Below are 115,449 nucleotides of genomic sequence, written 5' to 3'. Positions count from 1 at the left end.
GCTGACAGCACAGCACCCGGGAGACGGAGGCAGAAGGACGGGAATTTGAGGTCAGGCTGGGTGAGGTAGAGACGACGACAGTGGTCGTGAAATAGAGATCCAGCCTCAGAAAAACAATGGTGCTGGAGAAATGGCTCATTTCTAAAATCCTTGCTGTGCAAGGTCAAGGACACGAGACTCACCACAGCACCCTGTGAAAAGACACGAGCTTCACCCTCAGCACCCTGTGAAAAGACACGAGAGTCACACTCAGCACCCTGTGAAAAGACACGAGAGTCACCCTCAGCACCGTGTGAAGAGACACGAGAGTCACCCTTAGCACCCTGTGAAAAGACACGAGAGTCACCCCAGCACCGTGTGAAAAGACACGAGAGTCACCCTCAGCACCCTGTGAAAAGACACGAGAGTCACCCTCAGCACCCTGTGAAAAGACACAAGAGTCACCCTCAGCACCCTGTGAAAAGACACGAGAGTCACCCTCAGCACCCTAGAAAAGACATGAGAGTCACCCTCAGTACCATGTGAAAAGACACGAGAGTCACACTCAGCACCCTGTGAAAAGACATGAGAGTCACCCTCAGCACCTTGTGAAGACACGAGAGTCACCCTCAGCACCCTAGAAAAGACACGAGAGTCACCCTCAGCACCGTGTGAAAAGACACGAGAGTCACCCTCAGCTCCCTGTGAAAAGACACGAGAGTCACCCTCAGCACCCTGTGAAAAGACACGAGAGTCACCCTCAGCACCCTGTGAAAAGACACGAGAGTCACCCTCAGCACCCTGTGAAAAGACACGAGAGTCACCCTCAGCACCCTGTGAAAAGACACGAGAGTCACCATGTGAAAAGACACGAGAGTCACCATGTGAAAAGCACGTGAGCCAGGCAATGCAGCTCATGCCTTGAATCCCAGGCCTCAGGAGGCAGAAGCAGGCATATCTCTGTTCCGCATAACAAGTTCCAGGCCAGCCAGGACTACATAGTGACATGGTAGGATCTTGCTTAGAAAGAAAGGAAGGAAGAGAAAATACGAAAGAAAAAGAGGACAGACAGACAGATATGGCACCTTTAATCCCAGCACTCAGGAGGCAGAGGCAGGTGGATCCCTGAGTTAGAGGCTGCCCTGGTCTACAGCGTGAGTTCCAGGACATCCAGAGAAACACAGAGAAATCCTGTCTTTTTAAAAAAAGGAAAGAGGGGCTGGAGAGATGGCTCAGAGGTTAAGAGTACCGACTGCTCTTCCAGAGGTCCTGAGTTCAATTCCCAGCAACCACATGGTGGCTCACAACCATCTGTAATGAGATCTGGTGCCCTCTTCTGGTGTGCAGATATACATGGAAACAGAATGTTGTATACATAATAATAAATAAATAAGTAAAAGGAAAGAAATAAAAGAAAAGCTAGGAGCGGTAGGGCTCAACAGTAATCCCAGTGCAGAGCTAGGTGGATCCCTGGAGTTTGCTGGCTAATTAAGGAGCCCCAAGGTCCCAACAAGAGAATTCTTTCTTCTCAAGAAGCAAAGTAGATAGCTCCTGAGCAATGACACCCGCAGGTGCTCTCTGGCTTCTATATGCAGGTACACATGCATGCATGCTCATCTACACATATGCAACTGTATACATGTGAGCATACATGTGCACCTACATACAAAGCCACAATGCACCTATATACATAAAAGCACACAGATGGACATATGCACAAAGCCTAGAATGGCAGCTCACGCCTAAATTCCTAGCACTTGGGAAGCTGAGTCAGACAGACCCACAAATTCCAGGCTAGCCTGGCCTATAGAATGAGACTCTGTCTCAGAAAAACTAAAATAAGTAAGTAAATGAAATCTAAATGAGAAGAAATAAATGACAAGGAAACAGAAAATAGGAAGAAAGCAAACTATAGGCATACCTAGAGGCGAGCCTGGAGATGATGGAATCTAGCTAGCAGGGGTCCCAGACCAGTGTGATTGAAGTACCTAAATCTCCAGAGTGCAGGGCTCACTGTGCCCTGTACCATTCTCAAAAAGACCTAAGCCAAGGCGAGTCATGGAGCTCTTGGGAGTATCATTGATAAGTTAAAGCCGCCAAACACCTTTACAAAGGTAGAAAACCAAAAGGCCAGAAAAGCCGTGGCCTCATCAGTGGTAGTGCCTGGCCAGCCGTGGTGGCTGCAGCCTGTTAACCCCACCAGTTGGGAGGGAGAGGTGAGCCAGAAGAAAGGCAAAGAGACAGAAGGGATATTAGAAAGGATTTACTTAGAGATTTGCTTAGGAGACATTAAATCAACAAAGTAGAACTTAGCTAAGGGAGTGCTGCTGCCCCAACACCCCAAAGATAAGTGGTGTGCCAACCAGGTCTGCTGGAGAGAAGAATTTATAGTGCTAGGATGTAAATGTCTGTTCACCAGGATTGATCAGCCATTTGGACCATCCCCAGACAACATGGCTCTTAACGGGCAGCTCAACGGGCAACACAGGTTCACAACCAAAGTTAAGTACCGGCCCACCATGAAGCCTTCAGCTTGCCTTTAGAGAAAAGCATAATTCCGTAATTCTGACTGGTGGGCAAGATGGCCCCAGGTAACAACTATTTGAAAAAGAAAAACATTGGTGTACTTAAAATGATTCTAGCAATATGCAATATCATTGCTGTGTCAATCTGTGGTCAGACTTGTTTAAAGTTGTTCAAAGTCTGACCTGGGGCCGAGTTTCCGAAACAGATTTAAGGAAGACAGACTTTGTAGAGTGCGTAAGCCTATGCTATATGCAAGTCAGTAAAATCTTCTTCATGGCTGTTCCTCTTTGGACACCAGCTAGAGCCAGACAGGAACCATATTAAAGATCTCTTCTTTACCAATCTCTTCATTAAGTGTACAGAGTGATTTCTCACTGGGAAGACATATTGATTCTATAACTAAGGCAGAAAGAGCCAGGAGTTCAAGGTTATCTGCAGCTACATAAGGTATTCCAGGCTATCCTGGGATACATTAGACTCTGTCTCAAAACAAACAAGAAATTACAGCACTGGAAGCTGGAAGGGAATGGAGAAAAGCCTTCAAAAATGCTAGGGAGAAAGGATTTTTTCCATTTGGGTTTCTATACCCAGCCAAACTATCATCAAACAAAAAGGTTGGTTTCAAGATGTCTCAGACATGCAAAGACCAAACAAACCAAATCTGTTCCCTACCTTTTATTGGGAATGACTAAAGGATACTCTTCAAATGAAGAAGGAAGTCAAGAAAAAGAAAAACATAGGCTCCAAGAAACAGATCCAAGAGAGGCAAAGGGGAAAACCCGATCACTGACAGCTGCTGTTGGCCCAGAGAGCAACAGTTTGGGTCAGTAGGCTTCTGTGAGAGAGTGGTGAGAGCACGTTCTGTGGTGTGTAGGGAATATTACTAGAAGTGCTGAAACAACCAAGCCCTCTGAATGGGGAGCCAGCTAGGAGGCCAGGGCCGTCTATGGTACCTCTAACAGCAGAGCCAGTCTTTATCCCTAGAGCACAAATGGACTTTGAGAGCCCATTCCCTATGGAGGGATACTATTGCAGCCCAGATACAGCAAGGGGGGCCTAGGCCCTCCCCCAAATGATATGACAGACTTTGAAGGACCCTGGTGGAGGGCCTCACTGCCCCTGGGGAGGAGTTGGGGCATGGGTTGGGGGGGTTGGTGAGGAACATGGGAGGATGGGAGGGCAGAGGAATGGGGAGATGGATCTGTAACTATGAGTAGTAATCAAAGAATTTAAATAAAATTTTTTAAAAAGTGCTGAAACAGTGTCGAGTACTGGGGGGATTAGAGATAGGTACAAAGAGAGGTATGGTGTTAGTCAGCTATTGCTACAGAACAGCTTTCCACACATTTTATCAGCTCAGTACATCAGAGTCTGGGCACGGCTTCTCTGCGCCTTTGCTTCAGGAGCTGCTGGCACTTTGTTCTGACTGGAGGTGTAGCTGCAGAAGAACCTAACCCCTGTGCTTTCCTAAGTCAGGAGCAGAATCTAGTTGCTTGTCACCATAGGGTGGGAGCATGACAGTTTCTTGTTGACTATAGAGGTTTCCTATAACTCCTGTAAACACCCATGGCTCCTTGCAACCTGGTCTACACACTGCAACATGGCAGCTTCCTTGTAAGTTAGTAAGGGAGAGAGAGGCTCAGGCTAGACGATACTGCAGGCTTCCATCACATGATCACACATGCTCCACCATCTCTGACATGTTCTGCAGGCTGTAGTGGGTCACACAGACTTCATTCCCACATTCTAGGAGTAGGGGCCACAAAAAAGGTGTGAACAGCAGGAGGCAGAGCCCTTTGGGAGCCGTTTTGAAGCCATTCTCCACACTAAGCAATTAAAACCAGAGGCAATTATCCTAGTTATCTGTCTGTTTGTCTGTCTGTCTGTCTATCATCTATTTTGTTTGTTTGTTTGGTTGGTTGGTTTTTGGAGGCAGAGTTTCTCTGTGTAGCTTTGGAGCCTGTCCTGGAACTCTGTTTGTAGACCAGCGTAGTAGCATCTTGCCTTGCCAGTGAACTTGTAGTGGTGGCCACACCCTTTGGGCGTGGTTCAGGTGCAGACTCATTTAAGGTAGAGGAGGGGCTGACTCGTGCTCTCTTGGGTTGCAGAGAGCATGGGAAGGGCAGAGGCGGTTATTTGCTCTTATCTGAGTAAGTGCTTCCCTAATAAATATCTAATTATCATTTATCTTGGACTCATTTAAACCCTGACTCAGACCAGACTGGCCTATGAACTCACAGAGATCCGCCTGCCTCTGCCTCCCAAGTGCTGGGATTAAAGGCATGCGCCACCACCACCAGCTGGCAATTATCCTTTTTATAAAAAAGAATTATTTTAAAAACCATGTGAATATGTGTCTCTTTGTGGCTATTATGGTTGGTTTTAATGTCAGTTTGCCACAGATTAGAATCATCTGAGCAGGGGCCTGCACCTGAAGAACTGCCCTGGTTGATTTGATTGACGTGGGAAGACCCACCTGATTGTGGACAGCAAGCAGCTTCTGGTTCCAGAAGGAAGATCACCTCACCTTCTCTAGTTGGCGTTCCCGGTTGCTGAACTGCTGCTGAGTTTTTTGCTGATAGAACCAGATTTCCAAGCTTTCACCCTGAAACAGTTGCTCCCCAAGACTTTCCCAGGCTCCGGGCACCAGATTTGGACTACTGAGGTAGCTCATCTTGTGGGCTTAGTAACTACTGATTGCTGCCCCACAGCTTAAGACAGCTATTCTCTGTGTGTGTGTGTTTGTGTGTGCACGCGCGCGCGCACGTGCACACGAATGCAGGTGCCATGGAGTCCAGAAGATCCGCCTGAGTTACCAGTAAGTGTGAGACATCCAACACGGGTGCTGGGAGCCAAACTTGGGTCCTCTGCAAGGACAGGAAACACTCTTAACCACTGAGCCATCCCTCCTGCCCCTATTTTTTTTTTTTTAACAAGAAGCTAATTGGGGGCTGGAGAGATGGCTCTGTGCTTAAGAGCACTGGCTGCTCTTCCAGAGGTCCAGGGTTTAAGTCCCAGCAACCACATGGTGGCTCATGGGTAGGATTCAGATGACCTCTTCTGAATGCCACAGCAGCAGGCATTTAGGTGGTTCATAAACACACAAGCAGGCAAAGCATTCATACAGCATAAAAGTTAAAAATACTAGCCGGGCATTGGTGGTGCACATCTTTAATCCCAGCACACTCGGGAGGCAGAGGCAGGCAGATCTCTGTGAGTTCAAGGTCAGCCTGGTCTACAAGAGCTAGTTCCAGGACAGCCTCCAAAGCCACAGAGAAACCCTGTCTCGAAAAATAAAAAACAAAACCAGTAAAATATTAAAAATAAATATTTAAAGCGAAATGTGGCATGTCTGGGGACCAAGACAGAGAGCCTGGGGTGGAGAGCAACAACACTGCTTTTCATGCTAGGCCATATTGCATGCATCACATGTGTGTTTCTCATGGTATATGGAAATATATGTATATGCATTTTTAAATACATGTACATATACAGGGACTCTATTATGCTTGTCCCAGAACTAGCTAGCTATAGACCAGGCTGATCTGGAACTCACAGAGATCCACCTGCCTCTGCCTCTCAAACACTGATAATAAGGGCGTGTACCACCACACTTGGCTGTAGCCGGCTTTCTTGGACTGCCAGTCCCCAAATCATGACACAGAGATTTATTAATTATGAAAGCCCAGCCTTCACTTAGGCTTGTCCCACTGGCTCTTATGACTTATTAAGCTATTTCTATTCATCTATGTGCTGCCACGTGGCTTGGTTTTTCGAGACAGGGTTTCTCTGCGTAGCTTTGGAGCCTGTCCTGGCACTCCCTCTGGAGACCAGGCTGGCCTCGAACTCACAGAGATCCACCTGCCTCTGCCTCCAGAGAGCTGGGATTAAAGGTGTGCCCCACCAACGCCCGATTTGTTTTGCCTTTTGAGACAGGGTTTTTCTTGTGTAACAGCTCTAGCTGTCCTGAAATTTGCTTTGTAGGCCAGACTGGCTTCCGGGATCAAAGGCAAGCGCCACCACCAACTAATAATAAATCTTTTTCTTTTTTGAGACCAAAATAAATGTTTAAAATTAATAATAAAATATAAAGATCTTTATAAAAAGAAATTATACCAAAAAAAGAAAACATAAGCACAGCATATTGTTCAGTAACAAGTTTATGTAATCATAGTGGCTATAACTGGGTATGAGCTTAACCAAAAATCATTCTATATTTGATAACGAAAGGCAACTTGGAGCGTATCTATAGTGTGCAGGAAGAGATGTGAGAAAGCTAAATTCACCTTCTAGAAGATTCCTAACTTGCGTTTGAAGTAGAGAAGCAGCCCAGAGCCTGGAATGGGGCAAAGTCTGGGGAGGGATCAAGACAGACGGTGGTGGGGGTGGTGGGGGTGGTGGGGGGCATTGCTTTCATTCTAGACCTATTTGCCTTTTAAAATTCTGTGCATGCCGCATATGTGTTCTGGAAACTGTCAATTACTTGGATAAAAATACACACTAATAAATACAAAAAGAAATAGGAGGGGACATCCCCGAAGAGTGAACCTTGACAACAGATCCCCAAAGACTCTGGACCTTACCAATCCCTTCTTCCCTGGAGTGGGAGTGGGAGTGGGAGGGACTTCTGTTCCCAAAAGCAGATCTAGGAAGGATCAGATGCCCCAGGGAACTGTTTCTAGGAGAAGTGGGAACCAGCATTTCTACCTGGAAAACACACACACACACACACACACACACACACACACACACACACACACAAAAACCACGTTGCTTGGGTGTGAGCAATGTGAGGATCAGAGCTCCCCTGGGCAGTTAGGTTGGGATCCTTCCAAAGAATAGGGAAGGAACCACAGGCCCAGGATAGGATGCTTCCAGCCTGGAGAGACTATCACAGACATTTCCTAGGGAGATTTTGAAAGCCCTGACTAGATTTGGTTTTGTTTATATATCAGGGAGGTGGTGGCGCACGCCTTTAATCCCAGCACTCAGGAGACAGAGGCAGGTGGATCTCTGTGAGTATGAGATCAGCCTGGTCTACAAAGCCAGCTCCAGGACAGCCTCCAAAACTACAAAGAACCCAATCTCAAAAAAAAAAAAAAAAAAAAAAAAGAAAAGAAAAGAAAACCATAACGTATCTTATCTCGTGCTTCTGTGGGTGCCTGATGGAGTGAGTTCCAGGACAGCCAGGGTTACACAGAGAAACCCTGTCTTGAAAAAAACAAAAAAAAAAAACATTGCATTCTCTCTCTCTCTCTCTCTCTCTCTCTCTCTCTCTCTCTCTCACACACACACACACACACACACACACAACACACACACTTTGTGGGATATTATTTAACTAGGCAAAGATGTGTTACATTGTTTATGTTGCAGCAAATTCCTTTAACTGTGTAAAGGTATATTACTTCCCCCCCCCCAGATGGTTTCTCTGGCTTTGGAGGCTGTCCTGGAACTAGGTCTGTAGACCAACTCACAGAGATCGCCTGCCTCTGCCTCCCGAGTGCTGGGATTAAAGGCGTGCGCCACCAACGCCTGGCAAGTATGTTACATTTTTTTATGCTGCCTATTTTAATGATGTAAAGACATGTGACATTTGTTGCACCTTAGCTGCCTAAGGCACCCGATTGGTCTAATAAAAAGCAGACTGACCAATAGGTAGGCAGGGGAAGGATAGGCGGGGCTGGAAGGCAGAGAGAGGAAGTACAAGAATTCTAGGCTGGAGAGAACGAGGGAGAAGGAGGAGGACACACCCCGGGGCCAAAAGCCAGGCAGCCGCCAGCCAAGCATAGCAACAGCAGGAAGGCGAGATATATAGAAGGAGAGAAAGGTAAAAAAAAAAAAAGCCCGGGGCTGGTGGGAGAGATGCAGGGAGATGTGATTGCTTGTCAGCCAATATCACAGGTGTATCCTGTTTTCTAGTCCTGGATGACAGCCCAGGTCGTACCCCACTGGCATAAAAAACACGAGCTCTTACACCTGGGCTTTTCCACTGTGCTCTAAGTCTGTATATAAGGCTGCTCCCTCCTGGCCAAAAGAAAAAAAAAAAAAAAAAAAAAGACAAACGCAGATACACATTCTCCTAGCACAAACAACCGGACGTCTCTGCTTTTAACTAAATCTCCAGGCTTTCACCTGATACCTTGGATTTGCTCATGCTACACAGGGCAAAATGTCTATAAAGAGAAATAGATGAAAGTAAGAGCTAAGCTAAAGCTGAGAATTCAAAACTAATAATAAGTCTCCATGTCATGATTTGGGAGCTGGTTGGTGGCCCACAGGAAAGCCTGCAACACACAAGGCTAAGGAGGTCATTAGACCTTCAGCTGAGATCCCAGCCACTTTCTCCTCAGTCCTTTCAACTGTTAGTCATTCCACTGAGGAGGTTCAGGAAGCAGGGTACACTATGGAAGGGTGCCTGGAGGGCAGCACCCTCTGTGTAACTGTGTGGACAGCATCCTCTGTGTAACTGTGTGGAGAGCAGCACCCTCTGTGTGACTGTGTAGACAGCACCTTCTGTGTAACTGTGTGGAGAGCATCCTCTGTGTGACTGTGTGGAGAGCATCCTCTGTGTAACTGTGTGGAGAGCATCCTCTGTGTAACTGTGTGGAGAGCACCCTCTGTGTAACTGTGTGGAGAGCAGCACCCTCTGTGTGACTGTGTGGAGAGCATCCTCTGTGTGACTGTGTGGAGAGCAGCGTCCTCTGTGTAACTGTGTGGAGAGCATCCTCTGTGTGACTGTGTGGAGAGCATCCTCTGTGTAACTGTGTAGAGAGCAGCACCCTCTGTGTGACTGTGTGGAGAGCATCCTCTGTGTGACTGTGTGGAGAGCATCCTCTGTGTAACTGTGTGGAGAGCATCCTCTGTGTAACTGTGTGGAGAGCACCCTCTGTGTAACTGTGTGGAGAGCATCCTCTGTGTAACTGTGTGGAGAGCACCCTCTGTGTAACTGTGTGGAGAGCACCCTCTGTGTAACTGTGTGGAGAGCACCCTCTGTGTAACTGTGTGGAGAGCACCCTCTGTGTAACTGTGTGGAGAGCATCCTCTGTGTGACTGTGTGGAGAGCACCCTCTGTGTAACTGTGTAGAGAGCAGCACCCTCTGTGTGACTGTGTGGAGAGCATCCTCTGTGTGACTGTGTGGAGAGCATCCTCTGTGTAACTCTGTGGAGAGCACCCTCTGTGTAACTGTGTGGAGAGCACCCTCTGTGTAACTGTGTGGAGAGCATCCTCTGTGTGACTGTGTGGAGAGCAGCGTCCTCTGTGTAACTGTGTGGAGAGCATCCTCTGTGTGACTGTGTGGAGAGCATCCTCTGTGTAACTGTGTAGAGAGCAGCACCCTCTGTGTGACTGTGTGGAGAGCATCCTCTGTGTGACTGTGTGGAGAGCATCCTCTGTGTAACTGTGTGGAGAGCACCCTCTGTGTAACTGTGTGGAGAGCACCCTCTGTGTAACTGTGTGGAGAGCACCCTCTGTGTAACTGTGTGGAGAGCACCCTCTGTGTAACTGTGTGGAGAGCATCCTCTGTGTAACTGTGTGGAGAGCACCCTCTGTGTAACTGTGTGGAGAGCACCCTCTGTGTAACTGTGTAGAGAGCACCCTCTGTGTAACTGTGTGGAGAGCATTCTCTGTGTAACTGTGTGGAGAGCACCCTCTGTGTAACTGTGTGGAGAGCACCCTCTGTGTAACTGTGTGGAGAGCACCCTCTGTGTAACTGTGTGGAGAGCATCTGTGTAACTGTGTGGAGAGCTGTGTAACTGTGTGGAGAGCTGCGTCCTCTGTGTAACTGTGTGGAGAGCAGCACCCTCTGTGTGACTGTGTGGAGAGCACCCTCTGTGTGACTGTGTGGAGAGCACCCTCTGTGTAACTGTGTGGAGAGCTGTGTCCTCTGTGTAACTGTGTGGAGAGCACCCTCTGTGTAACTGTGTGGAGAGCACCCTCTGTGTAACTGTGTGGAGAGCAGTAACTGTGTGGAGAGCTGCGTCCTCTGTGTAACTGTGTGGAGAGCAGCACCCTCTGTGTGACTGTGTGGAGAGCACCCTCTGTGTGACTGTGTGGAGAGCACCCTCTGTGTAACTGTGTGGAGAGCTGTGTCCTCTGTGTAACTGTGTGGAGAGCACCCTCTGTGTAACTGTGTGGAGAGCACCTCTGTGTAACTGTGTGGAGAGCACCCTCTGTGTAACTGTGTGGAGAGCACCCTCTGTGTAACTGTGTGGAGAGCACCCTCTGTGTAACTGTGTGGAGAGCACCCTCTGTGTAACTGTGTGGAGAGCACCCTCTGTGTAACTGTGTGGAGAGCATCCTCTGTGTAACTGTGTGGAGAGCTGCGTCCTCTGTGTAACTGTGTGGAGAGCATTCTCTGTGTGACTGTGTGGAGAGCACCCTCTGTGTAACTGTGTGGAGAGCACCCTCTGTGTAACTGTGTGGAGAGCACCCTCTGTGTAACTGTGTGGAGAGCTCTGTGTAACTGTGTGGAGAGCATCCTCTGTGTGACTGTGTGGAGAGCATCCTCTGTGTAACTGTGTGGAGAGCACCCTCTGTGTAACTGTGTGGAGAGCACCCTCTGTGTAACTGTGTGGAGAGCACCCTCTGTGTAACTGTGTGGAGAGCCCTCTGTGTAACTGTGTGGAGAGCATCTCTGTGTAACTGTGTGGAGAGCACCCTCTGTGTAACTGTGTGGAGAGCACCCTCTGTGTAACTGTGTAGAGAGCACCCTCTGTGTAACTGTGTGGAGAGCATTCTCTGTGTAACTGTGTGGAGAGCACCCTCTGTGTAACTGTGTGGAGAGCACCCTCTGTGTAACTGTGTGGAGAGCACCCTCTGTGTAACTGTGTGGAGAGCATTCTCTGTGTAACTGTGTGGAGAGCTGCGTCCTCTGTGTAACTGTGTGGAGAGCAGCACCCTCTGTGTGACTGTGTGGAGAGCACCCTCTGTGTGACTGTGTGGAGAGCACCCTCTGTGTAACTGTGTGGAGAGCTGTGTCCTCTGTGTAACTGTGTGGAGAGCACCCTCTGTGTAACTGTGTGGAGAGCACCCTCTGTGTAACTGTGTGGAGAGCATTCTCTTTGTAACTGTGTGGAGAGCTGCGTCCTCTGTGTAACTGTGTGGAGAGCAGCACCCTCTGTGTGACTGTGTGGAGAGCACCCTCTGTGTGACTGTGTGGAGAGCACCCTCTGTGTAACTGTGTGGAGAGCTGTGTCCTCTGTGTAACTGTGTGGAGAGCACCCTCTGTGTGACTGTGTGGAGAGCACCCTCTGTGTAACTGTGTGGAGAGCACCCTCTGTGTAACTGTGTGGAGAGCATCCTCTGTGTAACTGTGTGGAGAGCACCCTCTGTGTAACTGTGTGGAGAGCACCCTCTGTGTAACTGTGTGGAGAGCACCCTCTGTGTAACTGTGTGGAGAGCACCCTCTGTGTAACTGTGTGGAGAGCACCCTCTGTGTAACTGTGTGGAGAGCATCCTCTGTGTAACTGTGTGGAGAGCTGCGTCCTCTGTGTAACTGTGTGGAGAGCATTCTCTGTGTGACTGTGTGGAGAGCACCCTCTGTGTAACTGTGTGGAGAGCACCCTCTGTGTAACTGTGTGGAGAGCACCCTCTGTGTAACTGTGTGGAGAGCAGCACCCTCTGTGTAACTGTGTGGAGAGCACCCTCTGTGTAACTGTGTGGAGAGCATTCTCTGTGTAACTGTGTGGAGAGCTGCGTCCTCTGTGTAACTGTGTGGAGAGCTGCGTCCTCTGTGTAACTGTGTGGAGAGCATTCTCTGTGTGACTGTGTGGAGAGCACCCTCTGTGTAACTGTGTAGAGAGCACCCTCTGTGTAACTGTGTGGAGAGCATTCTCTGTGTAACTGTGTGGAGAGCACCCTCTGTGTAACTGTGTGGAGAGCACCCTCTGTGTAACTGTGTGGAGAGCACCCTCTGTGTAACTGTGTGGAGAGCATTCTCTGTGTAACTGTGTGGAGAGCTGCGTCCTCTGTGTAACTGTGTGGAGAGCAGCACCCTCTGTGTGACTGTGTGGAGAGCACCCTCTGTGTGACTGTGTGGAGAGCACCCTCTGTGTAACTGTGTGGAGAGCTGTGTCCTCTGTGTGACTGTGTGGAGAGCATCCTCTGTGTAACTGTGTGGAGAGCACCCTCTGTGTGACTGTGTGGAGAGCACCCTCTGTGTGACTGTGTGGAGAGCACCCTCTGTGTAACTGTGTGGAGAGCTGTGTCCTCTGTGTGACTGTGTGGAGAGCATCCTCTGTGTAACTGTGTGGAGAGCTGTGTCCTCTGTGTGACTGTGTGGAGAGCACCCTCTGTGTGACTGTGTGGAGAGCTGTGTCCTCTGTGTGACTGTGTGGAGAGCACCCTCTGTGTAACTGTGTGGAGAGCTGTGTCCTCTGTGTGACTGTGTGGAGAGCACCCTCTGTGTGACTGTGTGGAGAGCACCCTCTGTGTAACTGTGTGGAGAGCTGTGTCCTCTGTGTAACTGTGTGGAGAGCACCCTCTGTGTAACTGTGTGGAGAGCACCCTCTGTGTAACTGTGTGGAGAGCATCCTCTGTGTAACTGTGTGGAGAGCAGCACCCTCTGTGTAACTGTGTGGAGAGCATCCTCTGTGTGACTCTGTGGAGAGCAGCGTCCTCTGTGTAACTGTGTGGAGAGCATTCTCTGTGTAACTGTGTGGAGAGCTGCGTCCTCTGTGTAACTGTGTGGAGAGCAGCACCCTCTGTGTGACTGTGTGGAGAGCACCCTCTGTGTAACTGTGTGGAGAGCACCCTCTGTGTAACTGTGTGGAGAGCATCCTCTGTGTAACTGTGTGGAGAGCAGCACCCTCTGTGTAACTGTGTGGAGAGCATCCTCTGTGTGACTCTGTGGAGAGCAGTGTCCTCTGTGTAACTGTGTGGAGAGCATTCTCTGTGTAACTGTGTGGAGAGCTGCGTCCTCTGTGTAACTGTGTGGAGAGCAGCACCCTCTGTGTGACTGTGTGGAGAGCACCCTCTGTGTAACTGTGTGGAGAGCACCCTCTGTGTAACTGTGTGGAGAGCATCCTCTGTGTGACTGTGTGGAGAGCTGCGTCCTCTGTGTAACTGTGTGGAGAGCAGCACCCTCTGTGTGACTGTGTGGAGAGCAGCACCCTCTGTGTGACTGTGTGGAGAGCACCCTCTGTGTAACTGTGTGGAGAGCAGCACCCTCTGTGTGACTGTGTGGAGAGCACCCTCTGTGTGACTGTGTGGAGAGCACCCTCTGTGTGACTGTGTGGAGAGCACCCTCTGTGTGACTGTTTGGAGAGCATCCTCTGTGTAACTGTGTGGAGAGCAGCACCCTCTGTGTAACTGTGTGGAGAGCAGCGTCCTCTGTGTGACTGTGTGGAGAGCACCCTCTGTGTAACTGTGTGGAGAGCAGCACCCTCTGTGTGACTGTGGAGAGCGTCCTCTGTGTGACTGTGTGGAGAGCAGCACCCTCTGTGTGACTGTGTGGAGAGCAGCGTCCTCTGTGTGACTGTGTGGAGAGCAGCACCCTCTGTGTGACTGTGTGGAGAGCAGCATCAGTACCTGGGTATAACTTTTCAATGACATGGCTGCTTTGAGGCCATCTCAAGCTCTGTAAAACCCCCTCACCTGAGCTGTCCAAGTAAACTCAAACAAACTCATCAGTTCCAAAGGCTGAGCTTTGGCGGAATCGTTGCTTTGATCTGTTACTGGTGCTCTGCCTGAGGTGCCTAAACATTGGTTTTTGCCACCCTAGGAAAATGTCATGCACCAGTGAGTCAACAAGTCACAGGCCCTAGGGGGTCAAGGCAGAGGTTTTGGCAGGGAAGGAAGCCCTTACCCAAGGCCTGGAGGTTGGAGGAAGGGCTAGCTGGCACACAGGCTTTCCCTCACCCTGAAAGGTCTACGGCTTTCAGAGGGGGACCTGGGAGCAATGGTAAGATAGAGAGGCACCCCTGTGGTGCCAGGTGTTCAAGACAGATCAGAAACTGTCTAGCATGAACATTTCCACACTCTTGTGGGAGCCCCCGCCCCCCCCATCTGCAGGGGTCCAGTGACACAAGGCCCTCTGGCCACCTGAGCTTGCTTTCCCTTGGTGGCCACAGGACACACAATAGTGTAAAAGCACTCTGTGCCCAACTGCAAGCCTAAGAACTACTTAAATTGTCATTTTTATCTCTACTTTCTTTCCTTTTTCTTTTTCTTTTTCTTTTTTCTTTTTCTTCTCCCCCCTGCCCCCAGACAGGGTTTCTCTGTATTGCTTTGGATGGAGCCTGTCCTGGAACTTGATGGGTAGACCAGGCTGACCTCGAACTCTCAGAGATCCACCTGCCTCTGCCTCTGCCTCCCACATGCTGGGATTAAAGGTTGTGGCACCAATGCCTGGCTCTCTATTTTCACCATAGGGTTTTGTTTTGTTTTTTAATTACAGCTCAGTGTGATGACACAGACCAGTGATTCCTGGAGACAAAGTCAGAGGATTGCTGTGAATTTAAGGCCACAGAATTCAAAGCCAGCTTGGAATATGTCGAGAGTGAAACCCTATCTAAAAAAAAAATAATCAGAAAGACTAGGGAAGTGGCCCCCGGGTTAGGGACACACACTGCTCTTTCAGATCCCCAGCACCCAGGTCAGGTGACTCACTGCCTGGAACTTCAGATCCAGAAAGATCCAACTCCTCTGGCCTCTGCGAATATCCTCATCCCTGTGAACCCACACACAGACACCTGCACATACACATAATTTAAAATAATAAATAAAAATTAACCTTTTTAGCTGGGTATGGTGGCACATGGGAGGCAGAGGCGGGGGAATCTCTGAGTTCAAGTCCAGCCTGGACAGCCAGAGCTACACAGAGAAACTTTATCTTGAAAACTAAAACCACAGCCAAACAAAAAAGAGGGGTAGCAGCTGTACTGTTACAAAAATTAGTATCATTAAAGAGAAACTGATTGTTCTTCACTGAGACAAAAGGAAAGAGTCCCCCAGGGATAACCCCCTTCCTTTGAAGGCTCCAGCTTCAAATTCATTTGAAAGGAAGAGAGACGGTGTCAGAAAGAGCAACAGTGCCGAGAGAAATGTTTTTACAGGTTTGCCCTGCACAGCTTTGGTCTGAGGGAGCCAGACTCCTCTTGGGTTGGCAGCAGAATGTGGTTGCATGGCACTAGTTTTGTAGACGTGTGAAATGCAAGATGCAAGGGCCATGGAACTTGATGGGTAGACCAGGCTGACCTCGAACCATGCACCAAAGTTCCAGAAAGCTCTGCAAACCAGGAGGTGTGTGGCAAGGTTCCCTGAAAAGAGGTTCCAGGAAGTAAGTGTGTGAAGCTGTGAAGCCTGTGTTACAATGTTAGAGACAGCAGGACGATGGGGTACCCACCAAGGAAGGCTTCAGGCACTGTAGGGGACAGAAAGCCACGCCTGGCTACAGGTGTGCCTGACCACGCCTGCCAAGGCGTGGTCAAGGTGAGGTCAGGATGACGTGGCATGGGCTCTTAAGGGGCTGCAGAGCACATGGAAGCCCCTTCTCCCTGGCCTTGCTGCTCGGCTGCCCTGGGCCCGCTCTGGCTTGTGTTTGGCTGGTATTTATCTCAATAAAGATATCTTGACCATACGGACTACGGATCATCTCTCGTAGTCATGAATAAGGCACAGCGTGGAAGTAGCCTACGGAAAAAGGCTTTTTGTGCTGCAGGCAGCAGAGCTGAAAGGGTGAGAACACCCAAGGCTATTCATGTCCAGGTCACACCATCAAGAGCGCCCCGGATGTCAGTCAGACATGGTGCTTCAGGGTTTGCTGTTGTTCCAGCTGGGTTCTGGTCTTGCTGTGGTCCAGTCTTGCCTTGCTGTGCCCTTTGGAATGGGAGGGCTGCTGTGTCCTCTTAGAGATGACATGTGCATTTTATAGTATGGATTGTCCAGGAGCCTTTGAAATGCGGCATGGAATATTATAGTTTAGAAGTAATGTGGGATTGGGCGTTGGTGTTGCACACCTTTAATCCCAGCACTCCAGAGGCAGAGGCAGGCATGTGAAAGAAAAAGAAAAATGAACAGAAAAAAAATTATGTATTTAGGTATCAAGATGGAAAGGGGTAGATTGACTGTGCTTTGGCGATTTATTTACTTATCTTTTATCCCAGTTAATCTTCACTGTCAACCTGACTGGATTTAGAACCACCTAGGAGGCACACTTTGGGGGGTGTCTGTGAGAGTGGTTCCAGAGAGGTTAAACTGAGTGTAGTCGGCGCCATTCCTTGGGCTAGGGTCCCATGTCATTGTCATCTTCCGTGGTCTTGTACTGTCCCTTCTCACCCCCCACTCCCCACCCCCGCTAAATAAAAGGAGAGGGGAGGCAAGCTCCCTCTGCATCCTGAGTGCAGAACTTTAGCCCCTGTCCTTTTGCTTTCTAAGGGTGGCTGGGAGTGATGGGAGGCCTGGGCTGGAGAGCTTAAAGGAAGGGAGACTTGTGCGAAGTGTTGAGTGCAGCCGGCCCAGGTAAGAGGCTCAGGGCTGATGTTACATTGGCCACTGCTCTGAGTAGGTACCTGCTGGACAGACAAATGGACAGATGAATGAAGTGGTGTCAGTGTTTCTCTGGGTCCGTCCTGTGTGTGCTGCCACAGAACAGGCCCACAAGAAGCTTTGATTCCCTTGACTCCATACCAGGGCCGGAAAGCTGATGGTTGGGAGACTGGGGAGCTTTCCCTGGATTGCTGGGTTTTATTTGGGGACTCAGCTGCTCCCTCCCTGCACAGCTGCTGCCAGGGGTCTGTCTAGGGAGCCACAGCTGTCCCCCTGGATGAAGCAGGTGTGGGGGAGGGGAGATGGTGCCTTCACTTAGAAGCCCGCTCAGACTATCCGGTGAGCTAAGGAGGGGCCCTGGATTAGAGTCACCAAGGCTAGGGTCCCTGATCCACTGCACAAAGATGGGGGCCAGTCCTTCTGCTCACTAGCAGTGTGGTCTGGAGAAGTCATTACCCCTCCTTAGGTATCACACTGGACAAACTAGGAGCAGTGGGGCTAACAGGGAAACCAGAGGTGTAAGTCTCAGGGTGGAATCCAAACGCCAGAGGTCTGAACCCTGACATTCAAGAGTCCAAGGATAAGGGCATCCAGCTGTGGAAAGGAGAGGAAGATTTTGTGTTTCTTCCACCTTTGTCCCCTTCTGGACCTACTGCTTGAATGGTGCAACGCAATGGCCAGCCTGAGCTACTCGAGACTCTACTTAAAAAAAAAAAAAAAAAGAAAAGTTGTGACCAGTCATGGTCGTGCACACCTTTAGTCCCAGCACTTGGGAGACAGAGGCAGGCTGATCTCTAAATTCTAGGCTGGGTCTACAGGACAGCCAGCAGTCAGGACTACACAGAGAAACACTGTCTCAAAAAACAAATGAAAAAGCAAACAAACAAAAAAATCTTATCAATAGTTTCTTTCTTGCAACATAATGTTTTCAAGAGTTATCCATGTTGCCTGTCATTTCACGCACACACACACACACACACAGATTTTATTTTGACATATTTTTATTTGTTCGCGTGTGTGTTCCTGTGGGTGAGTGTGGGCATGTGTGATGAGCGTGCTATGCACATGTCAGAGGACAGCCTGTGGTATAGTCCTCACCTTCTACCCTGTTTGAAGCAGGGTCTCACTGAGGTTGTGAAGCTCAGGCTAACTGACGGAGGGCTTCCAGGGCGTCTGTCTCTGCCCTCAGCTCAGCTCAGGAAGGCTGATTATAAGTAGGTGTTCCAGTGTCTGGCTGTATGTTGGCTCTGGGGATCTGAACTCAGGCCCTTATACTTGTATGACAAACACTACCTACTGGGCCATCTCCCTGGCCTCATGAAGTGGTTTTGTTTGTGTTTCCCTGACAACAGATGATGATGGCTTTGTTTGATTCTCTTTGGAGAAATATCTGCAGGTCCTATGTTCTTTTCTCCTTTTTTTTTTTTTTTAGATGCCATTATTTTCCATGATACTATCTTTTAATTTTTTACAATGATGAATGAAAAAGATTTTATTTTTTAGTTTCACAGTGAAACTGAGTGGACAAGACAGAGGTTTGCCATACACTGTCCCTGGCATGCTTCCAAGGGACAGCTTGCTCTTGCTTCCTGTCCATCACGCGTAGGCAGCATTTCTTCCTTTCTTTTTTATTGCTTGGGAATTTCATACACATACATACACATACACACACATACACACACATATACACACACACACAGACATACACACACATACACACACAAACACACACACATACACACACACACACATACACACACACATACACACACACACACATACACAGACACACATATACACACATACACACACATATACACACACACACACACATACACACACATACACACACACATACACACACATACACACACACATACACACACACATACACACACACACACATACACACACATACACACACACATACACACACACATACACACACACACATACACACACACATACACACACATACACACACATACACACACACATACACACACATACACACACATATACACACACACACATACACACACATACACACACACATACACACACACATACACACATACATACACACACATACACACACACATACACACACACATACACACATACACACACATATACACACACATACACACACATACACACACATACACACACACATACACACACATACACACACACATACACACACACATACACACATACACACACACATATACACACACATACACACACATACACACACATACACACACACATACACACACATACACACACACATACACACACACATACACACACACACACACACACATACACACACACATACACACACACATACACACACATACACACACACATACACACACATACACACACACACATACACACACACACATATACACACATACACACACATACACACACACATACACACACACACATACACACACATACACACACACATACACACACATACACACACACACATACACACACACACACATACACACATACACACACACATACACACACACATACACACACACACATACACACACACACACACACACACACACACACACACACGATATGTTTTCATCAAGTCCACCCCATTTCCTCCACTTTTCCTTCCTTCCTTTCTTCCTCTCCTTCCTCCTCTTCCTCCTGTTTTCTCCTGAAACTCCCCACCCCCAGCCCAGGCTGCGGTCTCTGGTCCTTTGTAGTCTCCAGCTGAGGAAGGGGAAGATGAGGAAGTGACTGGTCACCCCTGAAGCTCTCACACTGAGGTAATGCACTTCACTTCCACTCACATTTCCACAGCAAAGCGATCAGGAAGCCACAACTAATTTCAAGATAACATGCGATTTAACCCTGAGCGTCAAAGGGAGGCTCTCATGTCTGCGAGCGAGCGAGCGAGCGAGCGAGGAGCGTCTCTAATGACTCACAGGTTACACACAGCCCTTCCATACAGGACTTGCAGCGCCTTCCTTCCCTGTGCCATCATTGGCTGTTCTCTAGGGGAAGTGGGCCTCAGCCTGTGGAGCCACCCAAGCTCGGCTAAAGAGACCATTTCTCCAACCGTGTCTTCTAGTAGGGGGTTTCCTAGGATTGGGGGGGGTGTTGTGAGGGGCGGCTGTCTGCTTGTGACTACTTCCTAGAAGAAAGGTAGGCAAACCTTTTGGAAAGGACCAGAAAATAAATATTTCAGACTTTTGGAGCCATATGACTAGCTGTTTGACTCTGCCATTGTAAAGCAAAAGCAGCTGTGTGTAATATGTAAATGAACACGGATGGCTGGGCACCCATAAACTCGTATTTATAGACACTGAAGTTTGAATTATATCATTTTGGGCTACCACACCTAGCTTCCTGCGTCACAAAACCTTATTTTTTTTTTCAGCCATTTAAGAAATCTATTGCCAGTTAATAGTATTTCATACCTGTGATCCCAGAACTCAGGATTAGACAGAAAAATTGCCTGGCATTCAAGGCTAGCCTGGGATATATAGCAAGACTGTACATTTTTATTTTGTTTAGTTTCATTTTTCAAGACAGGGTTTCTCTGTGTAACAGCCTTGGCTGTCCTGGAATTCACTGTGTAGACCAGGCTGGCCTCTATTCACCGACATCCACCTTCCTCTGCCTCCAGAGTACTGGGGTAAAAGGTGTGCGCCACCATCTCCTGGCTAAGACTGTTTTTTTGTTGTTGTTTTTTGTTTTTTGTTTTTCAAGACAGTGTTTCTCTGTGGCTTTGGAGGCTGTCCTGGAACTAGCTCTTGTAGACCAGGCTGGTCTCAAACTCACAGAGATCCACCTGCCTCTGCCTCCCGAGTGCTGGGATTAAAGGCGTGCGCCACCACAGCCCGGCAAGACTGTATATTTTCAAAAAGCAAATAGAGTGGAAAGAGCAGGGCTTAGGAGGCGGCTCCGTGGGAAAAGTGCCTGACTTGTAATCTTGAGGTTCTGAGTTCGAATTCCTAACTCCTATATTAAAACCTAGAGGCAGCAGCAGGTCTCTGTAACCCCAGCACCGGGCACGGAGACATATCCATCCCCGGGGATGGTGGCCAGACAGTCTAGCCTAATGGCAAGTGCCAGTTTCTGAGACTCTGTCTCAGAAATATAAGGTGGACAGTGACGACGGTGCCTGTCCTTTCTGGCCCTCACACATGCACGCTCACACAACAGCTTACACCACACACATGAACATATACATACAGAAATAGAAACCGGAAAAGCCATTCTTAACTTTGGCTGTACAGACACCGGTGACTTGCCGATGCGGCCCCTGGGCTGTGGCCTCAGCTCCTTTTCCTAACACCCGTGTCCCTCGCAGTTCCAGAGCCCAGTCTGCTGCTGAGCCACACGCACAGCTCCTCGCACTGCAGCTCACACCAGCACAGGCTGTGGCCTCTGGCCAGCCCTTCCCTTCCCACTCATTCCTTTCCTCGGGAGCACAGCCTCTTTTCCCCGATACGATCAGGTCTCACGTGGTGGCCCTGCATGCTCTCCACCCATAACCTTGTCATGTCATGCCCAGATGTGTGCAGATGTATTTGCTTCTTTTGCAGCACCGAGAGCTCCAGGAAAGCAGGGCCCTTACCCTCCTGTGATCTGACCCCAAGCCGATGTGGTTTGCATCTGGGAAACTCAATCCCCAGTCAGCCTCTTGGGAGTGGACATGGGACCTGTTGTGTTGACGCTGCTAATGTGAGTGGATTCTCGTTTTGGAAATGGGCTCATTATCAAGCTGAGTTCAGTCTCTTTCTTTCTGACCCCTTCTCTTGCCCTTTTGTCCTTATACCATGGGATAACACAGCAAACCAGTCCTGGCTACAGGCAAGGCCCTGGCCTTGGGCTTCCCAGCCTCAGACCTCCCAGCTTCCAGACAGAGAGAGAGAGAGAAAGAGTGTGTGTGTGTGTGTGTGTGTGTGTGTGTGTGTGTGTGTGTGTGTGTGTGTGTGTTTGAGCACGTGTGTTGCATAGGGCACCAATAATAAGGTCCCCTGCCTAGGGTAACTGGGAGTGTGGGAGCCTTGTGGCCAGGCTCTGTGCACGGTGCCTGGCATCTGCTGAGTACTGAGCTCTATATGGTCTTTGTACTCTGACGTCCACAGGCATGACTGCCACTTGGTCCTATCCACCACAGGCCACATCTTCCTTTGGAACCTGAGATTGTAGCCTGGGAATCCATTGCTTGCCCTTTTGATAAGGCTCTGGGTAGGATGCTGGAGATGGAGTTCTAGGCTGTTCCCTCTCATCCCTGTCAGAGTGAGTCTAGCTGAGTGAATAGACTGGCAGTCCGGGGGTAGGCCCTGACCTTGAATTAAAGGATTCCAGCATATATCCTTTAATTCTGTATGTGTGTGAAGTTCTCACAGCATACAGTATGTCATTGTATGGTACGTCCTAGGCTCATGGCACATACCTATAGTCGCAGCTATCCAGGATTGCAAATCAAGGCCTGCCCGGCTACACACGAGTTCAAGGCCAACCAGTGTAACTTGGTGAGATCCTGTCTTAAAATAAAGGTTTAAGGGTTGGAGAGATGGCTCAGCAGTTAAAAGCACACTAACTGCTCTCCCAGAGGACCAGAGTTCAATTCCCAGCACCCACATGGCAGCTCACAACTGCCTGTAACCCCAAGGTCTGACACCCTCACAAAGACATGCGTGCAGGCAAAACACCAAAGCAAATAAAAATAAATTGCCTAGTGGTGGTGGTTGCCCACGCCTTTGATCCCAGCACTCGGGAGGCAGAGACAGGTGGATTATTATTATTAATTAGTAATTAAATCAATTTTGTTTTGTTTAATCTTTTTTGATTCCTTTTATTTTAGGTATATGGATGTTTTGCCTATATGTATGCCTATGCACCATGTATATGCAGTGCCTGCAGAGGCCAGAAGAGGGCACCAGATCCCCTGGAACTGGAGTGACAGACTGTTGGCTGCCACGTGGGAGCTGGGAATAGAACTCAGGTCCTTTGGCAGAGCAGCAGGTGCTCTTAATAGCTGAATCATCTCTCCAGCCACCAATTTCATTTAATATTTGAGAGGGATTTTTGTTGTATTGCTGTGGCTAGCCTGGAACTCCTGGTCTCCACAGCTTAGATTACACCACACCTGTCCTTCATTCTTTTTGTTAGTTTTTATATTTCAAAATAGGGTTTTCTATGTAGCCCTGGCTGTCCTGGAACTCGGAGATCCACCTGCCTCTGCCTCCTGAGTGCTGGGATTAAAGGTGTGTGCCACCAGTCCTGGCTAAGTATTTAATGTTTATTTATTAGTTTTAGAAAGGGTCTAATGTACCCTTGGCTTACCTACAATTCACTATGTAACTGAAGAGGACCTTGACCTTCTGACACTTCTGCCTCTACCACCAAGTACTGAGACGACAGGAGGGCACTTCCTTCCTTCCTGCAGGAAGTGCTGGGAACCACGTAGCTCCAGGCATCTCTGCTCTTCTTACTGTCTAGCTGAGGGTAGGCTGGAACCACTAGGTAGCCCAGGCATGTCTTGAACTCTCAGAAATCCTGCTGCTCATCTCCCCGAGTGCTGGGATTATTCGTGTGAGACATCAAACCTGGCTCCTGTGCTGGTTCTTCATCAGCCCAGTGTCCCTGAACAAGTCATTGTCTAGGTGGGCAGTCTCTGATTCCGAAGGGTGCTCAAACAAGGGGTCACCTTGGTATGTCCACCCTACCTCTGCCGATGAAACTGGCTTTGTGGGCGTTTGGCTCTCCTCAGCCCTCATAGCTGCCTCTCCCAGTTAGGTTGTTTGTCTTGTCTGCTTTATTGTTCATTTTGCAGAGTTGGGCTCAAATCTGAGGAAAATGAATTGACTCTCCCACTACTCCTCACTGCTTCTGAAGACTTTCTTCTCCCAATCCTTTTTTTTTTTTTTTTTTTTTACGACAGGGTCTCTTACAGCCTAGGTTGACCCTCAACCAAGTGCTCGGACCATACCTGGTTCTCCTCCAGGGATTTCTAAGATTTCCTAAGTAGTACCTTGGGACAGGCCCTGCCCCTTTCTCAGAGGAGCCTAAAGTCCAGGAAGTTGGGGTAAATGGAAGGCCTGCCCTGCCTCTGCTAAGGAGGGTATTAGGTAAAGGAGCCTGTGGACCCCCCCCTCCTACCAAGAGCCCCACACTTGCTGGGGGCTATTGTCTGTCAGGCCTGGGAGAGACCCAGGGACAGGGACCCCAGCAAAGCAGAAGCTAAGGGCTTCAGGGGGACTGCTGGGGAGGTGGTGGGCATCCTTTTACCCTTCCTATATCACCCCCAGCACCCCAAGAGGTGCACCTTGCTGGGAGGACCCCAGATGCTTTATCTCTGGTGGGGAGGGGGTCCACCTGGGAGACAGGCAGACAGACCAGCTCTGTGTGTGGGGGTGGGGTCTAGTGAGGGAGAGATAACAAACTAGAGCCAAGAGCCACGTAACTGTAGAGATAAGGCCGAGGATGGGCTGGGGGAGGGGCTGAGTGGCAGAGAAATGGGAAGGGTCCAGGCGGAGGAGATGTGAGTGATGAGGCCCCAGCCACCTGGGAAGACCTGGAATAAGGTCTTCTAGGCTGAGGAATAACACGGGGCGACAGGGCAGCTTAGGATGGAGTGGAGGCCAGCTGTAGGGGGCTTGGAATTTTATCTCCAATGCAGCAGGAAACCCAGGGTGGGTGGTAAGCAGGGAAGTATATCCTGTCTTCCTTTCTTTTTGAGATTGGGTCAGACATAGTCCCGGTTGATCTTGAAGAATGATCCTGAATTTATTATTTGTGTGAGACTAGCTTGTGGGGGAGGGAGTGAGTGAGGAGGAGGTGTGTGTGTGTGTGTGTGTGTGTGTGTGTGTGTGTGTGTGTGTGTGTGTGTGCATTTGTATGGAGGTCACAGGACAGCTCCGGGGAGTCGGTTCTCTCTGTCCACTGTCACATGGGTTTGGAGGATCAAGCTAGGCTGCCAGGCCCTGGAACTTCTGATCCTCTTGCCTCTACCTCCCTAGTGCTGGGAGTGTAGGTGTGTGTTACTGTGACCTCGTGTGACGTGCTGGGGATAGAATCCAGGGGCTTATGTATGTATATGCTTCACAAGTGCTCTTCCAACCGGGCTGCATGCCCAGCCTCTGCGCCCACTCTCCTCCACCCCCCAGCCTCCATGCCCACTCTCCTCCACCCCCCAGCCTCCACGCCCACTCCCCTCCACTCCCCAGCCTCCACGCCCACTCTCCTCCACTCCCCAGCCTCCACGCCCACTCCCCTCCACTCTGTCTCCTCTCTAGTCTCCATTTCAGATGCCTTCTCGGACTATCTTGAGGAGAAGAGATGGCTCCTTGGGAGGGTGTCCCAATGGAACCCTGCAGAAGGTCTCATCTGTCACTCCTAAAGGCAGACGCTTGTAAGCAAGGGGCAAAGGGAAGCCAGTCTCAGTGGGTATGGACATAGTCGGCAGTCTTGAGGAATGAGTATACACAGTGTCATCGTGTCCTGGACCACGAGAACCATGCACTCTTGTCTCCATCTCTGCCTGTCTGTCTAAGGGGGGGGGGGCAGTGTGAGCTCGTTTGTCTTTTTTCTAATCCAGCAAACTCAACGAGGGAGTCGAGGGGATGGGAGGGGAGAGAGTTATCAACCTTGTGGACAAGGGGTGGGTCCTCAGACAGGAAACCACAAGTTGGAAGGCAGTTTGTAGATGGAGAAAACAGCCTTCTCTGATGGTCTGAGCCCGAGTCTGCCCACACTGGGCAGGCTCCTGGGAGGCCAGAGCTAGGGTCAGTGTTTGCTTCCCTGGCAATGACTTTCTGCTTTAGTGTATTTTCTGTTCCAGCCTGACTCCTGCACAAAGCCAGCCGGCCTGAGTTAATGAGCTCTCGCTGCTGTGTGCTGAGCCTAGGGAACTTAGTTTTAGTGCAGTGCAGACCACCAGCCAGGCAGGATGTCACAGCTGTGGCCATGATCATTCCAGAAGGGATGGCAGTACGGGGAGAGGAGGCAATCAGCAGCAGAGCAGTCTCCTGGCCCTTAGGAGGTAGTCTGTGAGTTGAGCCATGAGAGACCAGGTGGGCATGTGAACTCTGGGGAAGGAACCCCACACAACTCGGGGACTCTCAAGTTAGACATTCCTGTGGAGACTGCTCTGAGACTCAGGTTGGGCCCCTTTCAAGGAGTCTATAGGGCCCAGAGGCATGCATTCTACAACCAGTTTTCTTGGGAGGCTTCTTAGAGATAGAAGGGTTCTGGGGCTAGATGGTGGCATGTGTGTGTAATGCCAGTGCTTGGGGCTGAGGAGGGAGGTCATGAGTTTGAGGCAAGCCCAGGCTCTACAATGAGGTCCTATCTCAAACCAACAAGAACAAACAAATAAATAAATAGGAAGTGAAGTTCCCTGGGGTGTCTGAATAAAGAAAGGGTGGGTGACTGGACAGGAAAGGCCATGAGCTCCTCACTTCCCTCAGAGCCTTCCGGTGGCAGGGTTCCCTCTCCCCAGCTGCCACTATGATAGGATAGAAAGTAGGTAGGGGTCTGGCCGAAGAGGAACTCATGGGACAAAAACACCTCGGTGGCTTTCCTGTGAAAATGGGTCACCTGTGCTGGCCCTGATGCCCTGCCATGCCAGAGCTTCAGCAGCAGGCCATTGGACAACCTAGGACAGACAGCCAGGGCTGATACACTGACCAGGAGGGGAAGCCTGTCCCACTCTGTGGTCCAAGCCCAGTGGAATAAAATCTGTGAAGACTCAGACTGTCTGTGTGCCTGTTTCCTCCTCTATTGCTTAGTCCTGTGTGTGTGTGTGTGTGTGTGTGTGTGTGTGCAAACACATGTAGGTCAAAGGACAGCCTCCCATGTCATTCCTCAGGCGATGCCCACTTTTTTCCTTCTTTTTTTTTTTTTTTTTTGAGACAGGTTTTCTCTGTATAGCCTTGGCTGTTCTGGAACTCTACATGCTGTAGACCAGGCTAGCCTGGAACTCAAAGATTTGCCTACCTCTGCCTCTATCACAGGGCTTGTTTTTTTTTGTTTTTGTTTTTGTTTTGTTTTGTTTTGTTTTGTTTTGTTGGAGACAGGATCTTTTCAAGTAGCCCTGGCTCCCACTCCTGAGTGGTAAGACTACAGGCGTCTGCTACCCTGCCTGGTTTATTCAGTGCTAGAACTCAAACCCAGGGCTTTGTGCACGATGAACAAGAACTCTCCCAACTGAGATAAGTCTTCAACTTTGTTATGTTCCTTTCTTTCTTCTTCTTTGTTTAAAATTTTATGTGCATGGGTGTTTTGCCTGCATGTGTGCCTGTGTACCACTTGGATGCCTTGTGCCCATGAAGGCCAGAAGAGGGTATCAGATCCCCTGTAACTAGAGTTACACATGGTTGTGAGTCACTATGTAGATACCGAGAATTGAACCTGGGTCCTCTGTAAGAGTAGCCAGTGCTCTCAATAGTTAAGCCATCTCTCCAGGCCCTGTTTTTTGTTTTGTTTTGTTTTGTTTTTTTGTTTTGTTTTTTTGTAACAGGGTTTCTCTGTGGCTTTGGAGGCTGTCCTGGAACTAGCTCTTATAGACCAGGCTGGTCTCGAACTCACAGAGATTTTTTTTTTTAAGTTTTTATTTATTTATTATGTATTATACATTCTGCTTCCATGGATATCTGCACACCAGAAGAGGGCAGCAGATCTCATAAGGGATGGTTGGGAGCCACCATGTGGTTGCTGGGAATTGAACTCAGGACCCTTGGAAGAACAGTTGGTGCTCTTAACCTCTGAGCCGTCTCTCCAGCCTGGAGACCTTGTTTCTTAAGCAGCTTTATTGACATGTAATTCATCTATTCACAGTATACAGTTGATTCTTAGTATATTCATAGAGTTAAGTAACCATCACCATAACCATCACAATGATGGAATAGTCCATTACCTCACAAAGAAACCCAAGGGCTGGCAAGATGGCTCAGCAGGTACAGGCTGTTGTCACCTTGAAAGCCTGATGACGGGAGATCAATCCCTGGAGCCAGTTGTAGCAGGAGAGGATGACTCTGGAATTTGTCTTCTGTCTTCCATATGTGTGCCATGGCATGTTCATGCCTGCATGGGGTGTGGGGGAGGAGAGAGAGAAGCCCCTGAAAGCAGCAGGGAGCTTGCCTACTGAGTGAGACCCTGGATTTGACCCCATTATTGGCCATAACCTGCCCTGCTCACCTCCAGCCTGACACCCACCGGTGTTCTTTGAACACCTCGTATGCGTATGCGTTAGTCTGTCTCAAACTTGTGTATTTACAGGGAATCATCACATGCCAAGGCTTTTGTGAGAGACTCCTTTCACTTCCTGCAATGTTTTTCAGGTCCTTCCCTAGGGAGGCAATGGACTGTCTGCCTTTCTATGACAGAATCCTATTCCAGCGTGTGAGCAAACCACATTTAACCACTCATCCTATGACAGCCATTGTGAGATTGTGCATGGTACTTCTAAGAACATGCGTACACATGCCTCCCTAGGAACATGCTTTCAGTCCTCTGGAGCAGGTATGTCAGAGTGGGATTTATGGGTGAATCGGTAGCTCTGTGCTTAACTTTCTGAGAATTTCCAGCGTTTCCCAAAGCAGAGGGGCTGTTCAACGTTTCCACTCCCAGAGGGTTCCAATGTTTTCACCGCAGTTGTTACTGTCTATCTTTCTGGTGGCCGCTGTCATAGCAGGCGTGTCATGGCTGCTCATTTGCGGTGGGTTTTGTTTTTTGCAGCACTGAATCCAGGGTCTTGCACATGCCAGGCAAGCACTCAAACAATGAACTACTCTAAGTTCAAAGCCAGCCTGGTCTACATAATTTTCAGGACAATCTGACACACATAGACTTCCAGGCCAGCCTGGGCTTCAAAGTAAGACTGTATCAGAAAGTCAATGTGCACACATATATAATACACAGTATGCACACATATGTATTTAGACACGTAATACACATGACAAAAAGCTGTGCTCCTGGTTTTTCTTCTGTTTTACGATTTTAATTCTTTCTTGTAATTAGGTCTATGATTCACTTCACTTGTTGAGTTGTTAACATATTAAGCAACAAGCCAGTGATAGGTCTAGTATCTCTTGTAACTTTGAAGATAAGTACAGATGTTCTAAGACGCTTCCAGTGCAGTGTGAGATGCAGCACGGGTGACAGGGTCCTGGGCACTGCTAATGCCATCCACGCCCTGTGGTTCCTCTCCCAGGTCCCAGGTTCATGGTCTCCTGAATGCTTTCCATTCAGCTCAGATTTAAAATTCCTGGCATGGCTAAAAGTCTCAGTTTCTAAACTAACCTTTTTCTTTTCTTTTTTCTTTTTTTCTTTTTTTCTTTTTTGCCAAGTAGAATGTTCTAGAAAGGGGGAGAGGGGGGAAAAATGTTCTAGTAACAAGTCATCTAAAATAATCATAAAATACCAACACTAACCATCAACATATTATTATTTATTTACTTGTTTTGGGGTTGACCTCAAATCTCAAGGCTAAGCTTGAACTCTTGATGCCCTGCCTTTACTTCCTGAGTTGCCGTGGTTACAGCTGTGCACAGCCATGCCTGGTTTGTGTTCGGAAGGGAAATGAACCCAGGGCTTCCCACATGCTAGACTAGGCCGGAACTCTACCAATTGGGTTATAGCCCAAGTCTGCAACATTGTATTAATTAGGAATCAAGACAAGGAATTTCACATGTATCCTTGTGGGGGTCCCCAGGGTTCTCCTCCTGGCTCCACAGCTCTGTGGCTTGGATGTGTCCTTTTTCCCACTGCTCTTAAATTAAATCCATGACTTCAGGCAAATCAGTTCATCTCTCATTGCCTCAGTTTCCTTATCTGTTATGTTGGGATGATGTATTTACTGAAGAGTTATTAAAAGGGCTTTTGAGGCAGAGGCAGGTGTATCTCTGTGACTTCGAGGCCAGCCTGGTCTACAGAGTTAGTTCCAGGACAGGCTTCAAAGCTACAGAAAAACCTTGTCTCAAAAAACAAACAAAAAAGGCTTTTGATTGCAATGCTTAAAAACAGAACTCTGTTTATGATTCTATGTTTAGGGGAGGCTAGCTTTTTTGTTTGTTTGGTTTTGGTTTTCAGTTTTTGGAGACAGGGTGTAATAGCCCTAACTATCCTGGAACTTGCTTTGTAGACCAGGCTGGCCTCAAACTCACAGAGATCCACCTGCCTCTGCCTCAAAGGTGCTGGGGTTAATGGGGAGTGCCACCACCATCCAGCTCAAGGCTAGCTTTTTGACTGCTTATCTCGTCATTTGTATCATTCAGGCCTCTTGAGTTGTAACAGAAATCCATATCCATCAATTTAAAGGCTACGGTTTTGTGCTTGTAATATAGGGATGGAGTAGGCTGAGGGAGAGTGCAGACGGGTCTCCTTCTGCCTAAGGTTACCCTCCATTTTGAGTGATGGAGGTATGGGGAGGGGCTTCCTAGAGAAGGAACCAAATTAGGGTGGGGGGGCAGGATGCCCTAGGTATATATATCATAGCAGCTGAGAGCCCTGGAACTCTGGCTTGCCTTACTCAGCTAGGCCTGTCTTAGAGGCTCTGGGCTCCTCATCTTAGGTCCTGACCTCAAAAAGGATGATGACTTCTAACAAAAGTTCTAGAAAGGTCCGGGTGGTGGTGTCCCACGCCTTTAATCCCAGCACTCAGGAGGCAGAGGCAGGAGGATCTCTGTGAGTTCGAGGCCAGCCTGGTCTACAAAGCTGCACAAAGAAACCCTGTCTTGAAATACCAAAAAAGAAAAAAAAAGAAAAAAAAAAGTTCTAGAAAGGGCGATGATGACTGTCTTGGCTGTGTCATATGCCCATGCCTGAGCCAACCACTCATAGACAGGAACATATTTTAATGTCAATTCTGATTCACATGTAGGTCAGGAATTCTGGACTCCAGGAGCCAACCAGACAGAAGAGGATGTTGGGGCTAGACGGGAGGGGTGGAGTTGGCCCTGAAGAATGCTAAACTGATAGGAAGCGCTTCCCCATATAACCCACATCTCAGCTGGATTTCACTTGTTCCAGGGATCCCCTTTTCCCAGGGAATTGGCTTCAGCCTGTGTACCCGCGGTAGCTTGTGCTCTTGTCACTCACTCTTCCCTTAACATCCAGTGAGCACCTGCTGTACCGGAGGCACAAAGAGGAAATCACAGATCAGAAACCCAGGCGATTATAGGTTAGAAGGAAGGGGCGGGGCTGCAAAGGAGGCTGGGGGGCGTGGCCTGTGAGGTAGAAAAGTGAGAGTGAGGATGTCCAGAGAGGAATGGTCGGCTCAGGTGCTTCTGGAAGGCTCGGTGCTACCAATAATTGGCTACTGTACAGGGCAGCGGGGAAGGAGGGAGGGAAGGGTGGAGACAGCAGCCTTCAGGTGGGGTGAGGAGAGAGTGCGGTGGGAGGGAACAGAGAAGGCAAGTGTAGACTAGCTTCTGATGAGTATGTTGGCCAGGGGAGTAGAGAAGTGGAGCCAAGGCTAGAGGGGCCTAGGAAGCCGGTCTCCTTTGAGAATACTGGTCCAGTGTTAGCCTGGATGGCAGTTCAGGGAAGACAGCAGCGGTGGAAGAGTCTGAGGAGGTGTGTGCAAGATAGGGGTGTGTGTCAGCTTGTGGACTCCAGGAGCACTCCTGCCTTGAGGGCTTTAGCTTTTTTCAAGGTAGGAGGTCAATCTTGGCCTAGGAGCTTGGGAACAGTGGCTGTGGAGGAATAAGAAGATAGAGCTGAGGTTGTTGTGGACACTGACTCAGTAGGGCTACTAGTATATGGAGTAGCGTCGTCCCGTCTTTTTTTTTTTTTTTTTTTTGGTTTTTCAAGGCAGGTTTCTCTGTGTAGCTTTGGAGCCTATCCTTGCATTTGGTCTGTAGGCCACGCTGGCCATGAACTCATGGAAATTCGCCTGCCTCTGCCTCCCAAGTGCTGGGATTAAAGGCTGCACCACCAGCGCCCAGCTTGGAGTAGCACATTCCCCATCACGGAGTTATGTGTGGACACTACCCCAACAGCAACAAGAAAGGGGATTTCCTTCATTCAGGTTGAGGGCCCCTTATGGCAGAGGGAGGGAACGTAAGGCTGGAGGAGATGAGTTACTCTAAAGCATCCACCAGGAAGCCAGTCATGGTGACTCATGCCTTTACTACCAGCACTGAGGAGGCAGAGGACAGCTTGGCCTCCGTAGTGAGTTCCAGGCCAGCCAGGGCTAATATTGAGACCCCCGTAAAAGAAAAACATAAACAAAAACCAAAAAGCCAACCACTGTTGCTATCTGGTTTTTATGAATAAGGAAGCAGAGATGTGGCCAGCCAATTGGTATCCATGTGGCTGTGTGGTCAAACTAGAGTAGTGTCTGTGTTAGAGGACATATTTGTTTAAAAAACAAAACAAAAAAAGCAGGTATGGTAGCTTTTGTTTTTCACACCACTCATTTGGTGGTAGAGGAATGAGAAGGATTGCTGTAAATTTGAGGTTAGCGTTATCCACAGTATGACACAGTATGAAAACTTGTCTGAAAAAAACCATAGCTGTTGGTGGTGTGGCACGCCTTTAATCCCAGAACTGGGAGGCAGAGGCAGGCAGATCTCTGTGAGTTCGAGACCAGCCTGGACTACAGAGTGAGTTCCAGGACAGTTAGGGCTACACAGAGAAACCCTGTCTGGAGAAAACAAATAAACAAAAAACAAAACAAAAAAGCCCAACCATGGGGCTGGAGAAGTGGCCTAGTGGGTAAGATTATGTATGTACTGCTCTTGCAGATGACTTGACTTTGGTTCTTAGAACCCAGGTGGGATAGACAGTTCACAAGCTTCTGTAAATCCAGCTCCAGGAGACACAGCACCCTCTTCTCACCTCTGCAGGCACCTGCATTCTCTCTCTCCCCCCTCCACATACATACATAATATCTCTTAAAAAACCACTGTAAGCCGGTGTTGGTGGCTCACGACTTTAATCCCAGCACTCAGGAGGCAGAGGCAGAGGCAGGCAGATCTCTGAGTTGAGACCACCCTGGTCTACAAGAGCTAGTGCCAGGACAGCCTGCAAAGCCACAGGGAAACCCTGTCTCGAAAAACCAAAAACAAAACAAAACAAAACAAAAAAACAACCCCCCCAAAAAACCCAAAAAACAAACAAACAAAAAACAACACTATAAATTAAGCCAGGCATGGCAACACATAACTGTAATCCCAGTACGGGCGGTAGATGCAGAGTCATCCTCAGCTATGTAGGGAGTTCAAGACCTGCCTGGGTTAAAGGAGAAACTGTCTCAAATAATAACACCCAACCAACAAACCAATCAAATAACCAATTGGAAGGTTCACTGAGGCACCCGAAGTTACAATCTAGCAAGGTTTCAGGGCTGACTGGTAGGGTGGGGTAGGCAGTAGAAGGGAGTTCAAATAAACCCGTGAACCTCAGCTTCCTTCTTCCCAAGCCCATGCTCCCTTTCCATGGCTGGTGGGGTGGGGGAGGGCACCCTGGATCAGGGCCTAGACTAGGGTGAGGCAGGCAAGCTGCCCTGGATGCAACATAGTAGCTGAGAGCTGAGAGCCATGGGATCCCAGCTTGCCTTACCAGGCCTGCTCTAGAGGCTGTGGGCTCCCTTTCCATAGGTCCTGACCCTACAAAGAGGGGGCACCTTCTAGCAAGTGGCTGCAAGCTTGGGGTTCCAGTGGGTAGGGAAGGTGACCTTTGTGTTGGGTGACCCCCTCCTGTCCTTCTACTAAGTAACTCTGATCACCGTTGTGCCCTGTAGGTTAGCTTCAGTCTGTGGTACATCTTGAAAGGCAGGGAAGGAGCAGGTCCGAGCGTCTCTGGCCTCAAAGGTTCAGCCCCGCAGTAAGCCCTGGCTTCGCCGGGTTCCTGTCCCAGAAGGTCACCCCTGATTCCCACCTCTGGTTTTGCAGATATGCCGGGGGCTCATGCTTGTAGTGCCCTGGGTGTTTTAAGTAGAGGGGTGTCCTTCAGAGAGCAGTCCAAGAGCAAGGCTAGGGACTTGGTGGGGGCAGGGATCTGCTACCGGGAGGCTCTGGGCCCTGTTCTTAAAGGCTGCTTACAAGTGAACGAACGTGGTCACTTCAGCGAAGTTTAAATGACGATTCGCGCTGCGGAAAACGTGGAAAGAGAAAACCCTGCTTATTTATTCAGGCTCTCAAACCATAAAACTCTCGTTTTCTCCCTGTAGCTATTTATATCCTGTGACCGGGTGTAAAAACTGTCCCCATAGGAAGCCCAGGTCTGAAGTAACTTAAACGGAAGATAGCCATCTCCTGCCTTTTTTTTTTTTTTTTTTTAAAGCAAAGGTTTTCCCGTGGAGCTGGCTCCCAGGTCTGGCTGGTGGATGGCGCGGGGGTGGGGCAGCCCACCCAGCCCCACGGGCAGCTGTCAGGCAGCGACGCCGCTCGCAGATCACTCTGGGGACGAGGACGCCCGGGGCTGGGTGTCACCGACCCTGCTCCCGCGCCGAGCCGGGACCCGGGCCCCTTCGCCGCACCCCGCCCGGCGCCTCCCCGCGCGCCGACGGCTTCCAGGCCCTCTCCTCCTCCTCCTCCCGGCCCATCGCGCCGGCTCCTCCCGCGGCCCCTCGGGCATCGCGGGGACCCGGAGGCCCCCAACCCAATTAGCGGGGAGCGCCGCGGGCTCCCAGCACGGCCGCTGTCCTGCCCTCGGGGGGACACGGCCACCCGCGAGCCTGGTCCCCGGGCTCCCCGGCCCGCGCACACCCCGATCCCCGCGGGCGACGCGGGGGCGCAATTAGTTTCTTCCAATTAGTTTCCCCTCTTTGTATGGAGCCCATTCAAACTGTGCGCGTACTCCTCCGCGCGAGGGGGAAAGTAGTCCCGACCTTGCCCGCGATTTCTGTGCTCGCGTCGGGCGCATTCGCTCTGGGGAGCCGATGGGGCGCTCGGCGGGATCCCCGGGAGCGGGGGTGGCGCGGGGCCCACGCGGTGCGCGTGGAGGGAGCGGGGGGGGCGCCCGCCGGGGGGAGGGGGGGTCGCGGGGCGGCTAACTCTCGCCGCTGCCTCGAGAGATGGATCATGGGGCGTAGAGCGAATCGCCCAACCTCAAACCACCGTACAGTGCATACCTGCGTCAACCCACCGGCCAAACGGAAGCGCGGAGCCTCCTCCCGCCCCTCCCCCCCGCGCGCGCTGCGCGGCGACTTCCCGTGGCCCCGCCCACCGCCGCCCTGACGGGACGCGCTCGGCGGCCTACACGCGGGCCGCTTTTCGCCGCCGGGAATCCCGCGCGACCAATGGGAAAGGCGCGCGGCGGGCCCCGGGCGCGCGGACGGGTTAGGCTGGCGCGCGGGCCTTCCTCCCCAGGCCCGCCCCTCCCCCGGCCCCGGGCGGGCTCCCGGAAAAAAAAGAGTAGTTAGAGCCAGCGAAGTGCGGGGCCGGCGTTATGAGAGCCAAAGTTGCGCTCCGGTTCGGCGCGGGGGCTTGGGCGGCTTCGTCGCTTCCGCCGCGTCTGGGCCTCGCTCGGTGAGCGCGCCGGGACTCGCGCGGCGATCCGCGCGCCGCCCGCGGCCTCGGCCCGGCCCGGCCCGGCCCGGCCCGGCGCCCACCTCGCGCCCCCTGCCCGCGCGGGGCCCGCCGCCCGCGCCTCGCGAGCCGGGTCCCCGCACTTTGGCCCGGCCCGGGCCCCGCCGATGCCGGCCATGGTGGAAGAAGGGCCCCGAGGTCTCAGGGAAGCGGCGAGGGCGGGAACACGGCGGGCCGCGCCGCCTCGGCCGGCCGCCGCCTCAAAGCCGCGCCGCCTCATGTCCGCCGCCTCGGGCGGGCACCGCCTCCGCCTCGGACCGCCGCCGGCCGCCTCTAGGCCGCCGCCGCCGCCGGCCCAATAATTGGGCAGAATAAAAAGTTTGGCGGCGCCGGCGTCGGCGGCGGCGCCCAACGAACAGCAGCACCAACTCCTGGGAGAGGGCAGCTCGGGCTCGTCGCAGCGAACGAGGAGCACGGTAGTGGCAGCCGCCCCCGCGCCCGGCCCCGCGCCGGCCCCGCGCCGGCCCGCGCTGACCGCCGTGCTCTGCTTCCCCGCAGGTGGCGGCGGCATGCGGTGGGACCCCAGTACCAGGCGGCCGTGCCCGACTTCGACCCCGGTGAGTAGCGAGCGGGCGGGCGAGCGAGCGAGCGATCGGCAGGGGCCCGGAGACAACTTTGTTTTTTGTGCGCGTCGGCCTACGGTCCGCGGGGGCCACGCGGGGCGCGAGCGGGCGAGCGTGCTGCAGATCCCGGTGCCGGGAGGCCGCGGGCCCCGCCGGGGACCGTCCCCGCCCGCCGCGCGCCCCTGCCTCCCCGGAGGTCACACCTGGCCGAGCCCGAGCGGGGTGCACCGGGGCCAGGACGGGGATCCCGGGTGGCAGGGCTGGAGAGTTGGCGTCCTGGGGCGCTCGGACTCGGGGCTCCGCGGAGACTCCTCTCTCTCTCTCTCTCTCTCTCTCTCTCTCTCTCTCTCTCTCTCTCTCTCTCTCTCTCTCGGAACCGTCCCCCAGGGTTACCCCACCAACCCTGCGCTCTCGCCGTCCCCTGACTCCCGTCCCGTCCCGTCCCGTCCTGTCCCGTCCCGAGGGCCAGTGGAGTAACGATCTCATCTCCCCCGTCCCTCCACCCCGATCGGGTAATAAAAGAAGTGTGCTTCCTGAGAGCATCTGCCTCGGTGAAGAGAGCCTCGCTTGTGGCTGCTATTTTGGGATCTGTTTGTAAATGTGTGTGTTTCCTTTATTTCTTTTTCTTTTTTTCTTTGGGGGGGTGGGGTGGGGTGGGGAGGGGAGGAAGAGGCTGTAAAAGAATAGAGCCATCAAAAGCCTTAGCTCACCACCGTTTCCATCTACTCGAAATCTCTGTCCCCAAGAATGGGGCATTTGATTTTACTTCCCTTGCTACTGATCTGTACGGAAGCAAATTTAAAGGGGTACCGGGAGTGGGGGGGAATCCTATCAGACAAAGGAATTCGCCGGATTTTTATTTAATGCCCATGATTCTAACCCTTCTCTGTATGAGACTGTCTTTAAAGGTGGTGGTTACAGGAAATGTTTGAAAGGACGTGGGTTTTGTTTCAGAAATAAAATTCAAAAGACAGTCTTGTACAGCTAGAGTGAACCGTCCTGGTTGGAGGGCTTCGGAACAGGAGGTTTTTCTAAGTAGGTTATACCACTAGTTTGAAAAGATAAACGTTTTTCCTTGGAAACAAGACTGCAGAAAATTGCAAGGATCTGGTCCTTGGGAAAGGAGATCGCTTTTAAGTTGTTATTAAGGTACTGAACTCTATGTTTAGGTAAAAGTGAAAATACAGAAAAGGGAGTTCGGGGTGAGGATTTGGACACCCGAGAATAAGTGACTTTCAAATTTGTGCCCCCACCCCCCCAGTCCCTTACATTGATGTAGTCTAACTCCCCTCTCCCCGATTTCTATTTTGTAAGCTCATGTTAGTGTTTTGGTTTTCCATTTCCCCACATCTTTTTCCGGGACTCACTTCTCATTTGTGAGTGACAGGACAGAGCCAGGTTTTTTTGTGTTTTTTTTCCTCCCCTCTTCTGTACAGGGCTCCATTCCTGGGTTGGCCACCAGGGGAAGCTTGCTGTTTTTTGGTTACTGTTGACCCTATCCTTATTTTGTAGGTCAAGTCTATCTGCAGTAATACATAGAACATAAAGCTTGCCACAAAGTTTCTCTCAGGAATTCTTCTTAAATACTGAATTGAGCAGACCTTCTAGAAACATGGTCATTTTTCAACACAGTTTTGTTACATATTTTGAAAATTTATCTAAATGGTTGAGAGGACTGAGGAAAGGACGTGCTGAGTGGTCATAGGTCATGAAGGTGCCTGGTGACTTTAGAGTTAGACTCTTCTTTGAAACATCAAGTGTAATAGGATAATTTTTGAACTCTTGGGGACATTTTTGTTTTTTGTGACACAGGGTGTCTTTATACTTCAGGCTGGCTTGAGATTTGCTATGTGGCCTAAATTGGACTTAAATTTGCCATCATCCTACTTTGGTTATTAATATTTTTTTAGATATTGTACATATTGTATATCTCAGGATGTGATAGTTAATTTTATTTATTTTTGTTGTGCTGGGATTGAACCCAGGTCCTTGTACATGCTAGACAAGCACTGTGTCCCTGAGCTGCACTCTCAGCTTGTCTTTGGACTTTGATGGGCATATGTTTGCTAGGGTCTTCACAGTTTCGAAAGACAAGCACTGGAAATGTTTTCATGCATAGCTCTGTTGCCAACTGACTGTACACATTAATATTTCAAAACTTCCTATTTTGTATTTGATTCAGTCTGGAAAGGAATTTAACTGCTATGAAATTATTTCAAGCCTTATTTTTGTCAATTTGAGCACTGGGACACATTCGTTTGCTATTTCCAAGTGATTTTTTGTGTTGTGATTTTGGGTTTTTGTTTATTTTGTCTGTCTATCTGTCTGTCTGTCTGTCTATCTATCTATCTATCTATCTATCTACCTATCTATCTATCTTGTTTTTCCAGACAGGGTTTCTCTGTGTAACAGCCCTGGCTGTTCTGGAACTTCCTTTGTACAACCGACTGGCCTCAAACTCACAGAAATCTGCCTGTTTCTGCCTCTCAAGTGTTGGGATTACAGGCAGGCGCCACCATGTCCTGCATGTGTTTTCATTGAATGTAAAATCAAAGGAGAGTCACTATGTAGCCCTAGCTGTCCTTGAATTTAGTTAAGTAGGCCAGGCTGGCCTTGAAATGCAGATCTCAACCTGCTTCTGGTTCTGAAGTGATAGTTTTAAAGGCGTGTGCTGCCACACCTGGCTGAGACTTCTGTGTTGGAATAAAAGTGGTGCAGTATCTTTGTGTTCACACCAGTTTGCCTTTAGACACAAGACAGTTGTTGTTCCTGACCTCTACCCCCAAGACAAGGTTTCTCTGTAGACCTGACACCCAGGAACTCACTCTATAGACCAGGCTAGCCTCAAACTCAGAGATCTGCCTGCCTTGCTCTGTCTCCTCCTCCCAACCACCCCTCCTTTGAAATGTGTATGACGGTTTTGCCTGCTCTTATGTCTGTATGCCACATGAGTACAGTGCTTTCTGAGGTCAGAAGAGGCCACCAGATCCCCTGGAACTGGAGTTACAGATGGTTGTTAGTACAGTAAGGGTGCTGAGAATCATTCCCAGGTTCTCAAAAAGAACAGCCAATGCTCTTAACTTCTGGGTCATCTTTTCAGCACCATAAGGCTTTATGTGTTTATAAAAAAGAGTGTCAGGTATGGCAGCATACACCTGTAATCCCAACACCTGGAAGGCTGAGGCAGGCTAATGAGCTCAATGCCCTCTCTTAAAAACAGAATCAAGGCTGGGGAGATGCTATGAAACAAGGGGACAGGAGTTCAAATTCTTAGCACCTACATGAAAAGGTGGGCATGGCCACGCATGTTTAACTTTAAGCTTCCATGTTCACTGAGAGGACCCTGTCTCAAAACAAAAACAAAAACAAAGGTGGAGACTGATAAGAGAAAAACCCTGATATTTGTATTCCTGTAAGCACACATGGGAGAAACAAGGACTAATGTGAAATCAAGGGTGTTGTTACTGCTTTTCCTTACTTCCTGATGAGTGCATTGCTCTTTTCTTCTGGTGCTGGGGATTGCTCTAGACAGAGTCTTGGCATGCTATTTACATGTTGTTGCCCAGCTATATTATTTATTTGTTTTTTGAGACAGGGTTTCACTGTGTAGCCCTGGCTTGCTATGTAGATTGGGCTAGCCTCAGATTTCCAGAGCTCCGCCTGCTTCTACCTCTGAGTTCTGGGATCAAAGGTGTTCATCACCATGCCCAGCTCAGCTGCATTTTCGGATCCTTATGCCCAAGCTTTTTTTGTTGTTGTTTTGTTTCCTTACCCAATTTTGAGTGAGTAGGAAGCTGCCCCCCTCTCCCCCCCCAGTGGTCTTCCCAAGTAGCTCAAGTTGGTTGGCCTGGAACTTGTGGTGATCTTCCTTCTCCAGCTTCTTGAGTTCTGGGTTACAGGCAGGAGCTACCACATTTGGCCTAGAAAGCTTTAAAAACAAATCAAACAAACAAACAAAACTAAGTAGTAAGATGTGTGAATGAACATTTTAGTGAAGACTGGCCTCACTCATGGTAGTCCTCTTGCCTCAGCCTCATATGTATTGGTGTGAGCCATCAACTCTAGTTTTTGCTCAAGTCCGTTTTGCTTATTTGTAGACCTCAGCTTGACCTAATTTCTAGAGTGGTTGAAACTAAGAGTACGTTATCTTGTCCAAGGAGGATTTAATTCTGTCATCCCTCACAAATAGCAGATGGGGTAGATAGAGTGCCGTAGTTTTGAAATGCTCCTTGGTCCTTATAATCTAAGTGAGGCCTAGGCTAGGCTGGTGGACAAGGCATAGTTAGGGATGAAATACTGTCTCTGTTCACAAGGAAAGTCTTGACCCTGTGGAGTTAAGCACAGTTCAGTGTGCAGTCTTCCCCCTTTGACTCAGACTTCTTCGATGCCACATGTGGTGTCCAGACCGTCTTGTCAAATTATGCTGAGCTGTCATGAGTTTCTATTGGACTCAGTATTGAAGGAAGGAGTGTGGGGGGAAATGCTTTACTTTATCCTTCGTTTGTTCTACATTAGCACAGCACCTCTTATTTTGATGTGAATAATCTTTTTCTGTTAAATAATGTGAATGTGTGTGTGCGTGTGTGTGTGTGTGTGTGTGTGTGTGTGTGTGTGTGTGTGCACCCATGCGCGCGCGCACACAGACACACACACACACACACACACACACACACACACACCATAAAACAATTAGAGGACATTTGGAGGACTGTAGTTCTCCACCATGTGGGTTCCAGTGATAGGACACTGGGCCTTAGGCTTGGTGGCAAGCCATTCACTAAACCATTTTTCTGGTCCTTTTCTTGAACTTCTAAGTCTGGGGTTATCAAGCTTAGTTTTATGTGGTGCTAGTGATTGAACCAAGGTTTAATGCATGCTAGGCAAGGACTTGCCGACTGAGCTATATCCCCAAACCCTGGCCTGTATATTTCTTTGGTCTTTGTATGATGCTCATTGTAGTTTTTTAGCCAGAGGAGCACAGTGATAGGATGCTACAGTTGGCTTTTCTTAGACATGTGTTATGTAAAGTTTATTCTATGTTAGTTTTTATTATTGTAGTTCAGACATGCCAAAATTATGACTTTCACAGAAGAAGAAAAGAATTGGGACAGACACAGGAACCAAACCTCAAAGATGCTATCAAGTGCTCTGCCACTGAGCACAGCCTCCCACTTGAAGACTTGGGTTATTATTTTTGAGGTAGTCTTTTCTTGTAGCATCAACCAGCCTTGAAATTGCCATCATCCTCTTAGGTCCGCCCCCAGAGTTTATCGTAGCACTGCCTTTACCATGTCAGCCGACCTGTGCAGACTAGCAGCTTTATGAGTCTGTGTTAACTGCTTTTCACTTGACGTTTTGTTGTTGCCATTGCATTTCTCGGTGTTGAGTTTATAGCTGGGCATAATTACAGAGCTACTTCCATAGCCCACTTTCCCCCCTGTTACTTAAAACAAACAAATCCATCCATCCATCCATCCATCCATCCATCCATCCATCCAGTGACAGTTTGAAGGTTAGAGGACAACCTTCAGGAATTGATTTCCTCCATCATGTAGGTCCCTAGGATTAAGTCTGGTTTGGCAAATGTCCTTACCTCCTGAGCCCCTACCCCCCACCCAGTCTCATGTAGCTTATGCTAGCCTTGAACTCACTGTAGCTGAGGATGGCCTTAATTCTCTCGCCTCCACCTCCCAAGTGTTGGGATTATAGGTATGCGCCACCACCCTGGCAGCTACTCTGTTTTCTACATGAGGGAAATAGAGGCCTAGAAAGTTATAGTGACCTATATTTGTCTTTTATTTCCCAGTGATGAAAACTGTCTCAAGGCAGGGCCATCTGGACCAAACCTTATGTTTTACTGTTTTAGAGCCTTGTCACTGGGTTCAGGTAGTAGTATTAGTCAACTCTAATATACTTAGAATTTTAGAAAGAGAAGAGTTAAAACTTTAAAAAATTGAAATGCTAAGATAGTTATGTATAATTTGATGGTGCCTTTTTATTTTTGCGAATCACCATAAGGTAAGATAGAATTGTGAATACAGAATTATTAGTTAGGTGTGGTGACTCATATCTGTAGTCCTTAAATGCAGGAGGGCAGAGGCAGAATGAATACCATAAATTTGAGGCCACCTTGCGCTAGGCAGTGAGTCCCTGCTTCAGAACACCAGAAAGTCAGGGGCAGTTGGAGAGATGACTCATTCATTAAGAGTACATAGTACTTCAGAGTTTAGTTCCCAGCTCTCAGACTGCGTGGCTTTAACCACCTGTAACTCCAGCTTCAGGGAAATCCAACACTTGGCTCATTGGCCACCTGTGCTCTTCAGCACATGCCTTCCACCAACATACATAATTAAAAAATAAAATAAATCATAAAACAAAAGGAATAAAGAGTTGAAGACAAAACATTCCCAGTGGAATAATGCTCTCTTCTGAGACTGCCCGTTGTTGTCTGAGTCACATAAGGTCCCAGCTAAAGCCTAACTTCCCCTCACCTTGCTCGTTTGAATTGAGTTAGCAGGCAAAATTAGATGTGTAAATGATTGATTGGGATAAATGCTTGTGAGGATAATGAGGAAAGAGGCTCCAGTAGCCAGGACCTGTGACAGACACGTGTGAAGGAGAGAGGCTTGCGATGGCGGTGCACTTGTAGAGTGACCGTTGCCGGCAGGGACAAGAATGGCTCTGGTTGTAGATACTTGCTGACTCAGCAGCCATTGGCTGGGGCAACTTCTCTTTTTTGTAGATGTTGGAGAATACCTGAACTTCCCGGCAGCTCGGGATGTGTGGGGACCCACTTCCTGTAGAAGGGAAATTGAGTGGCAAACTTCCAGAATTCTGGAACTCTGATTGATTAGTGGAGTTTTGTGGTGCTGGGATCAAGCTCAAGATCTGTGCATGCTAGGCAAATGTTCTACCCCTGAGTTTTGAGACCAGGCCTGGATGTGCAGCCCACATTGACTTAAATAAGATCTTGGCTCTCTCCTAGCTCAAGATGCTTAAATTTGCTATATAACAGAGGATGACCTTGAATGTTTGACCCTACTGTCTTTACCTCCTAAGTAGGAGTCTGTTTGTATCTTTTGTGATGAGAGATACAATGTGTACCATTCTGCCCCTTACTAGTCTTTATATAAAAAGATTTGTGCATTTCCATCTACCATGATACTTTTGGAACAAGCATTCCCTCACTCTAAGGCACACACATTCGAAAGCTAGCCAGGTAGGTAGATTGATTTCTTTCTTCGTCATTTTCTGTTGGGCAGTGATGGTGCACACCTTTAATTCCAGCACTCAAGGCAGAAGCAGGTGGATATCTGAGTTTAAAGCCAGCCTGGTTTGTGAGTTCCCGGATAACCAAAGCTACACAGGAAATAAAGACCAGTATGGCCTCCACTTGTGCGTCTGCCTTCCTTGGTAGTGTTGTGATTACAGGTGTGCACCACCATGCTCAGCCCCCAATTCCTTTCTTTATCCTGCGTTCACCGAGGTATTAGATTTATAGTTTTTTCCTTTGTCATTTTGAGACAGGCTCAAGTAGCCCTGGCTGGCTTGTAATTCACTCTGTAGATCTTGTCCTCAAACTCACAGATCTACCTTCTATCTCCCATGTGCTGGGATTAAGGTCTGGCTTAGTTAGATTTATTTATTTATTTTTGAAACATGATCCTTTATGTTTTATTTTGTATTTTTCGTATATTTATTTATTTATTTATTTAGGTTTTTCAAGCTAGGGCTTCTGTGGCTTTGGAGGCCATCCTGGAACTAGCTCTGTAGACCAGGCTGGCCTCCAACTCACAGAGATCCACCTGCCTCTGCCTCCCAAATGCTGGGATTAAAGGCGTGCTCCACCACCGCCCGGCTATTTTCTTCTCTTTTCTTTCTTTCTTTCTTTCTTTTTTTTTTTTTTTTTTTTTTTTGAGACAGGGTTTCTCTGTGGCTTTTGGAGACTGTCCTGGAACTCGCTTTGTAGACTGGCCTCAAATTCACAGAGACCTGCCTGCCTCTGCCTCCCAAGTGCTGGGATTAAAGAAAGGTGTGTGCCGCCAGGCCCAGAGATTGTTTTATTATTTGAGATGATTATCTTGTAACTTTACGTGTGTGGGTGTTTTCCCTGCATGTGTGTGTACCACCACGTGTGTGAATGTGCCCACCGAGGCCAGAAGAAGGCACAGAGACACCTGGAACTGGAGTTAGAAATGGTTGTAACTACCTAGGTCTTAACTGCTGATCCATCGTTACAGCTCCCTCTTTATTTACCTTTTTATAAATTTGTGTTATTTGTGTGGGGGCATAAGAACATGTATCGGTAGGAAGACAACTGCCTGTGGCTTCTCGAGTTGCAACTCAGTGTTTTAGGCATACAGTGGTATTCCTGCCTGCTGCAGCGCCTCACCAGCCCGCCTCTCCTGCTTTTCTGTAGTGTTGGTAATTTTTATTGTCTTGTATATTTTAATTATTAATCTTTTTGGAGCCAGGGTCTCATTGCGTAGCTCAGACTGGTCTGGAACTTGCTATGTAACTCAGGCTGGCCATGAACTCACAGAGATCTGCCTGAGTGCTAGGGTTACTATCGCGAGACACTGTGCCAAGCTTCTATTTTATGTTTTGAAACAGACTCTTGCTGTGTAGCACTGGCATACTGGGAACTAGCTGTGTAGTCCAGGCTGGCCTAGAACTTGTAACTGTTCCTCCCTTTGCTTTGTAGGTACTGATGTTATATATGCCCTTCTTTGGTAGCTGCTTTTTTTTTTTTTTTTTTGAGACAGGGTTTTTCTGTGTCACAGTGGCTGATCTGGTACTCACTTTGTAGAATAGTCTGGTCTCGAACTCACAGAGAATTGCCTGCTTCTGCCTCCCACGTGCTGGGATTTAAAATGTGTGCCACCACCACCCAGCTTTTTGTTGGCTCTTTTTAAAAAACAATATCTTCTACATAGCTCAAATTGGCCTTGAACCTGCCCTTCTCTTTCTTCTTCAAGAGCTGAGTTTCTAAGCTGTGCACTATGATTGATATTTTGGTCGTCCCCCCCCCTTTTTTTTTATAAACAGTTTATACATAGTTGGATACTAATCTTTAAAGAGTTTCCTATATAGTTTTTGTTTTAAATTTTGAGTATGGGGAGGATTTTAGTTTCCTTGATTAGGAAGGGATAAAAATACTCCCTTGATTGGGGATTGTATGCAGACTGCTGTCAGTGCTTATAGCCCCGATGTGTGTCACTGTAGGACTCTTTGTTTCTGAGGTGCTTATCTCCAAAAATTGAGACCTTTTGGTGTTTTTAGAACTGATTCTGTTCAGTTTATGTTAGTATGCTATTAAGTGGTTGGCCCCAATTACAGTGTGAGATGAGAAGCTCTGGTTTAGTGTCTGCCTGGCATGCAGTTATAGTAGCTATTAGAGGTTAGAGAGAAGGCTCTGACTCTTGGAGTGGTCAGTTATCTTCTCAGAAGGGGTTAAAGTGCTTTCTTGGACATTTGCCACTAGTGCATAAGAGACAGGCAGAGTGTGTGGATAGAGAGATGGCAGCTTGTCATCCCTAACAGGAGACTGACAGAACAGTGACCTGCCAGGGCCAGGTCAGTTTAGCACTCGGGATTGTACCAGAATTGTTTGTACAATATAAGATCATTTAACCCTTCCCAAAGCCACACCAGGGAAAGTTACTATCTCCATTTTCTATATTCAGAACCCAAATAGTTTAAGTTGTGGTTCAATCTGGAAACCTTCAGTAAGTTATTAACCCAGGCTTAAGTTGTCATGAGACTTGGTTAAGAATGGGCCAGGAGGCCGGGTGGTGGTGGGGCACAACTTTAATCCCAGCACTTGGGAGGCAGAGACAGGTCTCTGTGAGTTTGTCGCCAGCCTGTTGTACAGAGTGAGTTCCAGGACAGAGAAACCCTGTCTCGAAAAACCAAAAAAAGAATGGGCCAAGAACAACTTATTAACAAGATAATCATTGATAGAAAGCTTTCAGTGTAGTATGAAACCAGAAAACCTCTTTAAGGAAAACACTTGGCAGTAACATTTTATTGCATCCATAGATTACTTCTTTTCTTCTAAATGCTGGGAATTGAACCCTAGGCCTCATGGGGAGCAGGCACTGTATAACAATCAAGGTTCTTCAGCCCAGTTCATCCTTTATTATATTTATTTAGAGTGTACACACAAGCATGTAAACTGAGTGGAGGTCACAGGACAGCTTGTAGGAGTGTTTCTTTACTTGCAACATGTGGGTCCTAAGGGTTAAATTCAGGTTGGTAGGCTGAGCTGCAGATGGCTTAGAGGGCTGTCTTACTGTATAGCTGAGTCTGGCCTGTGGTAGACCCCTGATTCCTAAGTGCTGAGGCTGTTCATGTACTCTCATGTGGGGCTTAAACTTCCGTTAGGTAGGAAGAAGGTAGCATCTTGTCCAGGGTTGGAAAGTTCTGCTTACTAAGTCAAATCCTCTTGTGCATTACACCTGGATAGCCATGCATTGTGAAGATTTCCTGCTCTTTGGACCTGTGTGAGCTTCATGATTGTTTAGTTTGATTCCTTAGTGTGTCACCTTTCCAGAAAGCCTCAAACAATTTCTTTTTCTTTCTTTCTTTCTTTCTTTCTTTTCTTTCTTTCTTTTTTTTTTTTTTAAGATTTAATTTTGGGAGGCAGGAACGCTGGCTCATGGTTATGAGCTCCTCAATTCCTAGCACCTACATGGCTCACAATTGTAATTCCAGTTCTGGGGATCTATCACACAGATATACATGCAGGCAAAACACCAGTGCACATAAAATAGAAATAAAGATTTAATTTTGAGGTAGGAGCAATGGCTCAGCATTTAAGAGCATGTGCTGCTCTTCTAGAAGACATGGGTTCATTCCCAGGCTGCACACGACTGTCTGTAACTCGAGCTCTAGGCCATAGCCTCTAAGGGTACCTGCACTCATGTGCACATATTTATAAATACTTAAAAATAAATTTTAAAATTTTTTAATTTTTTTATTGCTGCTCATGTTTATGTCTCTGTGTGTATATGTATACCATGTGTACATTAATGTCCATAGAGACCAAAAGATGGAGTTGGAGTTTCCGGAACTGGAATTACTGACAGCTGTGAGCTACCCAATATGGGTTTTGTGAACTCAATCCAGGATGACGTTCACTCCAGATACTCCTTCATCCACTTTCCAAATATTGGGGTTTAGGTGTGTGTTATCACCCTGGCTCTCAGCTTGGCTTAGTAAAACCAGAATAACATATTTTATGTTGATAGTTGTAGTTTCAGTACTTGTAATAATGTGTATGATCTGATCTCATTGAAATCTGATTACTAATTGATCATTATAATCCAGATTTCTTCAAAAGGTAGTCATTTTTAATTATTCAAAAGTTAATATCTGCGTGGTGGTGGTGTGGTGCACACCTTTAATCCCAGCCCTTGGGATTAAGGATAAAATAAAAATTAAATCCTCCCACTGTGTTGGACCTCGTTTTTTGTTTAGAAGAGGTTGGGGAAAGAATATTCCTTTTAGTAACCTTGTTAAGAACTTTGTCTCAGCTGGGCGTTGGTGGCGCACGCCTTTAATCCCAGCACTCGGGAGGCAGAGGCAGACCGATCTCTGTGAATTCGAGACCAGCCTGGTCTACAAGAGCTAGTTCCAGGACAGCCTCCAAAGCCACAGAGAAAAAACCCTGCCTCGAAAAACAAAAAAACAAAACAAAACAAACAAACAAACAAACAAAAAGAACTTTGCCTCCTAGTCATTTTCAGTAACATTGTTGCTGTATATATCAATACTCCTAAACTGAGCTGTGATTTTGTGTATCAGCTGATAGACCACCATACTGATCTGTTGCTTGGCAACAGGTCACTTTCCATAGCATTGCCATTTATGTGTAGGATTGGTGAACTGAGAGGTTGGGGATGGTGCTGTAGGCCTCTTACCCTGATTTAAGTGTACAAACTTCCGTGTCTGAGCTTTCACATAGTCTTGAAAGTCACATTTCTTAATGTTAAATTTTTAAGAAAGGGTTTCATTTCTGTAGAAAACGGAAGATTGAAATCCAAATTTTTTGTCTAAGACCATGGCAAGAGAAAAGTGGAAGTGTTGATACCAGTAAACTGTATTTGAGACAAGCTAACAATAGCCGTCAGACATCCCTAACACACTCAACTTGTACCATAGATACTTAGTTGGCCCCTTAATTGTGAAGGAAACACAACAATTTAAAAACACTACATGGTTGCTCACAACTATCTGTAACTTTGAGTTTGGGGATCCAGTGCCTTTCTCTGTCCTCCACAGGAACCAGGCACATGTGTGGTGCACACATACACATGTCGGCAAAACACACACATACAGACATAATTGAATTAATTACCTTGTTGAAGTAAGATGCTGTGTGATTGAGTACTTTGTATTTTTCCCTCATGGCATGCCTGTTGCCTTGCTTTTCACATACTCCATTTTTGTACATATTTTTAGGGCCCACTATGTAAGGAGGTGAGGACTCTACGCTCCAGCAGTGCACAGACACTGCATTCTCTTGGCAACTTTCCTAAAGGTTAATAAGTGTGCTTTTTTTTTTACTTGTGAAAAAAATTTTAATATCAGAAAAACAGAATATTAGTGAGTTACATGACCAACTGCCAGGATAAGTAATTTAGATCACTATGGTGGTGCATGCCTTTAATCCATTGGTTCTCAACCTTGCTAATTCTGCCACCCTTTCATATAATTCCTCCTTTTGTGGTGACCTCAACCATCAATTATTTTTGTTGCTACTTTGTAACTGTATTTTTGCTACTGTTATGAATCATGATGTAAATATCTGATGACGTGCGGCCCCTATCGATGAAAGGGGTCAAAAAATATAGCCGAATGTTGGTGACTCGCAGGCTGAGAACCCACAGGCTGAGAGCTGCTTCTTGAATCCCTGCAGAGGCAGGTGGATCTTGGGTATTTTAGTTTGAGGCCAGCCTGGTCTACAGAGCAAATTCCAGGACAGCCACGGCTATACAAAGAAACCCAGTTTTGAAAAACATTAAAAATATGTAGGTGTAAGATTATGTATAATTATATATGATAGCTTATATGGTTTATTGTAAGATTTTGGTATATCTTCTTTAAAAATTTTCTGGCTGAAGTTTTGTAAATGTGCTCTGTGTGTGTATGTGTGATGTGAGGTATTGATACTCTACATGGGGCTATATTCTGCCTTCTAAAATGGTTTGTGTGTGTGCATCCCAACACATAACTGGATATTAAATATAATTATTTGTTTTTGTTTTTTGTTTTTTGAGACAGGGTTTCTCTGTGGCTTTGGAGCCTGTCTTGGAACTCACTCTGTAGACCAGGCTGGTCTCGAACTCACAGAGATCCGCCTGCCTCTGCCTCCTCAGTGCTGGGATCAAAGGCATGCCCCACCACTGCCCTGCTTAAATGTAATGAGTACTTTTTTGTTACCATAAAATACCTAGTCTGATAGAGTAAAGCCATGGGACAGTGGTATCTCTGTGCTTTGGAAATTTAGGGCCAAGGTGAACCTAGTCAGATGATTGAAACTGGGTGCAGAGAAGACTTGGAAAGCCTCTTTGGATAAGTCACTTTTAGGTTTTGAGCCAGGGTCTTACCATGTAGATCAGGATGGCAGTGTGTTTCAGATTTTTTTTTTTTTTTTTTATGTTTTGTTTTGGTCTGGCCTCAAACTCACAGAAATACCCCTTCCTCTGCCTCCCCTGTGCTAGGATTAAAGACGTGCACCTCTATACCTGATAAAGTTCCAGATCTTTTTGCCACTTGAATTAAAAATATGTGCCATAGTCTTTGTTTCAGAAAGGAAGGACACTCCAGGCTGATGGAGTCTCTTATGTTTTGATTGACCTCATAGGCAAAGAGGCTTGTAGTTTTGTTTTGTTTAAAGACAGGGTGTCTCTGTGTAACAGTCCTGACTGTCCTGGAACTCACTGTAGTCCAGGCTGGCCTCGAACTCACAGAGATCTGCTGCCTCTACCTCCGAGTGCTGGGATTAAAGGTGTGCACTACCACTGCCTGGCCATGTTTTTGTTTTTTGAGTTCACTTTGAGTTCTCACTGAGATCCATCTATCTGGCCTCCTGAGTGCTGGATTTTAAGTGGTGCACCACTACACCCTATGGGAGAGTGCGTGCGTGCGTGCGTGCGTGCGTGCGTGCGTGCGTGCGTGCTTAAGTGATTGGGACACATTCTGAAGAAGAAAGGAAATGTTAGATCAGTTCCCTGTTTAAACACAATGGAATACGAAGCTACTGTGGTACCTGTTGATCACTTGATGTGGCTTCTTTGAATCTCCCTTTCTCACAGTGATGGGCATAGAAGCCAGAGCATCATGATGCTGGACCAGTGCTGTCCCTCTGGTCTCCATCCCTAGTTCCTCTGTAGAGGCCACTCTCAGGGTAGATATGTAGTGAGGGTAGAGTGCTTGCACGCTTGCCTGGTGTCTGAAACCTTAACCTCTTACAGCACTCACTATAGAGGAAAATAAAGGGGCAGTAACTGGAGGTGTGAGAGGCCTGTGTAGATGGTTTCATGGTGAACTTTATAACAAATACACAATAAAATGTCACCACAGTGATTTATTATGAAGTATTATGTTCTTTGCATACTTGTATGTGCCGTAGATTTTTCTTTCTCACCCTCCTCTTCCCTGTTTCCTATTTTTATAGACTTATGTATGTGTGCCGTGGTGTGAGTATGAACATGAGCTCTGGAAGTCACACTTGCGCCTTCCGGCCTACATGGCAAGCACTTTTACTTGCTGAGCAATCCCTCTGCATCTTAACTTTCTATTTTAAAACTACATTCTATACCTTTATAAATCATTGTTCTTCAGTCCGTGACATTGGAAAAGTTTCAGCCAGAGAGCAGTGGAATTGTAGTTGGGGAGGAGGTGATGAGAGGGCTCACTGAATTTGGAGAAGACTGTTGACTCAACTTTGTTTTTTAGGACAGAGTCTTAACTCTTAGCTCAGGCAAATGTTGGCCTTGGCTTAGTGGTGCTGCTCCAGCCTGCCACCTAGCTGTCGCTCGTGTTACTGCATCTGGTAGCGCGGAGACTGCACGCAGACTGCACGCAGGGGTGTGCTCACCCATGCAGGGGCCTGTTGAAGCCTGAGGTCAGTGTTGGGATGTCTTCCTCAGTTGCTTCTCAACCTTATTTATTTTTAAAAGATTTATTTGAGAGAGATTGTGTGTGTGTGTGTGTGTGTGTGTGTGTGTGTGTGTGTGTGTGTGTCTGTCTGTCTGTCTGTCTGTCTGTCTGTCTGTCTGTCTGTACATGTGCACATGAAAGCATGCCCATGGAGACCAGAAGAGGATGCCACATCCCCTGGAGCTGGAGTTACAGGCTGTTTGAGCTGCCTGATCTTGTTACTGAAAAGAGCAGTGCTTGTTCTTAGATGCTAGGCCATCTCTCTAGCCATTCCACCTTATTTTTTTTTTAGTAAGTCTCTCACTGAAATTCACTGTTCATATAGACTGGCTGGTCAACAGGTCACTGGGATCTGCCAGCCTCTGTCTTCCTGTACTGGGGTTACAGACTCAAAAACTACTGTGCCTAACTTTTCACTTGGGTGCTGGGGACCTGACAGGTCCTCATGCTTGTATGACAAGCATTTCACCAACTAAGCCATCTCCCCAGCTTGTCACTGTAGAAACTTTTCTGTGAGCATCTGATATATATACTGGGCTCTATTCTAGGTACCATTTAGAGAAGTGAGCAAAATGTACATCCAGGCCCTGAGGGAGTTGGGCTCTTGTGAGGGGATGCTGCTGAGTACCTCAGGAGCATGACGAGAATGAATGCCTTTGAAACTTTGGTCCATTAGTATAGAGGTTTGTACTTTTCAACTTTTCGTGAGTGCGTGCCTGCGTGCGTGTGCACATGCGTGCCAGTGGGTAATTTGCATTGTGCTAAAAAGCTTGTATTTCTTTATTGGCAGGATCTAAACATGTAGCCCAGGCTGGCCACAAGTTTTGATCTTCCTGGGCCTATGCCTAGCTATAGAACTTCACAATTATCTTACTTAGTCAACTGTTTGATTATGTACCAACCTCTGATACAAGTATGTATCTAATTTTGAATCATGTAGGCACCTATTGAAGCTGTAATGGAACTTGCTGTGTACACCAGGCCAGCCTGAAACTTAGTCCACCTGCCATTGACTCCTCAGTGCATGTGCCACCACATCTGGGTCCCATGAACGCTCTGTGCAAAATGTTAAAAAATGTTCATCTTGTAGAAAATGTTAGCTTTACAAATTCTCAGTGGATGTGGATAAACCTCACAACATTTCAAAAACCAGTGCTTTGTCATTAGTGTGTTTCTAAAATTGTTTTAAATGATTTAATATACCTAAATTGCATAGGCCTGTGCCCAACAAGAACTGTTTACTGTTATTACTTTCATGACACTAATAGTTCCTTTTGTGTGTAAAGTCTTCAAAACTTTTAAAAACAGAATAACAGTCCATGAACTATCAAACATACTAACTCCTTTTTTCTTTCTGTCTCTGTCTCTCTCTGTCTTTTCATTTGTTTTTTAAGGCAGGGTTTCTGTGTGTTGCCCTGGCTATCCTGAAACTTGGAGTTCTCTGTAGAGTATGCTGATCTTGAACCCAGAGATTTGCCTGCCACTGCTTCCCAAGTGCTAGGATTGAAGGTGTGTGCCTTCATTGCTGGCTCCCTGATTTAAATAAAAAAATTTTGGGGGCCGGGCGTTGGTGGTGCATGCCTTTAATCCCAGCACTCGGGAGGCAGAGGCAGGCAGATCTCTGTGAGTTGAGGCCAGCCTGGTCGACAGAATGAGTGCCAGGATAGGCTTCAAAGCTACACAGAGAAACCCTGTCTTGAAAAACCAAAAAAAAAATTTGTTTGTTTTCAGTACATTTCCTTCCCTCCTCTCCTCCCAATCCCCTTCGCCTCTCCCCAGATCCACCCCCCCCCTTTCCCTTCAGAAAATAGCAGGCCTCCCAGGAATATCAGTTGAACATGGCATAAACAAGATATAATTAAGACTAGGCACACACCCTCATATGAAAGTTGGGCAGGGCAGCCCAGTAGGTGGAAAAGCATCCCAAGAGCAGACAAAAGAGTCAGAGACAACCCCCACTCTCACTGTTAGGAGTCCCACAAAAACACCAGGCTAACAGCCATGACGTATATGCAGAGGGCCTAACACAGACCCATGTAGACTGTGATTTCCCTTCCATTTCTGTGAGCCCCTGTGGTGAGCCCCTGTGAGAGCCCCTGTGTGAGCCCCTGTGAGCCCCTGTGAGCCTCTGTGAGCCCTGCTTCCTTGATGTCTGTGGACCCTGTTGTCATGGTGTCCTCAACCCCTCTGGATCTCCCCCCCCTTTTAAAATTATACTCAGTATAATTATATATAAATTCTGATCCAGCAATTCTGTCAGGAGGCAGAGGCAGAGGCAGAGGATCTCTGTGAGTTCAAGGCCAGCCTGGTCTACAGAGCGAGTTCCAGAACAGACTCCAAAACAATACAGAAAAACCCTGTCACAAAAAAAAAAAAGAAAAGAAAAAGAAAGAAAGAAAGAAAATAGAAGTATCCCACCACCTCTAGAACCTAGAAAAATACATAGTAACTAGACACTGCAAATTAATTTTTCTTAATGTAAGCAGGTGTACAGGTAAGCCAGGCATGACCTGTAACAGTATTCGGGAGGCTGAAACATGATGATTGCCTGGGTATACCCATAACCTGAACCTACTGATGGGCATTTTCTGTTTTTAGTATTCTAAACTGCAAGCAATTGTGCTCACTTTAACTTTTCTCCAGACCAGAATTGCTGGATCAGAATTTATATATAAGCTCCTGAATTCCTTCTGTAGAGGAAGACTCATTTTGATTTCTTGCAAATGTTGAAAGTGCTTTTACTTTAGAGTAAGTTCAGTCCTTCTAGCTAGTGAATGTAAGCATCTTTCATGTTTATGGATCATTGGTTCCTTTTTGTTGGTGACCCTGGCCTATTCAGTTTTTTATTGACTATTAAAAAAAAAAAACTGTATTAAAGGAAGTTTCTGGGCATAGGGGCTCATGCTTGTAATCTGAGCTCTTGAAGCAGAGGCAAGAGGATTACTGCAACTTCAAGGCCAGCCTATGGCATTTCAGGCCAGCCAGGGCTACATTCAGTAAGTAGCTCTGTGACATATACTTGGCATACTTTTTTTTTTTTTTTTTTGATGGTGAGATCCTATGTCTGTGCAAAAGTTTGAAATGAAACTTTTTTCTTTTTCTTTTTTTTTTTTAAGATTTATTTTATTATATGCAGTGTTCTGCCTGCATGTATGTCTGCAGGCCAGAAGAGGGCATCCGATTTCATTACAGATGGTTGTGAGCTACCATGTGGTTGCTGGGCATTGAACTCAGGACCTTTTGAAGCACAGGCAGTACTCTTAACCTCTGAGCCATCTCTCCAGCCCCGAAACTTTTTTCCTTTTTAGACAACATTTCACAATATAGCCCAGGCTGCTTCAAGTTCACTTTGTCATTCAGGCTGACTTTGAACTCTCAATCCTCAGTTAAAGTTTCAAATTTTATGCAGATAAATTTTAACATGTTTTGAATTCTAGGCATCAATCTTAGGAGAAAAATGATTTTTTAAAGTTCATGCCCATCTGTAATTTCTTTTTGTGATTAGTATTTTTACAGCTTATGAAAAAGTTATTTAGCTCAAGTATGGTGACCAGCACATAATCCCTGCAACAAAGAAGTAAATGCAAGAGAATTACAGGTGCTGGGTGTTGGTGGTGCACGTCTTTAATCCCAGCACTCGGGAGGCAGAGGCAGGTGGTTCTCTGTGAGTTTGAGGCCAGCCTGGTCTACAGAGTGAGTTCCAGGACAGGTTCCAAAGCTATAGAGAAACCGTTTTGAGAGGGGGGAGGGAGAGAGGAGAGAGGTTTTGAGGCCAGTATAGGCCACAGGGCAGGATAAAGTGGTTTCTACCTTGTTTTCAAGTCATTTTGCCAAATTTGCTGCATCATAAATACCAAGAATTTGTGTACCAATTCCAGTAGTAGAGCACAAAAAAAGCTGGAGGTCATTGTCAGTTCAGGCACACTGTTCACTAGTGAAGCTGTGGGCAGGCAGCGATTCTAAGAAAGGAGATGGTAATTAAAGTCTTTTTGGGGGGCATTTGTGGCACAGGGGTTCTAGTGGGAATATACTGGACAGCGTTTTACCTTTAGAGCATTGCTTCTACTGGAGTTGGGGATATGGTTCTCTTGGGATTCTTTTCTTGATTCCTACAGCTGCCACTGCACTGTTCATGGCTGTATCCATGGGAACATAAGTAGGATAACAGAAGTTTATGACTTGTTGCTAGGCAGATGTAGCTCACAATGTATTAAAAATGTTCTCATTAAAAAGTGTTTGAAGGGCTGGGGTTTAACTCTGGTAGAGAGCTTGCCTAGCATGCAGGGTCTAGGTTTGGTCCTCAGTACTGCAGATGAATGAATGAATAAATGAATGAATGAATGATAAGATAGATAGATAGATAGATAGATAGATAGATAGATAGATAGATAGATAGAGTGAGTGAGCAAAACATTTGGTATTTGCTTGTAGTAGGATAAGGTAAACAGTGCAGTTCAAAATTACAACTCCAAAATTACATAAATCTTTTGTAGTAGAAATGTCTAGTCTTGTTTTTTAACAATCTTTTTTTAAGTTTTAATTTATTTACTTATTTTTATTACATATACAGTGTTCTGCCTGCAGGTATGCCTGCACACCAGAAGAGGGTTCCAGATCTCATTACAGATGGTTGTGAGCCACCATGTGGTTGCTGGGAATTGAGCTCAGGACCTCTGGAAGAGCAGTCAGTGCTCTTAACCTCTGAGCCATCTCTCCAGCCTTCTAGTCTTGTTTTTATTCGATTGGATGTTTGAAATGAAGGGGAATATTTGGAAACCTAGTCCCTTACGAATAAAGTAGTGGTGAATGTAGACGTAATGTGACATTGGCTTGTCCCAGTGTGTATCAATCCCAAAGTGATTGATTGATCGATCGCTCCTACATCTTCTGCCTCAGACTTGAACAACTAGCAGGGGAGGCCTTATGGACATTAAGATAATTACCTCTTTGGTTAATTCTTTTGAATTATTATTTTTTGTTTTGTTTTGTTTTGTTTGAGACAGGGTTTCTCTGTAGCTTTGGAGCCTATCCTGGCACTCGCTCTGGAGACCAGGCTGGCCTCGAACTCAGAGATCCGCCTGCCTCTGCCTCCTGAGTGCTGGGATTAAAGGCGTGCACCACCACCGCCCGGTTATAATTTTTTAAGTAAGTAATATCATTGATAGAAAGATGACTTAATTTTAAAAGGCATATCATGAATTGTATTGGCCTCTAGTTGTGTTGTCCATGTACATAAGAAGTTCCTTTTTCCAAGGGCTATCACACTTCTCATCCGGTTACCATCTTAGACTCAACTTGAGTAGTTATTTAATAGACAATATTTGTGAGTAAACTAGAACGATTTTAGGAGCATTTACTATCAATTATATTTCACTGATAAGAAAACTAAGAGATATCTCAGTAGTGAAGAGTACTTACATACTGCTCTTCCACAGGACTCAAGTTTGAGTTCCAGTACCAACACCAAGCAGTTACAGCCACCTTGTAACTCTAGCTCCAGGAGACCTGATGTTTCTGGCCTTTGCAGGGACCTGCACACGTATCTACTTGTGTGCACACACGTGTATACACACACACACATGCACGCACGCACGCACGCACGCACATGCATACACACACAATTTAAAAAGCAAGGCTGGGAGATTTTAAGTAACTTGCACAAGTTTTAGCAACCTTTGTTGTCCAATAGTTGGTACTCTCCAAGAAAGCAGGGTCCATGATTCTGCCTTGTGCCCTGCTTCAAGTCAGTTTCTGTTGGGGTGGGGATATGCTAATTGCAGGGTAAAGGCTGGGTTTACAATGAGCGTTGGTGTGGTGTATTTTCATTTGCTAGCTTTGGATTTTTTTTTATGCTTTATTTTTTATATTTTATTTTTTTATTTGAATTACAAACAAGATTGAATTACATGACAATCCCAGTTCCCTTCTCCCTCCCTCCTCCCCTACCCCCCCCCAACTAAAACCCTACCTGTCACACAACCCTATACCTAATCTTGATAGCTTTGGATTTTTATGGCTGTGACTCAGACCTCTCTTTGAGTTTCTCTCTCCTCCCTCTCTCTCTCTCTCTCTCATCTCTCTCTCTCTCTCTCTCTCTCTCTCTCTCTCTCTCTCCCTCCCTCCCTCCCTCCCTCCTCTCCCTCCTCCCTCCCCCTCCCTCCCTTGTTTTTGGTTTTCAAGACAGGGTTTCTGACTCCCAAGTGCTGGGATTAAAGGTGTATGCCAACATGCCCAGCACGCTTATTTGTATGTTTGACAAAACAACCTTACATAATTTCTGAATTTTTTGCTGGGACCATTTGAAAGTATCTTAACTATCATGATTTCTCTCTCTTTTCTTTTCTTTTGGTTTTTGGAGACATGGTTTCTCTATGTACCCCTGACTTCCAGGACAGCAGGGGCTACACAAAAATTCTGTCTCAGAAAACCAAAACATAAAAAAGGTTATGCTTAATTTGCTAAGTAGAATTATTTAGCTGGCTTTAAATGAGAGCACTGAACAGTTGTTTCTTTTATTTAAGATGTTCACAGAGCTTCCCCTGCCTCTGCCTCCTGAAGGCTGTCTGTAGTCTTGTAAACGTGTTCATAAAGCTCAGCTGTTAGCAGCACTGTCAGAGGATGTAAACTGAGGTCTCAGCACCCTCTTGGTGCCTCACAACCATCTGTAACTCCAGTCCCAAGAGATTTGACTCTCTCCTGTCCTCAGGACAGGAGTCACACACCTGTGGTGTACATAGACATTCAAGTGATTCACTCTTACATATAAAAGTAAAAATAAAGAATCTTTTGAAAATGTTACAATTGAATCTAGTTCTGGTGCCTGGGTTGCTATTTTAAACTGCTAATGTGTGCTGGCACCCTTGCAGCTTGTTTTAGGTGGTGTTTTGTTTAAGCTCTGGAGAAGAATCTATTCCCTCAATTTGGACAGAAGAGAAATTGGAGGTCCATTGAGGTGAGGAAAGTCTGCTTCAGTCTTCTTGGTAGAACTGGGGTTCCCTTTAGGGAGTGGTAACACTGCATACACCATGCGAGTGTTTGCAGCCTTAAGGAATAGCTGGACTGTGAGCAAATAAATGAAAGCCTTGCCCAGGGACCTCGCCTACCTGTCTGTCATATTTTGGCAGTGATAGCATTTCTTACATCTCTACTAGGTCTTGTGTTCTCAGAAGCATGTTTCTTTTTGTGATTGTATAATTATTTGTTTCTCAGTGAGTGTCTGCGTGGTCAGTCTTCTGGACAGTTCCTTTACGTCATCTATTGACTGCCTCTGCCTCCCGAGTGCTGGGATTAAAGGTGTTCCACCATACCCTGCTTTAAGATTTCATTTTAATTCAAGATAGTAATTCATATTTCGTAATTGATAACCTCCTAGCCATGGCTGGATTGTGGTGTAGCCCTTCCAGTGGTGTGGGAGGTCTAGAAAAGAGTGTTAGAACCACTGTTCCTGGCAAAGGGAGGGGCATGGTCAAATTGAGTGGATACCAGTTAGAATTGGTGGTCTTGGTGTCATTTCATTCAGCCTGTTTGCTGTAGCTGGAAGCAGCCATTTTACCTGGTGTGCTGACTTCCTGAGGCTTCTGCTCAGATACGGGAATGTCGGGGCTGCTGTGGCAGGTGCAGAATAGCAGTTTTTCTCTTGTGGAGAAAATGGCATTCCTTCCTCTCAGTGTTTGCTATGGCCAGTTTTGCCTTTAATTACACACGTGCACGCGCACGCACACACACCCTTTCTATGACATCTCTGCTGTTTGTAGTTTTTTTCTTCTAGGCTAGGCCTTTCCAATGCTAGACAGGCCTGCCCCTCTTTTTGTTGTTGTTTTTGAGATAAGGTCTCCTAACTGACCTTAAATTTGTAATTCTGCCTTCATTGCAAGCGCTATATGCTTGTGTGAGTGTGAGATGGCCTTTTATATAGTATAAGCTTGTCTTGAATTCAAAATCCTTGTGCCTCAGTTTTTCTAGAGCTGGGATTGCATGTGTGTGCCATCACACTAATGTGCTTTCCTTTGTTTTATAATCTTTTTGACTCTGTAAACCCCAAAACAGTGAGCTGTGGTGATACATTGTTTATGATTTATTAAAGCCACTGGAGATCAAAATAGCAAAGAAGCCACACTAGTTAGCTATAGAAGCCAGACAGTGGTAGCACACCTTTAATCCTAGGACTCAGGATTAATAGACAGATCTCTGTTAGTTAAAGGCCACACTGACTACACAAAATTGATCTAGTCCTAAAAGAAACATCTCACAAAGGTGATCTCAGCACTTGGGATCACACGCCTTTAATCCCAGCACTAGGGAGGCAGAGATGGGAGTGATATGGCTGGATGGAGAAAGAAATATAAGGAGCAGACAGAATCTGAGAGCCTTTTGCCTCCTGTGGGGACAGGATTGCCATTTCAGCTGGGTAGAGGTTAGATCTACTGGCTTGGCTGCTTTGCTTCTCTGATCTTCAGGTTGAAGCTTGAACGCCAGTGTCTGTCTCTGGATCTTTTATTACCATGGTACAGTAAGCATTTGTGAAGATAGCTTTGTAAAAGGTTCTGTGTTGAGTGGTGGATGTGGGGCATGTGGAAGATAGAGGATTTTGCATGTGCTTTTACCTCTAGTTGGAGCCTTCTAGGTTACTTCCTCTTCTCATTTAAAGTGCAGTTACGGGTCTATTGACTTTTCTCTTTTAGTTCTTTGGCTTCTTGGATAATCTTTATCACTCTTTATTTGTTTATGGTCATGGGTATGTGCATGACATGTGTGTGATCACGTGACAATTTTAAAGTCAGTTTTCTTCTTCTACCAATTTAGTTGTGGGCATTGATCTCAGATTGTCAGTCTTGGTAGCAAGTGCCATGGTCTTGAAAAATCAACAAACCAAAAAGAAAAAATCCACAAAAAAGATCACAGGCCATTTCATCCTTCCATCTTCAAGTCTAGTGTCAGAAATAGATTTTTTTAAAAAAATTTTATATAGTTTGAGTAAATTACAGCATTACAAATTAGTTTCCCTTTTATTTTATTTGTTCTTTTTAAGATTTATTTATTAAGATTTATCTATTTATTATGTATACAGTGTTCTGCCTGCATGTATGCCTGCATGCCAGAATAGGGCACCAGATATCTTCATAGATGGCTGTGAGCCACGATGTGGTTGCTGGGAATTGAACTCAGGACCTCTGGAAGAGCAGTCAGTGCTCTTAACCTCTGAGCCATCTCTCCAGCCCCCTTGTTTTTTGTGTGTTTTGTTTGTTTGTTTTTTGGTTTTGAGACAGGGTTTCTCTGTGTAGCTTTGGAGCCTGTCTTGGCACTCACTTTGTAGACCAGGCTGGCCTCAAACTCAGAGAGATCCACCCGCTTCTGCCTCCCGAGTACTGGGATTAAAGGTGTGCGCCACCAACGCCCGGCTTCCCTTTTTATTTAAGGCAGAGGGCTGGATTGTATAGCTCAGTGATAGTAGGTGCCAGGCCTTAGGTTCAGTTGCTAGTAATCCTCCTACTTTCTTATCCCAGAAAAGGATAAAGCAGTATAGAGTTTGGGGAGCAGCGATAATCTAATATGGTCCTCACAAATCTGGATTAGTTACAGAAAAGTCATTTGTTACGTATGATGCAGGGCTATAAAGTGCGATGTGCAGTGGTACTGTTTATTTCACCCTATAACAGGCCATTCCACTCTTTGCTCTTTTATATTGTATCATTCCTTAACAACTTAAGATTCAGAGGAAAGAAAATAGTTTCCCATTAGGAAGAGGAAACATTTAAGCCAGATGTAGCCTATAATGCAGGACTAGGAATCAGAAGTGATAGGGTTTCATGGTATAGGCCAGCTTGGGCTTCATAGTATTCATAGACCCTGGTCTCAAAAAAATGAGATCCAATAATTCAGCACTATAATTTATGAAATGTTTTGGGGGAACACTGGAGAGGTGAATGAGCACAGGCTGCTCTTCCAGAAGCCAGGTTTCGACCCCCAGCACCCAAATGGTGGTTCACAACTGCCTATATATAATTCCAGTTTTAGGGAATCTGATATCTTTTCTGGCCTCATCAATCACCAGGCACACAAGTGGTGCACATAAAACAATAAATATGGCAGGGTGTTGGTGGTGCATGTCTTTAATCCCAGCACTCCGGAGGCAGAGGCAGGCGGATCTCTGTGAGTTCGGGGCCAGCCTGGTCTCCAGAGTGCCAGGATAGGCTCCAAAGCTACACAGAGAAACCCTGTCTTGAAAAACCACAAACAAACAAACAAACAAAAAACAATAAATACGTTGGGGAGAAGCATAGCACGAAGGGGCGGCTTCTGTTGTCAGAGGGGGCATACATCAAGCAGGGCCATCTGTAGGTGAGCCTGCCAGAGATAGCTGGCATGGTAGAAAGTGCCCATGTTAGACCACAGGTCCTGCTGCTGCTCTCTTCCTGTATAGGCTTCTCTAGTGAGCCGACGTCTAGGGCATAGATTCGGCCACATGTATTAACCTCCCGCCTTTGTTTGTTCCATCTAAAGGGAACTGACTAAACTGAAGGGTTTGCCTCTCCTTGTACACCCTCTCACTCTGCTTGTGCTCTCCTAATACTTTGGAATTGAAGGGTCTCTCTCTCTCTCCCTTCAGGATCCCGTCACACTGTCCGTGATGGGTATCTCTCCTAATGAGGCTGCTCCTTGGACATGAGGCTTGCTCTCCCACCTCAGGTGGTGATGCTGCAACTCTCGTCTGAAGGGTAATTTCACCTCAGCTTCTTTCTATAAACCTGCCCTGTTTTTGTAACCGTCATGTATGAGAACCTACTTTAAGTTGAACATGAGCTATTGCTAAGGATGACTGTGTGTACAGTCCTGCTTTGCTCTTTGCCTAGATTTGCTTTATGTGTTGTTTCCTTACAGGTAAAGTGCACCTGTGGGACATCAGTCTGGTGCATGGAGACTCCCCTGTAAGGTATGGGTCCTTCAGCCTGAGATTCCCATTGGACCTTTGAGTTCATTCCAATTTACTGCTATTACTGAATAACTGTGTAGTCCACAGCGACTGTGTGAGTGACAGTATCTGGGGTTTTTGTTTGTTTTTTGCTTTTCAAGACAGGGTTTCCCTGTGTAGCCCTGGCTGTCCTGGAACTCACTCTGTAGACCAGGCTGGCCTCGAACTCACAGAGATTGTATTTGAGATAAAAAAAGAAAGTCAGAATGGTAGAGGTAGTGGTGATGGTCAAGCTGAAGAAAAAGTTCAGTTTAGATATGATGAGTTGGAGATACTTTTGAGTGACTGTTGAATTATATGGCATTGAGCCGTACAGTTAAATGTTCCAAAGCTATTAACAGAAATAAGTCGTAGAAATCTCAAGTGTAAATGTGATATATGAAGAATAATTCCTACCAGGTTAAAAAGAAATGCCCTGAAGCAAATGTGTCCAATACAGGAGCAAAACAAAAGCAATCACAAGTCAATTTCAGTTTATTTGGGTGACAGTAGGCAAGGGGAGTGTCATGCAGCCCAGGCTACCCTTGAACTTGCCGTGAATCTGAGGATGACCTTTAACTTCTGACCCTCCACTCCAAGAACTCAGATTGTTGGCTGGTGCCACCACACTCAGTTTATGCCGTGCTGGAGATTTGAGAGCAGGGTTTCATGCGTGTTAGCAAGCACTCTACCAATTCTTCTGTAACCCTCTTCCCCTTAAATATAGATAGGGTCTCACCTGCAGCCTTACGGACTCCCCTCCCCCCCCAGCTTTGGAACCTGTCTTGGTACTCAGTGTTTAGATCAGGCTGGCCTTAAACTCACAGAGATCCACCTGTCTCTACCTCCCTAGTGCTGGGTTTAGAGGGTAATTTCACCTCAGCTTCTTTCTATAAACCTGCCCTGTTTTTGTAACCGTCATGTATGAGAACCTACTTTAAGTAGGCCCATCACCACCCCAGCTAACCTTACTGACTTTAACAAGTTCCCTTAGCTTCTGATTACTACACACTGAGATACCACACACTCAATACACTTAATTTCTAAATTTTTTTGGTGGGGCCCACTGTGACTTTATTAGCTTTGTATCCATCTTTATCCCCCCCCCACCCCCGCCAGTTTTCCTTACTTCATATATTAAGATGATTTTAATGTCAGTACAGTTTCTAGTGTTGATAGGAGACTAGGAATTGTCTGCATAGAAACTCTTCAGAGGAAAAGCACCCCCAGGAAGGGAGGGTTACATTTCAGGGGCCCCAAGTTCTAGGGTTCTTCTCCCACTTAGTTCCCAGATTAGTCAGTGGTACACTGCTGTGGTGCAGGGAGGCAAACAGGGCACTGCCCCTCTCTAGAACTTTTCTGTGGCTAGCTACCTGTGCTCTTCTTTATCAGTTTACAAAACACATGGAATGTGGCAGATACTAGAGATGTCTAAGTACTGGAATTTAACAATGTAGGCAGAAAAAAAAATGGTATTTATGAGGTGTAACTAAACACACACCAGTTCCATCATGCTTACTGTTGTTTGTAGACAGCAGCCTTTGTCCTCCTGGACTGGGAGAGCTCTGTCACAGTGCATGGTTGCCCTGCAGTGGACTGCAGTGGCGGAGATGGGTTGGGTAACTCCTTTACCTAAATGCAGGGAGATTTCTTTTTTGACCTTTAGTTAACCTTTTCTATCTAACATAATATATAGTTATGTTACATATCATATACTATATAAACATAGTACTAGATTTACAGAAAAGTTACAAAGATAGCATAGGGAGTTTCTCTACCCCACACACCTGGTTTCTCTTCCTAATAACATCTTATCTTGACTCTGACAATGCTATGTGCTTGGTTGTTGTCATCTTAGGTTCTTCTTGGCCATGACATTTCCGTAGACTTCACTTCTTTTAGATGACACTACTGTTTTGAGGTATACTGACCAAAAGTTTCATAGGGTGTTTGGGGTTGTTGCCTTTCCCCTCATGCGGTTATGGCTTTGAGAGAAGAAGGCAACAGAGAAAAGTGTCAGTTTTTTCCTTAGAAGAGATGTAATGTAGAAGTACTATGAATATATTGTATTTAGTGAGTTCGTGTCCACACTGAGGGCAGGCGAAGAGCTCAGATCTTCTGGGACTGGAGCTACAGATGGTTGTGAACTGCCATGTAGATTCTGGAAACTGAACCTGGGTCCCCTGGAAGAGCAGCCAGTGCTCTTAACTGCTGAGCCATCTCTCCAGCCCCTGTGAATGCACCCCAAGTTGAAAACTCAAACAATGGTGAAGCATATGCAGCTAAGTTGCAATTTTATTTCTTTGTCCCAGTCCACTTGTCCTGGGAACTTACTGACTTCTTTTATTTCTTACTCCTCCCCCTTCCTTCCTTCCTTCCTTCCTTCCTTCCTTCCTTCCTTCCTTCCTTCCTTCCTTCCTTCCTTCCTTCCTTTCTTTCTCTCTGGTTTCTCTGTGTAGCTCTGGCTGTCCTGGAACTCACTCTGTTGAGGCTGTCGAGGTGTCGAGGCTGGCCTCGAGCTCACAGAGATCCACCTGTCTCTGCCTCCCAAGTGCTGGGATTAAAAGTGTGCACCACCAGTGCCTGGCAAGGGGACTGTTTTTTTTTTTTTTTTTTTTTTTTTAAGATAAATATATACTGGTTAATAATTTTAATAAATTTATTGATGCTGGTGAGGAATGATATTAGGAAAATAATTACAGTCTTTGTTTTATGTAATTAAACCATTATGGTTCTGTAATAGAAAACTTTTAGCTGTACAGTAAAAATGCTGCAGTTCATACACACAGTATTTTTTTAATCTGAGTGGAGGTAATTGAGGCAGTGTTTGGTGTCATTGGGTGGTGTGATGTTAGGCATAGCTCAGTATACACAGGGTGAGAGAGAGTTCAGACCCAAGACTGTTTTTTGTTTTTAACTCTTTTAAATTCCATAGTTTTTCCTACCCACCAATGAACATTTAAGGCTTTTCTATATTTTCTACTATCCTAACAAGTCAAGGCTTCCTCGAGAGAGCTGCAGAGGATGTCATGTGTAGATATTTAGAGGTTTATTTTAAGAGATTTATCTGATTGGGGAGCTGACAGTTTTGACATCTGTGGGGAAGACTTGAGCATCATTTTCAATACCTTCTCCCCAGATCCTGTGTCAGCCTTTTGGTGGGTGTTATTGAGCATAAACTGTTCCTTATCATCTGAGCCTAAGATATTAACCTGATTGACCTAATACTTTACAGCAACCTACTTCATCTCTCTAAGCATGAAGAACGTGGGAGATGGCTTGAGCTATCTAAGGCCAGCAGAGGCATAGACAATACCCCACAAAACTGAGCAGTGCACACCAATGGTCATTTGGGCCCTGTCTCAGTCTCTCTCTCTCTCTCTCTCTCTCTCTCTCATCTCTCTCTCTCTCTCTCTCTCTCGACAGGGTTTCTCTGTGTAGCTTTGGAGCCTATCCTGGCACTCGCTTTGGAGACCAGACTGGCCTCAAACTCACAGATCTGCCTGCCTCTGCCTCCGGAGTGCTGGGATTAAAGGTGTGCGCCAACGCCTGGCTTCTTGAGCTTTTCTTAATCCTCCCTCACGTCTGTACTGGAAACCATTGGTCTCTCCTCTGTTTCTCATTTACCATCCCTGAAATGCTGTGTGACTAGAGAAGACAACTTTCGACCTTCACCTGTTGTTTTACTTTTCTATTGCTGTGAAGAGAAACCACGACCAAGATAACTTATAAAAGAATTGAATTGGGAGCTTGCTTACAATTGCAGAGGGTGAGTCCGTGACTGTCATGGCAGGCAGGCATGGCGCTGGATCCTCAAGCAGGGACAGAGAGAAAGTGAGTCTGGGCCTGGAGTTGACTTTCAGAACCTCAATGCCAACAAAGCCACACACACTTCCTAATCCCTCCAAAACAATCCACCAACTGGAAACTAAGCATTCAAATTTGATCCCGTGGAGGCCATTCGCATTCAGACCATCACACTTGTTTTCCTCAGTTTTTATCCTGAAGACAGAACCTTGTATAAATCAATAGTTACTGTTTATTTTTTATTGCTGTGTACTAGTCCACTGTATGAAAATGCCGACATTTGCCTGTATCTTATATATTGTGTGCTGTCTGATTTCTGGTGGTTGTGAATAAAGCTTCTTTAATGTGCATGGGTGTTTTGCCTGCCTGTACGTTTGTGCATCATGGCACTTTGTAACCATGGAAGCCAGAAGAGAGCATCAAACCCCCTATATATAAGTGGAGTTATAGGGGATTATAAGCCACCATGTAAGTGCTGGGAATCAAACCTGGGTCTTTTGGAAGAGCAGTAAGTACTCTTAACTAATGTGCCATCTCTATTCCTACCTCCTAAATTCCATTTTTTTTTGTTTGTTTGTTTTTTGTTTTTTGAGACAGGGTTTCTCTGTAGCTTTGGAGCCTATCCTGGCACTTGCTCTGCAGACCAGGCTGGTCTCGAACTCACAGAGATACGTCTGCCTCTGCCTCCTGAGTGCTGGGATTAAAGTCGTTCACCACCAAAGTCTGGCTAAATTCCATTTTTTGATTAACAACTTTTATTCTACAAAACATACTGTTGAGAGATACACTGCATACTTTGAGAAAACATTTGCATATTCATATCTAACATACATCTGCGTAAAGAATTCTTATACTCAATAATAAGCCAATAAGCCAGTTTTTTTGAAAGATTTTTTGAGACAGGGTTTCTCTGTAGCTTTGGAGTCTATCCTGGCACTCGCTCTGGAGACTTTTTTTTGGCCTCGAACTCACAGAGATCCTCCTGCCTCTGCCTCCGGAGTGCTGGGATTAAAGGCGTGTGCCACCAACGCCCGGCTTTTGAAAGATTTTATTTATTTATTATGTATACTACATTCTGCTTCCATGTATATCTGCACACCAGAAGAGAGCACCAGATCTCATAACGGATGGCTGTGAGCCACCATGTGGTTGCTGGCAATTGAACTCAGGGCCTCTGGAAGAGTAGCCTGTGCTCTTAACCTCTGAGCCATCTCTCCAGCCCTAAGCCAGTTTTTTTTTTTTTTTTTTTTTTTTTTTTTTTTTTTTTTTTTTTTTTTTTTTTTTTAATAGGCTAAAAGTCTAAACAGTTGCTTCACCAAAAAATACAGGTAGCATGTCATCAAAAGCTGTTCAGTATTACTAAGCATTGGAGAAACTTAAATTAAAGCCACTGTGTGAATGCACTATACACTTGCAGAGTGTTAAAAGGCCTAGCCAAAACCAAGTACTGACAGGAATGAAGAATTTTACTACTTTGCTGAAGTAAGTGAATTATGGTAAAGCTACTCAAAAACAAGCAGTTTTTTATAAAGAAGTAACTATTACCAGAAGACTGACCTAGGAAACTCATTCTTCAGGGATATAGAATTAGCACATGTTCTCAGTGAAACTCACAGGCAACTGCGTGGGTCTGGGGAGCAGTTAAGAGCTGCTGGCTGCTCTTCCAAAGGGCCTAGCACCCACATTGGGCAGTCAGTTCCTAAATGTCTGTAACTACCAGACACACATGGCATACTGACATACGTATATGTATACAATAAAAAGAAATGCTTTTTAAAAAGCACTTTAGGTATTCATTGGGAAATAAAATAAATTCAAATAAATGAAGAGAACTGAGTAAGAAAAAGATGATTACTAATGTTCAGTTAACATAGAGTATCTAGGGCTGGGCAGAGGGAGACTGACTATACCGTGAGCCTGTGATTTGGGTGGATATAGGCCTTGCTGATGGCAGGCATTGGACGGTACCTGTTAGGTAAGCTGTGTGTCTGTGGGTGGGGGAGTTGGCAGTCACAAACACAGCCCATTCATTTACTACTGTACCTGCGACATTCATTGCTGGTGTTCTAGCTGACAGCATGCAGATAGCCTCAGTACCTTAAGAACTATGCCAAGCTGGGTGGCGGTCCAGCACTTACAAGGCAAAGGCAGCAGATCTCTGTTGAGTTCAAGACCAATAGGGTCTCTATAGAGTTAGTTCCAGGACTACATACAGAAACCCTTGGTTTTTTTTTTTTGTTTTTTTTTTTTGTTTTGTTTTGTTTTTTTTTAAAGGAACTAGGCCTAGCCATGTCGGTTGGTAGAGACCTGTGTTCCAGCTACTTGGAATGCCTCATTAGGATTGCTTAAAGTGTATAGCTATTTGTGAGATCAAGTTTAGTGGCCAAGTGTTTGTCTGGTGAGTTCAAGGCACTGAATTCAATGCCTGCTGTCACCAGAATAGGGGCGAGTGGCTTTCCAGCTCACAGTGGCAAAGATACTCAAGGATATTGGACAGCTAATAAATCACTAGGCTCTTGCCCCCTGACTCCTGCTCTGTTCTAATACATAGCTTGCAATTTAAGATTAAGGACAATGGGCCATCAGTGTTCTGTAGATTATGGTCTTGTTATCATATCTGATGATACTTTACTTAAAGCAAATGCATGTGTTTTCCTACATATTTTCCTAAGTTTTACAATTTCTTGTTCATTTACAGAGTACTTATTTGAAAGATAGATTAACTCACCTCTCCTTCCCTTTCTCCCTTCTTGCTCCTGCTTTCTTTCTCTCTTTCATAGTCTTAGTCTGTAGCTCAGGTTTGTGGTAGTTCTCATGCCTCAGCCTTGCAAAAGCTAGTATTGTAGGTGTGAGCCACCACATCCACTTTTGTTTTGTTCTGAAACAGGGTCTCACTATGTGTGCTTGACTGGCCTGGAACTCACTAAGTAGACCAGGCTGGTCTCAAACTTTTTAAGAGAGATCCTCCTGCCTCTGCCTCCCCCAAGTGCTGGGGTTGAAGACATGACCACCACGCCCACCTAAAAGTTTCTATCATTTATTTTGTTGCTCAAATTGTTCTAGATTTGGCTAGTGGAAGATAGAACCCCCTGTTCTTTGAAAATCTTATTTTGTGGTATAAGAAAACATTCTAGGATTGTTTTGTAACCTTGTGAGCCCTGAAATAAACCATTTCTTCAAGATATCTTTGTTATTTTATTGGAGACAGTTTAGAGGCCCCATATGGGAGTTTTCCTTCCTTTAAGGCTTTCTCAGTGGACAGATAGATGGGAATGTGTTGATGCGAGTGTACACAAAGCTAGAATCCTTTTGGGAATAGAACTCATGAGTGCGTGTTGTTACCAACAGTTCATTCCTGCCCACCATCATGTAACTCTTTCAATTGCCTCCCCCTTTCTGTGTTTGTGACTCTTCTTTAGCTTAAATATTTTGAGATCCATTCATGTTATTATGTGTGTAGTTCATTTGTTTTTATTGCTCAGTTGTATTTTATCCCATGGATATGTTACCATTCAGGGAGAATGGTAGACTGTCCCTCCAGAGCATCCGTAGCACTTCACACCGCCACCATCTGCACATTTTCTCCACATCAGCACCAAACGCAGGCATTGTTGTGAATTTTGTACTTTTATTTTTGGTTGTAAGTCTAGCCTTTAACAGCTGAACCATCTCTCCAGCCCAGATTTTATACACTTTGATACGCATGGGGCTTCAGTTTGCCTTTCCCCTGATCTATTTATTGGTTTTTAACCTTGCCATCCCTTCTTTGCCCGCCTTCTGTCCGTCCATTGATCAGAGGGCATTTTTGTTTGATAGGATCTTGCTCTGGTTTCTGCTAAACACTTGCTTTGGTGATAATGTTGTTTTGGTTTAAATGTTTGTCTACTCCTGAACTCGTGTTAATATCTGTAAGGCCAATATATTGGGAGGTGGGACTTTCAATAGGTTAAGAGGCCATGAGAATTTCACACCCATGGAAGGGTTCAGTGTCTTTATAAAAAAAGGTTTGGTCAGTGGACTAGATCTCTGTTAAATTTGGGGTGGGAGTATGCAGAATGAACATTCTTATAAACCAAAATTTTTTTTTTTACAGACAAGGTTTCTCAATAGCTAAGGAGCCAGACCTGGAACTCGCTCTGTAGACCAGACTGGTCTCGAACCCACAGGAATCCTCCTGCCTCTGTCTCCCAAGTTCTGGGATTAAAGTTGTGCTAAGCAGAGTTATTTTTAAAAGGCGTTCTGGGACAGGGGTGGGGTGCCTATTTTTAATCTCAACACTTGGTAGACAGAGACAAGAGTATTTCTGTGAGCTAAGGACCAGCCTGGTCTCCATAGCAAGTTCCAGACCCATCAGGAATAAAAGAAACTTAAAAGGTCACTGAAGGGACATGTCCCGCTTCTCTCTGTCACACTCCTGTCTCTCTTCCTCTAGACCAGTGGTTCTCAACCTTCCTTGTGCTGCAGCCCTTTAACACAGTTCTTCGTGTTGTGGAGATCCCCAACCATAAAATTATTTTCCTTGCTTTTTTGGGGGTTGGTTTCTCAAGACTAGGTTTCTTTGTGTAAAGGCCGCTGGCTGTCCTGGAACTAGCTCTGTAGTCCAGGCTGGCCTTCAACTCACAGACATCCGCCTGCCTCTGCCGCCACCTGAGAGTGCTGGGACTAAAGGTGTGCGCCACCACCGCCGGCTCCTTGCTTCTTCATAACTCATGCAGGATATGCAGGGTGGTCTCAGTCGACCCCCGAGAAGAGGGTGGAGTCCCACAGGCTGCAAACTGTCATTTTAGTGGGCTTTATGATTTCCTATACCATCCTAAAGTTATTTATTAGTAGTAAGGGTGTAAGGTGAAAAGCAGGTCATATGTCATTCTGAGTCTGAGAAGATTATAGTAACTGTGGTGCTTACTGCTTATTACAGCTGCTAACTTATAATAATACAGTTTTTATTTTCTTTCTACAAAGCCAAACTGGCAAGGCGCAGTCAAGAACGAGACAATCTTGGCATGTTGGTCTGGTCACCTAATCAGAATCTTTCAGAAGCAAAACGTAAGTCTTGCTCCTTTATTTCCTGTCTTCCTTGGATAATTCGGTGTCATAAAGCCACACTGTAACTTAAAGTCTCTGTTACTGCTCTCTCACAGTTTTAAAATAGAGTTGGAAGTATGTGCTTTCTTTTTTAACTATGGCCAGTTAATGTAAATATTTCCAGCCTGTGATTTCATTGTCTTTCATATACTCCAGAATGCTATGTAAGGTGATAATGAATGTGACTAAGGATTGGACCTGAGCAGAAAGGAAGTATGGGCTGGAGAAGGTGGCTCAGCAACCAGAGCACTTGGGGAGAACCCTGGTTCCAAGGATCTGATGAGCCCTTCTGATTTGTGTGGTGCACACACATATCAAAAGAGGAGACATTTTAGCACAGAAAATACATTTTTTTCTTTATGAAGAAGGAAGTAACAATGAAATGTATAACCTCTCAGATGGAAATGCAGAGATTGAAGCCAGGGTTCACAGTCATAGGCCAGCACTCTTCCATTGAGCTGCACCTCCAGCCTAGCAGTATTAGCAATGCTACTGGCAATACCCTGAGTATGCTGGCTGTTGTGTTGGAGGGGAAGAGTAGAGCAGCTCTGATCAAGATATTAACTGTATTTTCTGCTTACTCATGTTACCTTTTTTTTTTTTTTTTTTTTTTTTTTTTGGTTTTGGTTTTTTCGAAACAGGGTTTCTCTGTGGCTTTGGAAGGTGTCCTGGAACTAGCTCTTGTAGACCAGGCTGGTTTCAAACTCACAGAGATCTACCTGCCTCTGCCTCCCGAGTGCTTGGATTAAAGGCATGCACCACCAACGCCCGGCTCATGTTACCTTTTAAGACTATCTTTGTATCTGTTATGTTACCATAATTCCTTGCTGTTTGAAGGTCTATAGTTTCATCATAACTAAGAAACAAAACAATTTTATGGATGGCATGAGGTTTATTAACATCACAATGTTCAGTACTTCTGGCCTGGAACTCAGAGAGCCACCTGCCAGGACTGAAGGAGTGCACCCCACACACCCTCCCCACCTTAGCATTTCTCATCCTGTCCCATGCTACAGAAGAGCTTTCTGCATGTTTCCTGCTATGGTTTGTTTTCCATCTTTCTCTTTGAGCATTTACAGTGATTTACAAAGTTAATTCGTGTCATTTTGAACATGCTCTTTTTTATAGAAAAAAGAAACTTAAAAATCTACATCCTTGTGATGTGTAAAGCTTTGTTTTCCTGAGCCCTGCTGAGGAAGTCTGCTTCTGTGAGAATTTTAGGCACCTAGTTTACCTGCCTTCCTTACTGTTGGAGTTTTTTTATTTTCAGATGGTTTGATTCTGAAGGTCTCTCTCCATTTCTTTGTCCTCTTGGATGTGTTCTAGTCAGTGCTCATGAGGAAGAGCAAGCATTTCCGAGCCCTGTGCCCAGCACAGCCCATGGTTATGCTGTTCCATGGTCACACAGCTTTCGCTCTCCACAGTAGCCCCACATACAGACAGACAGCTTTCCACAGCTTAGAGACAAGGAATGAAATAAGAAGCCAAGGTCACTGACCAGCTGTGCTCTGCTCCAACTCTGCTCCTCAATCTGAGCTCCTAGATTCTTTTTTTGTTTATTCCACTGTTTGGTGGGTTTTTGTTTTGTTTTGTGTTTGGGGGTGGAGTTGTAAGTCTAGCCTTTATCAGCTGAGCTCCCCCTCCCCAGGGTTTCTCTGTGTAGCTTTGGCTGTCCTGGAACTCACTGTGTAGACCAGGCTGGCCTCACAGAGATCCATCTGCCTCTGCCTCTGCCTCTGGAGTGCTGGGATCAAAGGTGTGTGCCATTACTCCTGGCTGCTCCCAGTCTTGATTCTCTTTCCATTCACAATACTTCTAGTTCAGGGTTATGTTAGTATCTTTCTACCTCTTTTCTTTGACCACCTCCCTTCATTCTTTCTAATTAGCATCTCTTGTATCTTTACATACTAGAATCTTTAGGATCAGAACTTATAATATTTTATTTTGATTAGACCTACAAGGAAACTACTGAATATATGAAATTAATATGCCCTCCCCCCAGGCTGGAATTCATTGTGTAGCCTAGATTGGCTTCAACACTGGTATCCTTTTACCTCAGCCTCCTTAGGGGTAGACTACAAGTGTGCACATAACACCTCCCTAGGAGTTTTTAAACATTGGTATTGTGTAAAATAAATTTCAGTTTTACTATTACACGCTACTCATTATTCTTTTTTTGGGGGGGGGTTCTCTGTGTAGCTTTGGAGGCTGTCCTGGCACTCGCTCTGGAGAGCAGGCTGGCCTCGAACTCACAGAGATCTGCCTGCCTCTGCCTCCCAAGTGCTGGGATTAAAGGAGTGCTCCACCAACGCCCAGCTACTCATTCTTTAAAAGTTGAACTTTGAAAACTAATCTAAGCTGCTGGTGGTGCACGCCTTTAATCCAAGCACTCAGGAGTCAGAGGCAGGTGGAACTATAGTGGGCGTTCTAGGACAGCCAGGGCTACACAGAGAAACCTGTGATGGGGGAGGTCCTTCTGTGTATATGTTTGTCTTATTGGTTGACAAAGCAGGGTTGGCCAATAGGAAAGCAAGATAGGTGGGGCTGGGAGTTGAGGAGGATTCTGGGAAATGTAGTAAGGATGGAGTCACCATGTTATCCCTGCAAGAGAGGACACACGCAGCTGGTGTCCTTGATAAGTTCTTATAAAACATATAGATTAGTGGTTATGGTTGATAATTAAGACTGAGCTAGCATATAACAAACTAATATTAATCTCTGTGTGTTATTTGGGAGCCCTAACATGGTGGCGGCATTTAGATGGCTGGCAGAAAGAGTTATCGTTTCACTGGAGGGGGAAAAAAAAAAACTAATCTAAAAGTAATAATTTTGCCTACTGTTGATTATTTCAAAGACACAGAAAAGAAAAACAGAAAAATCCAGGTTTCTTACTCAGTAACAACTGCTTGATGTTTTAGAATGTTCCTGTAAATCTTTTATTTTATTTTATTTTATTAAGGATTTATTATGTATACAGTGTTCTTCCATTATACCTGCAGAGCAGAAGAGGGCATCAGATCCATTATAGATGGCTGTGAGCCACCATGTGGGTGCTGAGAATTTAACCTGGATCCTCTGGAATAGCAGCCAGTGCTCTTAACCTCTGAGGCATCTCTCCAGCTCTCTGTAAATCTTTTTATCGTGCACTAACTCACCCCCACCCTCACCCCATGTGCACCTTCCTCTTTTTGTGGTGCTGAGCATCAAGCCCAAGGGATTGTGCATACTGGACAAGTCCTGGACGACTGACTGTACCCACCACATCTTCAGTTTTGTGCATTTGTATTGAGATGATGGTACAGCTTTTTCTGTGCATGTCTCTGTGTTGTCCTGAGCTGGAGCATTTCCCACATTGTTAAAATACCTTGTAAACTTTTCTTTACCCCCCTTTTAGGAAAAATTTTTATTTTATGTGTGTATGTTTGCCTACATATATTTCTGTGTACTGTATGTGTGCTTGGTGTCTAAGGAAGCCAGAAGAAGGTATTAGATCTTACTTTAGAATGTGTGTTAGTCACTGTTCTGTTGCTGTGAAGAGACACCACGATCAAGGCAACACCCCCAACACTCCCCACCCCACCCCCATCTCAGCCTCCTGAATCCTAAGATTAAAGTCAAATGCCACCGCCACCAGCTCTGATTCTTTTTACAGGCTAAATAGAATTCCTAGGTTAAGGAGTAAATAAGTCATTTCTTCTTCTGTTTTAAGAAAAAAAACGAGGGCAGATGTTGGGTATGTTAAGCGGGAAGCGGAGAATACCCATCTGATGTGCACCTACAGCTGCCCCTGCTGTGAAGGTGCTGCACCTGTAGTTAGTTAGCGCCTCTGTCTGAATGCGCTCTCACCACCCAGAGTGTGTTGACAGTAGCGCTCTGCTGGGTTGTATGTCTTTGTTGTTCAGAAGAATTTCACTGCGCTAAGAATCTTTTTTTTTTCCCCTCTCCTTTTAGCTTCTTTTCCTACCAAACTCATGGCAACTACTGGCTTCACATTGTCTCCATAGATTTGCCTTTTCTAGAATGTTACTGAGCTGTGATTATCAGTAAAGCCTTTTCAGATTGATTTTGTTTGTCTTTCTAGGCAGGGTCTCAATATGTAGCTCTGGCTGTCCTGGAACTCACTATGTAGACCAGGCTGGACTTGAACTCATAGAGATCCTCCTGCCTTGATTCTTTAAAAAGACTTTATCGCATCTTATTTTGCGAATTCTTGGTGTGTGTGTGTGTGTGTGTGTGTGTGTGTGTGTGTGTGTGTGTGTTTTGGTGGGTGGGGTCAGAGGTTAACTTTCTAGAGTTAGTGCCATCTCTCCACCATACGGGTCATAGGGATTGAACTATGAATTTTAGGTTTGGCTAAACTCCATCAAGCTAGCCCCAGATAGGTTTCTTTCAGTACTGTGCATCTTAGGATCTTTTAGGTCTTAATGGCTAATTTATTTTTAGTTTCAAATAATGCTTCATTGTTTGGATATGCCACAGTTGATACATTACCCCAAAGGACATCTTGGGTTGCCTTTGAATTATGGTACTGTGAATGGAGCTGTTGAAAACATATGAATTTTTAGCATCTTGAGGAAACATCAGTGAGCACCCCAGACTACACAGCAAGAGTATTTAGTTCCTTTCACTTATGTCAAATTCATGCCCCATTCATACCATGTTTGTACAAGTTCATACCATGTATGTGGTATGTCCAAATATGTTTGTGCATGCACATGTATCTATACATGGTGTGTGTGTCTGTACATGATATTTGTCTATGCATGTGTTTCTTTTTCTTTCTTTTTCTTTTCTTTCTTTCTTTTTTTTTTTTTTTTGTTTGTTTTTCGAGAAAGGGTTTCTCTGTGTAGCTTTGGAGCCTATCCTGGCACTTGCTCTGTAGACCAGGCTGGCCTCGAACTCACAGAGATCCGTGTGCCACCAATGCCCGGCAGTGTTTATTTTTCTTTTTGGTTTTTCAAGATAGGGTTTCTCTGTGTAACAGTCCTGGCTGTCCTGGAACTCACTCTGTAGACCAGGTTGGCCTCGAACTTAGAGATCTGCCTGCCTCTGCTTCCCAAGTGCTAGAATTAAAGGTGTGTGCCAGTACCAGCTCTGTTTTTGTTTTTGTTTTTCTTACTCAGTGGTATTTTCATTCTTTTCCCTCTTCCCTGCTCATGTATTTGTTCTCGTGGGCATGCAGATTGCTTGTGTCATATTCTACCAATAGTATCTCATTGGGGTTGTTTTGAATGAGTTTATTCTATGAGGCTGGTTTTTATTCTTATTTTGGGGGGCAGTTTTACATATTTGGTAGTAGTAAAGGATCTGGTAAGTTTGTACTCCAGTGGCAACGAGGAGAACATTTTTCCTATTTATCTTATCAGAAGTTTACAGTCTCATAGCTAGTTAGTAGTCAAATTAGGACTAGATCTTAGTCTCTAGACTATATTTACTGCACACATCTGCTTTCATGTGCTACTTTGGTCAGTCAAGTATAATTAAATACTTAAAACATTACTAATATTTCACAAGTTGCTTTGGATTATGCCTAAGTAAAAATCATTTAGTGGGAGATACAGCCTGTGGGATATGTCCCGAAAATGTGCCTCATGGAGAGACACAGTTGGGGAGTATTGGTAATTCTCAGGAGCATAGACAGGAACCACAGAGTTGACAGTAGTCCATTAATGAACATGGAATTTTATTTGAGAAACAGTGGTTTCATATGTAAGGGACAAAGGCCTGAGTATCATTTGATTTGCCATGGTGTAGTGAGAATTAAAGAGCGGCAGCTTGTCAGGCCTGGAAATGCTCACTAATTGGAAGGAGGGCATTTGACCCTTAACCTGTTTTAGTACCAGGTATCTCCTGTATTCACTCAGTTGTGATGATTTCCTCGACTACCAGAATCGCCTCTTCCTCATGGGAAGCTTTGAAAGACCCTCAGTGTTTTAGGAGAGGGGTTGAATGTGAGTAGGAGTTTGCTAGCTGGACAAGGGGACAGGAGGGCATTTGTGTCTGGAATTGAGACAGAAATCTAGTGCTTACATTTGCAGACCCTCTTGTCTAAGACACACTGTCTTTGAGACAGTGAGAAGTGAAGCAACCAGAAATGCAGCTGGTGATTATTAGATGGGCAAGGTAGGAGGATTTTTTCTGTCCGTCCTGCCAATTCCCAAATTAATTATAAAATCTTGGCCGTTAGTTTAGGCTTGTTCCTAACTAGCTCTTATAACTTGAGTTAACCCATATTTTTATTGATCTACGGTCTACCATATGCCTTTTACCTCTATCCATTTTGTGTGTCTGACTCATTCCATGTCTTATCTGGCTTCTTTTGCAGCTCCTGGTGACCTCACCCTTCTACTTCACAGAGTTCTCTGCCCAGAAGTCCCACCTATACCTCTTGCCTAGATATTGGCCATTTAGCTTTTTATTAAACCAGTGAGAAGGCACCTTGGCAAAGACACATCTTCACAGTGTACAAAATGATTATTCCACAACAAATTGCTGAGTACCACAGTGCAAGGACAGAATGACCAACTCATAATGTACTATGACCTCCACATACATGCTACAACATGGGAAACATACATGTATACTCACAGTACTAGTAGTGATCACAGGTGGGGGTGGAAGAGATCCCATACTTTTGGTTTGGTTTGGTTTGGTTTGGTTTTCCGAGACAGGGTTTCTCTGTGCAGCTTTGGAGCCTATCCTGACACTCGCTCTGGACACCAGGCTGGCCTCGAACTCACAGAGATCCTCCTGCCTCTGCCTCCCAAGTGCTGGGATTAAAGGCGTGCGCCACCAACGCCCGGCTGAGAGATCCCATGCTTACTATTAGAAAATTATTAATGGCTTGAGGTTTAGAAAAGAGTAGTGACTGAGGAGTAAGTACCTCAGGCTGTTACTGGGATGCAAGGGTAAATAAATAAAGTTCAGGAAGCCAAACATGGTTGTGGATTGGGTAGGTGTCCCTTAACATGAATCCTGCATACACCCCATTTATCTTTTTCTGTTCTCTGTGAACTCTGTACCCCACCCACTTGTAGTTAGTCATCATCCTAGACTCTCAGGCTACCCTGTCATGGACATTTGTTGATAATTCCCAGCTGCACTTCGTCTCCAGTTGCTCTTTGCCAACATATTTATTTCACACTGCCTTTGTGCTGGCATGCAAAACCATCAAGGTTTGAGTTTGGCCTGTGTGGGAACACAGTTGAAGTTGAACAAAGCGAGATAGATAACATTAGTAACAACATCTCTCAAAGACTCTTCCACACAGCACACCAAACAGATTGGAGTTCTTTGTACACAATTCGCCGTATCCTAGGCTCAGTCTGGTGCTTGCTGACTTAGGCACAGCAAAATATATAAGAGCGGTCAGTCATGAAGGAATTTGTCTTGGGCAGGACATCTTAGGGGCATGACTAATGACTAGGCTACCTTTCTTTCTTTCTTTCTTTCTTTCTTTCTTTCTTTCTTTCTTTCTTTCTTTCTTTCTTTCTTTCTTTCTTTCTTTCTTTCTTTCTTTCTTTAAATTGCATTTTGGGCTGGAGAGTTGGGTTTGTGGTTAAGAGCACTAGCTGCTCTTCTGGTTAACCTGGGTTTGATTCTTATCAGCCACAACAGTCAGTAACTCCAGTTCCATAGTATCTGGAGCCCTCTTCTGGCTTCCATGGGCTCTGCACTCACAAGCCGCACAGACATACTACATACAGAGAAAACACCATGTGAGTCCTGGGAATTGAACTGGGTACTCTAGAGGAACGGCCAGTACTCCTAACCACTAAGCCATTTCTCCTGCCCCTAAAATAAAGTTTTTAAAAAATTTCATTTGTGTTTGCACCATAGCACTCACATGGTGGTCAAAGGGTAGCTTATGGAAGTTGGTTCTCTTTTGTCACATGAGTTCTGGGGATTGAACTCTGATGATCAGTCTTGATAGCTATTCCTCTTACCTACTGAACCATATCCACAGCTCTCATCTGCATGTACCCCACCCCCTTTCTTTCTGACAGGGTCTCCCTGTGTAACTCTAGCTGGCTTGAGACTCACTCTGCAGTCCAGGCTGGTTTTGAACTCACGGTGACCTACCTGCCTTTGCCTTCCTAGTGCTAGAATTAAAGGGATGTGCCTCCAGGGTTTGACAGAGACATATGGAGTTTGGGCTAGTTGAGAAGCAGCTCCTGAAGGAAGAGGTGCTTCCCAGGGAAGGCTGCTGCTTCCTTGGTAGAGCTTAGTGAAGTGACTCTGTCCTGTTGCAGGTTTGTGGCAGACATGTGGTGCTGCTCACTGGGCCTTATGCACTTCGAGGTATATGCATGTGTGCAGGAGTCTGTGTCAATTGAAGCTTTTGATTGCATTTTTAAAAATTTTATAAAAGTGAGGAAAAACTGGTACAATTATAAGAAACATAAATCTTGCTGCTAATGGAGTCAGAGTTGAAAAGAATTGACTCTTAAGGGCAGACATATGAAATGTGTGAGATTTAAAATAAGTGGGGGATTTTATTTAATGTTAGCTTTCCTCAGCAGGAAAGCTGGTACCCTCTGCACTTTCAGGTCACATGCCATTCTTTGAGTAGAGCATCTAACAGTCTGGAGAGGTGGCTCAGTAGTTCACAGCATTTGCTGTTCTTACAGGCACTGGGTTTGATTCCCAGCACCCACACAGGCTCACAACCATCTATACCTCTACTTCCAGGGCAGTCCACACCTTTTTATGACCTCCACAGGTGCCAGGCGTGCAAGTGGCACACACATACACATGCAGCCAAAATCCTCAGACACTGAGATAAATCTTTAAAAAGTCCTCGTCACCCTCGTGTCCTGCCCCTTGCTGAAGGTGTTTATCAGCTGTAGAAGCTCCCTGGTAGAGTTTTTCGGGTATGTAAACTATCATATCATCTGCAAATAGTGAAAGTTTGTATCCCCTTGATCTACTTTTGTTGTCTTACTGCTCTAGCTAGATCTTCAAGGACAATATTGAAGATTATGGAGAGAGTGGACAGCCTTGTCTTGTTCCTGATTTTAGGGGAATAATGTTGAGTTTCTCTCCATTTAGTTTGATGTTGGCTGTTGGTTTGCTGTGTATTGCTTTTATTATGTTTAGGTATGTTCCTGTTATCCCTGATCTCTCCATGATCTTAATCATGAGGTTGTGTTGCATTTTGTCAAAGGCTTTTTCAGCATTTTGGGAGATGATCATGTGGTTTTTCTTTCTCAGTTTGTTTATATGGTAGATTACATTGATGGATTTTCATATGTTGAACCATCCCTGTATCCCTGGGATGAAGCCTACTTGATCATGGTGGATGATTTTTCTGATGTGTTCTTGGATTCAATTTGCCAGTATTTTACTGAGTATTTATCATCTATGTTCATGAGGAATATTGGTCTGTAGTTCTTTTTCTTAGTTGTGTCTTTGTGTGGCTTGGGTACCAAGGTAATTGTAGACTCATAAAAAGAGTTTGGCAATGAACCTACAGCTTCTATTGTGTGGAACAATTTGAGGAGTATTGGTATTAGCTCTTTGAATTTCTGGTAGAATTCTGCACTGAAGCCATCTGGCCCTGGGCTCTTTTTGGTTGGGAGACTTTTGATGACTGGTTCTATTTCATTAGGGGCTATAGGCCTGTTAAAGTTGCTCATCTGTACTTGATTTAATTTTGATAAGTGATATCTATCCAGAAAATTGTCCATTTCCTTTAAATTTTTGAATTTTGTAGATCAGTAGCTCTACTATATATAGACACTAAATGATCTGAGAAAGAAGTCAGAGAAACATGACCCTTTATTTACAATAGCCACAAACAACATAAAATGTCTTGGGTTACGCTAACCAAACAAGTGAAAGACCTGTATGACAAGAACTTTGAGTCTTTAAAGAAAGATACCAGAAAATGGAAAGATCTCCCATGCTTTTGGATAGGTAGGATCAACATAGTAAAAATGGCAGTCTTGCCAAAAGCAATCTACAGATTCAGTGTATTCCCCATCAAAATCCCAGCACAATTCTTCACAGACCTTGAAAGAACAATACTCAACTTTATATGAAAAAACAAAAGACCCAGGATAGCCAAAAACAACCCTGTACAATGAAGGAACTTCCAGAGGCATCACCATCCCTGACTTCAAGCTCTATTATAGAGCCATAGTCCTGAAAACAGCTTGGTATTGGCACAAAAATAGACAGGTAGACCAATGGAATCGATTGGAGAGCCTGATATTAATCCACACACCTACAAACACCTGATTTTTGACAAAGAAACTAAAGTTATACACTGAAAAAAATAAAGCACCTTCAACAAATGGTGCTGGCATAACTGGATGCCGGTGTGTAGAAGATTGCAGATAGATCCATGTCTATTGCCATGCACAAAACTTAAGTCCAAATGGATCAGAGATCTCAACATAAATCCAGCCACACTGAACCTCTTAGAAGAGAAAGTGGGAGGTACCCTTGATTGAATTGACACAGGAGATCACTTCCTGAACATTACACCAGTAGCACAGACACTGAGATCAACAACTGATAAATGGGACCTCCTGAAACTGAGAAGCTTCTATAAGGCAAAGGACACAGTCAGCAAGACAAAACAGCAGCCCACAGAATGGGAAAAGATATTCACCAACCCCACATCTGACAGAGGGCTGATTTCCAAAATATATAAAGAACTCAAGAAGCTAGTCTCCAAAACACCAAATAATCCAATTAAAAAGTGGGGTACAGAACTAGATAGACAATTCTCAATAGAGAAATCTAAAATGTCTGAAAGCACTTAAGAAAGTGCTCAACTTGCTTAGCCATCAGGAAAATGCAAATCAAAACAACTCTGAGATACCATCTTGTTCCTGTCAGAATGGCTAAAATCAAAAACACCAGGGACAGTCTATGCTGGAGAGGATGTAGAGAAAGGGAAACACTCCTCCACTGCTAGTGGGAGGGCCAACTTGTACAGCCACTGTGGAAATCAGTATGGTGGTTTCTCAGGAAAATGTGTATCAGTCTACCACAAGATCCAGCAATTCCACTCTTAGGCATATACTCAAAAGAAGCACATTCATACAACAAGGACTATGTTCAGCTATGTTCATAGCAGCATTATTTGTAATATCCAGAACCTAGAAGCAACCTAGATGACCCCCAACTGAAGAATGGATTCAGAAAATGTGGTACATTTACACAATGGAGTACTACTCAGCAGGGAAAAAAAACAATGGAATCTTGAAATTCACAGGCAAATGGATGGAACAAGAAGAAACCATCCTGAGTGAGGTAACCCAGTCACAAAAAGACAAACATGGTATGTACTCACTCATATATGGATTTTAGACATAGATCAAAGGATTACCAGCCTGCAATCCACACAGCCAGAGAAGCTAAGAAACAAGGAGGACCCTAAGAGAGGCATACATGGTCCCCCGGAGAAGGGGAAAAGGATAAGATCTCCTGAGCTAATTGGGAGCGTGGGGGAGGGGAGAGGGAGCTAGGAGGAAGAGGAGGGGAGAGGAGGACATGAGAGCAGGAAGATTGAGTCAGTGGAAGAATAAAGGAGAGCAAGAAAAGAGATACCATAATAGAGGGAGCATTGGTAGGTTTAAAGAGAAATCTGGCACTAGAGATTTACAAGGGTGACACCAACTAACAATCTAAGCAATAGTGGAGAAGCTACCATAAATGACCTTCTCTGTGATAATGAGATTGATGACTGACTTAAACGCCATCCTGGAGCCTCTATGCAGTAGCTGATGGAAGCAGAAGCAGACACCCACAGCTAAACACGGAGCTGAACTCTGGAATCCAGTTGCAAAGAGGGAGGAGTGATGAGCAAAGGGGTCAAGACCAGGCTGGAGAAACCCACAGAACATCTGACCTGAACAAGGGGAGCTCACGGACCCCAGACTGATAGCTGAGAAACCAGAATAGGACCAATCCAGACCCCCTAAATGAGGACGTTAGTTAGGAGGCCTGGGCAATCTATGGGGCCTCTGGTAGTGGATCAGTCTTTATCCCTAGTATATGAATGGACTTTGGGAGCCCATTCCACACAAAGGGACATTGTCTCAGCCTAGACACATGGGGGAGGGCCTAGGCCCTGCTCCAAATAATATGACAGACAGACTTTGAAGATCCCCCATGGAAGGCCTCACCCTCCCTGGGGAGAAGAAAGGGCATGAGATAGGAGGTTAAGGGGGGGGGCAGGGGAGGAGGGGAGGGAGAGGGAACTGGGATTGACATGTAAATCAAGCTTGTTTCTAATTTATATTAAAAGGGGCAGGGAGTCATCCTATTGTATTGTACACATTTTCTGAGCTATAGTGTTGAATATTTTAAATGATTTATTCTTAGTTGTATGTGGGGACTTGGAGGCCAGAAGGTAACATATTCCCTGAAGCTGGAGGTACAGGTGGTTATGAACCTACCTACACTTGTGCTGGGAGCCTAACTCAGTCAGGTTCTCTGGAAAAGTAACAAGTGCCCCTATTCACTGAGTCATCTCTCCAAACCCATACTGTGTTTACCATTCTAAACTTCTACATAGATACACTGTAATTACACCCACTATCCAGATACATCTTAAATAGTTTCTATTGACAATATCCTAGTGACTTTCTAGTTTGCAATGTGTTTTAAATTGGAAGCTAAAAGTTGCAATGTAGTTGATTGTTTTTCTTGGTCCTGCTGGTTCCTTTGGACTGGTTTCTCTCCTGCTCACAGGTCCCCACAGCCACTTATGAAATAATCACTCAGAAACTAATATTAAATGTAATTGTTTCGCCAATGGCTCAGGCTTATTACTGGCCAGGTCTCTCTGTTAATAATGTGTCTATCGCCACGTGGCCGCGGCTTACATAATGTTCTGGCATCTCTCTCCTTCGGCAGATGTATGGCATCTTCCTGATTCTACCTGTTGGGATTTCTCACCTACCTATATTCTGCTTGGTCATTGGCCAAATCAGCTTTATTTATCAACCAATAAAAGCAACACATTCTCAGCACACAGAAGGACATCCACATCATTGCAACATGACCCCGAGTTGTGTAACTAGTATTTATTTCCCTTATGTGACCTTATTTAGAGTACCCTCATTAATGCCTTCTTTGTCCCCTTGTCTGTAGCACAAGTATTCTTCTCCCAGGTGTCCAGTTCCTTAGCTGAAACTGCTAGAGAGGTCTTTAACTCTGTGAAATAGGAACCACTCACGTCTCACCTCATTGATTTCTTTCCTTCTGATTACCCAGCACACTGTTGATTGGATGCTCTTCTCTGCTTGTAGGAACTTAGTGTATTTGGTCTGTTTATTTCATCTGTTCTTCCTTTTGGCATGTGGTGAGTAATGTACAGTAGCAGTTGAGTGAAGAGATGGGTGAGCTGTGAAAATTTCTCGGCATACAGTTGCAAATTCAGGGTTTTAAACTATTTGCTATATATACAGCTTGGACCATCTGCAGTCTTCTAATGTTTTTCCTTGTGATCATCAGTTTACTCAGTAAATGATGTTTGTCCCTGCTTCTGAGGTACTAGTCACTGTTAGTACCTGATAGCCCTTTTGTTGCCATGTGGCTTTAGTCAGTGAATGTACCGAGCAGAATTCTGGTCCAGTACAGTACACACGCTCTAGAAGAGCTCCCTTGAACAGAGCTGAGCGCAGCGCCCTGCACTGCTACGTGTCTGCCTCCTCTTGTTTTGACTAATCACTACGTCTCACCATCTTCCCTCTACATTTGGATCTCATCTGCCTGTCATGGGGGGCAAGTTATTTCCAGTTTTCACTACAGAAACGTTCTTTGACCTATTTTTATGTCTCATCTGTTCAGCTTAGAAGTCAGTGCCAAATAATTTTCTAAAGTGGTCAGATTAGTTTACTGCTGCTACCAGAGAAAGAAGGGATTTGCTCCTCATCTGCCTCACTGCTAGAGTTAGATTTATACATTATAGGTAGTCTAGTGGCCATAATATTCTTGCTCACACCCAGGGATTATGCTGCGTTTGTTAGGTATATAGAATATACCTATGCTTTTTCTTAAGGCATACACATGTAGGTTTGAAATTAACTTGAATTTATTTTAAATTCATCAAATGTAACGTAATTTGGGTTCAACTAGCCAGATTGGTCTATGGACAAAGATTAAAGCATTGTCAAGAATTTATTTACTTTTATGTAGTTATATGAGAATATGCTACTATTAGCAAATACAGCTCAATATTTAAGAGATTGGGTTGTAAGGTGTGAAAGAATGGTTTTGGGGGAAAGTACATACTTACATACAAGCTTCATTTTATTATTGAAAATAGTTGATACCTGTTGGTAGTGGGCCAGTGGCACTCACCTTTAATCCCAGCACTCAGGAGATCTCTCTGAGTTTGAGGACTGCATGATCTACAGAGTGAGTTCTAGGACAGCCAGGCTATACAGAGAAACCCTGTCATGAAAAACACACCCTTCCCCCCAAAAAATGATAATTCTTCATCCTACCATATGGATAGTTTTGTTTGGGGAGATGTTATGGCTCACACATGCTAAAAATACAGATTCTGTTGAACATCGCATTAGATAGTCCCCTGCCCCACACTGTGGCTTGTAACCCCTGTTAGCTTGCTTTCTAATCTCTTCTCTGTGCTGCTGTGCACAGTGGTATCACAGCATAATTTTAAAACTCTTAATTTTCGTGCCATTAAAAATGAAGTAGGGTGCTGGAGAATGGCTCCGCTGAGTTCAATTCCCAGCAACCACATAATGGTTCACAACCATCTGTAATGGGATCTGGTGCCCTCTTCTGGCCTGCAGGCAGACATGGCGGGCAGAATACTCTGTACGTATTAAATAAATAAGTCTTTTTAAAAAATGAAGTAGGTGGGGCTGGAGAGATGCCTCAGAGGTTAAGAGCATTGACTGCTCTTCCAGAGGTCCTGAGTTCAATTCCCAGCAACCACATGGTGGCTCACAACCATCTGTAGTGGGATCTAGTGCCCTTTTCTGGTGTTCAGGGATACACCTGCAGGCAGAATACTGTAACTGTATACATAAAAACTACATAAATCTTTAAAAAAAAATGAAGTAGGTGTAATGCCAGCACTCAGGAGACAGAGGCAGTCACATCTCTAAGTTTGAGGACAGGTTACAGAGCAAGTTCCAAGACAGCCAAGGCTACACAGAGAAACCCTGTCTTGGGGGTGTGGGGGGGGGAGATGAAATAGGCTAGGTGTAGTCACTCTATCCTATAATCCCAGAGCTCTGGAGGCTAAGCCATGGGAATCAAGATTTTGAAATCAACTTGCTACATAATCAGACCTTATCTCAGGGGAAAAGATAAAACAAAACAAAACAAAACAACAAAACGGAAGCTGGGCATAGTGGCTCTTGACTGTAATCCCAGCAAATCAGAAGGCTCAGGCCAGAGGATAAATGTTTGTGACCAGCTTGGTCTATATGGGTAAGTCAGCCTGGATTGCAAAGTGAAATTCTGTCTCAAACAACAATAATAAATAAATCTCCCACAAACAAAACTTCCACCAATGAAAATGGAGGTGTGAATTTGAACTGTACAAGATCCTCTTGTACCCTAATTTGCTTAGCCAGCTCCATTCTCAAACGCTGAGTTTTGTTTCTTTTCTTTTTTCTAATTTCCTTACTTTAAATAACACTTGAGTAAGGTTGAAAGCATGTTTTACCACGGTAGGAAAGGACTTCCTCCATTCTGCAGAGTGGGCTGCTTAGGTCAAATAAGTACCTTCATAGTTCCTTCTTTGGCACTTAAGACAATTGCAATTAATTGTTTGAGTTATTTCTCTCTTTAGCTGTAAAGAGAATTCCAGAAGATCCCAAATCACATCTACAGGAGCAGCACTAGCCACAAAGTAGATCTGAAAGATCTATAGTAGCCGGGATTATTATAGACTGCCCTCCTGCAGCTTGTGCTGTAGGCTCTTCAGAGTTCTAGCATTGTCCACTGAGAGTGTCTGTATTGGGTGAAGGAAAAAATCCCACAAGGTTGCAGCATTGAAAGTGGTAGGATTTATAATAGAAAGCCCCCTCCCTCCCGTTTTCTTAACTCTGTCCCTGGAAGAGTCAGACACAGAGAGCAAGTGACTGGGGTGAAGCACGTGTGGCAGGACCTCCTGTGTGGTGCAGCTTGTTTCCCTCACCAACTGGCCAGGGGTTAAAGTTCAAGGCAGATAAGCCACTCAAGGGACTGGAATTTAGAGACTGAAAACAGCTTTTTGATTGCCACTGTCCTCCTGCCTAAAGCCTAATCAGAGGTGGCTTTGAAATGAGTCATTTTAAAGGCAGTCTCTAGCCATGGAAAGTTGGTTTGGGGCATAAATACACACTAGGTGCTGAAGGTTTAGCTCAATGGCAGAGAATTATTCTAACTATCATCAGAAAGACCTTCATTCAGTTCTGAGCACTGAGGAGAAAGTAGCATAAAAACTATGTTTTTTTTTTTTTTTTCCCCTAGAAATAAATATAGCTCAGTGGGGAGAGCACTTGCTTAGTATGGGTGAAGTTGTAGTTTTGATTTCTAGCACAGTAAAAAAAGAAATGTTGTTTGCATTTGGTTGTTTAAATGTTCTCCTAGTACTCTAGGAAGGACGGAAGAAGAGTCTCATTGTTGTTTTATAGTTGAGCAAAGGAGCTGAGCTGGCAGGTTCTTAGGAGAAGCCAAGGGCGACTCTTCCCACTGTAATGAGGAGTCTACACATGATCAGCCCATCTTCCTTTTCTGTCTCCCCTACTTCCCCCTTTCTTTCCTGTTAGGGTTAAACAGATGTTGGTTCTTTCCTTTGGATTATATTTAGCATATACAGCCAGTTACGAATGGAAATCAATAAGATTGCCGTGAGTATTCAACTTCCTAATTAGGGACAAGTCAAGTAAGTTGACTTGATATGGAAGAGTAAAGGGATGATGTATTTTAACATTAGGGTTTTTTTGTTGTTTTGGTTTTTTTTTGTTTGTTTGTTTTTTGGTTTTTTTTGTTTTGTTTTGTTTTTTTTTGAGACAGTGTCTCACAATGTAGCTTTGTTTGATCTGGAACTCACTATGTAGACCAGACCGGCCTCAAACTCAGAGGTTCACTTGCCTCCTGACTGCAGAGGTTAAATGTGTATACCACCACATCCAGTCCCAGTCTTCTTACTCTTACATTGATAAATGGAAATTGAGTTCTAGAAAAGTGGGCAGAGTTATTGCAGTTATACACTAAGTTGACAGAGGACACATAGGTACAGTTGAGATCAGAATAGAACAGAGTATGCATGGCCTTGTGTGGAGCAGTCATCTGTTTGTTTCTGCCGTTGTATTTACTGGGTATCTGGGGGAGGGATATTCTCTGCAGTGGGATTTTGTTTTATAAGACCAGAGTAAGAAATAGCATGTTCATCTTATTTCTAACTTGTCTTCAACACTTTCCCCTAAGAAATAGTCAGTCTTCAGGTGTTAGCTGTGGTATTGTTTGTGTCCACCAGGTGGCAGAGCTGCTGTACTTAAGTTCCTTTGCTTCTATGTGAGTCTTGGGGATAACTTCCTTATTAATAATAACAAAAGGAGATGCGATGGTATTTATCATACTCTGTTGTGCTGTGAATTTAATCCAGAACCCACGCACACTAGGCATAGCACTGTATTGAACAACATCTCCAATTTTAGTGTTACCTTCTTTAAAAATGCTTGGCATGCGCAATTTGAGCTATGAGAGAAACTGCTGATGTGTTTCCTTTGCAATACCTAGTGCCACTGCAAATCTTGACTTGTTTTTAAAGCTCCATTAAAGACATAACCTTTGTCCTCAACCTGTCTCATGGTGTCAGTCTGCCATTCTTTGTAAACTATTCAGGATCAGGTTTTCTGAGTTTCTGCAGTGTCTGGGGGAGGGAGGGGTGAATTAAGGTTACCATAGCAGTTTTCATCTGCATTCTTCCTCTTTTGCAATTGAATTTGAAACTCTTACTACTCATAGTAAGGACATTATTTCATTGAATTAAAAACATTAATATAGAAATAAAGCTTAACACCAGGCATTTTCCTATTACTGGCCCTTAGCTCCTATCAAATTCCTTCAATCACGGCTGCATTTTCTTACTCTATTCAGGCTACAGCAAAATAAGTGAGTACCCAAACCCCTAAAGAAGCCATGATTAATATAGTCTGTTTTACAACCACAATGGTGCATCTCTGTAACCGTTACAGCTAATGTCGATGGCTTTCCAGGCTTGTTTGGATGGTGATTGTCATGTGAACAGTAACTTCGCTGAGCTGTGGTGGCTTTACTTTAGAGCAGAGGGAGTTCGCCCATGGCTGACCCGAATGCTTCTGACCTGCATATTGGTGTCATTCTAGCAATCAGAGGCAGCTTCTTCTCTCCAGAGTGAGCAGGAGGCACTGGGAAGACTAGTAGTGTGTGTGCCCACAGGGAATTGGGCTGCTTTGTGACCTTTGCTAACAGTCCTGACCTGGCTTTCCTAGTGAGGCCACGCATAGGACTCCACCCCCTCACTGAGTTGAGCTCTCTGTAAGCTTTGGACAGAATCAAGATTATTATGACTGAGGCACAGCAGTATTGGAGACCTGATGACACACACCTTTAATTCCAGCACTCGGGATGCAGAGGCAGGGGGGATCTCTGAGTTCGAGTCCAGCCTGGTCTGCCGAGCAAGTTCTAGGACAGCCAGGGCTACACAGAGAAACTCTGTTTCAAAAACAAACAAAAAATCATTTTGACAGCCAGAACTGTTACATAGAGCAGCTGTCAAAAAAAAAAAAAAAAGTGCTAGAGAAGTCCTCCTAGCCCTCATCTTCTGGGGCATAGAGAAATTTGTATTTCTCTTGTTCCATTCCATCTACTTTAAGCACCTGTTATCTTTTGTTTTTATGAGTGCAGAGTTGAGTTTCTTAGATAGAAAATTTATTTTCACTTAAGTTAACCATGGGGGAATTTTTGAATAATGCATTTTGTCTGCTGTCCTGTGCAGGATAGGGTAGGTCGTAGGTATCCATCTCTTCCAGAGTATCAGAGAAGTGAGAACCAGGTAGGGTAGGAGAGTACATACAATGAGGCCTATCAAGCAGTATTTGTACAATTAGCTCTGTGTCTAGAAAAGGCGAGGAGATGCCATGGTCTGTGTTCCCAGTTAAGTGACCTGACTTTATGCTAGAGTTGATACTTGATGTTAAAAGCAAAATCACAATTGGGATCTTTGAGTTTGAGGCCAGCCTGGTCTACATACCAAGTTCCAGGACAGCCATGACTACGTGGAGAGAGAGTGTCACAAATTAAAAAAAGAAAAGAAAGAAAAATGTCAACAAAAGAGGCAAAAGTTTTGACTGTCAGTCTTTTAATGGGCTGAGCACAGGAGGTTGGCTCTATGTCGAGAGGTCAGCTTGATGAAGCAGAGACAGCAGAGATTAGATTGGTTTCCTGGTTAGAGCACAGAGAGCAAAATAATGATAGCTAACCTCAGAGCGCCTCAGCTGCTGAGCAGGAAAGCAGGAAAGCTTCACTCTCGTGGAGTTAGCTCTGGCCTGTTGGGAAATTTGGCTGCTCTCTAGGTGCAGTACTTTGCACAGCTCCTTTTTAGTTTTAACTTTGATGTGTATGTTTTACAGCCTTGCAGATGTGGAGGTCAGATAATGACTTGGCTGCAGTTGGTTCTCTCCTCCTACAATATGTCAGGGCTGGCAGCAGGTGATCTCTGAGCCACCTTGCCAAGCCCCTACTTTAACTTTGATGTGAGGCAGGGTTTTATAGCACTGGCTGTCCTGAAACTCAGTCTGTAGACTAGGCCGGCCTTGAACTCACAGAGACCTGCCTGCCTCTGCCTGGATTAAAGGCATGCACCACTACTGCCCCAACTCCTACTTTAATTTTTAAAGCGTAGTTTTTTGGGCACCACTCTTGGATGTAAATTCAACCAATGGTAACCTATAATTTTTATTAAGTACTAGGAACACAGAATTGCTAAAGAAGTAACACATTGTGGGACCAGATACTGCTATAGAACTGTTTCCAAAAATTCAAGGCCAGCCTTGACCCTATTGCAAGCAAGCGATATCAGTAGAGGCAGAGCCTCTACTGTGAGCATATGCTGCCTTTACCTTTCAGAGCAGTTACCACTGGCATTAACTTAGCAGACTGTCTCAGCTTTGTTGGATTTCAAGGATAATGGCTAAAAATTTCTATAGACTGATGCAGAGCAGGTTCTTTTCATGGCTATCAAGGTTCCACGTGTTAGTTTAATCATCACAAGCTCCAGAGCAGCCAGTAGATACACCAGATGACTGTCTTAAAGTGGCTGTGATAGCTGGCTTTATAGAGGCAGTTTGGTCTGTGTGGTGAGATACTGTTTTAGACAAACAAAAGAGTAGCTATAATAGGGTTGTGGGTTTTTTTTAATTAAAAAAAAAAAGTTACAAGATTTTGGGGGGGGGGCCGCAGGGAGGTTCGAGACAGGGTTTCTCTGTGGCTTTGGAGGCTGTCCTGGAACTAGCTCTTGTAGACCAGTCTGGTCTCGAACTCACAGAAATCCACCTGCCTCTGCCTCCCGAGTGCCGGTATTAAAGGTGTGTGCCATCACCACCCAGCTAAATTACAAGATATTATTTATGTGCGTGCGTGCGTGTTGTGTATCATCTATGTGGGGATTTCAGCAGAGACCAGAAGAAGGAGTCAGATACCTGCTGTCCCTAAGTTGGAGTTATAGGCAGTTGTTAGCCATCTGGGTGCTGAGAATCAAATTTAGGTCCTCTGGAAGAGTAGCTGCTACTATTAACTACTGAGCTGTCTCTTCAGCCTGTTCTATTTCCTTTTACACTAAATAAGTTTCTAAATCCTGGAGAATATAAGTAGGAGCAGAAAATGTTCATAGTCTCACTGTGTGGAAATGCATATTCATTTGGTCTTTTCTCTGGGGTATTTAGATCCACACTAGGGTCACATTCTATTATGATGTCTTTTATGTCCACTTGAGCATGGCAGGTTGTGAAAGAGACTCGACAGCTCTGGTGAGTGTGTGTGTAGTCTTGTTGTCCTCAGGCTGCTCACTGGTTCCTCTTTTCCAGTGGATGAGTACATCGCTATTGCCAAAGAGAAGCACGGGTACAACATGGAGCAGGTAAGTGCGTATTTGCCACTGACCCCCTCCCGCCCTTCAGTGTGCTATTCTGTGTGTTAGTTTCTTACTGAGTGGACATTCAGTAATAGATGCCAGTTAGTTCTCACCAGAATGAGAAACATTCTCATTGGAGAATATGATGTCTTACAATATCTGATTGGATAATGACTTATGGTCCTATGCTCAGACTTGCTGCTTACAATACCCAGCAGAAACTGACTGGGTAATTTGAGGAAGTCAACTAGAGTTCTCAATTGAGCTGAACTTCTAACTCTTCTTTCCCACTGCAGGCACTTTTGTGTGGTTGGATGAATGATAGTGACCTTTGGAAATGATTTGCCTTCTAGCTGTGCTCAGCCCTTAGTGGTTTTGTCTTGGTCTATTTGCTGTTCCCTCCCTATCACAGTTAGGAACATCTCCAGCCCATCTCCAGATGAAGCCAGAAAACTTTGTTTTTTTTCGAGACAGGGCTTCTCTGTGGCTTTGGAGCCTGTCCTGGAACTAGCTCTTGTAGACCAGGCTGGTCTCGAAACTCACAGAGATCCATCTGCCTCTGCCTCCCGAGTGCTGGGATTAAAGGCGTGCGCCACCAACGCCTGGCGCCATAAGACATCTTAAGGTGAACATACTGAGTCTAACATGCGAGGGGAAAGCACACACAGACTGGCTTCTAGAGCCAGTTTTTCATTGAGCTCCAACGTCACAAACAAGTTACCAACAGTGTGTACATTACAGCAGAGTTGGAAGCACCTGTGATGTAACTGTTGGCACATTTGACTGTAAAGACTTAAGGTTCGATTAGTTTCCACCCACGGACAGGTAAAAACTGACTACACCTTCCCTGTAGCCCTGCACTAGGGTACACAAAAACATGCCCTGTCTTCCATGTTGGAAATCTGTGATGAACACTTATCTCTGACATATGACTGATTGCTGTTCTGGTCACAAGGGACAGGCAAAGAAGCCAGCAGTCATTGTGCTGAACCTTGCTGTTGTTGAGCTCCTCTCCCAGCTGAAGTGACTTTGAGGAAGTAAAGGGCCAGTGTCCTCACCCTCTTGCTGTCCTCACTTTTCTTTTCTGAGAGGCAGACATTAAGGAAACAACATTCGAGGAGAGAATTAGAAAGATGCCGTACATTGTCCAGGGAAAGAGATAGGCTTGGAAAAGATGTAAGAAATCTAAAAGCACGAAAGTACGGCCGCTGGATGAACCACCTTTCGTGAGTTTTCCTGGGGAGGTGTGCAGTGGTCTTTTCATCCCAGTTAAGCACCAGTAGCAGAGCAAAGTACCAGTTCCCATCAAGGCTAGAGTAGTGAGCTGCTGAGCTGGCTGGGGTTACTTTCAGGAGCATGAACTTGCTACTTTCTTTTCTGTTGACAGCTGAGGAGGGAAAGATTTTGTTTTAGTTCAGAATTGCAGGTAACAGTCCACCATGTAGAGAAGTCAAGGCGAGAACTTTAAACGCTAGTTAAATCAGACCTACAGTGGGGTCAGACAGAAGTGGACGAGTGCTTGCTGTTTATTCTCAGCTGGTTGTCTCCACTCAGGACCTCTGCTTAGGGAATGGCTCTGCCCACAGTGTGCTTGGTTTTCCCACATCAGGTAACCAAATTAAGGCAGTCCGACACAGGCCAACCCACTATAGAAAAGCCCCTCATTGAGATTCTCTTCTCAGGTGAGTCTAGATTGTATCAAGTTGACATTTAAAATTAACCACTATAACAGGTCACTCAAAGACAGTTGCATCACTGAGAAGCCCATCTCATCGTGAGTGACAACTCACAAAAGCTGCATCCCTGGAGCTCTCTGCATCATTTCCAGGCAGCTTGACAGGTCACAGTCTTGTCTCCCTAGTAATCCCTACTGTGTGCATAACTGGGAATGGGGAATGGGGATGCTTGTGAATCTTGCAACTTTTAGGAACTTCCTGAAACTTGTAAGTTTTATTTATTTCTTGAATCTCAAGGAGGCTTCCTTTAGGATAGAACTTATACACAAGAAAATTAAACCAACACAAACTGTTCCTCAAAAAGACCTAATGTCAGAACACACACACACACACACACACACACACACCACCCACCCACCCACACACACACCACACCTGATGCTAGGGATAATGCCAGAACCTTGTACATCATGCCAGGCATATTCTACATCAGTGAACTGTACCCCCACTTCTTACCTCAAGACTTTCAAGTATTTATCCTAAAGACCATTTTGAACAGGCAGATCAATGAATTTGAACACAGTGCAATTTCTTTTATTGTTTGTGGCACTGGAGGGTGGAGCATCAGGACACCTGCATGCTAAAGAAGTATTCTACTACTGAACTCTACTCCTAGCCCAAGAAAATGGAAATTTACTGAGTTTGGGGGGGGGCGTGAACAAGAGTGAACAGTATCCAAGAGTCCTGTGGGACGTCCTCAAGGAGAACAGTGGTAAGGATTTGGAAACTTCAGGAGAAGATGGGCAGAGGGAATGGAGAGAGATTTTTGAGGGGCCGGGGAGGTTAGAACCTCCTGAAGTTGATTGAGTCATCTAAAAACAACTCAACATACTCAACATATGCAAGAGATCACCAATAAGGTTATCATATTTGTCATCAGGAATTTTGGAGCCCCAAAGACAGTGATCTGATGTATTTGAAGAGGTAAAAAAAAGAACAAAAGCTTTGAACCAAGAATTGTCTGTTTAGGTTAGATAGATACCCAGCCCGGGGGAGGATGTGCATGTTCCCTGGGCAGGGTTACAGAAGAAAGAAAAGAGGAAAAAGAGGGCTGGTGAGATGGCTCTGGTGAGTAAGGGCACTTGCCACCAGGTCTCATGATCCCACATGCATGAACTTGCACACACATGAATTTGCATGTGCACGCACAGCAAAATAAAGTTTTTAATTAAAACACAGATTTAATAGGGGGGGGGGGTTCAGCCTTTCCTCTCCACTAAGTGTGTTCTTCAAGAAGGCGATAGGAGCCCTGCAGGAGAGACAGAAGGACACTGGGTAGTAGAGCCAGGTGGAGGAATGAGACTAGAATCAAGGTAACAAGCTGGGTAAAGCCACTATCAGTATTTCTATCTTAGTGTTTGTAACTCTGAAGTTTTCCATAGAGTCTAAATGATTCATTTAAAACAAAGTTAGCTTCCCTTTTTTTGGCATACGTATAGAAAGATAGAATTCTGTGATATCTGCAATGGAAAGGGATGGAATGGCTGTAAAAGAAGCTCAGTTTTTGTGTTTTGTTGAAACTATTTGTATATAAATTCAAATCCAAATCTCACTTTAGAAGGCTGACTGTGATCCCTGTGGCAGCCAAAAGGAATAGCTAGAAATCTGTGGTACCAGCACTTGGGAGAGTAAGTCAGAAGGATTGAGAGTTTGAAGCAAGCATAGACTTCATAGGGAGACCCTATATTTTTTGTTTGTTTGCTTGCTTTTCGAGACACGGTGTCTCTGTGGCTTTGGAGACTGTCCTGGAACTAGTTCTTGTAGACCAGGCTGGTCTTGAACTCACAGAGATCCGCCTGCCTCTGCCTCTGCCTCTGCCTCTGTCTTCTGAGTGCTGGGATTAAAGGTGTGTGCCACTACTGCCTGGCAAGGGAGACCCTATCTTGAAGGACACTTTTTTGAGGCACTCACTCAGAGTAGTCAGACTCTTAGGCAGTTGGTTGCTGGGCCTGGAACAGAGGAGGCAGAGGACAGAGAGCTGCTGCAGGTGGGGTTTTTTCCACAAGATGATAAGTCTTGGGCATGTGCTCTTAGCTGTATGCTAAGAAGTGCTTGGAGTGATAGGCTAGAGGTACATGTATCTTAACTGATGCCTGTTTTTCAGTGTCTGTGAGATAAGTGTTTTCTAGATTGTCTGGCATAAAACATGCTGAGCTCACTCCTGTTTTAATGTTTCATTTATGTGTTTGTTCTAAAATTTTGCCGATAACATTTTTCTAGGCTCTTGGGATGCTCTTCTGGCATAAGCATAATATTGAAAAATCACTGGCCGATTTGCCCAACTTTACCCCCTTTCCAGATGAGTGGACTGTAGAAGATAAAGTCTTATTTGAACAAGCCTTTAGCTTTCATGGGAAAACTTTTCATAGAATCCAGCAAATGGTGAGTAGCTTTATTTGTTCTTCTTTATTTTTGCTTCTTATATCTCACAGTATATGTTGTGAGACAGGGTTATCATCAACTTCAAACAGCTCATTTATTTGTTTATTTGTGAGTATTTTGCTTCCATGTATGTCTGTGTACCAGTTGTGTGTCTGGTGCTTACCAAGACCAGAAGAGGGCATCATATCCCTGGACCAGGAATTACAAATGCCTGTGAGCTGACATGTGGGTGCTGGGAATTGAACCCAGGGTCTTTTGGAAAAGCAGCTTGTTCTTAACCACTGAGCTAACCTCTCCAGCCCCAAGTATTCTCTTTTGAATAAAGTTCCTGTAGAAAAAGTAGCGTACTAAAAAACTGTTCGGTGGTTCAGTGGTTCCAGTACAGAAGCATTCTCTACTCTGAGCTTATGGTCTACACCTCCACACCATCCCCCAACCCTATAGCTACAGGCTACACCAGCAGAAAGGATCTTTGAGGATTGTTTTTGAAGGAATATTTCAAATCCTTGTCTGTCTGTGCAAAGTTTGCTTAATTTTTACTCTCTAGAAAGCTATTGGTCCATTACTGATCTGCAGAGTGTTTTAGGACTACACAGAGACTCGCAAAACTAAAGGAAAAACAAGCTAATTGTTTTTGTCATTCTAACTCTGTATGGGCTTTTCATTCTTCATGGTTGACAGACAGATGCATAAAAATATTCAATATTGAAAGCTTAAAATCCTTTGTGAAGCTCCACAACTTCAGTTCTGAATGGTTGCTCTGAGTATAAGTTGATTGAGTTGTGGGCTCTTTGAGTCGCGTTAATTTCAATGTGTGATTTTTTTTTTTAGTTACAACTTTATTATAATAAAGTTTAAGGTAAATTTTTAAAAAGGACAATGCATTTTGTGAGGAGTCTCCCCCCCACACACATAAATTTTATTTTGTTTTGTTTTCAAGACAGGGTTCCTCTGTAGCTCTGGCTGTCCTGGAACTCACCATGTAGACGAGGCTGGTCTAGAAATTCACCTACCTCTGCCTCCCGAGTACTGGGATTAAAGATGTGTGAGCCACCATTGCCTGGCTTCCATACATTTTAAAATATAGACAAATGGTCCTCATGAAATATGTCTTGGCACATTTGATTGGCAAAAACTAGCTTCACATCTACACAAATTGTGTTTTGCATTTAGCTTCCTGATAAATCCATAGCAAGTTTGGTGAAGTTTTACTACTCTTGGAAGAAAACAAGAACTAAAACCAGCGTGATGGATCGTCATGCAAGGAAGCAGAAACGGGAGCGGGAAGAGAGGTGAGCATGCTGCTAGGGTTTCCTCTGAACATTGGTTCTAAGAGCTGATGGGCCCAGAGGAAAGCCAGTGTGAGAGACAGCGGACACCAGAGTCCCCCTATAATCTGTTCTACAGTCAGGGAGCTTCAACATCTTCCTTCCTTCCTTCCTTCCTTCCTTCCTTCCTTCCTTCCTTCCTTCCTTCCTTCCTTCCTCCCTCTTAAAGTGACACCTCCTAAGTAAAAGGGATTTTATTGTTTCATGGGTCATAATTTATTGAGTATGATAACAAAAAAGTCATTTGACATGTGTTTATGTTCATGTTGCTTTACAAAGAAGAAAAATAATTCATATTTTTCTATCAGTTACCTTGTTGCTGTAACAAAAGCAGCTCAAAAAGAGGTCAGTCATGGGAGCATACACATCATGGGAGAACTCTCTCCCGCTCCTTGCCTCCCTCCCTGTCCTTGCAGTGGTAGGAGGCTGAATCTAGCCCTTTACACATTGCTAGGACTCTACCCCTGAGCCTGCCTCCCAGTCTGAATATTCATTTTCAGGATAATTCATTACACTCTAGTGAGGAAGGTTGTGTCTTACCTCTTGCTTCCTCAGTTTATGTGCAGTAGAGAGCAGGGGAAATGGGCGGTGGCCTGGGAGGGGGTGGGGTTCCCATGGGAAGGAATCCTGAGACACAGTACGGAGTTGGTTTGTTTCGGCCCCCCACCCCCATAGGTTTCACTAGGCAAATTAGGATAGTTGCCTGACTTCTGAGATACGGACTCAGTTGTCTGATTTTTAAATATGGAGGTCCTTACTACCTCAGGCAAAAGCATTGAGAACTACTGCCATGAAAGAACTACAAAGTTGGAATTCTATTAAAAAAAATGTTTATCCTAGCATTCTGTAGATGTATAGAACTATTTTAGACTAAATTGTTTTGTTTGGTTTGGTTTCTCTGTGTAGCCTGGCTATCCTGGAACTCAAGAGGTCTGCCTGCCTGTCTCCCAAGTGCTGGAATCAAAGGCGTATACCACCTGGCCTGGCTATTTGTTTGGTTTTTATGTGAAACAGAGTTAACACAGGGTAACCTTTCAGTAATTTGTTCTTATCTTTCAGTGAGGATGAACTGGAAGAAACAAATGGAAGTAACCCCATTGACATTGAGATTGATCCAAACAAGGAAAGCAAAAAGGAGGTATTTTTCTCCCTAACATTTGTAGGCAGTAAATGTCATTACTAGTTTGACCAGTAACTCCTGCCTTTTGTACAGTGTAGTGTATTAAGTGCTGAGTCCAAAGGTTCAGATGGAACCAGCTTTGCCTCATAGAATCTAAAATGGTGTTTGTCTGTAGTCACATGGAAAGAAGCCCTTAGGGAAAGTCCATGTCCACTGGTCTTCTGTAAGAGAATGGTGGCAGGACTGCTCAGCTCCTCAGTTGTTATGACTGCCACTGTCCAGGATCTGCTTGGGAAGGCCTGTGAAGTGACTCGAGTGACCCAGGAAGCTGCCAGCATTTGGGCAGGAGCTGATTACTCAGAAACAGGACAGGTATCTCAGCTCTCTGTCCTGTAATGGTGGGAGTGGTTATTTTAAGCTTAGAAGAACAAAAGGCTCTGGGCTAAATTGTAAAATTATAGCAATGTTACATGCTTTTTATAACAAAATAGGCAAAAAGAAGGGAGTTAAAGTGATGACAGAATCATCACCCTATCACCCGTAGTCGTTATTAGACCTTGGTAAGTTTTTTTGGTTTTTCAAGACAGGGTTCCTCTGTGTAGCTTTGGAGCCTGTCCTGGAACTCACTCTGTAGACTAGCCTGGCTTCCAAATCACAGAGATCCACCTGCCTCCTGAGTGCTGGGATTAAATGCATGCACTACCACCTTGGTAGCTTTTGAGACAGTTTTCTCTGTAAAATATAATGCCCATATGTATACATAATTCAGAATTTTTAGTTAGATAGTAAAGTGATACTTTAATGAAATTTTTGAAACTTTTTTTTAAATATACTCATATACATAGTCATTTATTACTCCATTATATGAACCTTCCATGCTACTGTGAACAATACTGGTCACATTTCTAAATATTTTATACTGTTTTTCCATTAAAGTAATTCTGAAAGTTGAATTATTGCCCCAAGGTATCTGTGTGGTGCGTATGTATTATAGCCTCTTTAAGTAGACTCACCAAGGTGGGTTAGTCCTCTTTATCTCTGAATGACACTCCTCAGTGTCACAGAAGTGCCTCAGTGACATAGCCCTGGGGCTAATGGACTTTGTTTGGAGAGTGAAGTGTACCTGGAATTTTGCTCTGTTTTGGTTTATTGCTATTTATTAGGTTTTTCATAACACATTTTAAATGAACAAGCTTGACTTTGTCATTTTTTTTGTAATTCTTTTTTATATGGCACAAGTTCTGACTGAAAAAAGTAGATTAAATGTTATTAAAACACACATGACCAATAGGTAATCTTTATGAAATAACATAATGCTACACAGACTATAATTTTCCTACTGTTATTTATTACCACATATTTAATGAATTTCTGTTACCATCATTGTTTCATTATCTTTTTATTTTAGTCTTTTAAAGTATAAAGCATAAGGTTTTCTGAAATGTTCAGCTTTATCCTTGAATGGTTGTTTTTTGTTTTTGTTTTTTGAGACAAGGTTGGGCCCAGTCTTAATATGTGCCTCAGACTAACCTTGAGCTCCTTCCTCTTGCCTCCCAAATGCTGGAATTGCAAATATTTCCCCGCCATACCCAACTTAAAACCTTATATTTAAGTAAATGGTTGTCAGGTAGTCCTTTTGTTGCCAAGCTCTTGTATTTTTATCCCTGAAAGTTTTGATATTAGAGAAAGCATTAAAAAATTAGCCCAGTGATTTTTTTTTAAATGAGAGCACATTTGTAGGAAAAATTATATATATCACTCCAAAAGCTAAATGTTGCCCAAGAAGAAGTGATGTATGAAATGCCTTTCTTTCTTTCTTTCTTTCTTTCTTTCTTTCTTTCTTTTTTTTTTTTTTTTTTTTTTTTGGTTTTTTGGAGACAGGGTTTCTCTGTGTGGCTTTGGAGCCTGTCCTGGCACTCGCTCTGGAGACCAGGCTGGCCTCGAACTCAGAGATCCTCCTGCCTCTGCCTCCCGAGTGCTGGGATTAAAGGCGTGCGCCACTACCACCTGGCCCGAAGTTTATATTTCTTAATGGAAAGATTTACAGACCCCTCTACCTCATCCCCCCACATCCAGCAAAGGTGATCTGTGCCATGCAGTCTGCCTTGCTGGAGATAAAATGACTCACTTATCTGCATGTCATATAGACAACTACAGGGTCACAAAGCTCATAAGAGATGGAACGCAGTTGTTTTTATGAGAGGCCTGAAGAAGTAGAATAGAAAAGTTGCTGTTGAAGAAGAGTGTTCTGTGAAGTGTTAGGTGCGTAGATAGGAATGAGGGATGGATGTTTTAGACACATGCTTACTACTATCCCCTTGACGTTTTTTTGTTTTTTGATTTCATTTACCAAATATGTGTATCATGCAGGTGCCCCCTACTGAGACAGTTCCTCAGGTCAAAAAAGAAAAGCATAGTACACAAGCTAAAAATAGAGCAAAAAGGAAACCTCCAAAAGGAATGTTTCTTTCCCAAGAAGATGTGGAAGCTGTGTCTGCTAATGCTACTGCTGCAACTACGGTGCTGAGACAGCTGGACATGGAGCTGGTCTCCATCAAACGACAGGTACCGGCCCGCCCGCTGCGCTGAGAGCCAGCTCGCACAACAGAATGTCCTCATTGCTTACCCAGGCCTGCCAGTCATACGGCTGTCAGGAGAATATTATTTCTCTTGTTAAAATATCATCTATTTCTTAGTTTTGGGGGTGGTGAGTATGAGTGGTATGTGAAAGCCAGGAGGCAGCTTTGTGGCGTTGAGTCTTTGCTTCCTGCCTTTCTTTTCATGGAGTTTAGGATTGAACTCAGGTTGCCAGGCTTATACCATCAACAAGAACATTCTGTCTCTAAGGAATTGGGCAGAAGATCTTGGGTATTGCCCTTTCCCTCTAAAAATTACCTTTAAATTGGGCTATTTTATAGATAGAAATGCATATGGCTGTTTATATGTTAAAATAATTGCTTTGTCTGTGTATTTGTGTGTATGCTCTAGTGATTTTATGTCAACCCACTCAAGTAACTGGACCAGGAAGTACCCCCTTTACCACTATTCCCCTCAAGCTTCTGAAGCTCCATTTATGCTCCTTGTTCTGAGCCACCTCCCAGGACAGGCCACTATTCTAATTTGTTTGGGGATTTTTGTTTGGTTTTGTTTTTTGGTTTTTTTTTTGTTTGTTTGTTTGTTTTTTGTTGCTTGCTTTTTTGGGGTTTTCTATTTTGTTTTGAAACAGGGTTTCTCTATGTAGACCAGTCTGGCCTCGAACTCAGAGATCCACCTGCCTCTTCCTCCTGAGTACTGGGATTAAAGGTTTATGCCACCACTGCCTCACTAGGTTGTTGTGCCACTTAACCTTGGTTTGGTTTATTTGTTTGTTTTGGTGTTTTTTGGTATTTTGTCTCTCTCCTCCCCCCAACTGAGGACTGGACCCAGGGAAGTACTAGGCAAGCACTCACCACTGAGCTAAACCACCAAGCCCCACTATTCTGAACATAAGAGGTCTGGGCTGAGGCTTGTAGTGTGGTTAGTGGTAGAGCACTTATTCAACATGTGGGAAGCCTTCAGTGTGGTTTCCACCACCATCAAAAGAACCCTCATAGATTGTTTCAGTCTACTTTTTTATATTATCAAAAAATAAACATAAGAAAATGTTTATTTTTATGGCTTTCTCTCAGTGTGTGAAATGTGCCTGTGTTTTATAAAGCAGTTACTTTTGATCTATTCTTTCTGTTTGCTATGGAAATAGTCTAACTAGCAATACATTATACTATGTTAGACATTTGTTGTTGTTTTTATCTGAGGCCATTACAGAAACTATTACCATGAGTGTTATGTATATGGTGTATTATGCACGTGTCTCTGTTGGATCCCCTAAGAGTAGAACTGACAGGTCGTCATATGTTCAGGTTTTCTCAGAGTAGTCTTGTCAGTGGATATGTATTTTGGTTGTACCATGCCAGCATTTCCCACCTATGTGCATTTTGGACTAACCCGTGTGTTCCAGGTGCAGCCTCCCTCGCCTCTCTCACCAGGCACCACCTCCACCCCACTGATGGTTCCAGCAGGAGCTCTGCATTGTTGACAACAGTTGTCTTTAAATTGTGGCCTTTCTCTAGTGCTTTGTGATGAGGTCTCCTTGGGCTTTGTTGGCATTGCTTACCTTGTTTTTTATTGGTTGACCCTTGGGCTGTCCTCTTTTTGTGGAATGTCTGCCCAGTCTTTGTCCTGGTTTTCTACTGGATTGAGCTCTTTTATTTGTTTGTTTGTTTGTTTGTTTATTAGTTCTAGTTAGGGAACAGGCTTGTTTCACATGTAAGTCCCTTCTCCCTCTCCCTCCCCTCACCCCCATCCCTCCTCCCCACCCCCACCTACCCCCACCCATCCACCCCACCACTCCCCAGGCAGGGTAGGGCCCTCAATGGGGGCTCTGCAAAGTCCACCAAATCTTCCTGTGCTGGTCCTGGGCCCTTCCCCATTGTGTTCTTTTGTTTGTGTTATTTGACAAGTGGCCTCAAGCTCACTGTGTTCCTGCCCCACGGCCCCCCACCCCCCACCCTCGTCTCTGTCTGTCTGTCTGTCTGTCTGTCTGTCTCTCTCTCTCTCTCTCTCTTCTCTCTCTCTCTCTTCTCTCTGTGTGGTGTGTTGTGTGTGTGTTGTGTGTGTGTGTGTGTAATTCCTTATGGAATGTTCTTTACCAGATTGTGAATTCCTTTCCACCTGTCTCATTAGATCACTTATCACTCTGTCCTGCCCCCATTCCCTTAATGGCTTTCTCTGAAATTCTCAATCTTTCCTCTCAGATTAGTAGGTTTTAAATCCTGGTCAGAACTCTCTCCAGGGGCTGGAGAGATGGCTCAGGGTTAAGAGCACCTTATTCTTCCATAGATCCTGAGTTTGATTCCCAGTGTCCACAGGGTAGCTACCAACACCTGTAACTCCAGGGGAACCCAGGGAATCCAGGGAATCTTTGACCTACACAGACATCAGGCGTGCACCCTGGTGCACATATATGCAGGCCAAACACCTATACTCATAAAATAAGAATAAATTTTTTTTTTTTTTCAAGACAGGGTTTCTCTGTGTAGCCCAGACTGTCCTGGAGCTCACTCTGTAAATCAGGCTGGCCTTGAATTCACAGAGATCCATCTGCCTCTGCATCCTGATTGATAGAATTTAAGAGATGAGCCACCACTGCCTGGCAAATAAATCTTTTTTTAAAACAACCTTTCCCCCAGGTAGTGAAGATGTTGAGTATCATTTTAGCATCTTTGATTCGGCTTTTGTATTTTGATCTCCAGTCCTATAGATGTTTTCCTGGGTGTGGTATTACATGTAAATATGGGCATCTCTTTTCACCAAGTACTCTTTACTGAAAAAAGTACTTTAACTGGGGTGCAGTGAGACCTTTGTTTAAAAACAGACCTTCTGATTTTGTGTTCTTCACAAACGCATAGTGCTCTGATGTCTTGTGCTTTATAAATTTGTGTGTGTAGCAAGCAGTAAAGTCTCCCAGATCTTAATTGTTCTTGGCCCTTTGTATTTCTTTATCAAATTGATATCATTTCTTCAATTTTCAGGGGAAAAAGTTCTACTGGAATTTTGATTGAGATTTTGTTGATAGCTATCAAATTAATATCTTTATTATATTTTCTGATGAGTTAATATAGTATTTCCCTTCCCCTATGCATAATTTTTTGTGTTGTATCATTTTTTGATGTGCAAGGCTTGGAATTACTTCAAGATACTTGGTACATTTTGGGTGTTGTTGTAATAGTGTTTTGGTGGGAGTTGTACCTGAGACCTCACATTGGCAAGTTCTTTACCATATAGCCAGTTCATGGATATTATTTTTGAATTTATGGTTATTTGTGTCTGCTATGTAGAAAGGGCTCATTACTGTAATCTGATTACATAGTGGCATTTAAGTGGAAAAGTCAGCCTCGAAATTTACAGTGGGTCTTTCTTTAGGGTTTCTCTCTTCCCCTTCCTTTTTCTTCTTCTCTTCCCCCTTCTTCTCCCACCTCTTGATGAGTTAAGACTGAGTGATAGGAAACCAGCAGTCTAAAGGTGGTCAGACCTTCTGGTGGTCTCCAGAAGGGTGGAACTGATGGGTCTGCCTTTCCTTTGGTTTAAGGAGGCACAGGACAGGGGGCCAAGCATCCATTTGGAGTCAGGACGGCTCTGTAGCCTGCTGCCAGCACAAGGAGATTGATTCTGGAGGCTGGTCCTTGCAGATCTGCCGGGGTTGCTGTGGCAGAGCGTTGTCAGTGGAAGACCCAGTGGTAAGGGGAGAAGAGGCTCTCTTCTGTTACTGATTGTGGCATCAAAGAACATTCTTTGGTTTTTCTCAGCAGGGTCAAGGACGAGTGTTTTTAATTTGAAATAATTACGCGGGTTGGCAATTTTGTAGAGGGAGGGCTTAGAGCCTATCATGATAGTAGGAGGCAGGTGCTTAGTTGCTCTTCTAGAGTTAAAATGACAGTCACAGGGATGGTGACTTTGCTGGTATAGCAAGGAAATACTCACCTCAGAGACAGAAAACCTGATTAACACCATTTCAAGGAGCCCCTCTGTCAGATCTCAGAGTTGCTATTGTAAGTTCTTTGTCCAGGGAAACTTAGGGATCCAGTTTGTGTTTTAGTATCTCTCTTCTGAGAGTCTCAGCTTTTTTTCTGTTGCCTTCTGTGAAAGCTGAAGAAGCCATTTTGTAATACTGGAAGCTGTATTCAGGGCAGTAAGAAAAGGAAATGGAGGCAGAGAAACAAAGGCCTCTTACCAGAAGCCCCAGACTGCTACTTGCCTTTTCAGGAACAGGGCAACTTTGAAGACAGTGAGAACTGAGCTCGAAGTATTTGCTTCCTCAGCTTGTGGCAGGAGATCTTCTCTGAGTGGAGGAGTGGTCTCACAGGAAAGAGGGGTCGCTGTGAACAAGATAAAGTAGAAACAAATGGTATTTTCCCAGGCTAGCCATATGGGCTACTTTACTTCTTTTTCTTTAAATGTCACACACAGCCTTATCCTGATTTTTATTTAGTTTCCTTACCAGTTGGCAAAATGTTGACAGCTAACCTGATTTAGTCCCCCCCCACACCCCCCACCCCTTTTAAGATTTAGTTATTTATTTATTACCTATGCAGTGTTCTGCCTGCAGGCCAGAAGAGGGCACCAGATCTCATTATAAATGGTTGTGAGCCATCATGTGGTTGCTGGGAAATTGAACTCAGGACCTTTGGAAGATCAGCAAGTGCATCTAACCTCTGAGCCATCTCTCCAGTCCATAACCTGTTTTATTCTGACTCCCAAATACTAGATTCCACCTCTCCACCCATCTCTGCTGGTTTTTCTGAAAACAAGGTTTACTCTCTCTGTCAGGCTGTCCTCCAACTTAGTCCCGGACTTTTGAGTCTAAGGCAAGATTGCCGAAAGTTTGGAACCAGCCTGAGCTACAGGGTAAGACCCTGTCTCAAACAAAACAACCCACTCTATAAGCACTTGACAGAAATGGAGTTTTAAAAGATTATATAGGAACCAGAGGTGGAAGTGCACGCCTTTATTTCCTAGCACGCAAGAGGCTCAGGCAGGCAGATCTCTGAGTTTGGGGCTGTTTAAGAAGCCAGATGGAGGCTGACAAGGTGACTCCGGGGAGGGTGCTTGCCACCTGAACCAGAGCAGCCCACATGACAGAAGGAGAGAACCAGCCGCACTGAGTTGTCTCCTGCTCACTCACGCACATGCCATAATAACTTTTAAAAAACAGGGTAGTAAGCAGAGCCTGATGACATAGGCCCGTAAGTACCACTATTCAGGAAGCTGAGTTAGGAAGATAACATGTTCAAGGCCAGTCTAGGGTACACTGTAAATTCCAATTTAGCTTAGGCAACTCAACAAGACTCTTGTCTTAAAAGTAAAATAGGGCTGCGTGCATGTGTGCTTTTTCACATTAGTGGTAGAATAAGGTCCTGTGCCAATCTCTGGGACAGGAGGAAGGGTGTACCTTGCCTTTCCTATTCCAAACCCTCTCTTTAAATGTTTAAATGTTCCTTTGCAGATAAGATTTCCGTGTGTGTGTGTGTGTGTGTGTGTGTGTGTGTGTGTGTGTGTGTGTGTGTGTGTGTGTGTGTGTGATATCTGCTGCTCCTGAATATCTTTGATGTTTTATTTATCAAAATCAACCTGTTCTTTCCTTAGCTTTCTTACTGCTTCTGTGTTTTTTAAAAATAAAACGTTCTAAAAGCCAGAGTTCTATCCCATCATACAATGTGTAAATGCCCCATCCTTGGAGTTCCAGGACAAGGCTATACCTGTTATCTGTTTTATTCTCATATCTGTGGGAAAATTAAATAACATGGCTTAATTTTTTGTCATTCTCTCTGTCTCTCTGTCTCTCTCATAAAGAGAAAAGCCAGGTATGCTGAATCAAGCAAAAATACAGGAAAAAGGATAATTTGTAAAAAGACAACGATGCTACACTTGGTCGGTTAGGCTTATGGGAATTTTTCCATTTTCCCCATCAAAGATGTCTTTTCTAGCTCTCTATTTTTAAAATGGAACTCTTTTTCTCTCTTAGATTCAGAACATTAAGCAGACAAACAGTGCTCTTAAAGAAAAGCTTGATGGTGGAATAGAACCTTACCGACTTCCAGAGGTAGGATTATATTTATCTCAGAATTAGGGCTGAGTTTATGTGCATGAAATTCTGGTATCTGTGTAGTATATGCCTTGTTTTGGAAAGATAGAGACAGAATTTTTGGACCCTAGTCTTTATCAAAATCCAGATACGAATAAAAGTTCATTAAGCTTCCATAAAAAGCATGTGTATGTAATAAGTTGACAATCCATTTGCATATCTAGGTCATTCAGAAATGCAATGCACGATGGACTACGGAAGAACAGCTTCTCGCCGTGCAAGGTATGCGGGAGCTCTCCTTAGCACCTGGGAACTGTGATAGTGTTCTATCACTTCACTTGTGTGGAGATTACAGTGTCATAGCCTTGTCTTTCTCCTATGCGTGTGTACTTGTTATTGAGGATTGACCCCGGGCTATGCTAAGCAGATGCTGTACCCCTGTGTGAGGCATCCTCCACCCATGTTATTTTTGGTTTTTCTGTGTAGCCCTGGCTGTCCTGGAACTTGCTCTGTAGACCAGGCTGGCCTCCAGTTCACATAGATCCACCTGCCTCTGCCTCCCACGTCCCGGGATTAAAGGCGTGTGCCACCACCTGACACTGAGTATTAGCATTTTAAGACAGGAAGTGTTTCTTAAATTTAGGATTCTGAAAAGCCAAAGCAGAATGTCCACAGCCACGAGGCTCTTGATAGAAACCTCAGCAACTTGCATGATAATGACATGCTTTAAGAAAGGTTTCTAGTGGACAGGGTTTTACTAAATTTTTATGCTGTTGTCTGTAAGCTATTGATAAAAGTGACTGCCATGCTTTTTTTTCTACTGCTGTAACGCACTAATATAGTGTCTGTGGTTAAAACCTCTGTGGTATGTCACTAGCATCAGTTGGGTTTTTATTGTTTCTGTGTGCATGTGTGGTTTTGGTTTTTTGGGTAGGTTTCAAGGATGAAGGTCAGGTCATCAGCAAGTGTTTTATCCATTCAGCCATCTCACCAACCAGAGTTGTGATTTTCAAGGATGGTTAAGAGCACTGGCTGCTCTTTCAGAGAACCAGGGTTGGATTCCCAGGACCCATATGGCAGGCAGCTCATAACCATTTATTTGTATCTCTAGTTTCAGAAGATCTAACAACTTCTTCTGACCCCTGCAGGATACATGTGGGGAGAACTTTGACACACACAAAAATGAATACAAATGTTTTCTCTTATTCTAAAATTGACTTTAGATAATATTCTCTTCTGTCCTTAGCCATCAGGAAATATGGGCGAGATTTTCAGGCAATCTCTGATGTGATTGGGAACAAGTCAGTCGTTCAGGTGAAAAACTTTTTTGTAAATTACCGGCGTCGCTTCAACATAGATGAAGTTTTACAAGAATGGGAAGCAGAACATGGTAAAGATGAGACCAATGGGCCCAGTAACCAGAAACCTGTCAAGTCCCCTGATAGCTCCGTCAAGATCCCTGAGGAAGAAGATGAGGTAAATCTGGAAGGGGGTCTCCCTGAGGCCATGCTTGGGGCTGCTGAAATGTCTTATCATTTAGTCACTCAGCAGCTGTCCTGCAGACACTGTAACTCCATCCTGGCTTCCCTCCACACTCGTCGTAAAAGCCATCATCAGGATCTGCTGGGTTGTATCCTACGACTCAGGCAGGTCTCACGTGTTAGCCATTGCTAGGGACTGCTGACCTTCTGGATGAGTCTGCATGCCTTTAGGAGCTCTTAAGGGATGTCCAGAAGCCGCCTTTCAGCTTTTGATGCTGTCTGGGCCTGGCTAGCTTAAGCTAGTAAAGACAGTTCTGGTCCTGTGTTTTCTGGAATTTTTGTGGCAATGACTGGCATTATGATTTTGGAGGTAGTGACACTGATTTCATCAGAGCTGTCAGTTAGGAGGGAAATGGCTCAGCCTAGAGACAGATCTCTCCACTTCCTGTGTTAGGATTGCTTACCAGCTGCCTCTGCCCGCCCCAGAAGTGGGGTGTTACCCTGTACACTTAGAAGATGTGCATGAGGCAAGGCTAGGCAGTCATTACCAATCTAAATTTGTTCACTAGTAACTTAAGGATTGATTTACCTTTCTGAGGAAATCCACTTTCTTGGTCTGCCTTAAACCAGTCACAGGTGATTTGGAGTTGATTAGCTTGTATTGTTGGTTTCACCTTTGCTCTGGGCTCTGGCCTAGAGAGCACACTAATGAGTACCTCCAAAGAAAGCAAGGTTACGTCTGTGCAGGGCCTCACGGTGCTTCCCTCTGTAAGGAAAGCATTGCATCATGGCAACTTTGAGAACTGAATTCTTGAGCACTTGCTCTGAGAACAGCACTTGCTCTGTAACCTGTGTACAGAATCTACACATTTCCAGTGTGAGCAGCAATCTCAAGTTATCCTGGTATAGGGCCAGTCTGAAGGCCATGGAACATAGAACATGTAAGCAAAATGAGGTAATTTCACCCTTAGCAGTAAGTTTTGCCTAAGTGTTAACTGCTCCTTTAGAAACACATTAACTTCTCTGATGCCCTGGGAGGCACTGAAGAGTTAGAGGCAAGGAGTGGGTGTGGTTATTACTAGGCATAGCTGAGCAGCCCTGTTTTCCAGCTGTCTTATCTAACCTAGTGGAGAAAGTATTGGTATTGTGTACCTCTACAGATAGGGATGCTCAGAAAGAGAAAGAAAGACAGTGGAAGGTGGGTCAGCATCCCTGCCCTGGGAGTGTAATGCTTGTCCTATAGTGCAGGCCTGTTGAGTGCACGCCATCTCTCCCTGGTGGAGCCCGCCAAAGCTGTGCTGGTGGCTGGTCTCACTCCTTTCTTCCTTTCTCTCCTTCAGGCTGCTTCTGTCCTCGACGTAAGATATGCATCTGCCTCATGAAAACTGCTGGTAGCTTTGAACACTTGGTATGGACGACATGTTATCCAGATATCAGGTATTACAAGACATCACCTAGCCATCTGCATCACATCTCTGTGGACAAGCAGCTATTACCAAAAAAGGCATACACTTCCAGTCCTGTGCTACATCTGCCTTAATTCTTTGCTCGTTCCTCCATGTTGGCACGACTTCCCAGAGAGCTCCGTTGCATCTCATTCTGCCTAAGGGCTGGGGGACCTACGGCCTGCACACCCCTTGAGTCTGGGACCTACCCTCCAGTTGGCTCCCCTGAGCCCCATCAGTGGCAGCTCTCCCAGTCAACAGCTTCAGAACAGGTAGTCTTGAAAGGCCCAGCTCTGTTCCTGCATGACCTGCAATTTCTACTTTGTGCATAGTGTAATTCCAGAAGGCCTAGTAGGCCTTCTAGAGAATTTCTCCCCTTCTCTGGGGCAGCCACCTAAGTAATATCATGCTTCTTTGGAAATCACAGCCCATTGGCAGACCACATCATAACCTTTATCTTACCAAGCTCCTTGATATAACTCCTGTTTCCCTAAACAGAGGGCGAAATTATGGTTTATGAATCAGGTGGCCCCTCTCCCCTTTCTCTCTCCCCTAACTCTTTCCCTTTTCTCCCTTCCAAGCTCATTTGCAGCAACTGTCCTTGACATTGTAGCTTAATGGGAACGTGGACCTCAATGCTTTCTTTCTGCCTTCAGCCTTCAGCATTGGAATCCCAGGATGTGGGTACTTCCCATCTCCTCTTGATTCCCCAACTACCACTATCATCACCCAACTCTGAGAGATTTGGTTCATATCACTGTACCTGGTGCTTGTACATTTGGAATTGGTGCCTTCTCCTTCTGGCAACCATGTTATCAGTCGCTTTTCTGTTCAAGTGTCTTATTTAATGTTTATTGCTTGCCAAAGATGACATCATCGAGGTGTAGCAGATGGGGAGAGCCTCTGCAGATTTGACTTGAAACGTCAGGTCGGCTCAGGAGAGGACATGAGGGAAGCTAAGGATGGTTTTCTAGAAGCTGCAAACCATTAGCGCTCCTCCTCTTGGTGTGCCTGGCCATCGGATGTCACTCCATGTGTTCTTTTGTGTCATTTGTGTACTGGTATGATCACACATACACCGTCCCCTCTCTTTTAGCAGCAGATAGGACAGAAAAGTGATGGATGTGTTGCTTAGTGAGACCAACATGAAAAGAAGCAATCTACAGAGTGGTATGTGATGCCATCTGTTTAGACTGGGAACAAGCAAAGATTTCTAATAAATGTTCTGAAACTTCACAGTCACTTTTACCAGACTGTGGCCCTGCAGGGGGTTGAGGAGCAGCCGGTCAGACTGCGTTCTAGCACCCATGGCCAGTTGAGACTGCACTAACCATGTGGAAATATCTTTTGTTGTTGTTTGCAGTGTTTGAATATTTTTTCTGCTTTCAATACCAAAAAGAAAAAAAAAAAGTAGATGCTTTAAGGTATGAACGGAGTTCTTAAGAATTTAAAATATGCAATTAAAATTCGATGTTTTGACTCCTAAGCACCTTCCCTTTTTTTTTTTTTTTTTTAAATTAATCTTTTAAAGTTAGCTGATGTTCTCTTTAGAAAGAGGTTCAGCTATAGAAATCTAGATTGGGGGTGGGGTGTACATTCTTTTTGAGAGTTCTGAAGAAAGGTCATTCCAAAGGAGAGCATAGAGGGACTTTCTTCATCTGTTCCACACCAGGTGCCCATTGATTAAGAGTCTGTGGAGCAGTGCAAGGCACAGCCCACTGTCCCTGTGTAGGGATGGGTGACAGAGTAACCCTAGTGAGGAGTCAGCTTTTCTTTTGCATTTTTATCATAAACCTGCTGTGTAACAGAAAGGGGAAAGAAAACATGATGGGGTCAGAGGTCAGCCCGCACTTTTGCCTATCACTCATAGGGACACTAAGGCGCCTGATACCGCCTAGCCTTTTGCATGAGTGAGCAGAAGCAGTGTGGGTGGCTGCTACAATGGCTTTCTCACTCCACCAGTGGCTCTGTGTCTGTCTTTGTGCCCAGGCTACTTTTCTTAAAATTTGCTCCCTCTCGGCAGTGCTTAGACTTGATCACCTTGGCCAGTGTGATGGGCAGAGCAGTAATGCCAGGCACCAGGCTCATTTTGTACTGTCCTTTCCTGGTTCCAAGCAGCCGTGACAAGTCCTGTGTCAGAGTGATTATGATCAGAGAGAGTAGCTGATTTTAGCTTTTTCTCCAAGGGAAAGAGAGAGGCATACCATTTTCATTTGACAAGAAGGGAAAGTGGTCTTTGCCTGGCTGCTGTTGGAATAGTCTTCATGTTTTAAGCGTTTCATAACACAGTCTGCAGTGATGTAAATCCAAGAAATCACTCAGCTTTCAAAGCTGAGGGCTCTGGTCTTGAACTGTGACTGTTCAACATGTCAAAAATTAAGTGCATCAGCAGGTTAGGTTTGGACATGATGCCTGCTTCTGATGGAATGTCACTTAAGCTTTGTGTTCTTAAAAATTATCAATGTGAATGTTATAATTATATATTTTTGTGGGAAAATCTTCTAAATATAAGTTATTGTGCAAAATATAGTATCATGGACACAAATAATAGTCTAACTTTTAGTTTAGAGATCCCTAAAGATATAAACTGTATTGCATATGCATTAAAAGTTTGTTTTATTTAATTTTATGTAGACATGTAAAGTGTTTAGGTAATTCTTTTCGCTTATCCACTTAAACACCCTGTTACTTGAATATTGTGTTGACTGGTCAGCAGCAGTGACCAGTTCTGTAACATAGCTCTTCAGCTGGGGTCCCCATGTCTCAGTTGTGCTGATGGATCGATCAGCTTTGTGTCACAGTTAGGTGCTGTGTCAGCAGGAGCAGAGGTCCGTGTAGCACTCCCACGCCTCTTTGTTTGTCAAGACAGCTCCCTAAAGGTAGTTTCTGACAGTTTTTATAAGACCCACCCGATGATGGCCACAACCTTAATCAAAACAAAAACAAAAACAAAAGCCGAGAAAACTTACTGTGGACTAACTAAGCAGTTGTTTTCTGTTTATATAGTTTCCTCAGTAGTACACACCACTCTGAGTGAGTTCATTGTCACTTTAAATTACAACTATACCCTGCTTTTATCTTTCTAAATATCAGATGTACTATTGGTATAATTGCACACCAAAAATCGCCCAACAGTGCATTACACTACCTGGATCCCTGCTTCCATGTAAGCAAAGGAGAGACAGAACAGAGCCCGTCTTTCTCTCATGTCTATCCTGTTTGTACACCTAGTGACCCAGGATTCAAGTTTTTAGTATCAAGTCAACTTTGCCTCAGGTTGACTAAAGGCAGGTAGATCACCTGCGCCTAATGGCCGACCGTGTGCAACGCTCCTCCCGCCACTCCCTCTTCGCAGCTTCTCCTCACTGTAGTGAAGCACAATTGCAGGAACGCTGCAGTTCAGAAGGAAGGTCAGTAGAGTCTATGCATGCTGTAAAATAATGAGTGTTTACAGTCACCTTCTCTAAAATGAAAATTTATACTGGAGTGGATAGCATTCCATTATGTAGACTTAAAACTTTGCTAAGTGCTTTTTAGATTGCTTAAAATTTTTTCAAGATTTTAAAAGATGTATAAGGTTAAGTTTGCAAATATAACGGAAATGCTGTATATCTTTTGGAGTGATAAAATCCATGTTAAAATTTTAAAGAAAATATGTTGTAATAATGCTGTTGTAAGTAATATTTCCATGTCTCTCTTTGCTTGTTTTCTAGTTCAGCACAGTCATTGTGGTGAATGTCCATAGCATTATAACTGCTTAGCCATTGAATTATAACATTTGTTAGTGGAGATTGGGAAATTTATTTGTGAAATTCTGCAGAATTCATTTTTCTATTTCCAATATTTGCTGAAGTTAAATGAAAATTTTCAAGCCATTGATGTAATAAAATATGAAACAAAACAATTTTCTGCATCCCCATGTTTATTTGCTACAGAGTTGGGGTATTTTTCTCCCCTTCCAAGAAGGCCTTGGATTTCTGGTGGTGTTATTGCCCCAGTATTTTAGACCCTGTGAGACAGACAGCTGGGGGTGGGGGAGGCTATTGCTCTTAGCTTTTAGATCAACCAGAATATTCTGATAATATTGTGTGTGGTTACTGGGCATCAAAGTATAGTGTATACTTCATAAAGTTTTTGGTGCTGCGGTCTTAAGAATAGAGGTTGGGTGAGAGGAGGTTTCCTCATTGACAGTCTTTGTTTTGTCAGCTTGACCAGGCTTTGCCTGGGTCCTAGAGGCTGCGCTCTGCATAGTCCCTGGTCTAAGACCATGAAGGGGCAGCAAAGCATAACCACATCTGGTTCAGTACCTGAGCAGTGTGAGGAGTACTGGCAGCCTCTGTGGCCTTCCCTTTCCTGGCTAGAATAATGCATTAGTGAGCTTTCTCTGCATTCATAAATGCCTTCGGTAAATTAACTTATGTAGAAAGGGTTATTGGCACACAATTGTGAAGGTTTTTACCCATGACCATTTGCCATCAAATTTTTTGACAGTGTCATACTGTGTAGCCTGTTGGACCTCTTATCTCGAGTGGTAAGAGCAGGTAGCACACCATGGAAAGGATGTGGCAGATCAAAGCTGTTCATTTCCTGTCCAAGCCGGGGCCACAAAGAACAAACAGGAAGACCAAAGGCCAGCACTCCCATAATCCCCCATAAGCTCCCTAGTCCCCAGTGACCTAAAGACTTTGGCTAGGTCCCACATTTCAAAGGTTCCCTCACTTCCTGCCAGTTCCAAGTTGGGGCCAATGCCTTTATTTAACAAACAAGCCCTTGGGTAGCACGTGGTCTCTATACTGCAGCAGGTAGCTACTACAGGAGTCTTAAGGTTCAAAGCCTGCATTGCAGTAAGTGGATGGCTGACTCTGCATCAGCTAGAAGATTACATAAGAGTGAGAGGGCCCACCCAGCAGCCTCAGCACCAACAGCCTAGAAGAACAGAAGGAAAAAGTCCAGGGGTAGCAGTGAGCCCATGGCTCAGAGCCAGTGCTGCAGGAGCTCCTGGCAGGAAGGGCAGAGCAAGTTTGTGTCTGTAGAGCCTGTCCTGAGAAGATGCCATGTGTTGAGGGGAATCTGAAAGCTGCATCCCAGAGACAAGATAAGGCTCCAAGACTGTTTGTGGTGGCCAGGGGGACAAAACAAGAGGGAG

General features: G+C 45.1%; 1 protein-coding gene and 1 long non-coding RNA gene across 3 annotated transcripts; both read left to right on the top strand.

Moving 5' to 3' along the window:
• Positions 1-19,659: 19,659 nt before the first annotated feature.
• Positions 19,660-28,886, top strand: LOC118238809. Its single transcript, XR_004770005.1, has 3 exons — positions 19,660-19,797; positions 21,583-21,721; positions 28,330-28,886. It is a non-coding gene; the product is annotated as an uncharacterized LOC118238809 (long non-coding RNA).
• A 6,997-nt stretch (positions 28,887-35,883) lies between these two features.
• Positions 35,884-114,207, top strand: Rcor1 (REST corepressor 1). 2 transcript variants are annotated; one of them, XM_027416623.2, is made up of 12 exons: positions 35,884-35,939; positions 36,022-36,080; positions 70,972-71,055; positions 92,145-92,197; positions 96,148-96,309; positions 97,483-97,601; positions 98,697-98,775; positions 101,128-101,322; positions 107,318-107,395; positions 107,602-107,659; positions 108,624-108,853; positions 110,199-114,207. In XM_027416623.2, the coding sequence occupies exons 3-12, from the start codon at positions 71,013-71,015 to the stop codon at positions 110,238-110,240; spliced, it is 1,059 nt and encodes a 352-aa protein (XP_027272424.1). In that variant the 5' UTR covers positions 35,884-35,939; positions 36,022-36,080; positions 70,972-71,012; the 3' UTR covers positions 110,241-114,207. The 2 variants fall into 2 exon arrangements, with proteins under 2 accessions (XP_027272424.1, XP_035301259.1); XM_035445368.1 differs by lacking the exons at positions 35,884-35,939; positions 70,972-71,055 and having other exon boundaries at positions 36,062-36,080.
• The last annotated feature ends 1,242 nt before the right edge of the window (positions 114,208-115,449 follow it).

The sequence above is a fragment of the Cricetulus griseus genome, chromosome 5 (genome assembly GCF_003668045.3).
Source record: "Cricetulus griseus strain 17A/GY chromosome 5, alternate assembly CriGri-PICRH-1.0, whole genome shotgun sequence".
NCBI classification, from domain to species: domain Eukaryota; kingdom Metazoa; phylum Chordata; class Mammalia; order Rodentia; family Cricetidae; genus Cricetulus; species Cricetulus griseus.
This window is presented reverse-complemented; position numbering and strand designations above follow the sequence as displayed.

Coding starts and splice junctions, on each gene's coding strand:
- Rcor1 (XM_027416623.2), top strand. CDS start 71,013: ATGTTGGTCTGGTCACCTAATCAGAATCTTTCAGAAGCAAAAC. Junction 92,198..96,147: donor ACGGGTACAACATGGAGCAG/GTAAGTGCGTAT, acceptor ACATTTTTCTAG/GCTCTTGGGATGCTCTTCTG. Junction 98,776..101,127: donor ACAAGGAAAGCAAAAAGGAG/GTATTTTTCTCC, acceptor TGTATCATGCAG/GTGCCCCCTACTGAGACAGT.